Here is a 144,179-nt window from a genome sequence, read left to right as displayed (position 1 = left end):
TGTGCACGCCGAGGGTGTGTTATGTGTGCGTTGCATGCATGGCATGCTATGGTATGTGTGGTGTGGTGTGCATCTATGGCATGGTCATTATAGATGTAAGGAGCTCAGAGGAGCCCTGGGAGTATTTAGACCACCTCATGGTATAAATAGGGCGAAGAGCTCCACATGATATTTATAGGATGTGTGGACCTCTGAGATCCTGAAGGTCAGCAGTTCAAATCCACCAGCTGGCCTTTGGGAGAAAGAAGGGGCTTTCTACTCCTGTAAAGAGTTACAGCCGAAGGTGGGAGAAATAAAATGGGGTGCCAACAAATCCAGGGACAAGGGAACAATAGGTGAACTAAAATCAATAGAGTGGCATAGGATGCCTAGTGGGGTTTAATCAAGGGCAATGTAACCGCCCTTGATTAATGAAGGTCAAACATGAGAGGAAAGTAAAATGAAATAGAGGAATAAGTAGGAGGCAAAGGACATTTATAGAGGTCAAAATACAGACATGTACATATGTAAATATATTTAGATAAAACAATAGGGAAATAGATCTATGTACTTATATTTATAAGTTAAGTATTAAGGTAGCAGCTGGACATTGGGCCTCGACTCAAGTACTCCCTCAACACAAAAATACTTTGTTCTACTAACCAGGTATTCTGTGATGCTCACCTTCTGTGACATGATTGTTGAAGACAAAATGGGTGCATAAGCAAATGTGGTGAAGAAAGCTGATGGTACCCAGAGAATCTGGGGTCTTAAAGGCTTGAGATAAACAAGCGGCCATCTAGCTGAGAAACAACAAAGCCCACATATAAGAAACACACTAACCTGTGTGACCACGAGTTGTTGCTGGGATCAGGTATCAGGAAAGAAAAATCATATCATGTGGGGGTGGGGAGTGGAGACCCAAAGCCCACCTGTAGACAATTGGACGTTCAGTATAGCATTGATGAAACAAACAATTTTCCTTTAGTTATTTAATGCTTCCTCCCCCCCACTATCATGACCTCAGTTCTACCTTACAAATATGACTAGACCAGAGCATGCACACTGCTACAGATAAGAGCTTGAAACACAGGGAACCCAGGACAGATAAACCCCTCAGGATCAACAATGAGAATAGAGATACTGGGAGTGCAAGGGGAAGGTGGGGGGAGAAAAGGGGAATCGATCACAATGATCTAGATATAACACCTTCCTAGGGGATGGACAACAGAAAAGTGGGTAAAGGGAGACAGTGGTCTGTGTAAAACATGGGTCGGTTATAAATTTATAAATTATCAAGGGTCCATGAGGGAAGGAGGGTGGGGGAGGGGGGAAAATGAGGAGCTGATATCAAGGGCTCAAGTAGAAAGAAAACACCTTGAGAATGATGATGGCAACAAATGTAGAAATGTGCTTGACACAATGGATGCATGGATGGATTGTGATAAGAGCTGTATGGGCCCTCAATAAAATGATTAAGAAAAAAAAGGAAACACAGGGGAAAATCTACCCTGTCCTAATGAGTCACTATGAGTCGGCATTGGCTCGGTGGTAATGAGTTTGAGTTTTGTTTATTAAGGAGATCTGGTGGTGCTAGGTATTAAGTGTTGGGCTGATCACCGCAAAGTTGGTTGTTCAAATCCACCAGCCGTACTAGGCAGCTCCCTTGAAGCAGTCTCAGAAACTCCAAAGAACAGTAATCCTTCAGCCTGCAGGACTGTCTTCAGTTGGAACCGACTCAATAGCAATGGGTTTGGTGTTGGTGCGTCGTGTGGTTATGTGCAGTGTGTTGAGTGACATGGCGAGTGGTATTTATGTGTATGTATGGTACGGGTGATGGATGCATAGCATCGTGTAGTGTGGCGTGTTAAGGATGATGGTGGTGCATGCTGTGAACTCTGTGCGTGGCATGGTGTCGTGGATGTACTTAATGACACACTGCTGTGATCATGTGATGTGTTATGTGAGGTGGTGCGTGTGTAGGGTGTTATGAGGTATGTGTCTGTGTGTGTCTGTGTGGCGGGGATTGTGGGTGTGCCTACCTAGAGGAGGACACTTCTTGCTTCCACTTCACTAAGTGAAACAGCCTGTGTTGAGAAAGCAGCAAGCATCTCCCTATTTCCTTGGCCAGAGATGACGTCAAGTAGATATCCTAAATCAGGGGAGAGAAAATGCGAGGTGATCCAGGTTCTTGGGGCTTATTTGTAACCAAATTATGAGTATGCTAAGCGGGGTTCCCTGGCGACCCCACTGGTCTCTTGTGCAGTGAGAAGCATGGAGGATTGGGAAGACACGCCTGGGCAAACAGCTCCTTCCTGCCTTGGCCACCACCCACCTACCCCCATGCTGCTCTGAAGAAATCAGAGCCTCTGCCTGTCTGATAGCAACTTCATAAAAAGAAAACCTTTTCTTCTGAAGACGAATATGCATGCAGGAAAGGCCACAGAACATAGATTAAAAAGCTTCGTAATGTTCACCAGGAAACACACACACACCTCGATCACCAAGTCAAATGACTAATATTCCAGAACCTTCCCTCCAACCACTTTTCAAGCAGCCCCTGGTCTCCAGCCCCCAAACTATCCTAAATCCTGATACCAGGCTTTATATTATTTATGAATGGATTGAAAAATGATGCTCTTTGATGGCTGGCTTCTGTTCAATGGTACTTTGGTGATATTCACGGGGAGTCACTGGGCGCTGTTGTCGGTCTTCCATTCTCACGGCTGCACAGCATTCTGTGGGATGAACACACCACAGACCTGAGTCCAGTCTCAGGTGGGGGCACAAGGGCGGTTTCCAGCAATTTGGGGATGTTGCAGGCAGTGTTTATGTGAATATTGCAGAACATGGATTTTGATGGATTTCTGTGTATGGAATTACTAGGTCAGATGATCTCTCGTTGTGCTCTTTCCAGCCGTCAAACATTGTCCCTAAAATACTTGTATGTCTCCTAGCCACTGTCTACGAGAGCTAATGCTCACTGTTTCTGTCTTTTTCACTGCATTTATTCCAGTTGGGGGCCTTGCATTAACTTGTAGTATTTTAAAAGATAGAGTGATTCTGCTCCAAGCAGAAAAGTAAGGGGATGCTGATATATGGGCAATGTTTATGTGTGCTGAATGTGGATTCAGAAATAATAATAGTCAACTGTAGATAGTTCCCTTTGTTTTCAGGGGATATTGCTTATTTAGAGAAAAGGAAGAGCTTTTAAAAGTTATTCTCATTGCTAATGCTCAAATCAGGAGCTCTAGAGGCATAATGGTTACCAGCTGGGCTGCTAACCACAAGGTTGGCAGTTCAAAACCACTACTGAATATTAAAGCATTGTCTCTGATTACTTAGTGCAAGCCGACTTCAGCATGACATTGGAGTTTCCACTTCCATTTCTACCTACCATTGCTCTGAAACTTTCAATAGTAATTCCAGTCTTATCTCTTCCATATCCCTTCTGAGAAGCTTCTGCATCAGACTCTCCACTTCATTAACGTGTTTCTTCCGCTGAATTGATTTCGCAATTTTCCCATCCCATGAAGTTACATATTTTAACTATTTCATTTCTACAATCCAGACTCTCTAATTCCTTCTTGTTCATAACTACTTCTTTCTGCTTAGTTTACAATATTATGCTGCATCTCTCTGAAGATTTATCATGCCTGTTTAAAATGATCTCTTTAAAAATCTTGTGAATTATTGTTTCCTCTCATCTAAGCTGTCTGGATCATGATTTCTGGTGAGTCTTTGTGTTCCTCATATGACTTGTCATTTTACCATGAAAATTCATTCTGGACTATCATCAACCTTGTCTGGTAACACGTATCTGAGATTAGACTTTAAATTGTTCTTTTCCAGCTGAATTTGAGGTATGTGTGAGTTGCTGGTGGGCAGGACAAACCTCATGAAGAAAATGCTCTAAAACGGACGGTGGTGATGATTCTACAGCTCTCCTTGATGTGATTGAACCAGTGAATTGTAGGATATGTGAATTATATGCCAATAAAACTGTTGGGGGGGGGGAGAAGTAAAAAACGGCCTGTTTTGGTTAAGCTATTTTTTTTCATATGCCCATTAACAACTAACATCCCTCTCATTCTCCTCGCCCCCTCACCTTTTCTCCTTGCTTTTCTTCCTTTCCTCCTAATAAAATTGTAAACCCTCTGGTAAAGTGCACAGTCCTGGGGAACAAACAAACAAACACTCAGGACGTGAATGACTTGGTGTAAGTGATGGTCAGTCTTGGAATTCCTCCCTCCCTCCCTTCCTGCCATCCATCCTCCCTTCCTTCCCAACCACCAAGAAAAGGATGTCCAATGTCAGCGACTGAGTTAACTGCTCTAGGAGTTGGGGTGGGTAGCTATCCAGCTATGTCAGTCCCGGGCTACCTTTCCTTTTCCCTAGTCAGATGCCACGAAACGGGACATCTCGTTGTCTGCAAAGCACATGGCGACATGAAATAAGGTCAGAGGCAGTCATAGGGCAGGCTATTAGTTCCCTGCTCTGAGAAGCATTTCCTTGTGTATACGAGTGGAAGATTGAAGTTACTTGCTGCCCTTTTGAAAACGGGGGTAGATGTTCTCTTTAGTGAATGGCTGAAACATGCTCGCTCTGACCGGGTCATTCAGCGTACATCCCGTGAGTCTATGGCAAGATCCCATAGCCTCCTGCTTCATGTATGGAGCTGTGATTTTCGTAGACCTGTTTGCCTCTCAGCTCACCCTCCTCTCCAGCCCCACTGAACTTGAAGGTATATTTGTTTTTGTTAGTGATCACATTCCTATCCTCATAGTTTTGTTTTTTTTTTCTTGTCATGCATTTGACAGATTTTCAAAAAGATCATGTGTTCCCAGACCGGAACATTTGTAACCCCTCTCACATAAAGGATGTGAAGTCTTTTCTCCTTGGAAACGCACTGGCCTGGAAGCAGACAGTGCTGTGGAAGTGATGCGACAGGACTTCCAATGCCATGGCACAAAGGAAACCTGGCCTGCTCCTGATCCCACCCCTCTCTCCACGCATGCCCCTCCACATGCAACTTGTTGCACTGACATGTCAGCTGTTTGTAGCCCTGGAGTCACCATGGGGTGGGGGAGGCTTTGTGAAGAGCACAAGTAGAGATAAAGGGAGATGCCCGAGAAGTCCCTTGTGGCTTGCGGCATGGCCCTCTACACAAATGAGTGAGCTAACTCTCAGATGCCTCCACAGTCCAGCCCTTGGCTTACTTCAGCTGACCCCAGGAGCAACCAAGATAAGGGGATCTTGTAGAGCCGTAACCCAAGTGTTGATCCATGGGCAAAAGAAATGCTCTTGGGGGAAGTCACCAACTCGAAGGGTCTCTGTATCACGGCACTTGTGTGTTTATACAACATGCTAACTTGCAGACAATGAATTCTTCAATTTTAGTGTGCTGTTTTATAAAGCAAACATTTCTCAAAATGACTGGACTTTTATCCTACCTTTCTGTTTTATGTGGATAAAGACATTTTTTCTCACTTTCAATGTCTGGATTGATACAATAGTCTAAACAAACCCAAGCTTACTGGGGATCATGGGTGAGGCTTCGTTCTGTTACAGACACGACATGGTCATCGGGACTTGCCATCTACTCAAGAGCGCACCCCGCAATAACAATGTAGCCTTGGTCATTTTATTCAAATGTGGAGGGGAAAACCCTGGGAAGATCATCCATCTTAATATTTTCCTATTCCAAGGCTCCTATTTCATGAATCTCGAATAGAATTCCGATAATGTTCGTCGCCTATCTTGTAATGGGCAGAACTGTTGAGAGTCCAGGTGATGGATGACCTTGACATTGCAACTCCAAAACTAAGGTGGTTGTTAATATTGTTAATATTGTTAATATTGTTAACATGGCACTGAGTCAAGTTGTACTAAGAGAGACCCAATGTGACAGGGGAAAACTACTCCACAGGGTCTCTTTGCTGGAATCCTTATGGAAACAGATCACCAGATCTTTCTCCCAAGGGGGTTCTGGGTGGTTTCGAACACCAACATTTTAGGTTTGAACACCAACACTCTAGGATTTACTGTTGTGCCAACAGGACTCTTACTAGATTAAGGTAGAGGACAGGACATGGATGATTTTGTATATATGTCTTATCAATTTTGGAATATTTACTTTAGGACTTCATATTCCATGGGAATAAGTCAAATCAACAAATACAAGACACCTCCACAGTGTTTAAGCCATTATTATCCTAACTAATGCCGGATTTGAGCTCAGTTGTACAATTTACAGTGGACAGTAATAAATTAATTCAATGTACACATAGCACTACTGAGTGGAGATATATGTACATAGGTCTGTTTTCCAGGAAGTAGGAGAGGAATGAATAAACCAGATCGTATGAATATAAAGGTGAGTGCTATTATATGAAGTCCGTTCTTTAGATTCAAAGCGAATCATGCACAGCCTAGACAACCATTTACAAATAGTTTTATTAGTTTGCTACTTGTCCCCAATCTCCCCTGCCATACCCTCAAGAATTCGTTAATTTAGTGACTGTCTCTATAGATTTACCTATCCTGGATTTCATATACAGAAAAATATGCAAAACAAAAAGAATTCCCAACAACAATAACAAAGTAAATCAGAGAAAAAAACCTCAATAAAAAAGCAGAAATATTAAAATCCAGAATAAATTTAAAATGAGTCAGAGGAAAAGCAAATGATAAAGTGTTAAATTTTAATCTGATTGCATCTGCAATAATACACTTTCCAATGCAATCTAGAAGATCATTTAAAAGAACTGGAGACTATTCAAAGTGAAAGGAAAAACCATGACATGGTTTGTATTGTTAAAGTTCCAAGTTCTTTTGAGGAAGGAAAGGGTTGCGAGGGGTCTACAGCAAGAAAAGGCATTTCACCATCATTTTGGAGACTACTGACATAGGAAGGACACGAGAAATTGGTGACTTGGACCAAGGTGGTAGTAATGGTCAAGCAGAGAAAGACGGTGGTCGAATTCAGGATAAATGGTGGGAGGAGCACCAACATTGAATGTGGATGCAGAGGTTGAAGAGTAGGAGAAGTCAGGGACGGCACACACCTATCTGGTTTTAATCACTCAGCACATGTGTGTGTGGGGGGGGGCTGCTATTTGAGGAGATGGGGAAGATGGAAGCATATTAGAGCAATTTTTTGAGGGCAGAAGATGGGATTTAGAGATCTGGTTTAAATATGCAAAGTTTGAGACAGCTAAAGCATATAAATGTCAATACTGAGTAGGCAGGTGGCTATGCTAGTCTAGATTTCAGCAATGGACCAGAGATCGTAATTAGGAGTCATGTGTAAAATATGGAATCTAAATCCATGGGGTTGGATGAGAACACCTAAGGAAACAATTATGCTTGGAGACATTTTTCTAAGGAGGTCCATTATATCTTCTTTCTATCATGCATTCCTTTGAATATTTTTTCAAATAGTTTTAGTGGCATATACTTTACATATAACAATTTAATCATCCAATCATATTAAAAAGATTTGTTCAATCACCACCATAATCAATTTCAGAACATTTTGTTCTTGTACGCATTGTTGTTAGCTCCCATTTACCCCCATCCTCAACTACAGGTCTCTAGGCAGTCATCAATCCTGTTACTGCCTCTATAGATCTACCTATCCTGTAAAGATCATAAGATCAAAGTAGATGTCAGAAGAAACTATGAAACTTGCTCGTGATGGTAGCGTGGCTAAGGCAAATGGAAGAAATGATGGAGTCAACTAAATGAAGAGAAAGTTTCAAATGGCAGTTTGAGAAGACAAAGTCAAATACTGTAATGAAATGTGCAAAGACATCGAGTTAGAAATCCAAAAGGGATGGACATGATCAGCATATCTTAACCTGAAAGAATTCAAGGAAAATTCAATCCTCGAGTTGCAATCTTGAAAGATTCTATGGACAAAATATTGAATATTGTAGGAAGCATCAAAGAAGATGGGAAGAATAAACAGAATCATTGTACCAGAAAGAACTAGTTGACATTCAACCATTGCAGTAGTTAGAATATAAACAAGAGCCCATGGTGCTGAAGAAGGAAATTGAAGCAACACGGAAGACATTAGCCCGTAACAAGGCTCCAGGAATTGGTGGGCTACTGATTGGATTGTTTCATCAAGCAGATGAAGCACTGGGAGTACTCACTCAACTGAGGACTCACTCCTCTCATTTGGAAGGCTGCTACTTGGCCCATTGACTGGAAGAGATCCATATTGATACCCATGCCAAAGAAATGTGACCTATTAGAATGTTCAAATTATAGAACAATAAATATCACTGGTATCACATGCCAGAAAAATGGTGCAGAAGACCATCCAAGAATTGTGTGGCAGTAAACTGACAGAGAGCTGTCAGAGGTTCAGGCTGGACTCAGAAGAGCATGTGGGACAAGGGCTATCATTACTGATGTCAGGAGGATCTTCACTGAAAGCAGTTAATACCCCTCAAAAGATGTTTGATTATGTTTTACTGAAGACGCTTAGGCATTCAACTGTGTGGCTCATAGCAAACTATGGATAAACCTGAGAAGAGTGGGAATTCCAGAATATGAAGAACTTGTACATGGATCAAGAGGTAGTGTGGGAACAGAACAAGGGCCTACTACATGGTTGAAAATCAAGGAAGAGATGCATCAGGGTTGTATCCTTTACCATACTTATTCGATCTCTATGCTGAGCAAATCATCAGAGAAGCTGGAGTATATGAAGAAGAATGTGGCATCAGGATTGGAGGAAGGCTTATTAACAACCTGCAATATGGGATGACACACCCTTGCCTGCTGAGAGTGAGGAGGACTTGATGCAGGAAGGATCTTGCTAAGGAAGACCAAGGGTTGCAGCCTTCATTATGGAATACAACTCGATGTAAAGAAGACTAAAATTCTCACAACTTGACCAATAGTTAACATCACGGTAAATGGAAACAATGTCGAAGTTGTGAAAGAGTTCATCTTGCTTGGAATCACGAGCAATGTTCCTGGAAGCAGCAATCAAGAGATCAGAAGATGAGTTGCAGTAGGTAAATCTGCTGCACAAAACCTCTTTAGAGTATTGAAAAATGAGGATGTTATTTTGAGGACTAAGGTGAGCCTGACCCAAGCCATGGTATCGTCTATTGCCTCATATGCATGTGAAATTTGGAAACTGAATAAAGAAGCCCAAAGAAGGATCCATGCATTTGAATTGTGGTGCTGGAGAAGAATATTGAAACTACCATGGATTGCTAAAAGGACAAACTGATCTGTGTTTAAAGAAGTACAATCACAATGGCCTTAGAGGCAAGACTTCATCTTACTTATTTTGACATGTTGTCAGGAAAAACCAATCCTGAGGAAAGACACCATGTTTGATAAAGCAGAGGGGCATTGAAAATAAGGAAGGCCAGCAAGGAGATGGATGGACACAGTGGCTGCAACTTTGGGCTCAGACATAGGAACAATTGTGAGGCTGATGCAGCACTGTACAGTGGCTAGTGCTGTTGTGCATAGTGTCGAAATGGACTCGATGGTATCTGAGTTAGTATATTGTGCCAACCTGGATGATAAACACATGGGGGGTTAATTGAAGGGCAGAGGGATAAATGGCTCAGTGAGCCTCGCCTTTCCAGTTCTCCGGTCTCTTGCTTTGTGATGGTTGCACCAGGGTGCAGCTGCCTTAGCAGTTCATTGCTTCAGCTTGCAAGGCTGACTTCCTGCAAGACATCCCCAAGGAGAAGCCACATGGACCTACCCTGATGCAGCCCTGGATGGTGGAGCAATCGTGTGGAGACCCCTGCCAATGCCAAGATGCTTACACATTCACTGACTCGGCTTTCCTCCTGCAGTTGGCATCATTCTATCTGTTTTGTGAGATGGAGGAGGACTTTGTGGACTGATGTTGGACATATGGGTTAATGGGTTAATATTGGGCTTGTGGGCTTGGGCAGCAGTGGGTTGGGATGTTTTCTTGATGCGCACTTAACCTTTACATAAAACTCTCTCTTATACATGAGTTTCTGTGGATTTGTTTCTCTAAAGTACCCAGACTCACACAGTATCTTAGGAGAACAATATCCTGGATTTTTAAAAAAAATTTTTTAATTTAATTTTATTTTTTTATTTTAACAATTTATTGGGGCTCATACAATTCTTTTCACAGTTCATACATATACATACATCAATTGTATAAAGCACATCCATACATTCCCTGCCCCAATCATTCTCAAGGCATTTGCTCTCCACTTAAGCCCCTTGCATCAGGTCCTCTTTTTTTTTTTCCCCTCCCTCCCCATTCCCCCCTCCCTCATATGCCCTTGGTAATTTATACATCGTTGTTTTGTCATATCTTGCCCTATCCGGAGTCTCCCTTCCCCCCTTCTCTGCTGTCCCTCTCCCAGGGAAGAGGTCACATGTGGATCCTTGTAATCAGTTCCCCCTTTCCAACCCACTCACCCTCCACTCTCCCAGCATCGTCCCTCACACCCTTGGTCCTGAAGGTATCATCCACCCTGGATTCACTGTAACTCCAACCCTCATATGCACCAGTGTACAGCCTCTGTCCTATCCAGCCCTGCAAGGTAGAATTCGGATCATGGTAGTTGGGGGGAGGAAGCATCCAGGATCCGGGGGAAAGCTGTGTTCTTCATCAATACTACCTCACACCCTAATTAACCCATCTCCTCTCCTAAACCCCTCTATGAGGGGATCTCCATTGGTCGACACTTGGGCCTTGGGTCTCCACTCTGCACTACCCCCTTCATTTAATATGATATATATACATATATATACATACATATATACATATACACATATATACACATACATACACACACTTATATCTTTTTTTTTTTTGCATGATGCCTTATACCTGGTCCCTTGGGCACCTCGTGATCGCACTGGCCAGTGTGCTTCTTCCATGTGGGCTTATTTGCTTCTGAGCTAGATGGCCGCTTGTTCACCTTCAAGCCTTTAAGACCCCAGGCACTATCTCTTTTGATAGCCGGGCACCATCAGCTTTCTTCACCACATTTGCTTATGCACCCATTTGTCTTCAGCGATCCTATCATGGAGGTGTGCAGTCAATGATATGATTTTTTGTTCTTTGATGCCTGGTAACTGATCCCTTTGGGACCACTCGATCACACAGGCTGGTGTGTTCTTCCATGTGGGCTTTGTTGCTTCTGAGCTAGATGGCCGCTTGTTTATCTTCAAGCCTTTAAGACCCCAGTCACTATCTCTTTTGATAGCCGGGCACCATCAGCTTTCTTCACCACATTTACTTGTTCACCCACTTTGGCTCCAGCCGTTGTGTCGGGAGAGTGAGCATCATAGAGTTCCAATTTAATAAAAGAAGGTATTCATGCATTGAGGGAGTGTTTGAGTAGAGGCCCAAGGTTCTTCCTCCACCTTAATACTTGACCTATAAATATAGACACATAGATCTATTTCCCCATCCTCCTATATATATTTGCATGTACATGTCTTTGTCTAGACCTCCATGAATGCCCTTTGACTCCTAGCTCTTTCCTCCATCTCCCTTGACTTTCCTCCTGCCCTACTACCATGCTTCATCGCCACCTGGGCTAGAGTATACCTCTTCTCTAAGCAACCTTACCCTTGATCATTTCCCACCAGGCCTGCCACTCCCCCTTCTCTACCATTTGGGGTCCCATGTTTTTCCCTTGTCCTTGGGTTTGTTAACACCACTTCCTTACCCCCCCTACCCTCCCACCCCAAGTCCCCCCAGAACTGTCGGTCCCGTTGTTTTTCCTCCAGATAGTTCATCCAGCCTGTCCTATTCAGACAGACTTGTGGAGTCACTAACATGCACAAAAACTAGACAGAGGAAAACAAAGCAACAGTATACAACCAGACAACAAAACAACAAAAACAAACCACTGACAAAGAACAGAACAAAACAGTTCACAAGAGAAAAGCTTGTAGTTAGTTCAGGGATCGTTTGCTGGCCCTTAGGAGCGTTTTCCAGTCCAGTCTGTTGGGGCACCACGCCCTGGCCCCAAAGTCCACTTTCAGCATTCCCTGGGGACCTTGCCACTCCATTCCCTTGCTGTTCCGCTGCACTCCCCCAGTGATTTGCCTCGATGTGGTGGGATCAGGTCAGGTGCAATTCCCACACTGTGTCTCCGGTGCTGTCCCCTGTATCGCCCTTAGTCACTGAGGGGCATCATGTCTCATAGTGGGGCCAGCCATGTTGTTCTCTCTGTGGACTGGCTGCTCTACTCAGGAACATCATCATCACGGCCTGGTGGGCCAGGCTGTGCTCCACTCTCTCCTCCTGCCCCTTCATCTGCTCCCGTGTGCTCTGATGAAATATGTCCATCTCCCAGAGCTGCAGAGTCAATGTCATCCTTTGGAACAAATTCTTTTCGGGGGAGGGGCAGGAATCCACTTAATTTATGGTGCTGGGGCCAGCCTCCCAGACCTCTCCACTGGTTCCCTCCTCCACGCCGGGATATTGCATTCACACCTTGGGACACTGGGTTGAAGTCTGGTCCCACTTTCCCTGTGGAGATATAAACAATACCCTCCCCTTGGGTGGGTTAATGCCCCATGACCCCACTACCCTTTTCTTCCTTGTATTCATCCTTTTGTTTTCTTTTTAGGGGTGAAGACGGGGTAGTATGGAAGAGACCAGACCAAAACCAGGGATGTACATGGTAGACAATGGTGGAGGAGGTGGGGAAAGGAAATATCCTGGATTTTATATATAGAAAAGTATACAAATCACAAAAAGCAAGCAATCAAACAAATATCCAGGAACAATGACTAGATAGAACATAGAAAAACATCAATCAAAAAGAAAGCAGAAAATATTAAAAACTGAAAAAACTTTAAAATTGGTGACAAGGGACATCAAATGGTAAGGTTTACTTTTCGTCCTTGTGATTTTATATGGGTGTGGATTCTGTTGCAGTTGTTAGGTAACGAGTTGGTTCCAGGTCATAGCAGTCTGTATATAATAGAACCACACACATCTGGCGCTGTGTCATCATAACAATTATCGCTATGTTTGAGTCCATTGTAGCAAATGCATATACCAATCACTATTAGTATATAGGACTTCCAAAAACTGGAAGACATTCAAGATTTTACCAATGTTTTCCATCTGAAATTGGTTAAACATGAAATCAAGATGAATTGATAGTGGCTGGTGATTTGGAATCAATCATTCCAAAATATTTGGAAATGAAGAAAATTGGAAGTTGGAAATATGGACTTGGTGATAGAAATGACTCCATCAAAATACAGCATGCTAGAATTTTGCACCACGAATGTTTTATTCATTGGAAATACCTTTATTTTAGGGGGGGAACATTAATGACAACATACACGTGAATCTCACCAGATTCCTTACACAGAAATCAAATCAGTTACATCTAAGGACAGACACCACAGAGAAGCTCAAGATCACCGATAAGAACAAGGCGAGGCGGCTGAATGTAGAAACAGACCATCCATTTTTCATATCCAAGTTCATGTTGAAGTTGAAGAAACTGAAAACAAATCTATGAAGTTATAAAAATAGGGACCATCTCAAGAATAGATTTGACACATTGAACATTAATGACTGAGGAGGGCCTTCGAGGACATCGTAGATTGAAAAAGCCAACCCAAACCAAACTCACTGCTATCCAATGCATTCCAACTCACAGAAACAGAGTAGGGCAGGGTAGAGCTGCCCCTGTGAGATTTCTAGACTGTCACCTCATAGAAGCAGAAAACGTAGTCTTTCTCTCACAGAGCAGCTGGTGGTTTGAACTGCCGAGCTTGTCCCTAGAGCCAGAAATGAAAGATGCAAGTAGGTACCAGAAAAGACCCTGGCACTTGGTCTTGAGCACAGCAGAGCTAAAGTAAAGGGCAGACACGAAGGGCAACTCAGGCTATTACAATGCAATGTGCAAAGAATTAGAGACTCTCAGTTTTACATATTAGAAATTGTTTTTTATTTCCCAAGTTGCTGTTTGCCTTTAAATGTTTGTCAGTGATGTTTTTCTATCAATTTTATCTTTTTGGATTTTCTTCTCTTGGATTTATTCTTAGAATATCTTCCTTTCTCCTGAGAGACAATAACTCAAAGAATGCTTTGGAAAGCCTGAGAACACCACGCTCTGAATTCCCCTGTAGCTCAGTACTATTAACAGAAATGGAGTGGTTTACATAATCCCACTACATTCCCAGGCCCAGGAAATGAAACAATTTCAGAGAAAATGAATCATATTTCCTGTATGCTAAACTGGGGGGCAAAAAGCAGCAAACAACAAAATCTAAATAAGCCACATCAAAATAATTGGCTGTAGAAATTTTTCACAAACAGAACTTTCACAATATCAGAAGCTGAGCCAAGGAACAATCAACTCACATCTTAAAAAGCCCCAAGTGATATGTAGAATTTCCTATTTTGTATATAAACTCACTTCTTACTCCATTTGCCAGAGAAGACTTCTGGTCAGTGTCCATTAACTAATGGCCTTCCTTCCATCTTTCAGGTCTATGTCTATCCTGTGAGTCACAAGAGATGGAAAATTAGGTGACTTAGTATCTCTAGTCTTTGTCTTGACATGCAGGTGAAGGGATAAAACATTCCCTTCTCTCCACTTCATGGGTGATGAGGTCAGAAAACCATTCACTAGATAATCAGCTCTTTGACTCTCCTCATACCTGGGACCACTTTCGACCTGGACAATAGAGCCATGGTGTATACCCTATGCGTCTCTTGTCTATGATATGCTTCTCCAACGAAAGACGAATTTACCAGGCCAGAGGTTTCACCCACCTAAAATCTGTCTCCTTTCAAGACCAGGATCCGAGTACAGAACCCACTGTCCACAAAGACACTGAGATTGTTTCCCGATCCTGCATGGGTATTTATTTTGTATCTAGCTTCTTGTATTAGTGTACTTTTCTTAGGGCTAAGGGGTAGCCAATGGAGGCTGTTTTCAGGAGTGTGTACGGAGCTTAGACTCATGCGCTCCGACTCCATGCATGTGTAAGAGTCCTCTTGTGTTGTGGGGACAGAGTCAGGATGGGAAGAGAAAGGCAGAGGTAGGAGCCGGTAACCACTTGCTTTGAATTATTGGATGTTCTTCATTGCTCTTGAGCTATTTCACCTCTTATGAACTCTGTGCACAACAGAACGAAACACTGCCTGGTCCTGTGCCATCCTCACAATTGTTCTTAGGTTTAAGCTAGAGTGACAGCCATTGTGTCAGAGTCTTCCTCTACTTATCTTCTGTTATTTTAAAAACATTTTATTGTGAATTGGGGGAAGGTTTATGAAGGCAGATCACCGGTTTCACGGGCAACAATTTGCGCATATTTGCTTCATCTTGTTCATGGCCATCTTCTCAATGTACCGTCAGGTACCCTACTTCCCCCTGTTGTTTCTGGATACCATTCCTCCTTCCTTCCTGAACCTGCTGAACTTTGTCCCTGGGACAAAGCTTTGGATCTTAAACAGCTGGTTATTCTAGAGAGTACGGTTACTTCATGAGTGTTAAGCTCCTCATCGAGAACTGTCTGCTGTTTGGCTGAATATTTAGCCACACAGGTGAGTTCATTTCCAGGCTGGAAGGGTAATTCCTAATGTTGTTTGGTGCCTCCCAGTAGGTTCCGACTTCTAGTCGTCTGTGAACAACAGAATGAAATGCCGCTCGCCCTACGCCATCCTCGCGATTGTTCCTATGTTTGAGTACCTCGCTGCAGCTATATCAATACATCCGTTGAAGGTCTTCCTCTTTTGTCTCTGACTGGATACTTTATCCAAGGGACTGGTCTCTCCTGATAGCACGCCCCAAACAAGTGAGACAACGTTTCTCCATCTTTGCCTCTAAGCAGAATTCTGGCAGATTTGTTGGTTCCTTCCTCAGTCCATGGTACTTTCAACATTCCTCTCTAGCACCACGATCCAAACACATTGATTCTGCTTCAGTTTTTCTTACTCAATGCTCAATGTTCGCATGAATATAAGGCAATTGAAAATACTATGACTTGGGTCAGGACCACCTTAGTCCTCAAAGGCGATTTTCAACACTTTTAAAGAGGTCTTGTGCAGCAAATTTACTCAGAGCAATACGTCACTTGATCTCTTGACTGCTGCCTCCATGAGCATTGATTGTGGATCCAAGCCAAGTCATCCTTGACAACTTCAATCTATTTTCTGGTTACCACAATGTTACCTACTGGTCCAATTGTGAGGATTTTGTAATCCGCCCTGAAGGCTGCAACCCTTGATCTTCCTCAGCAAGTGCCTCAAGTCCTCCTCACTTTGAGCAAGCAAGGTTGTGTTATCTGCATATTAAAGGTTGTTGATAAGCCTTCCTCCAATCCTGAAATTCCATTCTTCTTCATATACTCCAGCTTCTCTGATTACTTGCTCATCACACAGATAAAATATGTAAGGTGAAAGGATGCAGCCCTGACTCACACGGTTGGTTCTTGATTTTAAACCATACAATATGACCTTGTGCAGGTCACCCAACTACCTCTTGATCCATGCATAGGTCTACATGAGCACAGTATTCTCAGGTTACCATTCTTCAAAGGTTATCCATAGTTTGTTATGCCCACATAGTCAAATGCCTTGGAATGGTCAATAAAACACAAGTAAACATCTTTCTGATAGTCTCTGCTTTCAGCCAAGATCTACCTGATATCAGCAATGATATCCCTTGTTCCACATTCTTTTCTGAATCCATAGTTAACCCCTGGCAGCTCCCTGTCAATGTACAGCAGCAACTGTTGGATGATATTTCCCCAAATTTTCTTACATGTAAAATTAATGATATTGTTCTAAAATTTGCACATTCTTATAGGTCACTTTTCTTTGGAATGGGTACAAATATGGTTTTTGATCACTCAATTGGGCAAGTAGCTTCCAAATTTCTTGGCATAGTTAAATGAGTGCTTCCAGTGCTTCCTCAGCTTGTTGAAACATTTCCAGTGGTATTCCACCAATTCCTGGAGCCTTGCTTTGGCTAATGCTTTCAGTGCAGCTTGAACTTCTTCCTTCAGCGCCATTGGTTCTTGCGCATGTGTTACCTCCTGAAATGGTGGAATGCTCACGAGTTCCGTTTTGGCACAGTGACTCTATTTATTCTTTCCATCTTCTATTGTTGTTTCCTGCATCATTCAATGTTTTGCCCATAAAATCTTTCAATATTGCAACTTAAGGCTTGAATTTGTTCTTTGCACATTTCATTAAAATATTTGACTTTTTAAGGTGTAAAATATTGAAATTTTGGGGGCTCCTACAACTTATCACAATCCATACATATATCCATTGTGTCAAACACATCTGTACATATGTTGTCATCATCTTTTCCAAGACATTTTCTTTCTACTTGAGCCCCTGGCATCAGCTCCTCATTTTCCCTCCTCCCTTCCTCCCTCTCCCTCCCATGTCCCCTTGATCATTTATAAATTATTCTTTTTTTTCTCTTCATGTCTTACACCAACCACTGTCTCATTTCACCCACTTTTCTGCAGTCTGTCCCCTGGGATGGGACCATATGTCGATCATTGTAACCCCCCCACTACCCTTATCCTCTTAGCATAACTGCTCCTCTTATTGGTCCTGAGGGGTTGGTATGTTCTGGATTCCCTGTGTTGTGAGTTCTTTTCTGTACCCATATACATGTTCTGACCTAGCCAGATTTGAAAGATAGAATTGGGGTCATGATAGTTGGTGGGGCAGGGGACAGGGTGGGGGGAGAAGGACGCATAAAATAGCTAGAGGAAGGCTGTGTGTTTCATCGGTGCTCTACTGCACCCTGACAGGCTATTCTCTTCCCTGTGGCCCTTCTCATAGGGGATGTCCAATTGACTACTGATGGGCTTTGGGTCTCCACTCTGCCCTCCCCCTCATTCCCACTGATATGATTTTTGTTTGTTTTATTTTGGGTCTTTGATACATGATCCCATCAACACCTCATGATCACACAAGCTAGTGTGATTCTTCCATGTGGGCTTTGTTGCTTCTGAGCTAGATTGACACTTGTTTATCTTCAAGCCTTTAAGACCCTAGACGCTATATCTTTTGATCACCAGGCATCATCAGCTTTCTTCACCACATTTGTTTATACACCCATTTTGTCTTAAGTGATTGGGTTAGGGAAGGTGAAAATGACAGAATGCCGTGTTAGTAGAACAAATCATTCTTGCGTTGAGGAAGTACTTGAGTGGAGGCTCAATGTCCATCTACTGCCATAAATAAATATGTGTACATAACTCTATTCCTCTGTCATTGTATGTAAATGTATTTACGTATATACATGCCTGCGTGTAGGCCTCTATAAATGTCCTTTGCCTCCCAGCTCTTTGCTCTATTTCCATTACAATATTTGACTTTATCTTCTCCAGCTGCCCCTTGAATTTACTATTCAGCTCTTTGACGTCATTACTTCTTCCATGTGTCCTGGGCACTCTACAGTTAAGAGCAATTTTCATCGTTTCTTCTGACATCCATTTTGACTGTTTTTTTCCTTTTCTGTCTTTATAACGAACTTTTTCTTCATGAATGATGATCTTGATGTCCTCCTCCAATTCAGAAAGTCTCTAGTCATTCGTGTTCAGTGTATCAAATCTGTTCTTGTGATGTTCTCGATTTTGAGTGGGATAGACTAAAGGTCATGTTTTGGCTCTGTTGGACTTGCTTCAATTTTCTTCAGCTTCAACTTGAACTTACATTATGAGCAATTGACGATCTGTTCCATAGTCAGCCCCTAGCCTTGTTTTGGATGCTGATATTGAGCTTCTTCATTCTCTCCCACCACAGATGTAGTCTATTTGATTTCTGTGTATTCCACCTGGAGAAATCCAACTGTATAGTCACCTGTTTGTTCTTTAAAAAATGGTATTTACCTCTGCAGGTCTATTTAGATAAGACAGGCTGGATAAACAATCTGGAGGAGAAAACAACAGGACCAATGGTTCCCGGGGGCACATGATGGAGGGGAACGTGGGGGAAAGGAAGTGGTGTTAACCAACCCAGGGACAAAGGAACAAGTGATCCAAAATCAGTGGCAAGGAGGGAGTAAGAGGCCTGGTAGGGATTGATCAAGGGCAATGTAACTGAGAGAAATTACTGAAACCCAAATGAAGGCTGAGCATGATAGTGGGACAAGAGGAAAGTAAAAGGAGATTCAGGAAAGAACTAGGAGGCAAAGGTCATTGATACAGGTATAAATAGAGGCATGTACATATGTAAATATGCCTATATATCATGGTGGGGAAATATATCTATGTGCATATATTTATAGATTTAGTATTAAGGTGGCAGATAGACATTGGGCCTCCTCTCAAGTACTCCCTCAATGCAAGAACATTTTGTTCTATTAAACTGGCATTCCATGATGCTCACCTTCCTAAAACGACTGCTGAAGACAAATGTGTACATAAGCAAATGTGGTGGAGAAAGCTGTTGGTGCCCAGCTATCAAGAGATCTAGTGGCCGCGGTCTTAAAGGATTGAAGGTAAAAAAGAGACAGTCTGTCTCAGAAGCAACAAATTCCACGTGGAAGAAGCACACCAGCCTGTGTGATCACGAGGGGTTGAAGGAATGAGGTATCAGACATCAAAGAACAAAAAATCATGTCATTGTGAATGAGAGTGAGAGCAGATTGGGGACCCAAAGCCCATCTGTAGGCAACTGAACATCCCCTTACAAAAGGGTCACAGACAGGAGACGAGCCACTCAGGGTGCAGTATAGCAATGATGAAGCACACAGCTTTGCTCTAGTTCTTAAATTCTTCCTCCCCACCACTATCATGATCCCAGGTCTACCTTACAATCTGGCTGGACCAGAACATGTACTGTGGTACAGATAGGAGCGGTAAACACAAGGAATCCAGGGTGGATGATCCCTTCAGGACCAGTGGTGAGAGTGGCGATACCAAGAGGGTGGAGGGAAGGTGGGATAGAAAGGGGGAACTGATCACGATCACAAGGATCTACATGTGACCTCCTCCCTGGGGGATGGACAACAGAAAAGTGAGTGAAGGGAGATGTTGGACACTGTAAGATATGACAAAATAATAATAATTTACAAAATATCAAGGGTCCATGAGGGAAAGGGGAGTGAGGAGGGAAGGGTAAAAATGAGGAGCTGACACCAAGGGCTCAAGTAGAACGCAAATATTTTGAGAATGATGATGGCAACAAATGTACAATTGTGCTTGACACAATGGATGTATATCTGGATTGTGATAAGAGTTGTAAGATCCCCAATGAAATGATTTATGAAATGATTTATAAAAAAGAAAAGAGATGTTTGCCGTGAACAAGTTGTGGTCTTGCAGAATCCTAGCATGCAATCTCCAGCTTTGTCACGGAGACCGTATTTTCCAACCACTCTTCCTTCCTCTTTGTTTCCATTTTGCATTGCAATGGCCAGTAATTATCAATGCATCTTGATTGCACATTTGATCAACTTCTAATGGAAGACTGGTAAAATTCTTCAATTTCCTCAAGATTTACTTTTGTTGATTGGTGCCTAAATTTGAAAAATAGTTGTACCGATGGGATTCCCTTGAAGGCTGACAGATGTATTCTATCACAGACAGTATTGTACTTCAAGGTTAGTTTCTTTTGATTTTGTCATTCCTGGCATAGTAAATGATATCATTTTCTGATTCAAAATGTACAATTCCAGTCAGTTTCAATTCACGATTCTCTAACGTCTCAATCTTTAAGCACTGCATTTCATTTTTGACCACTTCCAATTTTCCTAGATGCATACATTGCACCTTCCAAGCTTCCAGCATTAGATTTTGCAACCATTTCTTCTGAAAAAGAAAAATTGATGTCTGGGCCTCTATTTTTAAAATCATTTTATTAGGGGCTCCTACAAGTCTTATCACAATCCATGCATACATCGATTGTGTAAAGCACATTTGTACATTCATTGCTCTCATCATTCTCCAAACATTTGTTCTCCACTTAAGCCCTTGACATCAGCTCCTAATTTTTCCCCTCCCCCTCCCTCATGAACCTTTGATAATTTATAGATTATTATTTTGTCATACCTTGCCCTGTCCGACATCTCCCTTCACCCACTTTTCTGTTGTCCGTCCCCCAGAGAGGAGGTTACATGTAGATCCTTGTAATTGATTTCCCCTTTCCAAACCACCCTCCCTCTACCCTCCCAGTATTGCCACTCACACCACTGGTCCTGAAGGGATCATCTGTCCTGGATTCCCTGTGTTTACAGTTCCTATCTGTACCAGTGTACATCTTCTAGACTAGCCAGACTTGCAAGGGAGAATTCAGATCACGATAGTGTGGGGTGGGGTGGGGGGGGGGAGGACGCATTTAGGAACTAGAGGAAAGTTGTATTTTTCATTGTTACTACGTCGCACCCTGACTGGTTCATCTTTTCCCCGAGATCCCTCTGCCAGGGGATCTCCAGAGGCCTACAGATGGGCTTTGGGTCTCCACTCCACACTCCTCCCTCATTCACTATGGTAAGATTTTTTGTTCTGGTGATGCCTGATACCTGATCCCTTTGACACCTCGTGATCACACAGGCTGATGTGCTGGGCCTCTATTTTTGCTCTACAAATTTTGGGATGGTCTACCTATTCTCCTCTTCCATCTATTTTCTCTTTCCTCAGCTTCTCTTCCATTTACAACCAGTTTTTTATTTTTCACTGGGGTTTCCTGAATTTTGATACTACAGTTCCCCTCTGTTTTCTCTACTGACTCCTGTCCCCACATGCAGGCTTTAGAATCCTGTCTACAATAAGGACTACTTTGCATATAGAATATAAACAGAAAACCTGACATGCTACTGCTAAGTTAATTCATAATCAAATGAAAATGCTACGCAGCACTCAGGTGGTCTCTGGCATGCTCTTCATGTATATTTAGTCTGCCAAATGCCTATCCTGTTTCCATGTAGCCTTCCTTTTTTATATCATTATGGAGATAAGAGGTAGGGACAGGTATACCTTTTAAGCTAGACTTTGATTTGCTTATAACCTCTGGAATGATTTTCTTTATTTCTATTTCCAGGGCTTTTATAGGCCAATATTCTTCAAACTTTCGCATGCATCAGAATAACAGAGTTCTTATTAAAACACTCGCTGGATCTCAACCTTAGAGTTTCTGATTCAGCAGCTATAAATAATTTTGGACTCAAGAACTTAAATTTCTAGCCATTTTTCTGGTATTCCTGATACTGCTGGTCCAGAGACCACCCTCGTGAGAACCACTTTTATAGGTTATCAGAGTTTGATGACTTTTCCTTGTTTGAGTCTCTATCACTAATATAAATTCATTTTAAATTCATGGTTCATGAGCAGACCCGGACAGAGCCCAGAACATTTCCTGGAGGCATGAAAATGACTTGGGGTATAACTTACACTTTCATCCACTCCCTGCCCCCACGGGCTGGCAGGCTGTTTAGCTAGCAATGGCAGCAGCGTTCTCCCACAGAGGCAACTTGAACTTCAACTTGGCAGAATATGAAACAGCCTTGGCCATCCCCTTCCCTGCTAGCGCCTCTTTAATTGCATAAATCTGGGTGGCCTTCACACAAGTTGTTTGTATAGCAAGGGAAACGTGATAAGTTCTGTAACCTTGGAAGACCAATATCTTCCTTTCCCAGCCTCCTGAGAAGCAATCCCCAGAGGAACAAACACTGCATGTGGGAAATCAGAGAGGGACTCTGGAGGGGGGAATGGCAAGGCCAAAGAAGGGGTGGCTTTCTGTGAGAGTCACTGTCTCCTGATCAGCCTGAAACCAAATCCTGTGGTGTAAGACTCCATGATGAATTGCATCGATGACAGCAGCTGAAATCTCCTTAGTTGGTCTCCGGCCATGAGTCTTCCTACCAGGCTATCATCACACAGAAAACAATCTGCCTCCAACTGCTTGGTTCTAAGAGCCAGCCACCCCAAAAAGGGCTCCTACATTGGGCTTCTTAGGGATTTGCATCTGATAGGAAAAAGGAATTCTCTACTCTGTCAGCAACTATCCACACAGGCTTCAGGGCACTGACTAAGGCCGTCAGTCCTCAGCCAGGGTGCCCGCGATCTAGTCTCTACTTGCCCAGTGTTTCTAGTGCGAATCTATAGACCAGCTATTGATTGTGTTGTTCAACCCCACCTTCTCCAAATGGCTTTTGTTGTGGGTTGTTCTGCATCCATCCTGGATTTGTCATGCTGTGAGAGTCTCCCATGCAACGAGCTAGTTTCAATTTCGTAATAACAGTAATAGCAATAATAGGTGCTGCTTACTGAGCGTGGCCTAGATATCAAGACCCGTGCCAAGCATTCTTCATACATGATGTAATATAACCTAAACCAAATCCACTGCAGTCACAGGTATTCTGCCTCAGATGAGCACAGAAAAGAACTGCTCCACAGGGCGTTGGGTCTGTAAATCCTTGTGGAAGCAGACTGTCTCGTCTTTCTTCCCTAGGGTGTCTGGTGGGTTTCAGCCCAAACCTTTTGGTAACTAGTCCTATGCTTGACTCACAGTGTCACTTGTCTATAAGGGGGTTGCCCCCACAAAAATAAAATTTTTCCAAAGCTATGCGTTTACATTTATTTTATTTAACCAAAGAAGCCTGGTACTCTCCATTGCATTGAATACATTTGTCAACTCTGTGATTCCATTCTTCGAAACATTTTTCAAACTCATCTGTTTGGATGGCTGACAGTACCTCCCTCATTTTTTTCCTTCACCTCTTCCAGGTCCTAAAATCACTGTCCTTTTATGTCTTGAATCAGCCATCACACACAAAAAAATGAGGTTTGAGCAGAACTGCTTTCATGAAAAATTCACTATGACCAGTGAGAACCTTTCCAGGTGATACCACTAGGTGCACTAACACAGAGCCACTACCAAAGCTCTGTTTCACCCAGGTTTTTTGTTTTGTTCTTTTTGGTACCCCCTCATATTCTTCACAATAATCCTAAAAGTGAGATTTGATGTGCCTCATTTATAGAAGCGGAAATCAAGTCCCTGGTAATATGTAACTCTTAATATTATGCAGCCAACCAAGATGCAGCACCTGGATGGAAAAGACCCAATCTTGGCCAACGCCCATGCGCTTATATTTGCACTTGATAAATGTTATTAATTTAAGTCAATCAATACATATATTCCCAGCACAAAGGAGAGTTTCTGAGTCTGGTTCTAAGCTCCTAAATTATTTAAAAGCAGGAAACTCACTTAACCAAGTGTTCCATTTCCTTATCAATTAGTTAACTGAATTGTTATAGTGCAATCCATACTCAATCAATACTCCAAATTGCTTGCATTATAGGGGAAGCATTAGTGGAGGTGAAAACTATGAATAATCAATAGAGCTGGGTTTGGGAGACTACTCCGGGATCTAATGCATGGGCATTTGGAATCAGGACCTTGGTAGCCTAACCCGAGGTTGTAGCTGCTGAAGGTGAACATCCTCTATTTGTAGGAGTACGTGGGACTCACAGTATTCGGAAGCCCTTGTCTCCAGAGACGGCATGTTGCCCGAGCAACCTTGCTTCTTCCTAAAGCAAAACCCATCGGCGCGCGGACTTCACATTCAGAGTGTGTCAGTGTGCCTGCGTGGGCGTGAACACGCAGGGGACTGTGTGTGAGTGATGAGACAGGAGCGCCGGCGTGTGAGAAGTAGGAGGTGCAAGCTGTTTCTCTTCTTGCTGCAGGAAAAATTACCACGCGGGCCAGACTCCTGTTCCCAAAGAACGTGGGGAGAAGCGCTCTGCTTTCAGCGCCATGTTTCGGAGGACCAGAGTGGCCTCCTCCCTAGTCTAACCCACCACAGAGCTGCCTTCTTGAGCTGGCCTCGAACCTTCTCACATGCATAGCTTTAGTCGATAATGGTTTGAGGTACAAACGCTCTGAGTTTACTTTTATCTTTGTCCTCCTCAATTTCTGCTTTCAAAACAAAAACAGGTACGTACATTATAGATAAGTCTGTCAAATTTCATCTCGGTGCCCTGGAGGAAATGTGTCATCGCGGCGCGCGCTTTAGGTGGAAATTCTTCCTCTCTCTGTTTCAGCGTATTAAAATGCTTAATAAATGTAACCTCTGTTTGTATCCAATTGCTTGCATTATAGGAGGTTTTTAAGGCAAAAGCTCTTCTTCGCTCATTGTCCCGTGGGGCAGCCGACTCCTGCCGTCTTACAGCATCCGCCTCGCAGAGAAGAAGCCCAGGCGCCCATGGCCTTGGGCTGCGCTGCTCTCACCCCCAGCCCCGGACCTCCTCAACCCCCCAGCGAAGTGGCCGCGTGTTCCTTTTCCTAATCGCTCTTCTGAGCTGCTTCCTAGACAGGCTCGCTGTTCGGAGTCACACGTATCTATGGTGGGGTGACCGTGACTGCTCTGCGGGCACAGAGGGTAAGGAGTTGAGCTGCTAACCATTTCAAACCACCAGCCCCTTCAGGGGAGAGCGTTAAGACTCTGGCCTCCTGTAAAGAGTTACAGGCTCAGAACTGCACAGGGGCTATTCCACCCTGTCCTAGAGGGTGGCTGTGAGTCAGAAGTGAGGCGATGGGAATGACTTGGGGTCATTTTTGGGTGTTTCGAAAGGGAACCCGGGCAGTAGCGTGGTTCCGTGTGCGGCCGATCACGGGAAGGTCAGCAGTGGCAATCCTTCAGGTACGGTGAGGGGGACGTCGCGGCAGGCTGCTGCCATAACGATGACCGTCTTGCAAACTGTCTGGGGCAGTTCTGCCTGACCAATAGGATTACTAAGAATCGGAATCTAACTATGGCAGCCGGTGTGTGTGTGTGTGTGTGTGTGTGTGTGTGTGTGTGTGTGTGTGTGTGTGTGTGTGGTGGGTACTAATATTCTGTCGGGCCCTGCCAATTGAGCAGTGTTATTGCAGAGCCTGTTAATTTGCCTACAGTGATTCCTTTGGTTCTACTTCTGCCAGGAGTCCGTATTTAGGGTCCCTACGGATATCACCTCCCCCCTCACCCCAAGTGCCGCCTTCTCTTATTCTCGTACAGTCGTGGCCTCTTTCTTGCTGTATGGCTTTATTTACTCACGCGTCTCAACTCCCTTTCTACTAGATAGCTCCCTGGTTCCAAGTCCACTGGTCTTGCGAGTGAACCACATTCTCTTTCCACAAGTCTCCACAACCAGTGGTAACACCAAACAGCCAAACTCACTGCCCTGGAGTCCATTTCAAACCGCAGACCTTGAGAATTGTAGCCCAACGAGTGTAGCCACTACACCACCAAGGCTCCCTGTATTCTGTCATAGGAAAGTAGGAAGCAAAGGCACACACACACACACACACACACACACACACACACACACTTCCTCTGTTTCTATGGAGAAATCCATCTCCCCCTTCTCTTTTGGTAACCAGGGTCCTCTCCTGGGCACTGTTTGTCCAAGAATGATTCTGTTTCTTCTTCAGTAAGCATTTCCCTATTAATTATTTACAATAGTTATTTTCAAAAGGCAACGATGCTTTTTTTTCTACCTATTAAACGCTGTGCATGTGTGTGTGCAGGGGGACGTGGAGAGGGGCGTGGCATAATCAATTCCAATGTGGCTGGGCTGAGGGAAGTCTTTCAGGGGCGGCTCCCAATGTTACCAAAACAACCAAACACCAGTCTAGGTACCCGAGCGCTCTCGGCTTATGTTTCACGAAGCCAGTACCCCACCGTCTTGTTTTGGGCAGGATGAGACTTTGATCTTCTCTTCAGTGTTACTCACTGTTTACATTTCACGAGTTTCTGTGCCTGCCGCATTCTCTTCCCCTTCAGCAAGCTGCACAGCTTCCAGAAGTGCGGTGCTCCCTGAGCGGAGAGTGGTTTCAGCAGCTGGGGTACTAGGACACGGGGAAGGACATTCCAAACCAGGGAATAAGGGATAGTTGATCCAGGGAGCTTTCGGTTTCTGGGAACAGCACAACCTTTACAACTAAGAGGAAGCTTAGTTAAAAGATAGAGAGGGAGCTCACAGAAATTCACCTACAGGAAGGACAGCAGGACCCTATGGACTGTAAAATCCTTGTAGCGTTCACCTCTCCCTCTTTTCCCACCTGAGCATTTCTTCTTTATGTGCCTACTGACTGTCTTCTGTGTTCGCTCTACTTGCAGTCGGCCATCAAGGCTACTGCCAAAGACTCATTTCTTCTGTCTCACACTCAAAACCCACTGCCATTCAGTCACGTTGACTCGTAGCAACTCTACAGGACAGGCTAGAACTGCCTCCTCTGTGGGTTTCTGAGACGGTAATTCTTGCCAGGAGTAGAAAGCCTCATTTTCTCCTGAGAAGCAGGAGGTGGTTTTGAACACCCAACCTTTTAGTCAGCAGTTCAAACTGGTAACCACTATGCTACCAAACTAATTATCCTAGTTTCTGTCCTAGAAGACGAAATCGGATTGATGATGCTGCACTCACATATTCACTCTTAGTCTAACCTAATACCGTACCCTGCTCTGGGAGCTGGGAAGATGGGATTGTGAAGAAATGTTTCTGAGATGCAAGTGGCTTAAGAAGAAGTAGGGGTGGTGAGAAAATCTAAATAAAAGGAGGCTAGCCTGGAGCCCTTGGGGTATAGTGGTTACACATTGGGCTTTAAGCCTCCTGGTGGGAAGTTCAAAACCACCAACATCTTACGGGAGAAATATGGGGCCGTCCACTCCCGAAAATAGTTATAGTTTCAGAAACCCACAAGGGGTCGATATGAGTTAGCATGGACTCTGTGGCAGTGAGTGTATGACTTTAATATAAGTCAGGCTTCAATTCTAAGTCATGAGAGATGGCCAGACTTCCAGTTAGCCACCCTGACCTAGAAGTCCCCTTTTCCGGTATGTGCATGTGCTGAACAAGGAACCATAGAGAACAGGCTGAAAAGCTAAAGCCTTTGGAATGAGCTTTTCAGTCAGTAGCCAATTGCCACCATCGTATAAGAAAATACTTTATCCCCATGTGTGGCTCCTAACCCTCCACTTGGAAATATTTTGAATTATAGTTTCTTAACTAATTTTAAGGAGTCCTGGTGGCATAGTGGTTACAGTGTTGGGCTGCTAATTGCAAGGTCAGCAGTTCAAAACCATCAGCCACTCGAGAGAAAGACAGGGCTCTCTAATCCTTAGAGTTGTAGTCTCAGAAACACATTCTTGTTTGGCTGTTTTCCCCCCACCCCCACCCCCAGGGGCTAGAACTTGAAAGTGGGACTGGGAAGAAGTGCCCGCCTCAAAGGTGAGTAAGTATTTGTCTTTTCCTGAGTGTTTTTCCGGGGTCTGGTCTCTTTCAGAGCAGTGTCTTCTTGACCCCCAAAGTATTAGAATCACTGTAGACAACAAATGGATTATCAGCAAGCTGATTTCAGAGCGGGCTCCATTGACTCTCTGACTGGCGAATTGCAGAATGGCACGAAGGCTGTGTCAATAATAAAAATAATAGAAATAGTAGCATCAACAGCTGCTATAGCCACCTCAGTGGAATCTTATCAGAACTCTCTCAGATTTTATACCTATTGCTTTAGCTTTTTGTCTACAAAACTATGAGCATGACATTATCCCTATCACATACAGGAAAAAGATCATTTGATTTTTGTTCTTGTTTCCTTCATCCCGACAAGGTAATGAACTTCCATGCTGTCTGTTCAACACCTGCAATAGGTGGTCAAGTCAATGTTAGGGTCCATAAGCAAAGCAATTTGATGGTGTTGTGGTCATGTGGTGCCCAAGGTCAGCTGTTCAAAATCACAAGCTGCTCCGCAGGAAAAAAGATGAGGCTTTCTTCTCCCATTAAGCGTCACAGTCTCAAAACCCAGAGGGGCAGTTCTACCCTCCCCTATAGGGTCATCATGCGTCAGAACTGACTTGATGGCAGTGAATTTGGTTTTGTTTTGGTTCAGCAAAGCAATATGATGAGCTAGAGTTTCCGTCTAAGAAGTACTGGTGAGGCTGGCTGGTAAGTATTAGACTGACAACAAGGTCCAAAGTTCCAACCCACCAGCCATTCCTCAGGAGAAGATGACGCTATCTGTTCGCATAAAGATGTATGGCCTCAGAAACTCTATATGGGCTCTGTATAAGTTGGATCAACTAAATGGCCATGATTCGTTTAATTGGTCTTTAAATAATTCAGTGATTATTAGCATCTTCCTGTGTCTGCACAAAGTAACCTGGAGACATGCGATTCTGGGCTTGCTTTGGGCTGTCCACATGACTAGTTAATGCAAAATAGTATGTAATGTTTCCGCCATTCAACTACAGACACAGTCAGTGTCTCATTTAAGCAAGAGGGGATACAAAAACTCTGCGGCTAGTCATACATAAAAATCAATGTGTGAGTTCCCATAAGTTGCATAAAAACAATAAGCACAAGGCCATTTTCTCTCTCTCTCTCTCAATGTAAAACAGGCAGATCTTTAAGACCCACATTCCAAAGGGCTCAAGTAATTCTTTAATGGCTTGAAAGAAGAAAGGAAAAGGGATTCCTCACTACTAATACAAACATTATTTATGATTGCACACTCATAAAAGCTGCATTATTGATCATTGTGTTCTAGTAACTATTTCACATTCATTAATATTTACAGAGTGGTATTAACCATGGTCTCTATATGAGACTTGAGTTGGGAGCAACAGCACGTCATTGCGTTTCACAGTCAGGTGACTTTTAAATGTGTGGCGTTTATTGTCCACCTTAGATTTCCACACGATATCTCAGCCAAGGGGATCTACGGGACTCACACACATACAGAAAAGAGAGAGGTGAGAATTTGAGTTTAAAGTTTTTATTGGAGTCACCAGAGGTTTTCCAGTGGTGCCTTAACCTCCCTGCCTGCCAGTCTAGTCTACGACTTTGAAATAAGACCAATACCTGTTTTCTAAATCATTGATGGGATCTCTCCCTTTCCTCTTCGCACAGTTGTTGTAGTAATCTCATTGCGCAGGTGCATTTCTTCTAAGTAGCAAGGCACTGTCTTACTCCTCAAAGTTCATAGTTAGGAGCCCTGGTGGCAGAGTGCTGACCCATTGGGCTACGGTCTTGAAACACCAGCCATTCTGTGGGAGAAAATCAGGGTTGACCACTCCCATAAAGACATGCAGTTTGGGAAACCCACAGGGCAGGCCTATCCTGTCCTAGGGTCACCACGAGGCAGCGTGACTCAATGGCAGTGGGTTTTTTGTATTTTAAGTAGCTTCCAGCAGCACAGCAACACAGAAGCCCCCACAGAGTGTGCTGCTGACAGACAGACACACAGACAAGTGGTGGCCCAGGGAGATGGTAAGGATTAAATGTTACACACCAAATAATAGCAAATAAACAAAATAATAAATATAATACAATAATAATGAATAACAAGCAAAAACTTTCTGGAAATACTTTCCCTCGCCTATTATATTAAGTAAAATGTTATAATCAATAGTTGCTAATGGTTTGGAGAAAAAAAATTGCTGCTGTTCCATGGAGCTTTTTCAAGACTCCATGGAAGACTTTATAAGAAGTCGTGAAATATTTCTTAGTGCCTGCCTAATGAGTAGAGCCATTTGTTTTCTTTTCCCCTCGATTCCTTCTGCTAATTAACACGTTCACGTAACTATTCAGGAGGCAAATACTGCTTTAGTGATAACTGAGAAAGCCAGTGCAGGGAATCAGGTGGGAGTGGGGCATCCCTTGATGCTGTCTCAAGGAAGTTGGGTTTACCTTTGCTAAATAGACATAAAACAAATATGAATTAAAAATGCCTAGCAACCACTGGTAAGAATCTGGGCAAATTACCAGGATTGGGGAGGAAGGGATTGGCTCACTAGTCTAAATGCCTCATTGTGGAGAATGAATCTTGTTACCTTTGGCCAGCTATCATCAGTGCCCTTTGGCTTCCTGGTTGCTGGGAGATTTCTGAGGCTGACAAATTCTAAAAAGTGATAGGAGCCAAGATTCATGGAGGGAAACTTTCTTCTATTTATTCTGTAATAGCAGCAATGGTGAAAAAAATAGCAGCAATGGTGTGATTCAAATAATTTAACAGCTGGTTCACTACCCCAATGACCATTTTAAGTATAAAAAAAAATCCAATGAATGGTAATTCACCTATTTATATAGTTAATATTTAAATAAGAACAATAAAAGAAGTACGCAAAACTAGATTGTGTTATAAGGAAAGGTGTTAAAATATTAATGAAAATATTAAAGAATATCTGTCCAAAAACAAAGTAACTATTATTAAAGATATTTCCATATTGCTTCTTGATAGTTTTCATCCTCACTTGCAATATTCTTGGCTCTCATTGAGCAGCATCCTCAATGTAGTTCTATGTAATTTTACTTATAACATATTTTTCAATGCCATAAAATAAATTTGCATATAGTGGTAGTCAGGTGCTGTGACCCAGCATTCAACGCCACTATGAGGTAACCTCCTGAGAATGACACAGATGGAAAGATGACCTGGCTCGTGGGAAGTGAAGGCCACATCACATGGTGCACAGGAAAAACTTGTCCTTAAATGAACATATACTCATCCACTTGCCATTTCTGAGTCTTTCTTACATGACCTGTGGCTTTGACTCCTGGCGAGAACAAACTCTTGTTATTTTTGCTGTCCTGCCTAACCGAGCCATTGACTACCATGTTTTCAAGTCCACTAAGCTATAGTCGTGCTAGTGCATAACGCTCCTACGGACTTTCTACCTTCCTTTGCTGGCTTTCTGCACTTGCTTGCTTGCTTCCAGGCACTTGAACTTAAAAGGACAGGCCAGTCTTCCCTTAACTGAGAGCCATTTAAGGAATCTTTCAAATCAAGGGGTCTAGTTTGGCTGAGTCTGAGATAAAATTGTTATCTTTCTATTCTTGCCGGAACTAGTTCTACCGCTCTTTTTGGCTGTAATTTGAAAGGTCTCACTGGTGAGTCCATTGGGGTTGGTTGTTTCATTTTACTTTTCCTCTTCAGGCTTTGCATTTTCATCTTTGCATTTTCATCTTTGCATTTTCATCTGCATATACTTTAAAGCCTTCTCCGAAGATTTCAGACATTTAATTTGTATTTGAATAGCCTAGCAAATTTTCAATTACTTTCTAAGTTTGAACAAAATTTACTTGATCGTTTGTTGGTATTTCTGGCTGTTTGAATGTTTGTATATAGTATACTCTGTGCACTCTTGTTTGTGATATGAAAGTGTCTCTCTCTCATTTTTGATCACACACACACACACACACACACACTCCAACAGAACTGGTCTAAAGGCAGGCATAGATTCCATGGAAAATGCTAGGAGTTCGGAACACAGTCTTTGGTTCCCGAGTGTTGGAACAATGCATGTGAGACAACTGGACAGGGGCGGGGAACTGGGAGCAACGTAAGTCCCTGGTGCACGGGCTGGAGTGAAACAGTCAAAGAGCTAGGAGCTAAGAGGAAGTCCAGGTCCTCAGTCTAGCACTGTTCTAATTAGCTGGGGAAACTCGAACACACGTCCTCTTTGGCCGGGGATCTGTGTCCTCATCTGCATAATGAGAGTTTTCTAGCTTAGACAGCTATTGTCTGTGGGGCAACAGTGCCCAAGGCTTGCTTTCACAAACAGAGGTACATTGGAGCACAGTCTCTGTTACGGGTCTAGGTGTTGTCTATAGGCACCTTCACACTACGAAGATTGAGTGGGGTGCTGTGATGAAGACTGAAGGGCCCAAGGAGCCTAAATTATTTATTATCTGCCCTCTGACAGAAAGAGATTCTTCATTCCTGATGTAGAGAATTTCTATTATTCACTTCAGCATGCTATATTTTCTCTATATTTTGAACAAATCAGTTCCCTACCACAGCTATGGGTAGAACCTGTCTCCTGATCTCTCGTAAATTAGATGACTAGACGTTTTCAATCTCAAAGTCAAGGTACATGTGCTTCATGATGAGCGACACGTCAAGGCAAATAATCAGGACCTCAAGGAAAAGGACAACAAGATGGAAAACGACAAGCGTTATGAAACGGCCGGTGAGACAGGAGAGAAATGGTCAGCACACGCTAGATTATGTTACCAAATTTCCTCCTTCAAATTCTTCAGGGCCAGTGCCAGAGTCGCACACATAATGAAATCGGTTGTGCAATGGGGAAGTTCCCACTCAGCAATGTTAATGGAATGAGGCTGAACCAGTTTGCTGGCAAAGGGGGTTTCTCTTTTGGAGATGCTTCTGGGATTCAGATGTGTGGACGATTGCAAAGAGGTTCCAAGAGTTGGGGAGAGAGAACGGATACAGAGATGTACATTTAAAGGCACTGAGATTCAGTACGAATTTACCTTGACCTAGGCTTAGTGCTAGGTGGTATGGAGGATGCAAAGAATAGAATACATCCCCATACAGAACAGGAAGCTTATCAATGAGCCAGAGTTTACCTTACAAGAATCCAACTTTGGAAAGAAAGAAAAGCTGCGCCTTAAAGAACAGAACAAGATTGATAGAATGTTTTTCAAGGGAAAATATAGAAGGTTACTTAGACTCTCTATCCCACATTTTGTATCTCAGTTCTAGCAAGACCTGCCACCATTCATCTGTCATTCTGTTTTACTGTGGTGGCTTGTGTGTTGTAGAGATACTGCAAGCTCTGGTGCTGGTATTTCAAGTACAATCAGGGCTGCTCATGGTGAACTGGTTGTAGTGACTCTTCAGTGAATTGGTTTCTAAGAACAAACTGGGAATAATAGGCTGCCCCTTTCTGCAGCGTATTGATAGAGAGCTACCAGAAACTGAAGTCAAATTCAGAAGAGGGCATGGCATCAGGGATATTATTACTGACACGAGATGGATTTTGGCTGAAGTTAAGAAGACCAGAGACATGTTTACGTTTGTTTTATTTACTCTACAAAGGTATCAATTATGTTGATCTTGACACACCATGGATAACATTGAGAAGAATGGGAATTCCAGAACAGTCTGCTGTGCCCATGCAGAACCTGAACACAGACCTTGTTTTCTTGGAATGAGGGGATACTGTGTGGTTTAAAATCAAGAAATGTGTGCATCAGTGTTGTGTCCTTTTGCCATCTTTACTCAATCTTCATGTTGAGCAAATAATCCAGGAAGCTGGCCTAGATGAAGAGCAATAGGCTTCCATTGCCTGGAGTCACTTTTTCACGAGGGGAGAAATTGATTGTGGTAATGATTGTACAATTATTCTTGATATGATCGGACAAAGGTGAGGTTACCTGCTTCAGAAAAGATACACACACTCCGAAACTCTGTAGGCTCACCATGAGTTGGAATTGACTCCAGAGCAGCAAGGTTGGGTTTCTTACTACCATCCTGGGCAGAAAATGGGACGATTGCAAGCCGGGGACTGATAGAACAAAACCTTGTCACCTAGGTATGTGGGTTATGACCGTCCACCTGAGGCTGTGCAGCATGAAGACAAGGCTGGGCCAGGTCACTGAGCCCCATGCGTGGAAACCTAGCTAAGACCAGGAGAGGGGACCGTCGACATTTTGGAGCAAATACTAATGGTTCTGCTGGTGAGTATGGTAGCCAATTGGGGAGAAGTAACCTCACCTCAGGAAGGGATGCTAAACAATGATTGTAGGGAACCTGGGGACAATGGACTGGATTTTATGTACCTGGTAGACACTGTGAATATGTTTTTACCCAACTTTGGGTGAAGCACGCCATGGACTAAGCCCCGTGATGATCGTGGAAGCTGACTTTGCAGGCAGCATGGCATAATGCAGGGGCTATATCAGAAGGATTTAAGTTCAGTCTTCCTTGTTCATTGCCCAACGTTCACATGGATAGGAGGCCAGGAGCACCTTACAGTGCCTTTAACACTTTAAATAGGTCCCATGCAGAAGGTTTCCCCAATGTAACATGCATTTCTTTCCATGAGCACTGATTGTGGAGTCAAGTAAAACGCAATCGTAGAGAACTTCAATCTTGTTGTTTTTGCAGTCTTTTGTTATTTTCCACACTTTTTGGGCACCTAATCCACATATCATACAATTCAATAGTTGAATCATTTGTCCCCAAGAGTTGCTGGTAGGGACCACCTTATGGTCAGGAGGTTAATACTTACCGGACTACACCAGGGACCCTGCCCACTTGGTAGTCCTAACCTACTCCAATGTTTTAATTGGACCTCGTGCCCAGTACCTGCAGACCCAGGTTCCTAGGGTCTGGACTTAATTGTTGCCATATGTGCTTGCTGACTTTCATTTCTGCAGAATTCACCTCAGCATTTTTCCCAGTATAAAAGCTAAATTGACGAGCCACTCAAGTTGTCTTAGGTTCTTGCATTTCTTATGTGACACATCTCAACATGTCCTGCTATTTAAAAACTGTGACAAATGAACTGTCATTCATTTTGTGCTGAGCTGAGCTGGGGGGAAGATCACTGAAGCTGACAGCCCAAATGAGGCCTAGGGGAGCTGAAGAAGGGGTGGCAGGCACTGGAGGGAACCTGGAGGGAAGGCAGCGGCAGAGGGACAAGGTAGGAGATCAAGTTCAGAAAGAGATGCCAACTGTTGTCAAGTGGCCAGGAAACTCCAGAAGCAGAATTCTGGACACTGGAAAGGTGTCCATGAGGGGCAGAATATTTAGGAAAGCACCTAGAACTGAGGGGCTCCACCAGTCTAGTTTTGTCTTTCTCCCAGAATCTAATTCCAACAAGCGGAAGGTACAGAGCCGGGACTCACACTTCACATTTAGTAATGGGTTGTGAACTTTGCAGCCACCTCCCCTCAAAGCACTATTTCCCTGCAGCAGGATTTCCTTAGCACGGCTCGCTGCGATGGAGTGAATGCTGACTCATCGCAGCCCTGTAGGACAGGCAGAACTGGCCCCTGTGCATTCTGAGACTGCCACTCTCTGTGGAAGTAGAAAGCCTGATCTCTCTATTGCCGCAGATTGACTGGGGGGTTCGAGCTGCGGACCTTACAGTAAGCAGTCAGACATTTAACCCACTACACTACCAGGGCTCTGCCTGTCAGAAGAGAAGGATTTTATTCAGAACGAAGATAGTGCATCATCCGGGCAGGAAATCACAGGGACGGAATAGGAAATCCCATTAGAACTAGACAAAGCTCTGTATCATTGAATACAATGACGCATGTTAGTCGTTCAACCATAAATCTTAAATGCGAAGTGGCAACGGGTTGTTTCAGATACCTGCCACCACGTGGTACAACGGCTAAAGTGCCGGATTGCTAACCCCACGGTGGGCTGTTCAAACTCACTAGCAGTTTCATAGGAGAAAGACCTAGGGATCGGCTCCCAAGATTTCAGTCTCGGACACCTGGGGTGTTGCTGGGAGGTGCTGTTGCATGAGTCCCAACAAATAGCAAGCCTGTGGACGACAGAGAGATGCTGCCCGGGCCTGCGCCATCCTCCTCTTCATTCCTAGGTGTGGGTGGGCCCACTGGCAGCCGTCGTGTGCATCCATCTTGGGGAGGGGCTGACTCTTTCCCTCTGACCCTCCACGTTACCTTTCTTCAGGAACTCGTCCTTCCAGAAAGCACACACCAAATGGGGAAAACACAGTCTTGCCAGCCTGTTTTCTAAGTCTCTGGCTGTATTTCGGCATTCATCTTCAACCCCCTAATGTAAACGCCTCAATTCCTCTCGGTCTTCCTTATTCCTTGGCCTTTCCATGTAGATGAGATGATTGAAAACACCATGCCCATGCCGTATGCAAAGGGATCATGAGCAGAAGTTGGTAGACAGCTTTGATGTCTTCATCTTGGGCTCCAGTGGTTGTTGAGTACATTTGAACAATGCATGTCCTTGGGGGAATTTGCTGCACAAGTACTCTTTCAAGTGTTACAACGCAAAGGTGTCATTTTGAGCGCATCTCTTTAGAGGATGTCCCAAATCATGGTATCTTCATTCACCTCATATGCTTGTGAAAACTGGACAATGAAGAAAGAAAACGTAGAAAGAATGAATGCCTTTCTTTGCATTATGGGGTTGGCACGGAACACTGAATGCCCCATGGGCTGCCAGCAGAACAAACTAATTTGTCTTGGAGAAAACACAGCCAGGATACCTCTTAGAAGCAAGTATGGTGCCACTTTGTCTGTTTTTATTTTGAATATGTAATTAGGAGGGGCCAGTCCCTCAAACACGACACCCTGCTTGGTAAAGTAGAGGGTCAGCAAAAAAAGAAGACTTTCTAGATAAGCATTGACCCAGTGGCTACAATAATGGGCTCAAACATAATGCCTATTGTTTTTTCCTCTTTGTATTCACACCCCCCCAAAAGAAAACCTAACATTTTATTGGGAGCTATTACAGATATCCTACCATACTTCAATCATGTCAACCACTATTGTACAATTGCTACCACAGTTTCAAGATGTTTTCTTCCTTCTTGAACTCCTTGCTGTCATCTCCCCTGTACTCCTCCTGCCCACACCCCCCAGGACCCCTTATTCTACTGGCTGTTTCTTCAGGTTCATCAATCCTGGGATTCATATACAGAAACAACAGAAAAAAACTCTTGCTAAGACAGGGAGGGATCAGGCAACATTTCTTTCTGCTACACTTCAGGTCACTCTGAGGTAGAGTTGATTTGATGGTACCCAAAAAACTATAACCAAACAACTGTTTCATGATGTCTCACAGGTGCTCTGAGCCAGGAATTTGGGAAGGGCTCAGCCAGGTGGCTCTGGCCCTCAGGGTTGCAGTCCTTGGGGAGCTGGAGAAGAGGTGGAGTCTGCCGTGCATCTCTCTCTTCCTGATGCCTCTCCACGTGGACGAGATTAGGCTTCCTCATTCATGGGGGTTTCAGGACAAACTCTCATGTTGGAGGAGCAGGAAAACACAGAAGAGCCAGGAAGACACTGTAACCATCAGGACTTGGTTCCTCCTAAGTGACATCACCAGGCATGCCCAGATTGAAGGGGAGGGAGTCCAGACCCACTTCTCCGAGGGAGGAGGGTCAAGATCACATTGGAAAACAACATGTGAGATAGGAGATCATGTTGAGGACATCTCAAGAAAACCCCGTCTTCCAAACAGGTGTTCAGGTGACTTGTACGAGCTAACTTTGAACCGTTTCTTCTGTGTCATCTCAACTTTAGATGTTCTATCGCTGGGTACCTTTAAATATCCTTAGGGCTCTTAGCACACAGGCTCTTTGTTAAAATTTTAGCAGAGATCTCATGCCTTGTTCTGTCAAATCTATTGGCAAACCTAGAGCTCAGCCTGGCGTCTGAACTAACGCAGGTTACATATGTTTTCATTCCATCTATTATACATGGTCTCAGAAAAGAAGCTCAGTCAACAAGGAAGCGAATGCTGTCAGTGGTCACAAAAATCAAGAAAAAGAATGCTAGGTTTTACTCTAGCAAGGCATGACAATTTCAGCGTGTCAAAAATACTCTCAGCCAACTTGATGGAAATGAAAACAGAGCTACCTTTTCACGATTATGGAAGACAAATATTTTATAGTTTTAATACACAAAGAGCTTTTACTATTACACTAGAAATAATACACAATTCAACGGGGAAAAGGAATAAAAACAGCTAATTGCCAAGGAAGCACAATGATAAAAAAATAAATGAAAATGGTTCAGTTGTTTAAGTTCTCAAATAATTTCTTTAATAAAAATGAGATATCCTTTTGAATCTTGCCTATTGTATAGGCAAATATTAAAATGAATCATAATATCCACATTGTCAGCCCATGGGGAAATGGTCCCTGTCTCACACTGCAAGTAGAAGAGAAATCAGAATAATTTTGATGGTGGGCAATTTGGCACCAGGCAGGGAAGCCTTTGAAAAGAGCTACCTCTTGACTTTATCTAGAGGTTCATCCTGCAAAAATAGAGCCCGAGCCCAAAAAATACATTCATAGAAGTATTGTTTCCAGCACTGTTTATTTAAAGAAAAATTTGGAATTAATATAGGCTATGGGCTGCTAACCACAAGGTCAGCAGTTTGAAACAACAGGAGCAAAGTGAGGCTTTCTACTCCGGTAAAGAGTCACAGTCTTAGAAACCCACAGGGAAGGGGAGGGAGTCCAGATCCCACTTCTCTAATGGAGGAGGGTCAGAGTCACTTGAAAACAATGAGATAGGAGATCATGCTGAGGACATCTCAAGAAAAGCCAGTCTAAAATATAGAGTTGCTATGAGTTGAAATCGACTTGATGGCAGTCAGGGTTTAAAAAAAAAGTTTTATTAACAAATGACCACTGGTGGTCCTGTCAGGTAAGGGTTAGTTGCTAACCACATGGTCAGTAGTTCAAATCCATCACCTGTTCCCTGGAAGAAAGATGAGGCCACCTGTTCTCATAAAGATGCACAGCCTTGGAGAGCCTCCATAACAGTGTTTCTCCATCTTCCTCAGGCCGCGGCCCTTTCATACAGTTCCTCATGTGGTGGTGAACCCGAACCAGAAAATTATTTTCATTGCTACTTCATAACTGTCATTTTGCTACTGTTATGAATCAGATGACCCCTGTTCCACCCCCAAAGGGGTCACGACCCACAGGTTGAGAAGCATTGCTCTATGGGGGTCACTGTGAATCAGAATCTACTCGATGGCAAAAGACTTGCTGTGTTTTTATTAACAGTGGTGCCGTGGGTTAAGCATTGGGTTGTTAACTGAATGGTCAGCAGTTCACGCCCACCACCCCTCGTTGGGAGAAATAGAAGGATGGCAGTTTGCTTCTATAAAGATCGTCAGTCCCAGAAACCCCGTGGTGCAGCCCTACTCTGTCCTACAGTGTTGGTAGAAAAAAATTACAAAACACCAAGGGATTGAAAATGTATCTGAACACAAGTTAGTAACTTCCTCTCTTCTCAGTTAAATGGATTCAGATACTAGTTAGGACATGGCATAACAGGACAAGAGGCTGGGTGGTCTGGCTCAGACTGGAGTTAGAGAAAAACCAAAACCAAAACCAACCCACTGTCCTGGAGTCAATTCCAACTCATAGCAACCATGCAGGAGGGGGAAATCCTCCAGAGGACTTCTGGGTGAGTCTGGGTTGACTAGATAAACAAATTCATATACACATGTGTATAAGAAAGAGCTTTCTATACAAGAGCACTTGAATATTGAGAAAGTATCCCAGCCCAGCCCAGGTTAAATCCTTATGTCTGATATTAGCCCATATGTCCGATACCATAAAGTCCTATAAAATCTACAAAGTCCTCTTCAGACTCATGAAACACATGCAATGATGCCAAATGCAGGACGATCACGGCCAGTGGTTGGGAAGTCTTCTGGATCCAGTGGCGTTATAAGCATCTCAGCGCTGGTTGGGGTCTCCATGTGGCTTCTCCGGCTCCAGAGGTCTGGTTGCATCAGAGTATTTTCAGTATTCTCCGCCAACACCATAATTCAAATGCATCCGTTCTTTGGTCTTCCTATTCATTGTCTAATTTTCATGGCTTAGGTCAGGTAGACCTTCGTCCTGAAAGTGACGCCTTTGCCTTTCCACACTTTAAAGAGGTTTTATGTATCAGTTTCCCAACGCACCACATTACTTGATTTCTTGACTGCTGTTTCTATGGAAGACCATTGATTGTAGATTCAAGTAAAACAAAATCCTTAGCGACTTGGGTGTATCCTGATGTTATCTGTGGGCTTAGTTGTGAGGATTTTTGCTGCCCTTACATTGAATTGTAGTTCATACTGGTCATTATCTGTGAGAGCTTCAAATCATCCTTCTCACTTTCAGCAAGCAATATTTTGCCCTGAGCATATTGCTGGTGGTCAGGCTTCCTCCTAGTCCGCTGCATGTAGTCCAGATTATTTGCTTCTCAAATTATTTGCTGAGCCCACAAGACAGAATGGATTAATAAGGTGGAAATACAGACACACACCGTCACGGAGTGTAAACCACGCAGTAGCCCTTGGTCTGTTTCAAAGACAGTCTCTTGGTTTCAGTACCAAGCGCAACTGTGTGTTCTGGAATTCCCGTTCTTCTCAATGTTATAAATCACACAGCTGACTACGTTTGCATAACCAATAAAATGCAAGTGGCCTTCGCCGCTTCTAAACCCCATTCATCTGACATCATTGTGTCCTCTTCTGACCCAGGCTTGGATTCTGGCCGCTCCCTGTTATTTAAAGTGATCTCCAGTGATAGTTTACTTGCGTGTGATTTTAATGATGTTGTTTGGTAATTTCTACATATCCTTCTCTGGAATGGGCATAAATACGCATTTCATTCTGTCAATGGGCCGGTTCTTCCAAATGCCTTGGCATGCAGAGTGCGCCGGGCACTGCCGGCCTTACGGTGCCTTCCATCAGCTCCTGAGGCCCTGCGTGTCGCAAAGGCTGGCAGTGCCACTTGGACTTCTTCCTTCAACGTCACTGGTGCTTGATCCTATGCCACCTTTTAAAGTGGTTGAATGGTCTCCAAACATGTGACTTTGTTCCATTTTCTGTTGATGCTTGCTGCATGTTGGACATTTGACACACAGAATCTTTCAATGTTGCAACTCGAGGCTTACATTTTTTTCTTCTGCTCCTTTCAGCTTGGAATATGTTGAATGTGTCCTTCCCTTTTGTTTTTCTAAGCCTGGTCTTTGTAAATTGTACGTTTTACTGTGTGTATGTGTGTGTGTGTGTGTGTGTGTGTGTGTGTGTGTGACTCTATCTTCCCCGGCTGGCTGCCTTTTGAAATGTTCAGTTCAGCTCTTTTACTTCATCATTCTTGTCAGTCGCTTTCCCTTCTCTGTTGAAGAGCAAATGTCAGAGGCTCGGCTCACATCCATTTGGTCTTTCCTTTCCGTCTGTCTTTGTAACAACCTTCTGTTTGCTTCATGTATCATGTTCTTAAAGTCATCCCACTATTTGTCTGGCCTTGGGTCATTGACGTTCAATGTATCAAGTCTTCTTTTGAGATGGTCTCTGCATTCTGATTGAAGTAGCCATCATGAAATCCCCCTGCCAAAGAGAATCTTCTAGAAGTTCAGCTGGTCACATTGTATCCTTGAAACTGGGAAGCAATTTGTTGCCAGAGTGAAAGAAAGATAGACCGAGATATAGAGAAGACTCATGGAAGACACACACTCTGGTATTTAAAAGTCTGCGGAAGGGTCTGAAGTCAGGAGGCAGGCGTTGCTTACGTGGAAGGTGGAAAAGACTCTTTCCCAAAGCCAATGTCTGGTGTGGAAGATTCAAGTCAAATTTCACGTTCAATTAGACCTGGCTTGCTTTTTTAAGGCTCTGACAAGAATCCCAGGAGCTTTTTCCACCAGCAAATATGCTTTAAGAAAGCCCTTTCCCTTCTCATTTATCGCCTGCCCCCAGGTGTTAGCGATTGAAGAGCTTGAAAGGGGAAAGGAAAAGCAGCAAGCATGGGTTTTCCGTGAGTGTTTTTCCCATTGTCTGAGAACAGCATTTCACTTTCCCTAGAACAATCTGCTCCTGTGGGCAATCATCTCTTTCTGCAGGAAATGTGGCACTTCCCTGCTCCCGATTGTGAAAGGGTGATTTTCATCTCCTGGAAGATACAGCTGCAATGGCCAGAAGGAACCTCACTTTTCCCTGTCCCCTGGTGCCTTGCTGTACACAAAGGATATGCTCCATTTCTCCTGGTTTATTCTCTTTAAAATGAAACCAATACGGAACAGAAAGTACTCTGATAACATGAGTAGGAGAAAAGCCTATTTCTAGATCTTTTGTTTGTATTATATTTGTATGAGACAATGTGTCAGTATTAAAGAATGAAGACATACAGAAGGTTTTTTTTGGGGGGGGGGTGAAGGGGGAAACACTAAGTTAGTAGGTGAAATGACCTCAAACATTACATTCATTTTTCAGTGTTCTGTTGCTAAGAGAAGGGTTTCTTCCTTGTTCAGTCGTTTCTGACTCGTGGAGATCCTGTGGGTATCAGGGTAGAGCTGTGCTCCACTGACTTTTCAAGGACTCCATGTTCAGAAGTAGTCCACCCGCTCTTTCTCACGAGATGACTCTGGGGGACTGGAACCACCAGACTTTGGGTTAGCGGTCGAGTGAGTGCATTGATCATTTGCCTGACCCAGGGACTCCTATAACTACATGGACCCAAATCTTGTGATTCTCTGGCCGTCTCGGCCATTAGGAGGCACTCTATCGTGACGTGGCCAGAGAGCTCCTTAGTGGCAACGATGGCAAGACTTCGCTTACATACCCTGGACGTGTTGTTTGTTAGGAGAGCCCAGTCCCTGGAGAAGGAGCTTAAAAAAGAGCAAGGCTCTCAAGGAGATGGATCGGCCCAGTGGGCTCCGGCACAGGAACACGCATGCGGATGGCACAGACCCCGCACTGTTTCATGCTGTTGTGCACGGGTCCCCTGGGCTGGACCCGACTGGATGGCCCTTAACAACGGCAACCGTATTTGATACCATCTCTCATGTGTCAGTGTGTGACACGGAGGCTGCAAGCCTGTGTACAAACAAGGTAACCATTGGGAGGCTGATGCCGGACCTGGCCGTGTTCAGATGTGTTGTCCGTGGGTTGACCTCAAGTCCACTGCGTCTGCGAACAGCACAGCAATGAGAGCAGAGGCTTGGTTGTCCCTGCCAGCTCCGATGTTTGTCCCTTCTAGTAAGTGCCTTCACGTCTCTGAACCTGTTTTGTCGTCTATGACATGAGGATAATGATCATAACGGAGATTTCACAGCCCTCCTGCAATGATGCAGACGCGTTCTCAGTTTAGCACGGATAGACAGTAAGCATTTGATAAATGGGGGCTGCTCCAGCTGCTTCCCATACCAGTGGCCTCTCCATTCCCCTCCCACCCCAAGGGCTTTTAATGCCACTTCCCATGCACCTTTGCTCTCTGCAGCTCCACGAAGCTCCCTTGAAACATGGCTCTCTTCAAGCACACAGTAAAGCCCACAGGGACAGAGTGCTATTAGTTCACAGAAATATCAGCGCTAAGGCTGATCAATTTGACATAAGTCTCCTAGGATGAGGTTTCAAACAGAACTGTAAACTCCTGGTAAATAACTTTCCCAAGGACACAAAGCCACAGTTTGCTCCCACTGGAACAATCATCCCTCTGTCTGACAATCCCTTTTTGCTTCTCCAAGATGCTTCCCTGCTCTGTTCTCCCGGACCCCATGACTCCTTCACCCATTCAATGCACCAAATGTTTAGAGCTTCGATGTGGTTCCACTCAGCTCTGTTTGACGTATGACCAACGGGAGCTGGTCTCCCTAAGAGGGCTTGGCCCGTCTTAGGACCTTGCAAAATGGCTCTGGCTTGTCATTCGGTGCCTGCAAGCTTCTTAGGCGATGCTGACAAATGGCGTAAGAAGCTGGATGTGCCGTAGCTCTGTGTCCAAGTAACCGAGCCACGTAGACGCTGGGACACAAGCAGTTCTTGGCCAAGGCCTGGCTTGGCCTACGGAGTGGTGTCATGCTGGTGCCACGTTCTGTTTGCCAGTCTCTGAGTAAAGAAAGATTCTGGGCAACGTCTGGGACTGCCAATCAGCCCTTACATTTTCCATCCTGTGTGAGTGAGCCTTGACTCACAGCTTCTTTTAAAATTAAAATAGCCAAGTGGTTAAATATTCATGCTTTGCTTATTTCAGTATATTTAATTTATTATGTATCACTTTTCTTGGTTTTATATAAACTTGCCTGAGGACTTTTTTTTCTTTTTCTTTTTTTTAGTTTCAATTCTGGCAGAATGTCCCTTTTCCCTTGGCAGAGTGTTGATAAGTTAAAGAAAAAATAAAACGTCTGCCTGAGAAGATCATTTTATTTTGCAGATGCCCTTACACTTTAATAAATGATATGCTAGTCAGTATCCGCCTCATTAGTTTCTCTTTAATGATTGTTAATATGGTACCTAACAGGAGGTGCCATTAGGACACCTGATTCATTTTGTTCTCAAGGGTGGAAATGAACGAGTGCCTCCTGATTCCCCAACCTAGCATCGTCTGCTCTTTGAGACTGGCAGAAACGAAGCCGAGGTTGGTGTCTCTGTGCTGCCGATCTCTCATACAGGCAAACACAGGACAACATCTTTCTTCTCCCTCTTCTTTTTGTTGCCCATCTGGTATTCTAACCTTTTTTTGGCTGGAACATGACATCTGGGTCTTAGACTTGAGTTAGTAGGCCAACTATTCTCATTCGAAAGCTGTCCTCAGGCTGAGTTTGGGGACCCCAAAGCAGTGTGCAGATACTACAGTTGGGTGAGGCTGGATCAAGGCTTAGAAGTCACATTGGTACATATGGGGGCTTTATTCCCAACTTTGAACAAGGACATGAAACCCGATTGACTACAATTCAAGAAGATATCAAAGCACAGCCTCAAACTGGAGCATTTGGAGACACGTCTTTCTCTTTTCAAAAAGTCTTAAAGGTCCCCATGAAACCCAATAAAAATGTATGAAGAATAATGTCTTAATCACTGAGAGGTTATGAAAAATTACAAGTTTTATTCCTCCCTCCCCCTTCTCAAACACACACAGAGACACTGGCGCTTGCAAGCACTGCCTCTTGCCACTACCCACACAGCATCTGCTGGAACCTAAAAATGAGTTTCAGTATTAACCCGTGCGAGAAAAAACAAAAGCAAAACACAAATGAAAGTTAGAAAGTTAAATCAGCTGCCGAAGCAGAAATCACATGTCGGTCTTGTGCTCAGATATATATATGCAGCAACAGAAGAAAGGGGGGTCAGAGGAGGGAGGGAGGGAAGCAGGCAGGGAGAGGTGATATGGAGAGAGAGAAGAAAGAAGGCAGGAGGAAGGCAAACAAAGGAGGAAGGCGGAAGGAGGGATGAGCGGACAGACAGAGGCTTAGAAAGGTGCAGGACCTGTAGGGGGGACACTGAGAGGTCGTTATTGCAAGCTGCAAAGAGAATGATTCCTCAGAGAGGTGCCCAAGTAATATTTCTACAAGTCATATTTTAGAAAGACTAGTTCTTGCCAAATGAATTGGTAGGATTGATGTGTCCAATCCTAAATGAAAGGCTTTTGAGAACTTGCAAAGAAGTGATTTTAAGTCTTCTCTTATCAAGGAGGCTACTTCAGAAAGAAGAATGACTATATCTTTGAAAACAAAATTACTCAGGGAATATTGGACTGCCAGAGAGGAAATGAAAAGAGGCAATAATTAAACGTGTGTGCTATAGCTGTGAGAATTGACTGATTGGGGGTGGGGAGGGAATCTCATAAGCAAACATGTGTGTGTGTGTAGGTGTGTGTAACCGAGATGGTCTTTCAGATAAGTAAGGAAAAGATGCAGTATTTAGCTGGTGGTTTAGGAAATCTCTTTCGTGGAGGGCTCTGTTCATTGTTTGTGGCTTCTGAAGCAAATGAGCACCAATGTGGTGGCTTCAAACGAGAGACATTCTTCTCTAAGAGTTCTGGCGGTGAGAAGTCTGAAATCAGCTTTACAGAGACAAACTCTGAGTGTGGGAAGGCCCTTGCTCCCTCCAGAGGCCCAAGTGGAGAATCTGTCCGTTGCCTCTTCCAGTGTCTAGTGGCTGCTGGCATTCCTGACGTGTCCTGTGGACCACGCTAATCTCGGTCTCCACGGTCCTCTCCTGCCAACTTCTCCCCCCTTACTCACAGAAGCACGGATGGCATGGACTGGAGGGCCACCAGCTAATCCAGGATAACCTCCTCAAGTCAAGATCCGTGACTGAATCGCATGACAAAGATCCCTTTTCCTTATAAAGTCACATTTATTGATTGTAGGGATCAGGGCCTGATGTTTTGGGGTGGTCTTTATTCAGCTCCCACACTGAAGGGGTCTGTTAGATCCTTAATTTACCTCATAAAACAGATACATTTCTGATGTGTTGAGTATTTAAATTAAAGACTCTGAAGACAAATAGTGATCAAATCCCAGAGTGGAAAAAGCTTCTTTCAAGCATATCAGTGAAGAAAAGACGGATGATTTTGCTTACATCACAAACAAAACAACAACCAAACATTGCCACCAAGTTGATTCTGACGCCTAAGGACCGTCCAGGGCAGAAGAGAACAGCCTCAGTGGGTTTCCAAGACTGTAACCCTCTCCGGGAGGAGAAAGCCTCACCTTTCTCTCTCAGGGTGGAGACTGGTTTCAAGCTGCTGACCTTGTGGTTCGCAGTCCAATGTGTAATCCACTGAGCCACCAGGACTCCTCAGTTTTGTTTATGCTGTTTTAGTTAGGTATTATCGAGAAACGAAAATTTGGGTTAGGGCTAAAATGATCACACATCCACACAAAAGACAAATTGGAATGAGTATTTCTTGCTACAAATAAGAAACTGTTGGCATCTGATAATTTCATAAATCAGAAAGAGGCAAGTATTCTAATAGGAAAAGAATTCAAAGATAGAAGTCAATAAGCAGAAAACCAGTTTCCTTATAGTTATCAAAAGCAAGTTGAAGATTCATTTTGACAAAAATTGGTAAATCTAAAAAATGCAACACTCAATATGATAAGGGAATGAGGAAGTTGACACTTTTCTACCCTGTTATGTGCGATGTGGCATATGAATGGCATATTGCAATTGTGCAATAGAGATGCAAGTTCTTCGACGTGTTTTCTGATTGTATCAAAACTTGTCATTTGAATTATGGCGATAAATAAGCAACTGCACAGAAATGCACATGCATGTTCATCATGGCTTTATCAAAACATGGATGATGGCAACATATGTACAAATGTGCTTGATACAATTGTTGTATGGATTTTTATAAGAGCTGTAAGAGCCCCTAATAAAATGATTTGTAGTATGAAAACGTGGTAAAATTGCAAATGATCTGATATCCCAAAATAGAAAATAGGTTAAATCAATTTTGATAAAGCTATAAGATAAAAATGCTATTAAAGCTTTATAAATTCTATGCAATAAGATCGAAAATGTTTGCAATTTGGGGTTACATGAAAGGAGCGAGTGACAAAACCATCTGTACATCTGGTCCCTCGTGAGTGTTAACGTGTGTGTGTCTGAAATGATGAGTGCAAACGTTAACAGTGTGAGATAGTTAAAGTTTATCGCGCCAACCTGGCCAATAAACACATGTGGGATTAATTGAAGGGTGGAGAGATAAATGGCTCAGTGAGCCTCGCCTTTCAAGTTCTCGTGTCTCTTGCTTGATGGTCGGACCAGGGTGCAGCTGCCTTAGCCAGATCCCTGCTTCAGCTGGCAAGGGTCGCTTCCTGCAAGACATCCCTGAGGAGAAGTCACATGGACCTACCCCAATGCAGCCCTGGGTGCTAGAGCAGCTGTGTGGAGACCCCTGCCAGCGCTGAGATGCTTACATGTTCACTGATTCAGCTTTTCTCCTGCAGTCAGCGTCATAGTGTATGTTTTGTGAGATGGAGGAGGACTTTGTGGATTGGTGTCAGACATCTGGGCTAATGTTGGACATGTGGGCTTGGACAGCCTGGGTGGGATGTTTTCTTGATGTGCACGTAACCTTTATATAAAACTCTCTCTTAGACACGAGTTTCTGTGGATTTGTTTCTCTAATGTACCCAGACCCACAGTGGTTATCATTGGAGGTAAGATTATGAGTGATTTCCTTCTCCATTGAGAATTAATATATACATAATGAGTATGCAAAATTTTTATATCATTTGGAAAGAAGAAAAGCTAAATGCATGTGTATTTAAATTAGCTACAGAAATCAGCCAAATCTTCTAAACGTGGCAAATGCAGAACTGCATGGTCTGTTTCCATCTTCTGTTTCTGTTTCCACCATTACCTGTCCAACGTTGCTACAGAATTATCTTCTTTCCTGGCCTTCTCTGAGTTGGGTCTCGTATTTTCCTAAGTTTGTGTCTTTTAACAAGTTGTTCTTTGTGCCCAAATCATCCTTTGATAGTCTCTATCGCTCATTCCAAACTGATCCCTGTAATGTAGGAGTTAGTGCAGCATGAAGTAAGTCTTCATGACACCTCCAGAAGACTCCCTCATTTGCTCTGATGACTCAGTGTACTTTCAGATGCTGTGAATGTATTTATGTTCATAGATCTATTTCTATTTTTCGACGATGAGCTCATAGGAGGGAGGGATACGCCTGAATCACCTGATACCCACAGTGCTAAGCATCAGACTTGAGTGGGCGGGATTCACTGTAGATCATTGAACCCCAAGAGAAAATAGCCAGCCAACCCAGGCGACACAGCTAAGAAGGAAGTTAGGGACCAAGGAAAGGGAAAAGCTCAAAGATAAAGAGGCTAGACGTTATTTGAGTAGTTGAACTTGAATGTTTAACTTGGATATATTTATTTGAACCCAGTGATTTTTTGTCAGAGGAAGTCAAGCCAATCATTTAGTATTTGGCTTGAATTGTCTGCTTATTTGGGATTTTCCTGTGTGAAGGACGCTGTTTGGTTTTTGAAGTTCTTTGGCATTTTATTGGTGTGTTAAATGGCACGTGCGTGCTTAAGATATACTGGTTTTAGTCTCAAATAGGCTCCTTTTTCTTATAGAATCTGAATCTTGGGCAGTGGCAGATTCAGACTTTAGCAGGTTCTTCTTAGTTCAAGCAAAACCAACATTGACTCACACGTATCAACGGGAATGTCCTGGGACAATAACAGAGTGGGGGAACTAGGCGTTGCCATTAATGCAGGACAACACAAGCTCCCCTTTTCAAAAACCGTGTGCTTGGTGCATAGCAACGAGGTCTCTCACCCAGCAGAATTGACAATAATGGGCCCCCACTCAAAGATGGTGGCGACCCACACCATTCTGAATAATGTCATTCTCTACTGTCCCAGAAATAAGCCAGCCTCCTATATTAGGCTCCAGAAAGGGCATACTACACTTGTTCTAAGTCCCCCACACCAGGCCTTTGACCCATGACTTTTCCCATTTGATATCTTCTGCTTCACTTACAATTTTAAGAAGTCTGTTCTTATTTTGCTGCATTGGCTATCACTGAATCAGCTCAGAGCACCAAGTGAGTATTTAAAAATAACTAGCAATGTTACGAAGCATCTATCATCTGTTTTAGTCCCAGTTGGCTAGAGAAACAAATTTCATGACACTAATATATGTATAAGAAAGAGCTTTATATAAAAAAGTAAGTGTATATTAAGAAAACATCCCAGCCCAGTCCAGATCAATCCATAAGTCTGATATTAGCCCATAAGTCCCTATCCTTCTATTGACTCACACAGTCACATGTAATGACACAGAAAGTAGGAAGATCACAGATTGGTGGATGAAAGTCTTGTAGGTTCAATAGCGGTGGAAGCATCTCAGTGCTGGCATGGGTCTTCATGTGGCTCCTCCAGCTCTCTAAGGATGTCTCTTCAACCAGAAGGTGAAGCAGAGAAACAGAGGCTCTTGTAGGTCTCCGTGTAGCTTGTCCACAGGAAGGTGAAGGCAGAGAGAGAGAAGTTCCCAGAATCCTCATGAGAAGGCCACACCCATAAGGAGGCATCATCAGGGTGTGACCTGATTGACAGGCCAGACTCCACCCCTTCACTCTTAATACTCTTAAATTGACGTGAGATTAGGGAACTACCACATCATCTCAGGGCATATCTTTCTATATGCAGAGAACAAGTTAGAAATAGGAATTGTTCAGGAGATGAATGGCCTTGGGTTGGCTGATCCCTTCTCCAAACTATAGCCCTCTATCTTTGCATAAGAAGAGAAAAGCAAATAGTTGCCATGCAATTCGGCTGATACAAATGGTTGGATCTGACATTTCATAAGGGAAAGAATAGGTGGCTCAAAGGAGCTGTTGGAGATGGTGGCAAGGCCGAGAACTCAACCAGGGAGCGAAGTCAGGCCGACAGTTCATTCACTTCCAGTTTATTGCTGGGCCGAGTTGACATAGGGGAATTGTCTGGAGAAAATTAGAGCTGAGTTTAGAATTAGTAATACAGATACAGCCATTCATTGAAATGATTTATTGTTATAGGTGTATAAATAAGGTCTATATATGTTTTTTTCCACCAGGGCAGTGATAGTTCAATGATAGAATCTTCCATGTGGGAGATCCAGATTCATTTCCCAGATAGCAGTTACCACCACCCATCTGTCAGTAGACGCTTCACGGTGCCATGATGCTGCATAGATTTTAATAGAGCCTCCACGTTCAGATAGACTAGGAAGAAATACCTGGTCAGCAACTGCGAACTCTGTGGGCACTGTGCTAATCTGTTGCACATGAAGTTCCTGTGAGTCAGAATCAGGATTTATTCCATGTAACTTCCAGGTTTCTTTCTGCTGAGTTTCTCTTTCTCTTTCTGAATCAATAACCATCCTTGGGATCACTCCGTGTGTCCCCTGTGTTTCTGTGTAATTGCAGGAAGCTGAGAATTGGGTCTCTGCGATGGTGGAGGGGACCCACCCCCAAGTCCGTATTGTTTACTGTCTTCTCAAGATGAACATTTCTATTTCTTTTCTCCTTAAATTTACACCCCCTCTGTACTTAAGCCCATTGTTTGCTAAACGACTCTGGCTCACCTGACACCATGAGGTTCTTTCAGGAAGACTTGCTCTTTCCAAGTGGGTAGCCCAGTAGATGTTGTGTGGGCTCAAGCGGGACTCGAGGGGTGGTGGCTGTCTGAGGTGAGATCTGTGATTATAATCCAGGCGAGGCCACAGTATAGCATCTCCCTCTGCTGTGTTCATGTTTACCTGCTGCCCATGTGATTGGGGCTGGTTCTCAGGCACAAACAATACAGCTTTAAGTGCTTTTTGGCTCCACTTGAAAGAGCAACATGATCTCTCCCCGATTCCGGAATGACTCTGTGTTTCCCTGATCAGTGTGCCCGTAATTATCTTGTCTTTGATACGTGTGGATCCGTTTCCTTATGCATTACTTACCTCGCTGGTGCCACAGTTCCTGCCCCCCCCTGCCCCCTCCTGCCCACACACCTCAGGAGAGAACAGCCTTGTGTACGGCTCTCAACAAGGCCATGGTTCCAGAGCGTGGCCTCTATTCACGACTTGCCAACAACCGGTCCCTTCGACAACTGCAAACTAACCACCAACCTGTACTTCCTTTTCACTCCATTAGCAGGCCTCTTTGTAAAGTTGAGTGATGGAGGGAATCCTAGTGTGAGTGTGTGTGTGTGTGTGTGTGTGTATGAATGTCTGTGTGTATGTGTGTGTGAATGTGTGTGAATGTGTGTGTGGATGTGTGTGTGTGTGTGTGTGTGTGTAAGAGAAAGAGAGAGACACAGAGAACAGATCCTCCTGGTATTACTGGGCGGAGCCTGTATTTGTCTAAGTCGTCAGTTCCCCGAGGAGTCATCAGGGCTGGGGAACCAGTTCTGCCTCATTGTGGAGCTGGGTCCCTTTGAGAACTGCACTCACCAGCACATTTTCCCTTCTCCTATCCTTGTGCCCTTGTCCAAAACTCAGACATTGCATTCACTAAGACAAACATGGAGGGAGCAGTCTTAGAGTCTCTTGTTAGGTGCCACTGTTTCAGTTCTGGCTCATTGCGACACGAAATAAAACTGATGACCTGTGCGCGTCTGGCACTTCCTGGAGAGGCAGAGAGAGTTTCCTGGTTGAGTGGTTCCTGGTGTGGACTGTGGGGTCATGTATGATATGAATTCTGGAGCTGCTGCTTCCTCGCTGTTTGCCTTTAGGCAAGTCACTTCACATCACTGCGCTTCAGTCCTTTCCTAGTAAAACAGGGATAAGGGTACAAACACTGATTTCATGGAGTTCCACGAGCTGAGTTAGTTAGCATGTGTCCTGTTCATAGCAAGTGCCTTGTTTTTCTACAGTTACGATGGGAATGGTCTGATGCAGTTGTCTAAGGCAATGGTCATGTTAGTACGAGTTATGTTGTTTGGGGGCAATGGAACTTCCCTTGCCTCATTTTTCTCATCTACAAAATGAGGATGACATTCGATTCCCTCACTATGGTTATACCTTATAATGAGACACAAAAAAATTCGTTGAAATGGAAATTTGTGATTGATCTTGTCTTTGCCCTTGGAGATTCTGCCAGGCTTCTCTGAATTTTGAAGCTGTGGGCAAACCCCTCAAACAAACAAACAAACAAACAAACAATAAACCAACAAATACTTAACATTCAAGAAGGAACTGCAAAGGTAAAGCAAAGCAATCGCTCCTTCTTTGATGCTATACGTCATGTATTTTAAAGATCTGGAAGAGCTGGTTTCCTCTAGATTCTTGCACATTTGGAATTTCCACACCAACCAATGGCCCTGGCATCCATTCTGACTTACAGCAACCCTGTAAGACAGACCAGAACTGCTCCCGACTCTCTCCAAGGCCGACGATCAGTACGGGGGGAGCTGGCCTCCTCTTTCTCCTGTGGGGGGCTGGTGGAGTCTAACTGCTGACTTTGCAGTCCAATGAGCAACCCACTGCCTGCCAACTGCTCCAAAGGGACCCCCGCTGGACCACATCAGGTGAGGCAGAGGGCTGACTGATTGTGAAAGTAAGATAACCAAGTATTCCATCTGTGACTCCTGATGGAGTCGGGCAGACTGATTTCCTACTGCCTCCTGGTTCTGCTGCGACTTAGCTGTGGTGTGACATGTGGCATGCTACCTTTCTGGATCTGAGTTTATTACCAAAAGGAAGTTTAAGCAAGAAAACATAAAAGTGTATGTGGCACAGAGTACATAGTTCCCCCCTTTGGGGGAAGATATATCTGGGTGTATTAGGTAGACCTTTGGTTCAAGGTTGATGCTTTGGACATGGTTTATGTGATGTACTATGTCAGTGGTTCTCAACCTTCCTAATGCCGGGACCCTTCAAAATAGTTCCTCATGTGGTGGTGACCACCCAACTATAACATTATTTTTGTTGCTACTTCATAGCTGTCATTTTGCTACTGTTATGAATCAAATATCTGATATGCAGGATGTATTTTCATTGTCACAAATTGAACATAATTAAAGCATAGTGTAATTATATATTGTGAAATATTTATTTTTAATTACAAATAAATGAAATTTTGTCTTAAAGCATGGTGTAGCATGGGTAACAGTCTTAATATAACAACAGTGAACTACATTGCTAGAGTATGTGTAAAAAACCAACGTCAGTGCCAAGGTGGAGAGAGCTTCTTTCTCACCAGATCAGCATGTCTGCCTGTGGATGGCCCCTCATGGAGATGGATAGAGGAGCGGTGACTCGGTTCCTAAGACCATCGGAAATATGTGTTTTCCGATGGTCGTAGGCCACCCCTTGTTCAGCCCCTAAAGGGGTTACGACCCACAGGTTGATAACCATTGTACTTACTATGCTAATAAAGTGTGATTTATTTAAAAAATAGATGTAGTAAAATAAAATGTGACTTTAAAATTTCAAGGCACACATAAGGTACTTATTGATAATAATAATTTAAAAAATCTAGCTGAGTTGATCATGGATTTGGGGGATCTGGATTTCCACAGTTATGCAGTTGTCAATCCAACCTAAGAATAGTCCAAGATTCAATGGAGTAAGGAAAATAACCGCTAATAATAATCTCTTTACATTTAGATGAGATGGCCATAACGATGATTTTTAAATAGCCTGAGGATTGATGCTTGTCTGCATGTAGCTTGAACAAATCAGATGGAGACAAACCCCAAAGGACAATAACCAACCGTTTGATGTTGGTGAAGGTGAAGGATGTTCGATGGTGGTCTCTCCTTTGCTGTCTCCAAGAAGTTCCTGTGCGTCTATAGATGGCGTCACCAAGCACCTCATGCTTTTGGTAACCTTTCACTGTCCAAATCCTGTCCAATTGTTCTTGGGGATGGGGGGTGGGGGTGGAGGCATTTTAAAATGTCAATAATACCCCTAGAAAATTATCTACTTGCTATTTCTCCTTCAGTACTTACCTTCCCATTTCCATTGAGCCAATTCCAACTCAGGGTGACGCGACAGAACAAAATGGAACTGTCGCAAAGGGTTTCCCAGGTTGTCAATATTTACAGAAGCAGCCGGTCTCATTCTGGTCTCCCAGAGTGGCTGGGGGCTTGGAACCCCGGGCCGTGCAGTTAGTCACCAGAACTTCCCCAGGAGCCACCAGGACTTCTTTGGGTATCCACACAGGAATGTCACGTCTAAAAAAGGCTCAGAATCAAGCTTCTCCTCTTCCCTGCTCTCCCTCGGGTCCCCCCGAGTCTTCCGTGGGAAAAGGCACTTCTACCACTCCTCTTGCTCAAGGCAAAGATCTTGGAGTCCATTTGCATCCTCTTCATTATTCACGAAGGAGCCAGGGTAGCAAGGTTAAAACACTAGACTGCTAAAGGTAGGTTCGGCTATGTAAAACCACAAGCCACTCCCTGGGAAAAGGAGAGAACCTGCTTGCGTGCGAAGCCCGTGCAATAGTTCTACTCGGTTCCACGGGGTGGCTGCGCGTCAGAACGGACTCAATGAGGATGGGCTTATGGAATGTCTGTCCTCCACCTCCTACATCCACCCATCAGCAAATCAAACAACTGCCTCTTGAGCTGGGGCATCAGTAGTCCCGGAATCTAGGAGGTTTCCGGCACAGGGACCTGGGTCCAAAGAATATTCTGTGCTCTCAGCTCTTCTTTCGTGGGGCTCCTGAGTCCTCTTTCTGTTGCTTCCTTCTTCTCCTAAGCCACACTCTGGGGAGACTCCCCTTACATTGGATCAGGGCTATAACAGGATTACAGGTGCTACATCCCACCCATAATCCTTTTACAACTGATTGTCTTATCACATCATGGCGGGGGTGGGGGGTGTCAAATTACATCATTGCAAAATCTGGCCTGTTTTAAGGAGACACATATCACTCTAACCTACCTTCAACTTTAAATAAAAAGGAGGAAGGGAAGAAGAAAGAAAGGCACTAAATAGAATTAAGTGACAAGCAATAGACAAGGTGTCCCTGAACTTCATTCACTGTGCTTTGGCAGACCCTCGTCAAGGACCAAGCCCTGGTGCAGGTAGAGCAGTGGCCATGGTGTAGTCCTTGCTGAAACTTATAGGAACTGGCTTCTGCAGGGGGCTTCAGCCTTAGGCAATACACTCACCCGGAGAGTTAAAAACATGTCGATACAGAGAGACACATATTAATAGACTTATAAAGAGCTCTCTAGAATGCTTTCTCTTGTGCACTGCACTGAGCCCATATTTATGGGTAAGGATGGTGCTCTCAGCTTGCCGGCTTGCTCGTGGAGATTGAGCAGTGGCGTCAAGTTGAGTCTGTATGTTTCAGAAGTGGGGAGATGAATCCCTTGAAGCTGTGATCGACTAGATTGATGACTGTCTCTAATGGGCTTCAAAGAAGCGCACTGTATGCCCCCTTCTCGCTCCTTCTGATCTGACAGTGACTGGAGTTCTTGCTAGATTTAGAAAAACCTTCCCTTCCTGGTGGCCATTCAGAACTTTTCTCAGTCAAGAATGGCTCACAGGTCGCTGTGCAGAGACCAGACTTTGGGTCTTCAGCCTTGAGTGCCTCATGGATCGTTCCTGATCACTCTTGCAATCGGGCGTCTGGAAGCAGACGTGCAGCTTTGTGCTGGGAAAGCTGTTGCACTTGAAGATGGAAGCGTGGGTCCCCCTGGCATTGCAGGCCAGCAGGAGCTCCTGCACCCTGAGAGGACTAAGGGACCCAGGTTTACTGGTTCAGCTGGCCTGAGCCACAGGCTTCCGCCTCCCCGCGGTGGCCTTTGTAACCTGAATAAGGAAGAGGGAGGGGTTCGCTTCAAGGCCACCTTTTAATCCACCGCCTGAATGAAGGACCAGGACACACCTGATCTATTTAGTCTCTGGCAGCTTCTTTCAAATAACAAACAAGCTCAGCATTTTCACTGTGTTTCCATCCCTCTTTGTTGATTTCCATCACAATAGCTGCCCTGCTTTTCGAAAAACGAGGAACAATTTGATCGTGCGGATAAAACGGGAACCCTTTGAAAGAAGACACCCACTGAAATAACATCTCTGCCAAAGGGGCACGTTTGCCTGGCACATGATCCCTTCAGATGAGTGTCACATCGCAGGGAAATATGATAGCGACTCCAAATGGTCATTTCTGCGCATTCGGATAATGAATTTAAAGAGGAGGCTCCCGAGCTGTTGGAAAACCAGAACTTGCCCACCAGCTGGGCAACGAGCCGGACACTGAGCCGTGAGTAGGGAAGAGGAGAGGGTACAGGCGTGCCAGGGAACCGGGGAAGCGACAGGAAAGACAAATACTCATCCCAGTGAAGGCCCACGCGGGCTGCCCACAGCCTGAATGTGTTGGGCGCCACATTCGTAGGTTTGAGGAAGTCTATGTCAGCAAAGCAGAGGCGCACCCTCAATGAGATGATCCACACAATAGCAACTGTGGACTCAAACAGAAGGATCGCGAGGCACCGAGCCGGGCAGCGGATGGGTCTGTTGACACTAGTGGGGCTACGAGTTGGAAGGGGCTTGATGGCATCTGACAGCCAGAACGAGCTCATTTGTAAAAGTGGGAAGAAAGGTAATTCCAACTTGTATTCTCTGCCACAACTTTGGTTCTATATTAAAAAGACTGGGAGCGCTTGTGGAAATAGAAATCCCTTAGTCCCACCTGGACTCCTGAGAGGGGATGAGAGAGAAACAGTCCCACTAGTTAGTGGGACATGTAAGTCTGATAGACACAATTGGGAACCTCGATAACAGTTTATCCATAGAGGTTTATCCATAGTATGAATGAGCAGTTTTTGCTGCTCTGTGATTTGTACTTCCTCTGGAGTGACCTGTAAGAGAGTCACCAGACCAAAAAGAATTGATCGACTTTCCATCATTTCAGAAGGGAGCAGATGATCAAGAACTGCTGCTGCTGAAGCCTGAAGTCTTAGCTGCACTGACAGCATTGTCAGAAACAAGGCTGCATAAATTGACAATAGAAATGTTTCAACAAGAGAATGAAGCCCTGGAAGCCCTCATTCTGCTAAGCCAAGACATTGAAAGACAGCTATTTCACCAACTGACTGGAACAGATCCATATTTGTACCCATTCCAAAGAAAGATGACTCAACATAGTTCAGAAATTATCCAACAGTATATTAATGTCACATACAAATTAAACTGTGCTAATGGTCGTTAAAATTAGTTTCAGCAATACATCAATGGGGGAACTGTCCGAAATGTATCTTGGATTCAGACGAGGATGTAGCACAAGGGATATCTGATGTCAGATAGAGGTTGGCTAAAAGCAGAGAATACTAGGCCTATGTTTCCTTGTGTTTTACTGCACTTGCCTGTGTGGATCATAATAAAGCAGGGATAGCCTGGAAAAAATGGGATTCCAAAACATTCATTGTGCTTATGTGGAACCTACACGTGGACCAAAGATAACTGTGTGAACAGAACAAGGGAACACTGCATGGTTTAAAAACAGGAAAGGTGTCTGGCAGGGTTGTGGCTTTTCAATATACTTATGCAATGTGCACGCTGAGCAAATGATAAAAAAAAACGCTGACCTAAATTAAAAAGAATATGACATCAGGATTGGAGAAAGGTTTATTAACAACCTGTAATATGCAGGTGACACAACCTTGCTTGCTGAAAACCAGGAGAACTGGAAGAACTTGCTGACGAAAACCAAAGTCTGCAGGCTTCAGTATGGATCACTGCTCAATGGAAAGAAAACCCAAATCCTCACAACTGGACCAGTAGACCATATGCTGGTCACCAAAAAGACAATGGAAGTTGTCAAGATTTCCATGTGCTTAAATCTTGAGCATTCAGAGCTCATGGAAACAGCAGGCATTGCTTTGGGGAAATCTGATGTGCAAGATCTCTTGTGTTGAAGACCAGTGCTGTCACTTTGAGGACTAAGGTGCGCCATAGTATTTTCAGCTTCCTGATATGTATGTGAAAGTTGAACTCTGAATAAGGAGGACTGAGGAAGAATGAATGGATGTGAATTATGGTGTCAACAAAGAATATCGAAAGTGCCATGGCTTGTCAGAAGAACAAGAACATCCTTCTTGGAAGAAACCCAGCCAAACTTCTATACGGGAAGATGGCAGGGCTTTGTCTCAGGTACTCTGGACATGTGACCATGATACCAATCCCTAGAAAAGGAGTAATACTTGGTAAAGTAAAAGGTCAGGGGGGAAAAAAGAGTAATAATAAGATCCTCAAAGATATGCAATGATACAACGGCAAGGACACTGGGCATCAGTTTAGCAACCATGATGAGGATGGTGACAAATACAGAGACAAACTACCAAAGTGGATCTCCAGTCCCAACTGGAAGATTCTCCCCTCTTTCTTAGGAGATTCTACTATCTTTGCATCTTCTGCATCTACTGGAGCATGGGGCAGGGCCATGGAGGTGAAGCTGAGACAGACAGTGACAGGCGTGGACAGGACAGCAGCAGACTCGGGAAGGCAGAGGAGTACACGTTTTGGGTAAGGTGAACATAGAAAGTAGGAAGGGAGGCAGGGTCAGTGAAAAAAACAATATAGGAGATAATTTCACCAAGAAGGAAAACAATATTTGGAGGTGTAGCTCTTTCATGAAGGTTCTCTTTGGAGGGCTGAAAGGCAAAGCTTGCATTCCAAAGAGGACGAAGATGCACGTGGCCATCTTGTTCTTGCTTCCCATGCTTCACTCTGGGTCTCAGATATTTGGAATACTGTCGCCAGAGTTCAGGGCCTGAGAATTGATTCCAGATGGTCTATGTGGAGCGTGGGAGAAAACCCCAGGACAACAAGATCTCACACTCCAGCCAGCTTCTGAGCTGAAAATCTATTCCTACTGGAATCCTGGGGTTTTGATGGTTAAGCGTGAAGCTACTAACCCAAAGGCTGCCAGTTGAAACTCACCCAGTGGACGAAAGACCCTGTGAGCTTATCCCATGAAGAGTATAGCCAAGAAAAGAAAGACACAACCCTGGTGGGGGCAGGTCTATTCTGTGACTTGGGGTCACCATGAGTCAGAATTGACCAGTCAGCCTCAAACAGCAATATGGTACTTAGAACACCACATTTACATTTTGATTCAGAACATTTAATTTCCTTTACTGTATTCATTATCATAATATATTTACTCTCTTAAAGTTAGCATGTCTCAGGGACTTGTGATTAGTTAGTTAACCTCTCTGTTTACTTGTTTTCCTCTTCTTAACCATATATGCTTGGGTGATGTGACAGTTATATAACCTTCTGTCAACCTACGAAGGGGTGGAGTCTACCCTGTCAATCAGGTCAAAGCCAATAAGGCCTCTGTGTGGACATGGCCTTCTCCTGGGAATTCTGCTTCGTCTTCCTGCTGACAAGCCACATGGAGCTACACCAATGTAGCCAGAACCCTGGAACTGGAGGCGCCACGTGGAGACCCACGCCAGATGAGATGCTTACACTGCCACTGGATCCAGAAGACTTTCTATCCACTAGCCTGTGTGTGATCTTCCTGCATTCAGCATCATTGCATGGCTGCGTGAGTCTGAAGAGGAATTTATGGACTAGTATTGACTACTATTGGACTTAGAGACTTTATCTGGCCTGGGCTGGGATGTCTTAATGTACAATTGTTCTTTGATATAGAGTTCTCTCTTGCACAAATAGATAGTTATGCATTTGTTTCTCTAGTCAATCATGACTAACACAGGCTAGTCCCTATACTACTCATAAACTTCTTGAAGGCAGTAACTGTCTAATCCATTCTTGTATCCCTAGCACCCAGTGCTTGGCACTTAAGAAGAAGTCAGTGAGGTGTGCTGAATGGAACTGAAAATAATTTCATCTGCTACAGACCCTTATACTATAACACAGAAATCACCTCATCAACCAAGAGCTGAAAGGTTTAAGTCCCGATTCTGTTCTAAATATACATAAAATTTTGCTTTCACAATACAGACATTGAGCAAACATTTGAAGACACTGTCATAAATAATGTCAACTGCATCCTTAGGCTTCCCAGCTGCTCCAGCCTCCAAGGGTTTCCGGAAGAGCCCAGGACACAATGAGTGAGTTGTAAAACTCGGGGCCTAGACCATGCCACCGGGGGGGGGGGGGGAACCGGGCTGGAGTCTCCTTGGGCTGCAGGATGGCTTTTCAGCTGATTTTTAACCAAGCATTCTTCCAGATTCAAAGCCCAGGCCTGGCCTGGTACAGGTCTTCCCACAGTCTGTGAACCCTTGGGATGCTTTATCCTTTCACGACTCTGAACATTTGAATCCATTTGATGGCACAGAATTACCTTCCTGCATGTACAGATTCAGCTTCTGAAGAGATTCTGGTTGAGGCCATTCGTAGGGGTACAGATCTGCTTGTCCTTCCTTGCCTCTGAGGCCCATCTCTTTATCCAAGACGGCAGCCTCCCTGTTGGGCGCCACCTCTGCTTCCCCTGCACACTGCTAGGGTTTGAGGGAGGCTACACCTCCCACCTCCCTCTGTAGCTGAGGTCTTCAGAGTGCCAGCAAATGGCAACACCCAAAGGGGAAAACACCAATGGCGATTCTAGCTGCATCGCTAAGAAATTGCTGTTTGAGAAGCCCAGCTTGACTCATTTACATACACAACAAGAATCTGCTTGAGAAATATTTGGCTGATGGGAAATCTTGATCTTTTGTGTGTATTTCAATCAGCAAACTAGGACATGCCCCTTGTGACACATGTTTGGAGGCTCACCATTGATAAAGCAGTGTCTCTATTTCCCCAAGTGGATGACACTGCCCCTGATCCAGGGGTACGGAAAATGCAAATTTCCCCTCCCACCCCAAACCGACTTATTGGGCGGTGACACAGATAACATATGTTTCCATAGTCCAATCACATCAAGCAGTATTGTAGAATGGCTGCCACAGTTTAAAAACATTATCTTCCCACTCCTTGACATCAGCTCCCCTCTACCCCCCTCTAAACACTCTGTACCCCCTCCCCCACCCCAGGAATCCTTATTCTACTTGCTGTCTCTATAGGTACATCAATCCTGGGTTTTGCATACAGAAAAACAGAAAATCATGCAACAAAAATTGAAGAGGGTTACCCCAATGACAAAATACATCTGAGATAAACCCCAATATGAAAACAACAGAAAATATATAAAGCCAGATTAGGCCCAATGTATATCAGAGAGGAGATGAACTGATAAGATTTTAACTGTTCAAGTCAGCTTAATCATTTTGATCTCCTATAGTCATCTCTCCAAACTCTGTTTGGTAATCACTTCCTAAAAGCAGATTTTCATACTTTATCTTGGATCATGGGCTATTGTAAAAAAGTTTTTAATCACCAGGAGTGTACTGAGTAATTTTTTTTCCTGAAAAGGTAGGTCAAATAAGTTGGGAGCCTATGATTTAAATAATTGCTCTTTTCTATTTATAGTCTATCATATCAATTTAATTCTGAAAGTAGACTAAAAATGTCCCATCACAGAAGAGAGTTTCACACAATATAAATGTTCTCATCATATGATGATTAAATGAACTCTAGAAGATATTTATTTATAGTACATCAGGAGCAGTCTGGTCTGGTAATCTAAAATTGAATGATGACAGCTTTCCATCCTTTCACTCTATCTCTGCTACCACCAACAGGAGAAAATGAAGCCCCTTCAAGAGCGTGGAGCGTGGGAGACACCGGTCACTGCTCTCCTCCCGTCCCCCCTGGCGGCCACACAGCCCTCTAGAATGCTGCTGTCAGACCCTGATGGCAGTCGTTGCATGCACAAGGCCTATTGTGTTATGACTGTGTCTAGGGCAGAGGTCTATCCCAACAGAGAAGTGAGAGCTTTGAACCTGAAGATAGCTCTCCTCACTTACCTCTCTCTCTGTTTCTCTGGATTTGCAAACACCTATTCTATCCCAACAGCCAGACCCTGTTTTCCCTCAAACTGCTGGAACCAATTTGCCAGCAGAGCAGGAAGTCCCCCTAGGGCCAGTCTTGAACCAAGGACAGACTGGTGCTGCATATAAATACCCCAACGCTCCTGCCCCCTGATTAGATTAATTCTGAGACTAACATTGTCTCCAGAGCTCCTCGTGGGACTTTTCTTGACATTGCACTTTTACTTGACCCCCTTCCCTTCCTGTTCCATGTCTCTGCTCTCTTACCAGTTTTCCTAGGAGGCTTTCCTAACAAATCATTCTCACATCAGCCCTTGGGGCACAGCTAACTTCTGGAGGTTCCAGCCTTCAACAGGACTGTCTCTCCTTACTTACTCTGTAAGCTTGAGCAAGTCAATGAATGCTCTTCTTGGAACCTATTTCCTTCTCTGCTAGATTAAAATGGAAATATCTAACTTATAAGGCTACTATAGTCATTGAAGGCATAGTCAGTTGCAAGAGATGTTAGTTATTACCAGATACCCGCCACTCAATGTCAGCAGTCCCTCCACACAGCCAGTGGCAGTATTCGCCGTGGTTGAAGCCTGGTGGGAAGAGGAAGCTTTAGGAGCTTGGATGGAGTGGACAGGGCCCTTTCAAATGGAATGAACCTGGGGGATTCAGCTGTGAGCTTTTCCAAAACTGCGGCATGGAATGAGGATCTAAAAGCATGATTTGGGGTGCAGATGTCAGGAAGAATTTGATTTTGAGCACAGCATCCTGACTGTCAAGGAGCCCTAGTGGCACAGGGGTAAAGCACTTAGTTGCTAACTCAAAGGTTTGCCGTTGGAACCCATTAGTCAATCCGTGGGAGAAAGACCTGGCGCTCTACTGCTTTAATCCTAACCTAGGAAACCCTACAGTTTGACCCTGACTTTTCGATCTCTCAGAGTCAGGATTGATTTGAAGGCAATGTTTTTTTTTTGTTTGGTTTTGCAGAGGTTACGTTTCCTGACTGAATATCTTGTGTGCTTCTTTATAGGGTTCACCCTGAGATGAGAAGTTCTGACCCATTGTGCCCCATCAGGCCCTTGCTCTGGGGCCTGTTTAGGGCCTGCAAGTCGGTGACAGGATATTAGTACCAGGATTGTCATGGGGAAAGGTTGGCCAGAATGAAAATCAAATGGCCCTCCACTCAGGAAACCATCAGAATGTCTCATCGTATGTGCAGTAGCTAACTGGTAGGCAAATCCAAGTGATTCATTTCCTCTTTCTCAACCAAACAGCTACGGGGATCTAGTAACACAGGGCCCACTCTCATGCTTCTGTCCCTCTCCATTTTCATTTTCTCCGACTCCTTCATCTCACTCACCTCATTCTTCTCAGATGGAGAATATCATTCTCTTAAGATCAACTGCCCTAACGATCTATTCTCTAGGGGTCTTAAACATCTGCTTTGGGTTGCTACCCAACTCTTGCAGAATTCCTCTCGGCTGCTAATTGTAAATGCAGATGGTGTAAATACTCATTTCAAATGAGACCTGTGTTATAAATGGAATTGTGGCCTGTGTTATAAATGGAATTGTACCCCTAAAAAAGATATGTTCAAAGCCTCGCCTCCATGTCTATGAACGTGATCTTGTTTGGAGCTTTTCTCTAGGTATCAGTTAAGGGGATGGGGTCTATAGGAGACAGATGAGTCCTAGTCCTAATCCCCCCAAATGGTGTCTTAATAAAAGAGAAGAACAGACAAGGAGACAGAGACACATAGCGGGGAGACAGACACCATGTGATGACAGAGGCAGCTGTATCTCTACAAGTGGTCAAGGAATGCCAAGGACTGTTGGCAGCCTTGAGAGAGGAGGAGAGGGACATGGGAAAGTTTCTTTGTTCCATTGCCACGGCCAATATCATGCTTTGGACTTCTAACCCCCAGAACCGTAAGACACTATCCTGTGTTCTTTAAAGTCTTTCACTTTGTGGTATTTTGTATGGCAGCTTAGGGGGCTAAGACCATCTGATAAAGCTGTTGTGGAGACCAGATGGTGCTTAGGAGAGCTGAGGTCGAAGATAAGAAGCAGACTCAGTGGTGGCAGAGGGTGAGTGGGCTATAAGCCGGGAAGTTAGCAGAGTAACACGCCTGAATATAGAGTCATCCCAAGAACAGTATTGGCTTGATCCCCAAAGCGCCAAGGGCTGGGAACACCAACCCATGGTGGCTGTGGAGTGGGAACTGGGGAACATGTTGTCTGAATCTACTAAGATTGTGATCATCAACAAGTGCTGAAACAGCAGCAAACACTCTCTGTCCCTGAACAAAGCTGCAAGCTTTTCACAACAGAAGTCTCCCGAAGGAAATCTCCACATCAGTAGGAACTGGGGCACTTGGTTCAGACTCCTTTCATCTAGAATTCTCCTTTGAGACAATGCTGTCTGAAGGGTTGGAAACCCAGACCCTCTACTATCCAGTGGTTCCAACTCACAGAGAGTAAGCCTGAAGGGCAGAGTGCAAATGTCCCACAGGCTTGAAGACTGGATTGTGACCGACTGCCCCTCTTTCTCCCGCAGAGTGACTGAGGGATCCGAACAGCTGAACTGTGTGGTTTTTTCTGGTTAGCAGGTGAGCACATTACAATTGCTCCACAAGGGTTCCTCTATAGCAGCAGTTCTCAACCTGTGGGTCTCGACCCTTTTGGGGGCTGAACGACCCTTTCACAGGGGTCGCTGGAGACCATCGGAAAACTCAGCCTAGACACCGCTCCTCTATCCTTCTCCAGACGGGTCCACCCACATGCAGATACGCCCACATATGAGTACCCGGCATGAAGACTGTTACCCATGCTACACCATGCTTCAAGACAAAATTCCATTTATTAGTCATTAGAAAAAAATATTTCACAGTATATAGTGACACATTGTTTTGTGATTAACCATTGCTTTTATTATGTTCAATTTGTAACAATGAAAATTCATCCTGCATATCAGATATTTACATGATGATTCATAACAGTAGCAAAATGACAGTTATGGATTAGCAGCGAAAATACTGTTGTGGTTGGGGGCACCACAACGTGAGGAACTGTATGAAAGGGTTGCTGCGTGAGGAAGGCTGAGAACTGCTGCTCTACAGGATAGAATTCCTGCAATGTTCTCCCCTGAGCCTCCGAGGCAGAAGGGCACTCAAAAAGCAGTGGTCGCAATAAGGGATCCCGAGTGTGGAGAGTTTCTTATATGAGGTCATCACGCGTCAAATTGCACTAGAAGGTAGCCAGCAACAGGGCGCTGGCCGCCCTGGCGCATCATGGGCTCTACAGTGGACTTGCTCACCGCAAGGTCAGCACTTCAAACGCGCCAGCTGCTCGGTGGGAGACAGATGAAGCTGTCCGCTCCAGCCAAGGTTGACAGCTTCGGAAACGCACAGAGGCAGGTCTGCTCTGTCCACCAGGGTCACGGTGAGCAGGAATCCACTCAGTGGCGGTCCTTTTAAAGGAAGGCTGAAGGAGCCCTGGTGGAGAATGGGATCAATCTGTTCATCACAAGGCCGGAGGTTAAATCCACCAACAGCTCCTTGAGGAAAGGATGAGCTTTCTTCTCCCTTAAAGATTTGCAGTCTCAGAAATGCTAAGGGGCAGCTCTGCTCTGTGTGATAGCGTTGAAATGAGTTGAAATTCACTGAATGGCGGTGAGTTTAAGGAAGGGTGTGCCAGGCCCTCCCTCTTGGAGAGGTGAAACTGAAGAGCAGAGACTAAGTAGCAGGAGCCTTTTGTTGCGAGCAGGGCTGGGTGCCTCCTTCCCCCAGACCTGGAATCATCGGGAGCTCATGCAACGGAGAGTGATCCCAAACCAGTAGCGAGGCTAACCTTTCCCCTGTCTCCATCAGGATTAAGTGTTTCCTTGCAGGTCATAGCTCCCAAAGTGCACTGGAGACACCCAGCACCTTCCAGGACCAGACGCAGGCCACCCAGGGGTCAAGAAGAGCAAAGTGAAAACCAGGAGAGGTGTTCTGTTTCCTCCAAGGACATCAATAAAGGGCGCACTGTTGCCAGAGGATATAATAACGAATGTCAATTAGCCTGGAAGCAACTCTCAGGTTACTAAACCCGCTGCAGGGTGGAAGCGACTGGGCACCCCGCGCGCCACTGCCCACACCCCGCACACCTCACACCTGTCAAATCACTCTGTTTGCCCAAAACATTAACTGGCCCTGCCTTTGTTCCCACTAAGCAGGCCTAATCCTATGTATTGCTTATGTATTGTTGGGCCTCTCCCTATTTTATTTCCCAGGGCACTTATTTGTTGTTATTAAATCATGTTTTTCATGGAAACATGGCACGTGGGTAGGCAGGGATTACTTCCTGCTTCCTGGACTTTCATGTTCCCACCCAGACTGGGCTGTTTCTGCTCAGAACCTTCTCTTTCTTGGTCATCTGAAGATGCCTGGTGGGTTGGTAGTGTGTCAGAGAAAAATTACTCTTCTCTCTTACCTGAATATGAGCAGAATGCCCTTGTTGTCCTCAAGCAGAGGAAGATGGCTGCTGGACCAGATACCAAACCAAACCCACGGCCACAGAGTTGATTCCAACCCATGGTGAGCCTCTGTGTCAGAATAGACCCCGCCTCAAAGGGTTTTCAGTGGCTGATTTTGAAAACAGGTTGCCAGACCTTTCTACTGAGGTACCTCTGGGTGAACCCAATCCTCTAAGCTTTTGGTTCATGTGAGTCTGCTAACTTTTTGCCCCAACTTGGTCCCCTTTTACAAGGCCTTCTGTAAAGTAGGCAACATGAACTTATTTTATGCCCTGATCCAGAATGAGCCGGAAGCTGGCATAGTAAGATTTCTGCCTAGCTGGTGTCTCCCCCAGCTGCCATGAATGTAACTCCACAAAAGGGAGCAATGGACGTCACAGAGCTTCTGAGGTTTGATCTGACCGATGCTTGGAGTCCTTCCTTTCTCCGTGCTGACTTGAAATGTTAACAGGCGAATGGCACACACCTGCTTCATTGAAAATGATAAAAACCGAATGCTTGCCCTTGGGAAAGATTACTCCATGAGAGATCCAGAACATTTCTGACAATGACCAAGTCAAGCTTCCTTTATGAGGTCAATTAGTAGGGCTGAGCATGGGACCGTGGGAAGCTGGAGACGTGCAGGTGTTAAATGATATGTGTCATCTAAGAGCTCCAGTAATTCATTGCTGCATAACAAAACGTATCCAAAAGTTAGGGTGTAAAGCAACACAACGAGCCATGCTATGATGCAGGTGCTGCAGGTAAGGGACTTGGACAGGACACAGTAGGGGGAGGACGCAAATAGCCAGGAGGGACTAGCACAGGTAGGGCCAGCCTCATTTGGAGATGTCTTCGCTCAGTCAGTCACCTACATGGGCCTCTTCCTTGCTTTGCTGCTAAGTCTATGTGTTTCTGAGAGCCAAATGGAAGTCACCTGGCTTCTTATGACCTAAACTAACATTAGAACCCAAGCAAACCCACTGCCATCAAATTCATTCCTGCTCATGTTGACCTTAGTTAGGGTTTCTGAGACTGCAGTCTTGAAAGGACCAGTCAGCCTCACCTTTCTCCCAGGGAGTGGCCAGTGAGTTTGAATCACCAACCTTGTGATCAGCAGCCTAATGCTCATCCTGTTGGCTCACACGGGAAGTCATATCAGCTTTATCACACACTGTTGGTCAAAGCAGGCACTGACTCATGGGGAGAAATGTCAGAGAAGGTGTGGCCTTGTTTTACATGGTCTTTAGCATGTTTGAGAAGCTGGGGTGGGCGATTCTCAACTCAGTTCCCACATTGCCTGGTGGCACCCAACTGGGGTCCCCAAACCGTGTTCTTCCATATTCCACTGTAGGCCTTTACTCCCATGCTGGTGAGCTTGCTCACCAGGGATGCTCCATGGGCCCCTGGGGGTCTGCTATCTCTGAGAGGGGCTCAATGAAGAGGGCATGCCACCTGGCTAGGCTCCATTTCCCACTCTCTGCAGCTACAGCCTCACCCATGTGTTAGTTTCCCCAGGTGACTGCACACATCACCAAAACCTGGGAGGCTTCCGACAGACATTTGTCTTCCCACAGGTGTGAAGGTGCGGGTCTGACATGGTGCTGTTGGCGGGGCCTCGCTTAGTTTCTGGTAGCTTCCTTGCTGAGTGACCACAAGGCCTCCATCTTCACGTGGCTTTCTCCTGTTATAAGGACACTTGACCTTGGAGTGGGGCCACATCTAGGTAACCCACAACGACCTCATCTTAACATCTTTAACTTCATGACACAGCATAAGGTCACATTCACAGTTGCACGGTTTGGGGGTGAGCAAATCTTTTGGGGGCCACCATTCAACCCACCGCGGAACCTTGGTGGTGTGGTCACAAATTGGATGGCTGCTCACTGCAAGGTCATCAGTTCAAAATCACCAGCCACTCCTTGAAGAAAGATGCGACTTTTGACTCCCATGAGTGTCACGTGGGCTCCCGGTTCATAACAATAGCAAAATTACAGTGATGAAATAGCGACAAAATTAATTTTAGGGTTGGGAGGGGGTCACGACAACATGAGGACCTGTATGAAAGGGTCGTGGCATTAGGAAGATTGAGAACCAGCGAGTGAGTCTGGGAACCTCACAGGGGCAGGTCTATCCTGTCCTGTGGGCTGGCATTGGCTCAATGGCAGTGAGCTTGGTTTTTGATTCAACCCGCTACAACTCACATTCTGCACACTTATGCGATGTTGTGAAGCACTGAGGGAACCACAGGGAATAGTGTGGGGAAAGCATGTGGAGAAAGCGATTTAAACCTACATTCTGCCCAGACCTCACCAAGCTCATGCGTGAAAAGTCTCCAAGGACTCTTACACTGTCCCCCAGGCCGACCCTAATCACAAAATACAAGAGAGTGTCTTGTATTTTCATCTGCATGGTCACCTTAATGCACACTTTGGGAAATCCTAACCCTAGCCCTGAAGTGGTTTTGGGTCCCAAGATCATCTCTCTACTAATACACTTGCTCAAGTGTGAGTTATTCATCCAATATTGATATTCAGAGATTCCGGCGGGATTGTCAGATTCCTTAGGTCGGCACACCTGGATATTTTGATGGTCTAAGTCTCACAGAAAGAACCAGCCACATGGGCCCGTCTCCCCAACAGTGTGAGGCAGAGATATGGCTTCTTATTCTTAAGATTGTTTATTTGGTAATAGCACACACACATAAACATTAAAATACAGTTTTCAGGAATGCATGTTAATTTCCAAGCAGAGTCGATTGAGTTTATAAGCTTAAGGAAAAAGAGGACATGTTTTCCTTTGGGATAAAGAATTTGCAAGGCCTTCTCTAGGAATGGGAATGCAAATTGCATTTCACATCCCTGTCCCACTGTCACTTCCAAACAGCGTTCTTCAAGCCATCAGGGAACCTGTCATGGAGCTATTGCTGAGCTGTGCGCCATTATATGCACACAACCTCGCTGCAACTTGGAAATCACACCTTTAAAGTCTCAGACTCTCCTGGAAGGGCAGTGTTCTCCGTTTCTGTCAAAGTGGGACTGGGGCGAGAGTTAGTTATTGGCAGAGTCGAAGAACTGGTCGTTCGGTTCTATAGCATAAACCCATGTGAGGACAATAGTTTCTGCCCAGATAATTGGCCTGGCTGAACGAAAAGCCAGGCTTAGAAGAAGTGCACCTTGAGACAAGGACGGCAAGGTTCTTCCTACATACTTTGGACATATTGTCAGGACAGCCCAGTCCCTGGAGAAGGACAACATTCTTGGAAAAGTGGCGGGGCTGGGACTAAGAGGAGGGCTCTCGATGAGATGGATGGACACAGTGGCTGCAACAATGGCTCAGGCGTAGGGACACTGGGAGGATGGCGTAGGACCGGAAGTGTTTCGTTCTGTTGTGCATACGGTCTCTATGGGTTGGAACTGACTTGCTGGCATTAACAGCAGTGGAAAGCCGGTTCTGCTTTAGACTAGAAAGCCATTTCTGAGCAGATTCCAAAGCCACGGTTGTCCAGAAATATTGACATTACATATCACTAAAGTACCAACACAGCCCTATAGAGACTACTGTTTAGAAGATGATGCTTACGCCGAACCCTACGTGTTGTTTGGTTCTCACGAGCACAGTGGAATCCAGTCTGCCAGATGACAACCCCTTTCAGATATTTAACCGTCTTCCCTATCTCTGCTCACTCTCAACTTCAGAACCCGTTGACAAGCACCGGCCCAAAAAGCCTGCTGGCAGCCTTCCGCGGTGACGCTTGCTTTCCTTCATCTCCTTTCAACCCGTATGGGCTTGGCTTCATTCTGATTCGCCACTTTAAAAAACACAAAAAAGATTGTGGATTTCCTCTGGCTTTTTTGCGGTCTTCATTCCCACCCCTGTCGCCTCTGTTCTCCCTCCTCTCTGTCGCCTGCCCCTGCTTCCATGTCCTAAACTCCACTCCTGGGTTTCTGCTGCCTCGACACCATTATGCCGATAAGTAACACAATATTGCATTCCTTTCCAACTTTCTATGCTTTTAACCGCCCATCGATGTTTTCAGGGTCCCTTGTTCTTCCTCCCCTTCTAGTTTGTTCCTGTAAGAGAAATAGTTGGTAACCTTTCATTCATTCCATTAGTCGATTTTGAAACAAACAAACCTGTCTTGGTAGAAGGATGACCTGTGTGCTCCTGAGGGCCAGGATGGTGAGACTGCATCTTGCAAACTCTGGACACGCTATCAGGAGGGGCCAGTCCCTGCAGAAGGACATCGGGTGTGGTAAAGTGGAGGGCCAGCGAACAAGAGGAAGGCCCCCGATGAGATGGATGGACCCTGTGGCTGACACGGTGCCGGCCTGGGGCCGTGCTTTATTCTGTCCTGCATGGGGTTCGATGGATTGGCACGGACTCAATGGCACCTAACAGCAAAGTGAGAAGTTTGAAACTACCAGCTGCTCCATGAGACAAAGGCGGGGCTTTCTACTCCTGTACAGATACCGTCTTGGAAATCCACAGTAACGGTTCTACCCTGCCCCATAGGGTCGCAATGCGTCAGAATCCACTCAATGGCAGTGTTTTGTTTGTTTTTGCTGCATACAATCATGATGGCAACACATCTTATTTCTTTTTAAATGTATTGAACTTTTGGGTGGTAAGTATTACTTTGAAACTCCGTCTTGGCTTTAGTGTCCTGCACAGTAACAGCGCACAGTGTGGGATTTCCTCATTAGCTTTTGAAAACCTCGCTGTCCACTAATATAGATGAACAGTACCATCTATTTCTGGGAAAGAGCAGAGGTCCTGGGTGATACTCCAATCCCTCAGTCCCCAGGATTGACTTAACTGTTACGCTTCCCAGCCTCCCTGCTATTTCTGCGAATGGATTGTTGTGGTGAGCAGTGTCTCCCTCATGCCCTTCACTGTGGATCCAACCTCCATTCCCAAGCTCCTCCCCCTTGCCCACTCACACACTAGAGAACGGAAATGCTAAATAAACGTGCTTTTTCAGCCTCCCTCAAAACTAGATTTTGGCACATTCAATTGTGGCTCCTGACATACAAACAGAGCTCTGTGAAGTTGCTAGGATTCCAGATAAAGTGGACAGAGGCAGCTAATGTCATTCCATGTCTTCTTTTTCATGCCTTTCATGTGGATGTGCTGTTGGGAGACACAACAATCATCTTGCAGCTGTGGAGCAATAAACTAATGCTTTCAGGATGGTGGAGTTGAATGGAACAAAGAAACAGTGTTGAGTTCTTGTTATCATACTGATAAGCTTTGGATACTGACCTACCTCAGGATATCTTGTCATATGAGGAAAAGGAATTCCCTCTTCTTTGAACTTGACCTCGTTGGACTCTCTATAACTTGCAACCCAAAGCATTCCTAATGGATAGATCAGGTAGGTTACCCTTTGCTCGCTTCTAAATATATATAAGGTTTGTCTAAATCTAACACTATTCAAAATATGAATGCAATATTAATCTACATCTGTATACTTTAAAAAGAGCCCCAAACTTGAGCAGCAGCAACAGCTGGTTTTGCCCGCATGCTTTGTTTCCCTAGCAAGATCACAAACAACAATCATGACAAGACTAACCCAATAAGCACAATACTGTCAAGTTGATTCCAGATCATAATGACCCTATAGTATAGTGTAGAATGGCTACCTTCCATTTTCTGAGATTTTACAAGAGAACCTCATCTTTTTCTCTCTAAGTGGGAGGTGAATTTGAACTGCCGACCTTTCAGTTAGTAGGCGACCCACTGTGCCACCAGGGCTGCTTTGACATAACCAGGTACCTTCAAGTAGAAGGGTAGCTTGGTCCATCTATTTCACTCTCCAGGACAAATAATCCTCATGCTACATTTCTCAGACTTTGTCACATCGAAAGAGCTCTGGTGGCACTGCCAGGTAAGCATTAGACTACTAAGCACAAGGTCAGCAGTTCAAACCCACTAGCTGTTCCACAGGAGAAAGGGGGCGCTTTCTGCTTCCATTGCCTCAGAAAGCCCATATGGAGTCACATGAATCAGAATGGACTCCATGGCAGTGGGTTCGGATTGGGGTAATGCATAAAAAGCCCTCAGAAATGGAGCTCTGTGTTTTACACAAAGTAGGAGGAGAGCCCTCTCCCTCACCCCCACCCACCCACCCATTTCAAGTTGATCTGAAACCTAGCCACAACCCCCAATTTAACGTCAAAGCTGTTTTGGAAATAACTAATGAATAACATACTTTGTCAGTAAACAATGTTCCACACGCAGGCTCCTATGCTGTGATTTTATATCTATAACAAATGAGATGGGTAGAACAATAAGCATTTTGGGATGTCATCCAACCTTAAATAAAATTGTTTAGGCTATGGTCATTAAATGCTAAATGAAAATACAGAAATACTTCCAATTTCACTTGACGCAAAGCTCCAAAATGCCTAGCCCTTTTCATCTCTAAGAATTAGTGGCGCCCAGAGCTCTGCAGCAAACCACAAAGTGAGCACTTCCACCTCGGCTCCCCTGCCTTCTCCTCGCCTCTCCCCTGAAAGCTCATGGTAATAGGTTGCACATGCTCTTACTGAGCCGTCCTTCCCCCACGCAGCCAGCACTGCCAAGATGCCCTGACTTTCAGCGTGTCTCACCAGTTCCTGGCTTGGGTTTCATGCGATCCCAAGCATTCTCACATGAAACCAGGAAGAACGGCAGCGCAGCACTGTGGAAAATGTGAAACATCAGGAGACGATGCGTTTTTCAAATCTGGACTCTGTCACCGAAACTTGGCTTGTTTGCTGTCTGGCTGATAAGGATGACTGAGAGATGCAGACCGTGCCTTGCTCTCCCGGCAGCAGAACCTGAGCACAGGTAGCAAACGGGATGTTTCAGGTGAATGGCTTGCTGCCACTGGACAATCATTTGGGTCCTACCAACTGGGAATCCCTGGAGAAGTTGTGATTCCCGGCTGTCCGGGTGACAATGATGGGATGGCAGGCTACAAACAGTCAAGGCCTTGGGGAGAGGACTGACCTCATTCTTTGGGGCTGAGAGATCAATCTGTCCATGGTGGCTCTCTCCCGAAAGAGGAAAGGGTTGTCGCAGCTGGAAAACAGCCCCATCCATCGTGAGCCGGCCTACTGATTCCAGGCAGTCACAGCTGCCTTTTTTTTTTGCCAGAGAAATTCTTGCTCCTGACCTTTCAGGACGTGTAGGGCTGTAGAGAGTATTTTCATTAGTTTGCGGTGTGTCTGCTTTGCCTCTACAGAGGCAAGATGTCATATCTGTCATGTCTGTTCAGGGCATTACAGTCTCTTCTTGATGACTTTTTACAGTCCCGCAAGGGCACTCGGTAAAAAGCTGCAACCGGCAAGCGATGCGGCTGTTAGCTCACCGGAGCGCGTTGGGTTTTCTTTTCGTCTGACCGGCTCTCGCTTGTGTGCTTTTGTTGTTGTTGTTTTGCCTGGTGGCTGTTTTTCCCAAGTACAGGCATTTGGATGGCCTCTATTACAGTATTATCAGGATGATGAAAATCACTAATTTTGACAATGACGCTCAGGAAAATGATATTTTATATAATATTTACATTATGTAAAGATTATTTTACATAATCATCCTAATGAGCTCATCTACCCACACAAGCAGATGTTTATAATTCTCTTTCTATCATCTCTATCTAAAAGTATCACAAAAATAGGTTTAAGTCGCATGCCAGCATAGATTGATTCTGTATTATTTTTTTAATGCTAGTCATGATTACTAAATGCATTTCATGATTCACTAAAGATCTGACAACTTGCAATTTGAAGGACATTGAGATATGGTGACTAATTTCAAAGGACAAGTGGCACCTTAAAAGTACAAGGTGGTTCCCTCCTCCCGATTGTAAAGGTGTACATTCACTCGTGTTCAAAATGACCCAGGCCATCAATGCAGGCCTCTAAAATGGGCCCCAAACACCTTGCCTCCTTTCGTTCCTGCCCCTTGTCCACTTTCCTTCTCACGAGAAGAGCCTGGTGACTTTTTTCTAATGGAAAAGATATACTGAAAGTGTTGGGCATCAACTGGCATCCCAGTAGTTCCCAATTCATGGCATGGTTGAGTCTTGATGAACTGAATTTATCAGCCTCTCTTTTATTTGTGTATGCTTCATTATTAATACTATGTACTTCCTACAATGCTTTTTTATTGTTGCTAGTAGTGCCATCAATTCGGTTCCAACTCATAGCTACCCCACGGACAACAGAATGAAATATTAATCAGTCCCGGTCCTGTCCCAACCTCACGATCATTCTCACGTTTGAGCCCATTGTTGAAGCCACTGTCTCAATCCATCTTGTTGAGGGCCTTCCTATATTTTACTGACCCTCTACTTCAGCAAGGATGCTGCCCTCTGGAGACCAGTGTCTCCTAACAACAAGTCTGAAGGATGTAAGACCAAGTCTTGCCATCCTTGTTCCTAAATAGCATTCTGCCTGTGCTTCTTCTAAGACAGAGCTGTTTGTACTTTGGGCAGTTCATGCAACTCTCAATAGTCTTCATCGGCACCATAAATCAAATGCACCCATTCTTCCTGCGTTTCCCTTATTCAGTGTCCAACTCTCACATGCACATGAGGTAACTGAAAATTCCATGGCTTGGGTCAGTCCCATCTGAGTCCTCCAAGTAACATCCTTACTTTTCAATACTCTGACAGGTCTTGAGCAGCAGATTCACCCAAAGCAATGCACTGGGCTCTTGACTGTGGCCTCCATGAACATTGATTGTGGATCCAAGTAAGACAAATCCTCAACAACTTCAAAGGCTGCAATTTATTTTTAATTTAAAGATAAGTTCATTGGGGGCTCTTACAACTCTTATAATAAGCTTTACATCGGTTGTATCAAACATATTTGTACATATGTTGCCAAAATAATTTTCTAGATATTTACTCTCTATTGAGCCTTTGGTATCAGCTCCTCTTTTTGCCCTCCCTCCCCACCCCACCCTTGTGACCTCTTGATAAATTATAAATTATTATTTTTTTCATATCTTATACTGACCACTGTCTTCCTTCCCCTGCCTTTTCTGTTGTTCATCCCCCTGGAGGAGGTGGTTGGGGTGGTGATGTGTCGATCATTGCCATTGGTTCTCTGGTTCTACCTTCCTCCTCTCCTTCCCCCGACCCTTCTGGTATTGCTACTCTCATTCCTGTTCCCAGATTCCGTGGGTCATGAGCTCTTTTCTCTTAGCTGTACCTATGCACATGCTCCGGTCAAGCCCGCAGTGAAAGGCAGGATAGGGGTCATGATAGTGGGGGATTAGGAAGCCTCAAGGAACCAGAGGAATAGTGTGTGTTTCATCAGTGCTTTACTGCACCCTGATTGACTCATCCATTCCCTGTGACTCCTCTGTTAGGGGATGTCCCACGGTCCACAGATGGACTTTGGGTCTCTGTCCCACCCTCTGCCCACCACCCCGTCGCCTCTTTCTCAACAATATGTTTTTTGTTGGTTTATTTGTTTGTTCTGGGTTTTATGATGCCTGTTACCTGGTCCCAGCAATACCTTATGATCGCACAGGCTCGTGTGCTTCTTCCACGTGGGTTCCTGCTTCTCTGCTAGATGGCTGCTTGTTTAACTTCAAGCCTTTAAAACCCCAGATGTTATATCTTTTGATAGCCGGGCACCACCAGCTTTCTTCACCACGTTTGCTTGTGCAAGGGCTGCAATTCTTGATCTTCATCAGCAAGTGCTTTAAGTCTTCCTTGCCTTTGGCCAGCAAGATTATGCCATTTGCACAAAGCAGGTGGTAAATAAGCCTTCCTCCAATTGTGATGCTGCATTCTTCTCCACATAAGCCAGTTTCTCTGGTGGTTTGCTCAGCATAGAGACCGAACAAGTGTGGTGGGAGGAGACAACCCTGACACACAACTTTCCTGATATGAAACCATGCATTCAAAGGCTACAGCATGTGACTTGCTAATGGTATCATTCCCAGGCCAACTCCCAAAGACAAATAAAGATCAGCTTTATAAAGACATTGATAATCAAAGACAATAACAGTGAAAAATCAAAGTAGGAGGGAATTGTTAGTTGGGGACTATCTGTATATGGTAAGAACTGTGACTATAACGTGGCTTACACATTCTCCGTTGCTAGCCCTCGCTTTCTGAACTGCCTCTCACGAATCCAGAACTTTGGATCTTGCTCTAATCAAGCTGGAAAGGTCCATGAGAGAAGAAACTGAGGGCAGCCTCCAGCCAACTGCCAGTGAGAAACTGAGGTTCCCAGTCTAACAGCTCGTGGGGAGCCAAATTCTGCCCCAAATCATGTGAGTGCATATGGAGTTCTCCTTAATTGAGCCTTCAGATGAGACTGCAGCCCAACTAATACCTTGATTACTGCCTTATGAGAGACTCTGAGATAGAGAATCCAGCTAAGCCATTCCTGGCTTTCCTGCCCACAGGAACAATGAAATGATAAAGGGGAGTTGCTAGCCACTAAGTTTGGGGATGATTTGCTATGCAGCAAAATATAACGTCCCATTGTCTTTTAGTGCAACATAATAATTGAGTTTTCATTTTTAGCTTCGGGACAGCGTCCCTTTGCCACATGTGTTCAGTGAGTACTTGTCTCTGGATGAGTAACACTAATTTAGTCATTGAAAAAGAAACATTTGGAATTTGCTTCTGGAAATTAATGATGAAGGATTCCTTTATTATAAAGAAGATGCAAGATTTTAGGGTTAGCTCTAATTTTAACATTGAGAACACCATTTTATTACAGGGGAAGGATGAAATGCTGTTGTCTGAACCAAGCAGGATGAGCACAGGAATGAACAAGACAATCCTCCAGACTTGCACCCCTTAAATGCCCCACATGCACACACGTGGCTGGGTTCAGTCTGCAAATGTCTTCTCCTTCCCAACTGCATTTGCTACCTGCATGATCTCAGCCAGTCTCATGGCTCTGAATGTCATCCCCCAAACGCTGATATAACCTAAAAATAGGTCCCAAACTTGCAATTCTCCTTGAATTTCAGATTTATCTCTCCAACTGCCTACTCCACATCTCATGTGGATGCCTAATAAGCCTCTCGAATGTAACACGTCAACTTTCAAATCTTCTACCTCCTCCCACTCTCTTTCCTATCTCAGAAAATGACAACTCAATCCTTTGGGGCTCAAGGCAAAACAATCTCAGAGTTATTCTCGACTGCTTCTTTCTTCTACAATCTACAGCTAATCAATTAGCAAGGCATACCAACTTTTGGTTAAATCCTCTCCAGGGTCTGTCCCTTCTTGGATGCTGGTCCCAGTTCTCCACACTGATCCCCCTGCTTCCCCCCTGTGCCCTCATACAGTCCCTTCCTACTAGAACAACATAATTAGATCCTCACTCTGAACTTTTCAGTAACAGCACTGCCCTGGCTCCATCTCACTCTGAGTGAACAATGGTCCTTAGAAATGGCCCAGAGGCCTTGCTGAAGCAACCCCCTCCCTCCTCTCTGACGTTAATTCCTCTCCCATTGCTCCAGGAATGACCCCTTTCTTACGCATTTCTGCTTGTTGTGAACTGCTGCCAAGTTGCCCAAAATCAACGAAGAGAAATGCTGCCTGGCCCTGCACCATCCCTAGAGGTGGGGGCAGAGCCGATCCTTCTGATCAGTCAGGTTGCCATCGGCTAATGTCCAGAAGTAGATGTCCAAGCTTATCTTCATAGTCTCTGTTAGTGGGGAAGCTCTGCTGACACTCTTTCGGGACCTTAACAACAGGCCAGGCTTCACTAGCAGGAGGTTGAGCAGGAGGCACCTTGTCCAGGAGTCACACCTGGGCCTTCCCACAGGTGAGCTGACCACGCCTGCCTGCAAATTACTGCCGTGGGCTCTGCCTTTGTGCTTTCCCAGGATGGATGAGAATCCTCACCCCACCCCCACCCCCGATCTCCACACAGATCACCCATCAAATCATTTTAGGTCTTGATGTATTCTTAAATACTAGAAGGACTTCCATGATCACCTTTCAAAAATTTGCTATCATCTGTCTTTCATCCCCAGTGTTTCCTACACCTCTGCCCAGTTTTATTTTCCAAATGTCATGTTGAGCAGATACAGCATACATTTTATACTTAAATACGACACACACCATATATATGTACATATACATATATATAGTGTGTGTGTTTCTAATACTCAAAAATATAAGCTTTGTGAGGGTAGGCATTTGAACCTGTATCCTTAGCGCCTGGGTTGGAAGTTGGCTCAGACTAGGTATTGATAGGTATTTGTGGAATGGTTGGTCAAAGCTCTCACAGGATCTACACGGGCAGTCAGTCTTCTGACCACCGACAGCTCCAAAGAATCCAGCACTGAGACTGGTCAGAGAATAACCCCACTTCTTAGCTCTGGTCGCCAAGCACTACTTATTGTGTGAAGTCTGCTTCCTTTAGGTATGATCTTGTTTCTTTCCACTTCTGCCATACTATTCTGGTGTTTCATCGATGCAGTGAACACAGCTGGGATTGACTGGGATGATCACGTCGCAGCGGTCTGAAAGAATTAGAAGAATACAGACTCCAGGTGGGATCCAGCCCGGGTTTAACACAAAACAGTATTTCTGCAGGAGGTATGTTAGAAGTGAGCTGGTCAAGATATGGTTTCATCAACCCTGAAGAATAAAGCTTCGGAATATTTTTGATCAGAAATGACTCATCTAGGGACTTGGAAAGACTCCACAAAGACGCTATCATTAGGGTGGAGGGGTGCGCTGAGCCTATCTATGTACCTTTCTCTACAGACAGCACTGCTTATAGATAGTACCAAAACAGATTAGTATCGAGAGACATGCCCAAATAATGGGAAGGGGTGCTACAGGGGGGATCCAGAAGCCTGCTGCAGAATACCCACAGCCATGGACACTTCAGGCCACATTCTTTTCTGAAGATGTCAGGCTTTAGGGGAGGAACAAAGGCCCACAAGCTGAATTAGGGATGGGGTGTCAATCAGGACACTAAATTTCTTGGAATCTGCTGGTTTGAGGCTTAACCTTCTGAATACTTGAATGTAATTGCATGTGGTTTCTTAAAAGAGACTCAAACAAAGCAAATCATTTCAGGAATGCCCTAAAAGACATATCATTTAGCCCCTCCGGACCTGAATATGCCTTTAAAGAGAGCTCCCTGTGAATTACTGGAATTTTCAATCACACAAAAGAGAACAATCCTGTGAACTCAAATTTCTTCTGACTCATGGTATCCAAACGACCCAAAGTGCCTCTTAAATGCGGAATTTACATCAGCTCTGAAAACATGCAACCAGACCTCATTTACCATGGGCCAGAATGCGTGGGGGTTGGGTGGAACAATGGATTTTGGTGTGAGTGCACACCTTCAGAAAGAGGTTTTATTGAGAGAGGATACACGGTGGTACAGAACTGGGTTGAAATAACTATATGGAAAGAAGCTAGTTGAGGTCTTTAGAAACGTACGCATTTTCTTGTTTGACCTTACCTCATTCTGTATCATACTGACATCTAATATTTATGGAATACCGTCCACTTACTCCGACACTTCTTATGGCAGCACTGAAACGTGGGTATCCTTCTCAGTTTCTGCCATGCAGTTGAGTTGGACTTATGATGCCCCTGCAGGACAGGTAGAACGAATTGCCCCTGTGGATTTCTGAGGCTGTAGCTCTTGGCGGAGAAGAAAGCCTCATGTTCACCACCACCACCACCACCACCACCACCACCCGTGCCCCCTGCCCCTCCGTAAACTGCAACGACAAGGAACCCCCAGCAGCTCCAAGGGAGAAAGATGAGGATTTCTCTCCCCTGGACAGGTCATCTCGGGAACGCACAGAAGCAGTTGTGCCCGGCTCTGTAGAGTCACTCTGAGTGGGAACCCGCTCGATAGCAGTCAGAGAGGTGATCAGTTCCTGGTGGCTCTAGGGGTGTTTAAGGCAGGGCTGTCTCAAGAAACAGATCCAGTGGCACTGATCTGTTTACAAGAAACACTTTTGTATCGAGAAGCAAGCTTATGCCTTACAACCTTGAGTTCCACTGAAGGCCATCGGGCTAATGCTAGCCAGGGCCTCTTCAGACCCACGGAGCTGACGTCAAAAGGTGAAGCAGAAAGCAGAGCTCTCACAAGCCCGCGAGTGCAGAGTCACGTGGATCCAAGGTCAGTGAGCAGATGGCAGGTTGACAGCTGTCAGGGTCGCGGTCCACATGGGGTCACCCCTAGAGGAGAGGCACACACAGAGTCCCAGCAAGCAGCAAAGCAAAGTGGAAGCTCCAGAGGTAGTTCCCAGAATCCCTCACTCTCACACAGAAGGCCACACCCTCAGCTTGCATCAAGCTACCACTTGATTGATGGTTCGTTTCCACCCTGAGCCATGAGTGTCTAGTTGACATGAAACCATCCACTATCATAAACGGTTAAGTGCTCACTACTAACCACAAGGCTGGCAGTTCGAGCCCACCCAGAGGCAAGGTGGAGAAGGGCTTAGCTATCTTCTGAACGATCACAGCCTTAAAAACCCTCGTTCTACTCTGCAACACGTGGGTCCTCTTGAGTCGACGGGCCAGCCACTGGGTTCTTGCCATTCCTATTTCACAGGAGGAAACCGAGGGGCAGTCTGCAGAAGGAAGAAGGTACACTGATGAAAGCACTCGAAGACAAACGGAAAGATCCATAGGTTCAAACCCATGAGGCCCCCTGTGGGAAAAAGATGAGGCAGTCCACTTCCACAAAGAGGTTCAGCTTTGGAAACCCGGGGAGCTTGTTTTACACGCTTGCTAGTCAACTCAAGCCAGTGAGTTGGTGTCAGATGTTTCAGCAACTTGCTCAAGTTTGTCCAGTCTGTAAATAGTAAAGCCAGACACACTCTGGCCTGGAATTCCTGCTCTTCAGAATTCATTTGTGGAGTCTCAGCAAGCCCTACTCAGCCCACCACCCTCCCCAGACATCCAAGATAATTGCAGGGAGCAGTAATGGCAATTTTGCTTGTAGCCCATCTCCCAGTGCACTTGGTCGCTTCTGTCCTTTAGCCTAATGACACTGGAATGCACAGAATGGAGTTGTCCTTTCTGAAATGGCCACTGATTGGCTTTAATAAATGGAGGTGGAACCAACGTTTGTCAGCTGCCCAAATGGCTTTAGAAAAGTGCTTCCAAGAATGAGATTAGATCCTTGAGGATTTAGTCTAATACTTTTCATTCCCAAAGCACAGCCTTGTGGTTTCGTATTCCTGTTCACTTCCCCAGAGGTCCTTCTTGTTTCTATGGTGGCCCATAGAGGGATTGGAGGATGTTGAGGCTGAGAACAGTAGTGTGTGCGGGGTGGGGGTGGGGGAAAAGGTGGGCAGTGCTCTTGGGAAGAATGCCCCAAGGCATTGGCTATGGCTCTATTTATATCCCACAAAGGAGAGATCAGTGTTTGCGAGTCTACATACACGTGTGTGTGGCTCAGGGGTAGCATCTTGCCCTCCATGCAGGAGACATGGGTTTGATCCTCCGCCAATGCACCTCACACACAGCATGCTGCTGTGCCGCAGAACAGGCTGCAGCGGCATCTCCAGACTACACTGGACCAGAAAGGCCTGAATCTACTTCCAGAAACCGGCCAGTGAAGATCCTGTGGGTGGCAACAATCTAATCTGCACCCCATCATGGGGATGGCACTGGACTGGGTAGTACTTTGTTCTGTTGGGTGCGGGTTCAACACGAGCTGGGGTCCACTCAATGGTCATTGTCAACAACAATCTATTGCCTTTCTGTAGGTGTGTGGGTCTGCGTATGGGGAGGGAGTGCCTATGTGCACCATAGTTGCCAGATGGCCATACTTGACGCACCAAAGATTTGCAAGTGTAGTCATACCTGAGAATGGAATTGTAGCTACTTGGTAAGTTGGTGGAACACTGAGTCCTTGCTAGGTGGCGACCCCTGTATAAGGTGGTGGCGATCCAGTCACAAGCAGAAACCAGACTCAGCTCCTGGTCTACTGGAGGAGTTGACCCCTAAGGGACATTATGACCTGTGAAGTGCTGCGAAGCAGAGAGCCTGGTGCTGTGGGTGCAGATGGGGAGTGGAACCTATTCAGGGCTTGAGCTGAGCTCTGACAAAGGGAAGAGGCAGGCTTTCCAGGCCAAGTGCCAATGCAGATGAGGGCCACACGGCGGGCGGTGGTGGCATGTTGTCTCTGTGGGTCCTAGGAAGTGGGGGGTCGAGGGTGAGCGTGACTTTCGGATTCCATGGAACTTCCAGGACTCACAGCGTCTCTAGAGCTGGGCTCATGCTGAGTGGTACTTAACAGCAGCCAACAGGAACCCAACAATTGAGAAGAGGCAATTCTGTCTCTTTGAGAAAGGAAGCCACCGGCAGTTTCAAACCCTGCACACACGCTTGTAGAGTTGGTATTTCTTCCTAAGTGTCACTTTCAGCTGACTGTAAGAATCGCCTTAGCTTCCAAAGTGTGATCCCCGATGGAGACGCACCTGCGCAGAAGCCTAGTCTTTCCGGCACATGCTCATTGGGGTCCTCATCCCGCCACAGACTGTGCAGTGGGCACGGACACCTGCAGCCAGAGGGCTCTGGTGGCAGGGGGAGTGAGGGGGTCTCTAGGGAGACAGGAGTCCCTCCAGTGACAAAGCCTCTGGCGATGGTTACTCACTGTTTTGAGACAAACCCTTGGCCGTTGACTGCCTGGGCATGGCAGGGGGCAAAAGCATTTCTCTCATTAAGAAAAAGTCAATCCAGCAAAGGTAGAAGGAACCACCCGCAGAAGCAGTATTTGAGTCAATGAGAAGATGCAGCTTCTCCTGGGCTCCAGGCTTGCGTGACTACGACTCTCTCAGGAGTGTGGAGGCTTGTGTTTGACTGCTCCCTGCCAGGTCAGCACCCACCACTCTGTGGAGAAAGGTGACTCCAGCTGTTTCTATGCAGATTTAGTCTCAGGGACCTAAAGAGGCAGTTCTACTCCGTCCTATAGAGTCACTGTGAAGACAAATGGCCTAGACGGCCAGTGGGTTTGTGTTTTGGGCTCCAACAGCGAATGTTTCCAAAAAGTAGCTGGAAGACACAGGAATTGAAGAACTGGCTGACCAAGGCTCCTCATCTTTGTGCACTGTGGCAATTACATAATCTGGTGTCAACTTGTGAAGGGGTGGTGTCTAGCCTGTCAATCAGGTCGCAGCTTGATGACCTCATTTGGAAGTGTCACAGAGATAAATAGCTCACTAGAGGCCAGATACACTCACTCTCTGCTTCATCTTCCTGATGATAAGACACGTTGAGCTATGCTAGAGCCCTGGAGCTGGAGAAGCCACATGGAGACCCACACCAGTACTGAGATGCTTCCACTGCCACTGGATCCACAAGGCTTTACACCTACTGGACTGTGATCTTCCTGCATTCGGTGTCATTGCATGTGTTCTGTGAGTCTGAAGAGGAATTTATAGATTGGTATCTGACACATGGGCTAATATTGGACTTATGGGCTTTATCTGAACTGGGCTGGAATGTTTTCTCAGTATTCAATTGCTCTTGTATATAAAGCTCTTTCTTTTTTAAAAAATAAATCATTTTTATTGGGGGCTTATACAACGCATCAAAATCCATACATACATACATCGCATCAACCACATTTGTACATATATTGCCATCATCATTTTAAAAACCTTCTTTTTCTACTTGAGCCCTTGGTATCAGCTCCTTATTTTTTGTTTTTAAATCATTTTATTAGGGGCTCCTACAACTCTTATCACAATCCATAGATATATCAATTGGGTAAAGCACATTTGTACATTCATTGCCCTCATCATTTTCAAAATATTTGCTCTCCAGTTAACCCCCTGGCATCAGCTCCTCATTTTCTCTCTCCCTCCCTGCTAGCGTCTCCCTCATGAACCCTTGATAATTTATAAATTCATATCTTACACTGTCCGACATCTCCCTTCACCCACTTTTCTGTTGTCCATCCCCCAGGGAGGAGGTTATATGTAGATCCTTGTAATCAGTTCCCCCTTTCCACCCCCTGAAGGGATCATCTGCCCTGGATTCCCTGTGTTGTCAGCTCTTAGCTGTACCAGTGTACATCCTCTGGTCTAGCTAGATTTGTAAGGTAGAATTGGGATCATGATAGTGGTGGGGAGGAAGCATTTAGGAACTACAGGAAAGTTGTATGTTTCATTGTTGCTACACTGCACCCTGACTGCCTCATGTCCTCCCTGCAACCCTTCTGTAAGGGGATGTCCAGTGGCCTACAAATGGGCTTTGGGTCTCCACACTTCCCCTCATTCACAATGATATGATTTTTTGTTCTGACGATGCCTGATACCTGATCCCTTCGACACCTCATGATCACACGGGCTGGTGTGCTCCTTCCATGAGGGCTTTGTTGCTTCTGGGCTAGATGGCTGCTTGTTTACCTTCAAGCCTTTAAGACCCCAGACACTATATCTTTTGATAGCTGGGCACCATAAGCTTTCTTCAACATATTTGCTTATGCACCCACATAAAGCTCTTTCTTACACACATATGAGTGTCTCTGAATTTGTTTCTCTAGTTAATCTGTACTAGCACAAGCACACAATGGTCAATCTGGTTGTATTTACCATTAACATTTGTCCATTAACTAGTTGCTATTGAGTCAGCTCAAACTCACGATGCCCCATTTGTGTCTGAGTAAACAGAGCTGTGCACCACAGGATGTTCAGTGGGTGGGTTTAGGGAAGTAGAGCTCACCAGACATTTCTCCTGAGGTGTCCTTGGTTAGCAGCTGAACACACAAAGTACTTGCTCTACCGAGCACATCCTTTATGTCACAATGATGGGGCTTAATGCAGTTTAGACATAAAGGCAGCAACCCACAGAATGAAGTTTAACTGTTGACGTGTAAGTGTAGATCCCACATCAGAAGGAGGGGAGGCAACACGCAGAGCCATAGACCTAAGGAAGGACCTGGCTCCATACTGATCCTCTTTGGCCTCCTTCTCTCTTCTGTCGCAAGAATGAACACCAGGTTAGCAAAGCCATCCTGCAGGCATCGAAATGTGTAGAGCAATGGCCAGCTGGGTGTAACACTTCCCTGATGGGACATGGGGAATGATAAAGACACCCCATGCCCCTCAGCTCCCCAAAGAGAAACAAAACAAAGCAACATACACCTGATGCCACCCTAGAATCGTACACGATCTTAGCAAAGCGGGGGTAAAACAGTACCCTTAGCAGTAGGTTTTATTTGTATTGTCTGGATGTTTGAAAAAAGTAAAACCCAAATGTACCTTAGAAGCAAGGATGGTGAGACTTCATGTCTCATACTTTGGACATGTCGGGAGGAGCCAGTCCCTGGAGAAGGTGACAAAGAGGAGGACCCTCACTGCGATGGATTGACATAGATTGATACCATGGTTGCAACAACGGGCTCACACGAAACCGGGATAGGACGGTGCAAGACCAGGCCATGCTTCCTTGTGGTGTCCACGGAGCTGGTATGAGTAGGGATGGATTCACTGGCGCCGAACGACAACATTTGTTCTTAGGAGTCCCTGGGTAGTGCAAATAACTACGGAGTGTGCCTACTCCTAGAAGGTTTGGCAGTTCTAGTCCACCCAGAGGTGCCTTGAAAGAAAACCCCGATGCTCCATTTCTGCAAAGTAGCCATTGAAAAGCCTAGGGAGCCCAGTTCTGCTCTGCCATACGCGGGTCTCCCTGAGTTAGCCAATGACCACTGTCTACTTAATCACAAGACGGGAAAGAACATCGCTGCTGCCACCCTCTTGAGATTTGTGACCACGCCTCTCATTTTAGTGGACACTGTAGTGCTAGCACAGGATGGAAAATCCAGAAGCACTGCCAGGGTGGGCAGCCCTTCATGCCTCAGGTTCCCCAGCACCCATGCCTACCTTCCTCTGCTGTGGCAGAAGGCTCTTAGGCCTCTCTTTTCTTGTTTAAGTCCTGCATTTCTCTGTCATTCATCCCCCTGCACTGGAAGCCACTCTCAGCAGATCATGAGTCCAGCTATATCATGTTTTAAAGTAGAGGACACTCTTCTGGCAACCGCAGGCCCCACAGAGTAGCCATCTATTCGTCTGGGCCCCTTCATTGCTGGGGTGTCTTCATCAGGAGGGGGGGGCTGGGCTGGAGTTACACTCAGGGAACGGAGAAGCAATCTTTCTGGGATCTAGTGTACAGTCTCCTTCACTGCCAGAGGTATCTAATGCCTGAGGCAGGACTCCACTTCATTGGTTTCTAACCCACACTGCACAGTAGATTCGTGTGTGTGTGTGTGTGTGTAGGGAGTGGGGGTGGGTGGGTTTGAGAAGCTCCATGGCCCGAGCCCATCCCAGACCTTTTTAATGAGCATGTCTGGCACTATTCTGGGGAAGATGTTTTAAAATGCTCTCTGCAAGTGCTTCTAGTGTGTAGTCAGTGTGGGAACCAATGGTCAACTCTTTCCAAGTTCACACCCTCTGCTCTAAGTCTAAGACATAGCGATTGATCGCATCCACTCTCTGCCTTCAGTGGATAAAGCAACAACAGGCAAGGCACCAATGTGAACTCAGCCAGGAGAGACATGTAGGTGAGCGAGGAGAATGGTCTGTGTCCCCATGCAGGCTGCACATCTCCTCGGCAGAATCTACTTAACTGAGAAACACTGTCTCTGTAGACATTTTCCTTTGGAATTGTTCAACTTTGACAGGTTGCCCTCCCGTTGCACACATTCAATTCTCTCTACTAACACTTGGAAAACCAACACCTAAACAAACCAAACAGCGCCTCTCCTGGACCAGCTTCTGACCCACTGCCCTTCTAGAGTGGCAGAATCCAGAGACTGGGCCTGAGCTGTCGTGTGTGAGATGATATCTGGCCTCTTTAACCTCGGGGACACCTAACCCTTTCCTCACCAACTGCCAGGGCCGGACAGGCTTTCCCCAGAGACATTCAGGCCTGCCAAAGGGGGACCGAGCAACAGTCCCCAGAGTTAGTCCTTGTCCTGACCTCAGTAGTGACTCTCTGGTAGCTTCTCAGGTGTAGTTAGCACCGGGTAGCAATGGATCTTTGTTTATAAGAGTGTAAGAGGAACGAATGAAGAAACTGATTCCATTTAGATAATGCAAAGAATCAGATTGGTTGAAACGCAGATCAAAGCTCATTAAACATGCATTGACTCTTAGGCAACCACAGATAACATCAGAGGAGGGCTCCTTTTGTCTTGCTCTTTTCTTCCTCCTGATGACTCTTTGCTGAAGCAGTTATTTACATGGAATAAGATCAGATTGCAGAGGAAGAAATTAAACTTGTTGGGTTTAAAAGCACACCCCCCCCACCAATTTCATGAATAGACCCCATTTATTTGGCCACACTCCTTTCAAAGTGAGCTTGCATGAAACACCAGCAAATGTCTCCCTCTCTATTTCTAATGTGATCATTGCGTACAGCATCGGATGCGGGAAGAGCTGTGCTTATCTACGCTACGGCAGTCAGGGCAAAGGTCAGTGTCCAAGTATGTCACCATTGGCTAATGTGTGCAGGGTCTATAGTAATGGTAAGAGACCAGTCTGTCTCACCTGGTGGGGACCCATATGTTGGCAGTATGTGCAGCCACAGAGAAGAAAGTGCTATACAATGGGATTTGACAGGCCAGTTTCTCTATACAAGTAAAACCAGTGAAATATATATATATATATATGCATTTAAATATATACATATATAATATTTTGGTGTGAGAGAGAGATGTATAGCAAGAAATTGACTTGCATGGGTGTAGAAGCAGCCAGAGTCCAAGTCTATGGGTCAGATGTTTGGCTGGAGGCTCTTCCTCTCTTGAACAGCTGTGAAGGGTGATGGCTGGCAGGAAGACAACAGGCTGGTGGCTGCAGAGATGACAAATTAAAAGTCAGCAGGACAGATGATAAGCTGCGGATGACTCCCAGGATCAACAGGCAATATGGCAGGATGTTGACTCAAGTCCAATGAACTAGAGGTTAATGAGCCAGATGCAGGATTCAGACTAACAAGGAGCAAAGAAACTTTCGAAGCATCCAGTTATGTGGGAAGCAGGCCATACCCTTGAGGAAGCTGCCTTTCAATTGATTACATCAGGATTGTGACCTGAGTGAGGGTGTGGCATCCCGCCCTAATCTTACAACTGATTATCTGTTATGATATCGAGTCAGGCCAAGTCGTGAAAAATTACAAGGTATTAATCACCAAACCACTGAAATTCCTGGCTAAGTCAAGTTGACACAAAACCTAGCTATCACACATGGTAAATGTTTGAAGAAACTATAGTCCTCCCTAATACAGGGGCCAAAATACCTACTTTGAAACTTTTTCAGAAAGCACCAGATCTAAGAAAAATTTTTTCCGAGTGTCCGAAGTTACTAAGCGTATAACCTAACATTTGTATGAGCTAACATTTTTTGAGCATATGTATTCAGAGCATAACATTCCTGCTCTGCTTTACATTAATTAATTAATTCATTTACTCTTCAGAATCATGGGAAGTCGCTCCAATGATTATTTTATACTTGAGGAAACTGAGTCATGGCTAGATTTAGCTCGTAAGAGAAGAGCAAGGACTCAAAAGCAGAAAGCTAGGCTGGAGGAAGGGGGTGGTCTTCTGGGAGGGTGAGGGTGACAAAGAAAACAGACAAGGCTGGACAGCAGGCTCTAGGAGTATTACCTGGAAATGTGGCACCAAGGGCCACACCACAAGCCCTCTGGCTACTGAGAAACACTGCACTCCCTCCAGACTCAGACGGTAATTGGTTATGTCTTAGACGGAGGACCGTTTCTCTGGGTAACCTTTTAACCTGGGTGGTTATATTATTAAAATAAATAATTAAGTGTACCCCTCCCCCTTGTTCTTAACTATTTACTATAGTGGTATCCCCCTAATGCTAGGTCAAGGTCTTGGACATCAGGTTCAGCTCTATTATTTGTTACCTAGTATGTTAGGCGGGGTCCTCTAGAGCAACAAAACCAGGACACTTATGATGATAGATAGATAGATAGTAGATAGATAGATAGATAGATAGATAGATAGATAGATAGATAGATAGATAGATAGTAGATAGATAGGTAGGTAGATTTATATAGCATGAAGGAATATAACAGCTTATTAGTCCACTCAGTAATACAGAGGGCTCAGTTCAACTAATTTCTGTGGAACTTCGAGTTAAAATACTGGAAGTTCTTCAACTCACGAGAGCTGCCAGGTCCAAGGTCAAGGAAGTAGACAACTGAGTCTCCCTTCAGGCAATGCAGGCAGAACCTGCCCACAAGCAGCACACAGCAGGACGGGTCACCAACAGTCAGCAGCTCAGGAGCTTAGCAAAGAAGGCTGGATGCGATATCGAACTCAAGCAATGCAAGACAACAGGACCCACCAGTCTCAAGGCCAAGCGATGTATACTCCAGCAGCATGGTGAAGCAGGTCTCAAAAGCTCTAGTGACATGATCCACAGGTTGGCTGTCTCACAGGTAGTATAACTCACAAGTTGAGACAGAGAACTCGCTAAAGCAGCCACATGCTGGTCCTGGTCCGATCACCAGAGAGCAAGCGAGAGAGGGGGGTGGGCCTTGCCAAGCCATTTATCTCTTTGCTTTCCAATCAATCTGCCACCTGATTAATCCCACATGTTCCTATTGGCCAGGTTGGCACAATAAACCTACCTATCACACCTAGTGAGATGTCTAGGGAGCACTGAACCTCTTCAGGCTTCCAATTTCCCTTTTGCAGTTACGCTGTGCTAAATTACAAAATGAGGAGCTTGCGGTCTATAACCTAAGGCCCTTCTCTACGCTAAGATCCTCTGAAATATGGCATGAAGACTGGTAAATTCGGACACCGTGGCAACCTGCCAGGATAAGGCCAAGCATTTCCAGAAATTTCTGCTGTGTTCCATCCCAGAGAAACATAGAGAGTCCCACTAACTCTCCAGAGTATTGTGACCACAAAACCAAAAACCAGTTGCTAATCGCCTCCATCCTGATTCCTGGCCACCCTGTATGTTACAGAGGAGATCTGAGCTTCAGGGGGTTCCCTTGGCTGTGGTCTTCATGAAAGCAGACCACCAGGACTTTCGTCTGCAGTGCTGTTGCATGGGTTTAAATCTCCAGCCTTTAGCTTAGTTGTTGTTCATAGCTCTCTAATCAATGCCAACTCAAGACAACCAACTCCAGGAGCTCAGGGTACAGAACACTGAGCTCCCTGGGATTTTCTTGGTTGTAATCGTTCCTAGGCCATAACTCACTGGGTAGGTAAGAACTGACATCCTTTAGGTTAGGAGATGAGCCACCCTGGGACTCCCCATTTTGACACCAGTTCAATGAATTTTATCAAGGAAAGACGAGGAATGTTTGATTTCTTTGTGGGCTTAGTGGTGTCACCGTCCTAAGGTTGTCTGTGCTAATCCAGAAACTTACCGGAACTGCTGTTTTTATTTCAAGCACAATAGCCTGAGGAGTAGTATATCTGAACCTCTGGAAGAATATGCTTTCCTATCATGGGGTCCTACTGAATCTTCCCTCCATGTTTGTTTTTTTTTTAATTTTTTTAAACAATGTTGGCAGTGACTTTTAAGCTCCCCAGATCCTCTGAGGAATTTTCAAAGGCGGGCACGAAGCTGATGGAACTGGCTCCCCTGACCAGCATGAGCATATGTGGGGCAGCTTTGAAGTGACGGATGGGGTAGAGTTTGCTGATAGGGTTTGCTGATACTCCAGAGAGGTGATATCACTCTTGGCAGGGCCCAGAAAGGGAAGCAAGAGGCCAGCCACTCTCCTTGGCTGAGAAGGATGCGTTGGGGTCCCTTGACTTTGCTGTTGCCAAGTAGAAGAGATGGGAAAGTTCTGTGCCCAATTGAGCCATCCTACCTCCTGGGGATACGAGCTTCAGTCCAGAAACTTTGTGGCACTAAGTCATTTACATCAATCCCTTAGCAAGGTTTCCACTGCCTTTGAAAAGACTCCCTGGATGGAGATTTATTACTGAGCACTGAGATAATTAATTCCTGGAGAGATTGTCCTTTGTACTAGAATTGCCTCACCCCATAGGCCAGAGACGAAGCTCCTTGCATCTCTTCTGAGGTTGAACAGCCAAGGAAAGGGCAGCAGGAGCATGTGGGAAGGCAAGAGGAAGCTTTGTGGTACCTGTGATTGTACAATTAGAACACAAACTCCGCGCTCCTTAATCTAATGCACTTCCTGCAGCCCCTCCAAGCCCAAATCTGCTTGGACCAAGGATCCAGGAAGGGTCCAAGGAATTCTCCTTTATCAGGCTTCCTACCCGCCCATCCTGAACACACTCGGATCTTGGTGGCATGTCCCTTAGCAGCTGGGTCTGCACTGATGGCTCATTAATGCACACGCTTACCCTGATACTGGAGCAACACAGGTCTATCTGTGCTCACTAGAGAAGTCCCAAGAAAAAGAGCATTGAGGAAATCGAGAGTTATTCTGCAAGGAGCTCTGGGAAAGCCGAGCTACTTGACCAAGATGTTTCAAGGTCCTAGACTTTCTGGGGGATAAGAGCCCCTACATGGACTCCCCTCAAAGTGCATTTATTGCCAAACTGCCAGAGGAATACGGGGTTGCAGCCTTCAGTATAGATAAGGCATCAGTAAACAGAAAACCACGATTATCACAACTGGACCAATAGCACCATCCTGATAAACAGAGGACTTGCTAAAGAGTTCACTTTGCTTGGATCATCATGGAAACAGCAGTAAAGGAATCAAGTGACATATTGTTTGGGGGCAAATCTTCTGCACAAGACCTCTTTATAGTGTTGAAGAGCCAGGAGGTTAGTTTGAGGACGCCTGACCCAAGACATGGTATTTTCAATCACCTCGTATACATGTGGAAGTTGGACAAGGAATAAGGAAGAGTGAACAATGAATGTATTTGAAGTAGGGAACTCGAGAAGGCTCTGGAAAGAACCATGGACCACCACAAGAACAAACTAATCTTTCTCCCGGGAAGTGCAGCCAGATTGTACTTGAGAAGCGAGGATGGTAAGATGTAGTCTCATATACTCTGGACATATTGTCAGGAGAGATCAATCCGTAGGGGGGGAATCATGCTTAATAAAGTAGAGGGTCAGCCAAAAGGAGGCCTCTCAGGGCGATGATGGACACGTGGCCACAATGCTCCTGAAGCCCCGGCAATGTTTCGCTCTGTCGTACGTAGGATCACTAGGAATCCAAACCACCTCGATCACTTTTAACAACCACACAGGGGTTTGTGTAATGGCAAAGTGAAAAGGATTTTCTATGACTACTTTGTGATATTCCTAGTGATTATTTTGTAGAATTTTTGCCAATAAATGCAGGTCCTTGATTTATGGAATAGATACTGTCTGGCAGACATAGAAATAAAGCAAATGTTGGTAAAGAGATAATACTTTCCAGTTAACTCTTATGATAATCAGAGCTGAGTTGCCATGGAAAAATTCTATCAGTATGCTGAGTTGAAAACACTCAGGGAAAGGGGGCTGATGGTTAATTCCAGTGCCATGGCGAGCAACTGTCATCTCTTCTACAAATACTTCCAGCAGGATTGTCGTGTGCCGCACAGTGTTCTAGGAGTGTGGGAGGCAGCCGAGAATGCAGCAGACCCCAAACTCAGCTTGAACAGAGCATGCACTCTGAGCATGCATTAAATAAAAGTAGATAAAGTATGGGCGATGCCAGATTGGGGTAAATGCTATGGGGAACGTTAAAGCAGGGGCAGAGGATGGGAGAGTCGAGGGAGAGGGAGCACTGCTGGGAAAGGCTTTTCTAGGAAAGTGACTTGGAGAGAGAGACTCGAGTGGGCATTATTAAGAGATGAATAATCTGGGCAGTAGCATGGGCAAAGGCACTGAGACCAGCGACTTGGTTGAGAAACAATAAAAAGGCCAGTGTGGCAGGCAAGATTGGGAAGGAATTCAGAGGTAGCTCAAATCCGGCTTGTACTGGTCTAATGGCACCGTCTGCACGGGCTCCCTTTTTCTCGTCTCTGAAACCTTCTCCCTGCTCCTGCGTTTCTCCCTTGCCATGTGCATCTATAAGCTGCCACCATCTAAGGCTCAGCTCCTCTTCTTCTTTTTTTTAATCTTTTTATTGGGGCTCATAAGGCTCTTATCACAATCTGTACATACATCAATTGAGCAAAGCACCCTTATACATTCGTTTCACTCGTCACTCTCATAATTCACCTTCCACTTGGGTTCCTGGAATCAGCTCGGTTTCCCTTTTTTCCCCCCCATCCCCCTCCCTCCCCGATCCCACCCCTGGTCCCTTGATAGTTTATAAATAATTATTATATCTTATCTTACACTCCCCAGTGTCTCCCCTCACCTGCCTCCCCCTTGCCAATCTCCCAGAGAGGAGGTTACACATAGATCTCTGAGATCGGTTCTCCCTTTCTACATGCTCTTCCCTCCTGGTATCACCACTCCCACTGCTGGTGTTGAGGGGTTCGTCTGTCCTAGATTCCCTGTGCCTCCAGATCCCCACTGCACCGCTGTACATCCTCTGGTATAACCAGGTCCGCAAGGCAAGGTAGGATTGGGGTCATGATGATTGGGAGGGGAGGAAGCGTTCAGGAACTAGAGGAAGGTTTTGAGTTTCATTGTTGCTACACTGAACCTTGAGTGGCCCATCTCCTCCTCACTACCCCTCTGGAAGGGGTGTCCAGCTGTCTACAGGTGGGCATTGGGTCCCCATCATGTACTCCCCCTCTTTCATGGTGATGTGATTCTCACCACCACCCCACCTTTGATGTTGGAGACCTGGTCTCCTCTGTCCTTCATGGTCACCTATGTTGGTGTGCTGCTTCTGTGTGGGCTCGGTTGCTTCTGGGCTAGATGGCCGCTTGTTTGCTTTCAAGCCTTTAAGTCCCCAGACGCTATATCTCTCAGTAGCTGGGCACCATCCACCTTCTTCACCACACTTGCTTATGCACACTTTCGTCTTCAGCCATTATGTGAGGAAGGTGATCACACAATGATTGTTTTTGTTCCTTTGTATCTGCTACATGGTCCATTCAACACCTTGTATTCGCTTAGGCCGTGTGCTTCTTCTCTGTGGGCTTTGTTGCTTCTGAGCTAGATGGCTGCTTATTTGCCTTCAAGCCTTTAAGACCCCAGACGCTATATCTTTTTTTGATAGCCGGGCACCATCAGCTTTCTTCACCACATTTGCTTACACACACGGCAGCTCCTCTTCTAAGAAGTTGCTGACTTCTTTGGTCACAGCCATTAATGAAGCCTCTCCTTGACATCGAGAATCTTTGTTATCGCCTAGATGTTCTGCTACCCGCCATGTTGAATTATACCACATCCCGCACTTCGCTTTGCTTCCCATGAAAATTCTCAGCCTGAATAAGGCCATGTGTAGCCTTTTTCTTTCTTTCCTGTAACAGTCGGCACAATAATGCTGGGTGCTAAGAAAATGCTCAGAAATTTTGTGTTAATAAAAAAGACTCCCCCTGACTATATTTAGAGGGTCAAAGTCTTTATTTAAAGCTCATTTTCTTTTTTGTCTGAGTCTGAGAGAGAATTTTTTTAGAGATAATTTAATTGTATCTACTTTTTAAATATTATTTTAAATTCCAAATCCCAGTACTGATGACTTTCAAAGTTTGCTACACGTGACCTACTTTATTTCATTTATGATTAGAACTTTCTTTCACGTATCATTGGAATATAGTACAAGGGTTTCTTTTTTAATTTTCAAATAATTCTCTGTGTTTGCTACTTGAAACCAAAAGTATTTACAGTGCAAGTAAAACTTTCATCGGATATAATATTCTAAAATGATTCGATGCTGACATTTACTTTCTGCACAGGGCTGCCAACCAGAGGCCAGCAGTTGTAAACCACCAGCCCCTCCGCTAGAGAATGGTGATGCTTTCTACTCCAGTGAAGAGCTACAGACTTGGAGACACATTCTGGTCTATACGGTTGCTATGAGTCAGCAACAACTTAATGGCAGGGAGTTTTTCTTCTTTCTTATGCACACTTCAGTGTGAGAGTGGGCCCCTTTTCTGAGAGTGGTGTCATGTTGTCTACTTTGATGTCTTGCTGAGTTTCTGAAGGGGGCAGTATCATGTCTTATTTCCCTTATTTCCCCACTGTATAGTGGAAGGGCCCTCGTAGATGCCATTGTATGCCTTACTATTAGTATCCCATGTTACAGAGAAGATCAGTAGCAGATTCAAGGGGGGATTCCATTTAGTAGTTTCAATCTCTTGGATTATCAGTTAGTTATCAGTTAGTTATTATCAGTTAGTTATCAGTCTCTTGGAAATCCCAGTTGGAGATCAAATGCTGTTCTTCAGCAGCATGGGCTCTGTCAGTTTGTCACAGCACTCTGAGAGATGCCAAGAGCTCTTTGAGTTTCTGTCTACTGGAGGCAGAGACATATTGGTATCCCAAGAGGGCTCAACAATGGCAGCCACAGAAGGTGCCTGAGAAGAGGAGAATGGCAAGGGTACTTACTCTTTATTGCTGTGACCAATAAAGTTGCTATTTATTTCATTCCTAAGTCCTCTACACCTGCTTCTCCAATGTTTCACTTTTACGACAATGGTTCAGAAATCTACAATCCAGCTTTTTGCACATTCACAACGTACATTTAGAAGCAATGCACGCTGAGGCATGAGGGCAAGCAGCACTGACTGTGATGGCTTAGGTTAAATGTCAATTCAGCTGGGCCACGACTCACAGTGGTTTGGCAGCCATGTCCTGAGAGAGTCATCTTGCATTTTGTGATCCGGTGTCATTATCTTCCATTTTCACACAATGTTGATTGTCACATGCCAGCGTGCTGTTTGCTGCCATCGAGTTGCCTCCAACCCAACTCAGCAACCTTGTGCACAACGTAGGCATTGGAATGTGGTCATGTCAATAAATGGTTTACAAATATGTGGATTCATTCTGTTAGATGAGAGGATAAACTCTGGGTGCAAAGGAGGCATTTGGGTTGATGCAGAAATGATTTCTGGATACTTGACACTAAGAGAGCCCGGATAGTATGCACCCAGGAACCAAAAAGAGAGAGCGCTAAGCAGGACGAAATGTCCATGGAACTCTTGCTCCTGGAGCAGTTTGGAAGCTGTGGGAGATCTTTAACTGAGGGAGGAAAAATGAATGAGAAAGGGGAGTTGGTACTTCCTCCTTTCCAGGAAATGTCTAATAGGAAGGGTAAAGAGGTCCAAAGTCAAGGTGGTGGATCCAGCCTGCCACAACCAGCTTAGTCCTTCGAAAAACAATGCCTCCCCTTTGCTGTGTGTGTGTATGCGTGTGCATGCGTGTTTGGGTTCCCTGAGGGCCCCCCTTTTTTCAGAGCCATTGGCATGCATCCTTCCCCTCTTTCTTTTCATTTTGGAAAGGGAGATTGTTGAGCACATGATTGCAAAAATCAGGTGAGCATTCTGTAGCTGGGTGACTTTGTCTCCTACATTCACATATATTTGCTTCTTGAAGTCAAAGAGGTTTGACTGAATTCAGTAAGAAAGGATGGGAAATTTTGGAAAGGCTGGGGTAAGAGGCCGAGGGGTGAGTCTTTGGGAAACACCAGTCTCTGTCTATAGTAGCAGGTATCGGATCAGGTAATTTCTCTGGCCTCTCTTCCTTTGGACCTAGTATAATTGGGAGAGGGAGCCATGGGAAAGAAAGCCCCTTCCCTTGATTGGCACTAAATAACCCCTCGTCCCAGATTACCTGGCCTGGATTTGCACAGCCACGCCAAGTCTCTCAGTCTTGCACCCGTTTGAGGAATGAATGATCCTAAGACTCCGGAAGTTGAAATGCTTTTGCCTGTGTCTACAAATACCGAAACCAGTTGATCCTGTAAGACTCCGGAAGTTGAGATGCTTTTGCCTGTGTCTACAAATACCGAAACCAGTTGATCCTGGCTCATGGTAACCCCCACGCACATCAGGATAAACGTGTACTCCAGGGGGTTTCCAATGGCTGCTTTTTCCTGAGGAAGACTACCAGGCCTTTCTTCTGTGCCACCTGGGGGTGGACTTGAACCACCAACCTTTCTATCCACAGCCACCATGCCTGCAAGTTGACTCAGAAACCGCAAGGCAAACCATCGCCATCTCAACTGACCTAATGGCACACGTATTAAGAGAAAAGCTACTAGCACCTTGTCCAAACTGCCGCCCTGCAAACTCTTCCACTGATAAATAGGGACTACTTTCATGTAATAAAAATGAATTGGCTCCGGGTCAGATCATTTGTGTCTGCTTTCGGAAAGATGAATTGCACACCAGATCCAGCCAAACATTGCAGCCTAAATGTTGGCCTGTTAGAGCTGTTGAGCTGATTTTCAGAACACAATTCATGTCTTTCCTCCCCCTCCCGCTTCTTTCACTGCTTCGAATGCGCCTTCCCTTCACCGCCAGAAACCGCGCCCCGCCACAGCACCCCTCTGTTTTCTAAGCTCAGACGAGAGGCCCCGGAGTGACCTCTGATGAATGGAAATCATGAAAGATTATTGTGCTTTATCTGGACTGGGGTCCTCACTGTGAAAACCCCCCTCGCAAAAGACCACAAGCATCCACATTTGTCTGCTGCAGCGGGGCCTCCTGGCGTTTGAAAAGAACCATTCCCATGCGCAGGAAGCCACCGGTCATACCTTGAACTTGGTGGGCTTGTTTTGCTAGGAGACTTTTATCGTTTAGGGAGTTTTCCTGGGTTCTCTGCGGAGGCTCACTGTAAACATTTGCTCAGCCCTGTGTAGGGTAAACAGTGACAAGCTTTGTGGTGGCATGGAACCCTGGGGAACGGAGCAGAAAGTGTCCACGGGACCAGGCGGCGGGATTCTGTTAGCGACTCCAGTGTCTGCCATCGCTGTGACTTTGAAGGCTCAGCTGGAGTGTGTCTGGGTTCTCTAAGTATTTATTCAGGAAGCATCAGAGAATCCCAGAATGACCACACCTGCTGTTGTTAGCTGCCAGCAAGTTAGCCCTATGGCATGGCTCCCCTTTGCACAATGGAAAGAGCCCCACCCTCAGGATGGGTTGTTATTGGTTGGTTGTCAGGAGATTATCAGACCTTTACTCCTAGTCTTAACCTGGAAGCTTCACTGGAACTCAGCAACACACAAGCTTCCACTGACAGCTGCCCAGGTGGTGCATTGGCTGGAAACCAAACTTGGGTCTCCTGAATATAACGTATGAATTCTACCAGTGAACCCAAAGACCTTACGTAGCATGGATGGGCACAGGATATTTCATAGGATGACTTGTTTGATCCTCTTTGGGGACATCTGTCTGTAGGAGAGCACTGGGGGAAGGGCAGTTTTTTGCCCAGCATGCCTCTCCTGTCTGGCCATTTCCCTGCGGAGTCTGAAGAGTGGAGGGGGGTCAGAAAGCAAGCCCGTAACGGGTATTGATGATGAGCCCCCACTGTGAGTCTGGCCAGACATGCGTTTGTATCCAGCAGTCACCGTGGCCCAAGGAGCCCTCCCTGGGCTGCGTGGCTCTAGAGTCTAGATTGAAGTTCGGCAAAAGAAGTTGATGGTGGTGCTTTTTTGTCTGAACTAAAGTAACGGTACTTTGCCCACGTGCCGGCTGGGTGAGTGGGACATTGGGTCCAGAACCTTCTCCACGTGACAAAGTCACGTGGAGATGGTGTTCAGGAGAGAGGGCCTTTAGGACAGGGAGATTAAACTACAACGTGGGGCTCTTCACAGGGTATCTCTTGTGAAAGGTCCGTCTCTTTTCCTTCTTCGTCGGCACGTTTTCTGGACCACCATTCTCTTCACTCCCCCAGAACTCCAGTACCTGCCTGCGTTTCACAGCAGCTTTAGACGGACACGCCGCGTGAAGGAAGAGGAGCCGTGTGCGGGCTTGACAGGAGTGGCACCGGGAGACGATGACCGCCACAGGAGCTGAGCGTGACAGCAGAGAAGCAGTCACTGCAGGACTGAAGGGGGCACCAGCAGCCCGGTATGAGTTCCTCAGCGGACATAGCAAAGGCCCCCACACTGGATGGCTTCCAACAGCAAATAGGTATTATCTCAGGTCGGGAGCAAGGGGCGCACAGGGCCCTGCTCTCTCTGACATCTCTAAGGGAAGATCCTTGTTTGCCTCTCCCTCATGGTCCGTTTTCTTAGCAGTGCATGGTGTTCCTTGGCTGGTGGACCATTCCCACTAGCACATGGCTGTTTCCCCTCTGTGGGCCTGTCTCACTGCTTTTCAAGGACACCATGGGGACCGAATTAGGAGCCAAGCTCTGGCAGGAGGACCTCATCTTCATGTCACTGAGAATATCTCCTAGGACCCTGTTGTCCAACAAGTGGACACTCCCGGTGGCCAGGGGTGGGTCCTCTACATACCTGTTTAAAGGACACAATTCCATCCAAAACATAACTCCACAACAACCCCGGCAGGGTCTTCGAAGTGGCTGTGGCTGTCTCTGGGATGCCATCGGAGGCTAGACGGGGTGAGAGTGTGTCATTTGGTTTGTGTAGTCAGGGTGGGCCCTTGGAGACGGTCTAGAAGGCAGGGGCCCGTTTAGAAGGCAGACACTAGGTTACATTGTTAGCTCAGGTGCTGGAGATTAGTTGTCCTTGGGGTTTCCCCCTCAGAGGCTGGGCAAAGGGTTATGCAACAGCCTCATGTCTCCTTTGTGTCTTCTCAAGGGAGGTCTAGGGCCCTGCAATACATGTAGCTTTGCACGGATTCCCCAGCACCTGTTAGGAAGTGGTCTGTGACCTCTTTCCAGTCACTCCCTCCTCATTTCCCATCAATCACTCAGCCACTGTCACCTTGTCCTCGAGCCACTGTGGTCACATCTGGTTCCAGAGGACTTTACATGGAATCAACCTATCACAGTGTCCATGGCACATGGCGTCTCCCAGAGAAGCCCCAGTCCCGTGTTCCAGTCCAGCTCCCAAGGTTGTCCCCGTGGCAGCTTGAGGGTTCAACTAACCACGACTTTTTCTAAGAGAAAGTGTGAAATGGGTCCCAGAGAAGGTGTTTGGGATGAAAATAGCAAGCTTCCCTCGGGAGCTCTTGCCTCCCCATGCCTGCCTGTCGTTTCTTCTCCACTCACTTGGGGACGGAAGAAAAGTTGGACACCCCAGGAGCTTTGCATGCTTCTCGGATTCCAATCAAAGTTCTTTGGGGGTAAGGATCACGTAAGGGTAACCTTACATGTCCTTCCTCAATAATCCTCGGCACAAGGCTCCGCAGGGGTGGTAAAGAGACTCGCTGGGCTTCTGTTTACACACCCTCTTGGACGAGATCTGCTCTAGACGAGGTAGGAACCACCTCAAGAGAATGGACGTGTGTGATCGTCCTGAGGGAGAATCAAGGTCAGCGGGACCAAAATGGAAGGACATTATTCAGGCAATGGTGATCTCGTTTGTTGGGAAAAAAAATATATATAGGGCCCTGGAATCATTTTTAAATTGTGAGGGACAGGGTTGGCTCTTCCATCTCAAACTTTGCCGGCCCTGGTTCTAGTTGGAGTGATTATTATAGGGGCCACACCTCTATGGAGCTCCAGGTTGCACGGAGTTCGAATGGACAAGTCTGTGAACCTCCGACTCCTTCCAAGTGTAGACAAGTGCGAGCAAAGGTACTCTTTTAAAGCGAAGGCAAGCAACCACCTGTGCTTCCTTTTATCTTTGTTTGTTCGACACATCAGAAAACAATTGTCTGTCATTCCCTAGGGAAATGGCAGCATCTCCTCCACAGAACTTAGCTGGCCTGCTCGACTCCCACAGATGGCGTGTTGCGAGTTGACCTCAACATTTGCTTTTCCTTTCTTGGCTTCCTTTATTGGGAAAAGACAGTTCAAGGTAATGTCTGACCCTTGAAGAGCCAACCATTTTTGGAGAAGAACCAACCACTTCCAATTCTAGTAGTGACTTGATGAAACTTACAAGGGAGGTGTCTCCTAGAAAGTTCCAAAGAAGCCGGATGTGAGATCAGCCGCAGCAGTCCTGCTCCATCACACTGCAGGCACCAGTTGGACTGACATGCATTTGAAGCCGGCATGACACCAAATGAATCCTTGCCAGGGGTGTGACAATCTTTTCTGTTGTTGTTCTAGAAGATACATTTTCTTTTCTTTTCTTTTTTTAACCATTTTATTAGGAACTCATACAACTCTTATCACAATCCATACATATACATACATCAATTGTATAAAGCACATCTGTACATTCCCCGCCCTAATCATTTTCAAGGCATTTGCTCTCCACCTAAGCCCTCTGCACTAGAAGATACATTTTCAAAAACAAGTTTGTAGCTGTGACCCAAGTTCCCCCAAAATGTGAAATGATCTTAACTCTGCTCACCCTCGAAATCCTGTCTCTCCGCTGACTCTGCTGTCTTCAAAACAGTTCAAGTCACTGGCATCGTTAGGTGGGCCTTTCCCAGAAGCCTTCCTGCCTGGCCTCTTATCCCAGCTCCGTGGATTCGCCAAGAGGAGCCAGAATAAACTTTGGAAATGGAAGTCAGACCATGTTAGTCGTGTTTGCCTTGCGTCCTGCTATAGCCAGTTGCATCAAATCAGTCCCGACTTGAGGCGAGCCCATGTGCATGTCAGAGTAGAACTGTGCTCTGTAGCATTTTCAACAACTGATTTATTTGGAAGTGGATTGCCAGCCCTTTCTTCTAAGGCACCTCTCTACACTTGGACCTGCAAATATTTGCTCAACAGCCAACTATGTTAGCCATCTGCACCACCCAGGGACACCTATCTCAACTACTCGCCCATCTTGGAAGAAGTACGTGCAGTGCTCCTTAGAGGCAAGGACCGTGAGACTTCATCTTCCAGACTGTGGACACGTCAGGACATGAGGTCGGGATGGAAGAGAACATCATGCTTGGTAGAGAGAAGGGCAGTGAATAAGAAGGCCCTTAATGAATTGGATGAACACCCTGACTGCAACAATGGACTCAAGTATAGAAACAATTGTGAGGATGGCGCCGGACTGTGCAGTGTTTCATTCTGCTCTGCATGGGCCGCTATGGGTCGGAACCAACTCAATGACGCCTAATGAAACCAATAACAACAGCAGAAGCCCATCCTTCGGTGTTTGGGCCGCACTGGCTTCCTTGATAATCCTTGAACAAAATCAAGTCTGTGACTCAGGACCTTTGCATTTGCTCTGCCCTCTCAATGGAATGTTCTCTGCTCAGATACTTACAGGCTTACTCTCTTATTTTCATATAGTATCTGATGCAAGGGCACCCTGACATTGAAGGCTTTGACACCTCCAATTGCCCCTTATCCATCAATCCTTCTTTACTTTTCTTCACATTATTCCTTCCCACCTGATGCATTGCATATGAATTTCCTCCTTTGTTTACTGCCCGTCTTTCCATGGGAGCAGGGATTTCTCTCCCATTCACTACTGTATTCTCAGTGCCTTCAAACAACTCCTGGCACATAACTGGTGTTCAATAAATATTTATTGAGTGGATGAATGACTGCCTGAGCCCTAATATCCTGTCTCATCAGCTGGCACCAAGGCCCAGTGAGGCTGGAGGTGAAGAAAGAAATGCTAGTAAGAAGAAATGATCAGGATGGTCAAGAATCAGCATCTACAAGAGAATAAGCACATGTAGGAGAAATGTTATTGGAAAATATTAAGCCAGAAGAACATAAATGGAAAGTGAGCCCAGTTCACACTCACTCGTTTGGGAGCCAAAGTAGAGCCAGATTTGTTTTCTTCGGTTGCTGAAATCTGGTTCTTGTCACAAACCAACCTTGACATCTATTTTGATACACATATTATATGTCTCTTGGCATGGAGAGTGCTCGTTTCATTTACCAGATTTAGAAAAATGATGGAAAAGGGTGTGAAATGCCTTCTGCCATGTGGGAAAAAAGGTGGAAATGCTGACATTTGGCGTTGGGCCAATTGCACGAGAATGTCTGATTTCAGCCGTTTCCTGCCCTTGGGTGTGGTGACTCTCTCTTATCAAACAGTTCTGCTGTGAGTGGCCAGGAAGACACGTCTGTGAACCCAGTGGGATTCCCATATTCAAAGAACAATATTCTGACGTGTGCAAAGCAATGGACGTTTTGGTCCAAGTATTATAAAAAGAATTGAAAAGACCTCGCTAATTGGCTGCCTTTTCAGTATTTCATTATTCTGAGTCTGAACGAATGAGAAATGGCCGCGGGGAAAATTATTTCATTCAATATACAAATCTTTGAATCTCCCACCAGGGAGGCCGGCCCAGGGTGCACAGTAATAGCATGGCCTCTGTCTCGACCAAGAAGTCTTGCTGGCCCAGTGGTGAAGTGCTCAGCTAATGAAAAGGCTTACAATTCAAACCCACCAGTGGCTCTGCAGAGGGAAAGACGAGGGAGTGCGCCCATAAAAATTAAACCTGAAAACCTGTTACCTTGAATCCATTCCAACCCATAGCAAATAAATTTATTTTCTCACAGTTTAGGAAGATTAAAGTCTGCATTTAGGGTCCTGACTCTGGGGAAAGATTTTTTGTTTAGTTTTAGCTCTGGAGGAAGGGCTTTATCCCTTTGGAGCGTCTACTACTTGTTGTTCTTTGCATGGCTTGGACTCTCTCTTCACCTATCTCAGCTTCTTTGTTTAATCTCTTTTATATCTCAAACCAGATTGGCTCAAGGAGAGCCTACATTAATCCTACCTCATAAACTTAACAAAGACAATCACTCCCAAATAGATCATGGCTATAGACACAGAAGTTAAGACTTACAACACATATCTGGGGGGGGGACACAATTCAATCTATAATACCCTATAGGACAGAGCAGAACTGCACCCATGGGATTTCCAAGTGTGTTAGGCTAGCTTTGATAGAGAAATAAAATCAGTGACACTCATATAAGAAAGAAATTTTATATCAAGAAAGAAATGTATATGAAAAGAATGGTCCACACATAGAGTGGTTAAGTTCCAGGCCTCCTCAAGTCCATAGGTCAGTAGCTAAGCTGGACACCCTTCCCAAATCACATAGCGGATGGCCCAATGAACAGGAGGCAAGAAGACAAGGCAGGAGGCAGGAAGACCTCAGGCTGGTGGAGGCAGAGTTAAGTGGATCCAAGGCACTCCAAAGGTCCTGCAACATGGCAGGCCACTGACAACTCTCAGAGCCAAACCAAGTCCTAAGGAACAGATGCAGCAGCCGGCCCAGCAGGAGAAAAAGAGACAGACAATTGTCTATAGTGTCTCTTTTCTAGATATCAAATAGGCCACATCCTCAAGAAGATAGTATCAAGTTGTGACCTGAGCGCTCCACCTAGAATATCTTACAGGCATGGCCAAGTTGACACACACCCTAACTATCCCATCAAGGTTGTGATTTCTCTCTCTCTTTCTTAGAGGCAACAGCAAATGCCTTTATTTAGAAAACAAAATTCTCTTGTGCTTTGGGTGAAAAGTTTACAGAACAAATTGGGTCCCACTCAATCATTTATGTACTTTTTATTTGGTGGCACTGACTGCATTCTCTACAATGCACCAACATTCTTGCTTTTCCTGCCTGTGTCCATGGCTTGCATTTCCCCCCTTTCCCTCTCCTTCCTGAACTCTGAGCTTCATTCCTAGGCAAATACTGGCCTTTTGATCTCCTCTGGTTGATTTAACTCCTTGGTGCTATTGTTCATCTTGTAGGCCTGCCTATCATTTGGCTGAAAGTTGAGCCATAGGGTTAGGTTTAATTCCAGGCTTGAAGGGTGTCTATTGGCCATAAACTTGTTAGTTCCACCAGTCTCTAATGGACCAGCAAGCCTGGTCTTTGCTATGATTCTGGAATTTTGTTCCACATTGTTACCCACTCTATCCAAGACCTCCTATTGGGGTACCTTTCAGAGCAGTCAGCAGAGGTACCTAGATACCCTCTGGTTCTTCTGACCACTGAGGCTGGGGTTCAGGTGGTCTCTTAGTCCCAAGCTTATTCTGTATGAAAGCAGATGGCCATATCTTCCGGGGAGAGGCTGGTCGCTTCGGAGCATCACAACTCTTGGTTAGCAAGCAAGCATTTAACAACTTTGCCACCGCGGCAAGATTACAGCCCAGAACCCTGTGCGGCAATTCTATTACGGCATATGGAGTTCCTATGAATTGAAATCAACTCGATGGCACATAAGAACTACCTCTACTAGCCATTTGTTGACTGACCGTAGATAAGTCATGCAATCTTTTTACCCTTCATCACCTCAGCTGCTATCCCTGCCTTGCTCCCTGCTCTGGCCAGCCTTATCTATCACCTGAATTGTTGCAGGAGCCTCCTAAGTCTCTGGGCTTCCTCAGCTTTCCATGGGAACCTAATAGTACCTGCCACGTGGGGTTGTACAGAGCAGGTGAGATGACTCATTTGCATGTCTGAGCTCTGTGAGCAAAAAATATCCTCAGTAAAATTTTATCAGAGATTATTATTCCTTTTATTTTTGTTCATGGTTCAGTGGGGCTCTTTTATGAGAGTTGACAGATCTTTTTTCTATAGGCGTAGTCCTTTCTAGATTCCCTTGTTGATTTAAGAGAGTCATGTTGGCTTGGGGAGCTAGTCACACCAAACAGCATACGCATGTTCTGTAGATGGTATGTGTACCTAATGCCAATCTGTCAGAGATGTTGTGGATATGCATCACATGGTTAAGCAGCTGCCTTGTGATGCCCAAATTCAACTTTTGTCATTATTCAACCTCACATATATGGACTTCCAAATTGTCTTACAAATGCCATCACTCAGATCAACAGATAGAAACAACTCTCTTCTATCCCATGTCTCACTTTCAGTCCTCGGAGATAAATAAATACATGATCCCAGCCCTCAAGGAATTTACATGCAAATGGAGATGGCAGTCAATAAACGTGTGTGTGTGTGTGTGTGTGTGTGTGTGTGTGTGTAAGAGAGAGAAGCCAAATAAAAACAAAAAAAAATCTCTCTCAAAGAATGGATTCTGACTTCTAGTAACTCTACAGGGGAGAGCAGAATTATTCTGAAAATTTCTGAGACTGAGAGATATTGATGCTTGGATATTGTCTTTTGAGAAGAGTCAGTACATTTCAACATACTAACCAACTCAATGTTACTTAATGATGACAACCAGGGATTAGAGAACACTGTGGCAAAATGTTAAGCATTCAACTACTAACGGAAAGGCTGGTGGGTTAAACCCACCCAGGAAGTCACCTCCATGGGAGGAAGAATTGGAGATGTGTCCTTGTGATCATTGTTGTGTTAGGTATCAGTGAGTCGGTCCTGACCCATAATGATCCAATACACAAAAGAACAGAACACTGCCAGGTCCTGTGCTAGTCTCAGAAGCTCTGCTCTGTTTGAAGTCAATCTGTCAGTCCGTCTCATTGACGGTCTTTCTCTTTGTCACTGACTTTCTGCTTTACTAAGCATCATGTCCTTCTTTAGGAGCATGTCCAAAAGGAGTGAGAAAAACATCTCATCACCTTTGCTTCTCAGGAGCCTCTGGCTGTACTTGAGTCTGCTCTTTCTCCTGCAAATCCGCGCCGTATTCGGCATTCCTCTCCAACACCGTCACTCAAAGCCATCTCTCTTCTTCAGTCTTCCTCACTCATGTCCGCTCCACATGCCTGTGAGGTGACTGAAAGAAACCCAAGGCTTGGCCAGGAGCAACCTTAGTCCTCACAGTGACACCTGTGCTTCTGATCACTTTAAAAACCATGGCAACATACCGTGTGATCCAAGTCAAATAAAATCCTTAAAAGCAACAACATTTTCTTCACTTTTTTTCCTTTTTGGTTTTAAAAAGATTCCAACGAAGAAAACCCAATGGGCAGCTCAACTCTGTCACACGAAAGTCACTGTACGTGGGTGTTAACGCAAAGGTGACTGGAAAAGCGATAGCCTGGGACTAGCTGTCATCTAAACCTCGCCTCACGCATCTTTATTAGCCCGTTAATGCCACTTAAAAATACCCACCCTGATCCCTTAAACGTCACAGAGGAAGGAGACTCACAGAACGGGAACAGTGGGAGTCCCTGCCTTGAAGTCCCACTCTTCCAAATGATTGGCAGGGAAACACATCATTACTGTCCCCCACCCCACTCCCCAAAGGAGAGTTTACGAAGCCACTCCAATGGAGAAAGAGGGGGCTAACTGCCCCCATAGGATCACTAGAAGTCAGAATCAATTCCATGGCAGGGAACTTGGTTTTTTGGATGATGTGTAAGTTACACAAGGTTTTGGTCCCACCTTGGGAACATCTGCACTAACACAGCTGGGCTCCCAAGGGTCACTGAGGGCCAGAGCACTGCTGACAGGTCTTCCAAATGGCAATTACACAAGTGGCTTACATCCCCGAGCTTATCTGTCTGCATGTGGTGCTTTGCCTTTGTTTTGCTCTCTGGTAGACACTTCCAACACTCCCCAGTGTGCGGAGGCAATGGCGTACAGAAAGAAAGTACTCAAATCAGTCAGTAACAAGAGTCTGTCATTTGCCCCAAATTGTATTCTGCTGGTCTTCGGATGAATGCCCTAGGTAATAAAGGCCATAAACATGCAGAAGCTTTCATGACTGACCATGAACAGTCATGCAGGTTTGCTTCATTTCGGATATGTTGATGGATTATTTAAGGGTTACAGGCCCCCAATACTATGGTAACTGAATAACATTATTTCAAAGTTGTATGCCATTATTCCTTGCCAGTTTACATCTAGTGACTGAACATATTTCAACCTCTTCTTGATGGCCCAGAATCATCACCATGAGCGTGAATAATTTTACTGTGCTCCGGATAAGCAATGACGTCAGGGCCTGTTGAGTTATGAGCTGCACTGGGACATCTCCTAGGTAAGTGGTCTCAGGCTTGTAGATTTATTAAGCCCTTATGATTTTTTCCCTAACTCTTCTCTACATGTCAGGCTTTTGCATGTTCCTGTCTTCCACTTGTGCCATGAAATCTCCTCCACGGTCCATCCTCTCATTTCAGGCTTATTTTTTTGAGCACTCATGACCTGCCTGGCTGGCTTCGATAGGCAGAGGACACAGTTCTATATAGACACCAGCCATGAACGTTCTGGCCTGCATGGGTCATGGCTGATAGTAAGAGAAGCAAACAATGAGACCAGGACATAAATAAACAAGATCATTCTAACGTGCTTTGTGTTAAGAGAGTAAACAGCCACACATTGGAAAGCTATGCAGGACTGACGCACTGACAAAATGCAAGGCCACTGCGCCCTCGGCACCCAGTGGTGTTCATTCCTCAGTAACCGCTGTGCAAGGACAGTGCGGGTGTCATGGCCCGCTTCACAGAGGTGCTCGGTATCCCCACGCAAACCCAGCGAATATAGAAAATGGCGCAGTGTTACCAGAACAAGGTTTCAGCCTAAAACTTAAAATTATACACCACATGACACCTGGGGGTCTAGTAACCCCACGTTCACATGCCCAGTCCTGGCATACTCTTTATCTCCAGACTTGAGTATCTAACTGTTAAGTTTACCTCTTCACGCGGATGTCTCATGGAGTCTGAATATAAATTTAGTTCCATCTCTCACCATTCCCCGCACCCAATACTCCATTTCTCTAGTCTCCTCCATTTTCACAAAAAGTGCTACAATCTTCCAAATATGAAACGATTATAAGAAAAGTATTTCAAGAGGAAGACTCATGCATTTGAGTTGTGGTGTTGGAGAAGAGTATTGAAAGTACCATGCATGCCCAAAGGACAAAGCGATCTGTCTTGAAAGAGGCATGGCCAGACTGCTCCTTGGCGTCAAGGATGGTGGAGAATTGCTCTTACACACTTTGGACATGTTGTCGGGGGAAGGACATCATGTTTGGTAAAGTAGAGGGGCAGCAAAAAAGAGGAAGGCCCTGGAGGGGCTGGATCCGCCCCGTGGCTGTAACAAGGAGCTCAAGCAGAGGAGCAATTGTGAGGCTGCTGTGGGTTTCCTTGTGTGCGCAAGGTCACTGTGGGCCAGGTCCAACTCAGCGGCACCTAGCAGCAACATACGCAAATGCTCTTTCTTTCTCCCCTACTCCAGAGCCAATTCATCAACTAACTGGGGACTTGCCCCCTGAACAACATATCCTGAATCCAGGTTAGCTCGTTGTTTTCCCCTATTTTCAATCTATCAGTGACCTCACTTTGAGAGAGAGAAAAAAAAAAAAAATCAGACTCCAAGTACTAGATAGCTTCAAGGCTAATACAATCCGTTTCTTTATTATGTTTCCAAGTTTTTCTCTTAAAATGCTGCCCATCTCCTGCCAGGCTTCCACCACAGTAAATTTCCATCTGCCCCTCCTTCCTAACTCTTGGCTGGGTCTTGCCTGATAGTCTCTCTGGCAAGAATGCGCTGCCCATGAACCACCAAATAGCTGCTCCTTCTTGTTACCCTTGAAGTCTTAGCATTAATGTTGTCTCCTTAGAGAGGCCCTCTCCACCAATGCGTCTCATACGTTAATGTGCACAAGAATCACTGAAGGTCTTGTAAAAATGCAGATTCTGATTCAGTGGATGTGGGCTGAGGCCTGAGAGCCAGTAATTCTAACAAGCTCCAACATGATGCCGATAGCAATGGATCTGTATATAAGCATGAAGTTTAAAGTTGTGAACAATGTCCTTATTAAAATACACACCCTGATTGTGTGGACCTGGGTCACACGGGTTGCCAGGTCATGATATTTGCAGGAGGGAGTCATACTTTGAGTGGCAAGTACCTAGGGGGTCACTGCCACTGAGGCGATGCCCACCCATAGCGATCCTAAGACAGGGCAGAACTGCCCCTGTGGGTTCCTGAGTCTGCAACTCTCAAGTAAAAGGCCTGGTCTTTCTCCCTCAGAGCTGGCTGGTGGTTTTGAACTGCTGAGCTTTCTGATCTAAGCCCAACTCATTAACCACTACACCACCAAGGAGGTAGGACCTTCCAATTCAGCGTGATTTCAAAGTCCCAGGCCCTTCATCAGGGGTGCATTCAAGAATGCATTCTGAGCTTAGAATGTTTTTTTTTTTACCACCTCTCCCGGTAATCTGTATGTTTTCCTTAAATTAAGAAGCACTGGCTCAGGACACACAGTCTTTACACCAGCAATTAGAGTCCCATGCTAGCACCAGAACTCAACCCTTTGCAGGTTGACTCAATCCCCATCGACCTGATTGGAATTTTCCAAAATAAGGAAACAAAAAGTTGGCCAGTGATTCCCAACTAGAAACCCATATAACCCAGTATGTTGCTAGATACAGACTGGATCACATCTGGGGACATTAATAAAACCAAACCAAATCCACAATCATCAAGTCCATTTCAATGCATATTGATTCTAGATAGGGTTTCCAAAGCTGTGGATTTTTATGGAGCAGATAGCCCATCCCCGCCCCCTGCAGAGCAGCTGGTGCGTTCAAACTGCTGACCTTGTAGTACCTGACAATTCCAATAGTGCCCAGAAAAGAGTTGTGATGCTAGACAGATAGATGGCTATTATTGTAATCCTTGGGAAGAGCAGTGACTTTGTAACGGGCTTAGCAGATGTGGACATTCTAGTGCCAGCAAGTCTTCCTGCCTAAAAGGGAATTGTAATTATCCAATATATTTCCCCATCCTCTGGCCTGACACTTGTCACGGGCTCACAGACACTGCTCCAGGCGCCCCAGATGGTACTGGCTGACACACTCCGAGCATGTCATTATGAACACATGCACACCACATGAGAGGTACTAGCTTCTGGAGCCTCAATGCATGGTCCTGACCCCCACCTCCAGGGAGGAAGAGAGGTAGTGGGGTCTCAGGTGCAAGAATGTCTTGGGGAAATGAGGACCCAGGGGAAACCCTTAGGGAGAGAGAGCCAGGCAGACAGTGGGAAGTTCTTTACACAATGGGTTCAACCCCAATTCTATTCGACTTCGGGTACTTTCCCTTTCAGTGTTGCTTGCCTGTTTAGTTCACAAAGAATCTTTTTGGATAGAACCATTATCTTTTCATTCTAGTGGGGATTTTTTTTTCTTTTCTATAATGATCTCCCCCCACACCAGTCAATGTTAAAATGACTTTGTGTAGCTCATAAAAATAAAACAAAGGCCAAGTTGAAATTGACATACCCATTGGATAGCTAATTTTCACTTGATTTAATTGACTTCACAAGTCAGAGGTTCCCATTAATCAGGACATGCCACAGACTCTGATTGGGGGGAACTGAGCTCACAGAAGCTGCCTCTGTGCCTTGGATTGAAGGGAAGCCCTTTCTGGCATCCCCGGACTGGAAACAAAATGTCCACAAATAGGATTTCAGTGGAGACAGGAGGCTCTGTTGTCCCGAGGCCCTGTCAGAGTTTCAGCTCAAAGCTCTGAATCCCATTAAGATGACAGCTCCCACTGGTCAGTTCTGAGCCATGATAGCCCATGTGTGTCGGAGTAGAACTATGCTCTATGGACTTTTCAATGGCTGATTTTTCACAAGAAGATTGCCAGATATTTCTTCTGAGGTGCCTCTGGCTAGCCTCAGACCTCCAATATTTCAGTTTGCACTACCCAGGGACTCTCATATTGAACGGATGGCATCAAAAGAGAGATTCTCCTTCGGACAGATCATGATCTCTCTTCCCTGTGTCGCGTCCTCCCTCAGCCACGGAGAGAATGGGAGGAGCAGAGGAGACAGGAGCATATTTTAAAGAGCTGGCCCTCGTCTACACATGTGAGCCCATCGTTTCCAAGGTCGTTTCCTCTTCTTGTGGAAGACAGGTCTGCTCTTTCCGGGAAGCTCAGATCCCAGCCAGCACAGGAGAAGGAAAAGGAGCTGCTGCCTGCAAACAAACACTATCATGGGGGCGAGTGTGTCCTTGGGAAGTCTTTTTTTCTTTAGGAAACATCCCAGTGAGGTGGTTCAACTGCTGGGGGGCAACCCAGGAATTTGAGTGACTCTGTATGTGAAACCAGAGAGACTCAAGACAGATGACACCCTATGGCCCAACCACAGCGTGCTAGCCCAGCCAACCCACTGAAAATCTTGTTATTGTTTGTTTGGAACTCGGCTTTTATATTCTTCTAACTAGCTTTTTACCCCCTCAGAACTTTACTGTGTGAAAATAAGTGTCTGTTTTCATTGTCTATTGAATTATTTCAGGTTCCAGAAACGGCAGGAGGGAGCCTCGTCAATCATAGATGAGAATGATGTCTTTGAGCGTGTCAGCCATTGACTCCCCAGAGTTTGGAAGGTACGGATTTATTAGGCTCCAAATCCCCTCTATCAGAGCATGGATTATCCATGAACCTGGGGGTGAGGACTGGACAGTGTGAGAAGCATGTTGAACAGAGGGGTGGCCCCACCTGGAAGAATGGCGCATTTCCAGCCCGATCTCTCCTGGGCTTGTTAATGAGATTTGTTCTTGCAGTTAAGACAATCAGCATATATGCTAGTTCGCGGTTTCAGGCACTGCAAAATTGGAATTCTGCTCAAGGAATAGGTTGCCTACGAACGAAACGCACTTTCTCAAGAGGCTCAGTCCTACGAGAGCGAAAGAGTATTTACATGTCAAGCAGAGCCAGAAGGAAAAATGAAATTTCTATATATCTAAAATGTCTCTAATTCAGGATAGGAGCTTCAGCCACGAGATTTTTAAGGGTTTCCACATTCCCAAAAGGCATTGGATTTAGCAGCTCTGTGGAGAGTACACTCATGCAGAGCTGTGTGGACACACATCCAACAGCCCATGTCACATGTGACTGCTGTAGTCAGATAATAATTCTCAGAGATAAATCTCAATGCTGTTGCGCTCATTAGAAGACGGCGCTACTGGGATTGTCATCAGCGAGTGCAGGTGTGCCTAGAAAGGCCCCCATAATGAAGAGCTCTTTCCACGTTGGATGTGCAAAGATTGCTCTTCAGTTGGCAGCTGCAGCTGTTATTGTACAGCCAGTGCAGCTGGTGGAACTGGAGTGTGTCTGTGGCTGCCTGCCACTTGCGAGGAGGCACTTTCCCCTGGTGGTTCCTGGGTAGAATGTAGAAGGAAGGAGGCATGAAGTGGAAAGCGCAGCTCTCCTGCTCTAGACTAGAACTGGGCTTCAGTTGTTTAGTGGTGACAGAATGGAAACACAATTGGAGGTAGCATTCATGAGCAGAGCATGGTCGGTTACACGTTGGGCTGCAAGGTCAGCAGTTTGAAACCACCAGCAGGTCCAAGGGAGAAAGATGAGGCTTTCCACTCCTGTAAATAACTATAGTCTCAGAAACTCACAGGGGGAAGTTCTACCCTGTCATAGAGGGTCATGAAGAGTTGGAATTGGATTCAGTGGGAGTGAATTTGTTTTTGTTTTTGTTTGGGTAACAGGAGGTGTCTCCTTCTTCCGGCTCCAGGGGAAGAGCCTCACCTCTTTTCCTGGGTTCCATGGCTAGCTCCATGTGTTATCGATCTTTCCCCATGTGTGAGCCATTCCTTCTGCAGCTGCTTGGCTACTTTAATAACTCAAAAATGGTTGGGCAAAGTCATACCCGATACTGATGCATCTCATTAGCATAAGAAATAAAACCCAATTCCTAAATGGTATGATACCCACAACTATCAGGATTTACAATTTACAACATATATTTGCAGGCAGGAGGTTCAAAATTCAAAAAGCGTATGAGCAGCCATCCAGAGCGTAATCATTGGGATACCCATGTCTGGGAGAGAGATGAGTGGTGAAATGGAACGGCATCTGTGTTAGTTGGTTGGACTAGAGAAACAAGTTCATAGAAACTCATATGTATATAAGAAAGGGCTTTATATAAAAGAGCAATTGTATATTAAGAAACCATTTCAGCCCAGTCCAGATCAAGTCCTTAAGACCAATATTAGCCCCTATGTCCAATACCAATCTATAAATTCCTCTTCAGACTCACACAACACAAGCAATGATGCCAAATTCAGGAAGTTCACAGTCCAGTGGGTGGAAAGTCTTGTGGATCCAGTGGCAGTGGGAGCTTCTTAGCTCTTGCGTGGGTCTCCACGTGGCTCCTCCAGCTCCAGGGGTCTGGCTACATGAGTGGCTGCATCGGCGTAGCTCCATGTGGCTTGTCATCAGGAATATCTCACAGGGAGTGAGTGTGTGTCCCACCTCTAGTGAGCTGTTTATCTCCTTAGCATCTTCACATGAGGTCATCAAGCTGAGAGCTGATTGACAGGATAAACTCCACCCCATTCACTCTTACTAGTCTCAAATTGGCAACAGATTATGTAACCACCACATGGTCTCACTGAGAAGAAAAATCCCTTAAAGCTTACTAAAAAGTAGAAAAGCTTAGCAAATCTTTTACACACACACACACACACACACACATATCATGAGCTATATCCAATATGGTAGCTACTAGCCACATATGATTATTGAGCATTTGAAATGTGACATATTAAATGTAAAATACAGGATTACAAAGGTTTGGTGTAAGAGAATTAAAAATATCTTATCAGTAATTGTTTAATATTGATTACATACTGAATAACAATATTTTGGGTATGTTGAGTTAAACAGAATATATTATTAAATTTAATTTCACCTGTCTATCGTTGTTGTTGTTGTTTTTTTAATGTGGTTGTAGCTGCCAGTCAAGGTGTTCAACTGGTTTTCCCCAGTTTGGTAGATATCAAATAGTTTGTTGACTTCGATGAACTGGTTGTTAAAACAGTATCTGTCTCATCAGGATTCTCTCTAAGGTGGGATGCTGGCCAGCCGCCCAATATGGAAATCAAAGATTCACACTCCTGACTCTTGTTTGATGTGAATCTGCTCAATTGTATGTTCTAAGTACCCATAGCAATGTTCCTTCTGTCTACAGGTATAAAAAATTAGATGGAACTATGCTTGTGATATTTATTTATGCATGTCATAAAATTCCTTATACATTTGATGAGACACTGCATCTTTATTCCTTACGTTGGTTACTTTAGTGGCAAAGAGAAAAAGCCCCAAACAACATGCTGCCATTCCTTTCATCTCCTGTGTTTCGCCCCAAACTCCCACACAATAGACGAGTGAACTGCGAGTGAAGCGTTCTAAGAGCTACAAATATGGCCAGAGCACTTCCTGCAAAACCAGCAGAGGCAGAAAGGTTTCTCACAGATGAACATTGTATGTTCAGAGAAGAAAGTCACCTCTTTCTAATAGATCAAAGACAATGACGGCTGTCTAATTGACTTATTTCTAAGGCAATGGGCTCCACTCCTGCAGCGCAACGACGGTTAAGGAGAAATCGCACAGCCAATGCTGCTTGGATAAAAGGGAAACATATTACAAGCGAGGATGCCAGTCAAGAAGCAATGTGGAAATATCTTGGAGAACAATGTTTATTGTTTTTCGTCAGGTGTTATTTGATATTTTTCATTACCATTTTAAAACTTCTTATCATGTAATCTAGTTTTGTGTACCTCTTCTTTCGTTCTTATTTAAGCATTAACTCTATGAAATAATAAATTACCTGTTGTTACATCATTTTTAATACTTAAGACCGTCCAGTAGGGCAGCAAACCAGTTGGTAAATTATTTGAATTCCACTACTGGCTACCAGGCAATTTAGAAGTCCCTGCGTAGCTTAATGGTTTGGGGTTGGCCCGCTAACTGCAAGACCAGTTGTTAAAAACCATCACACCTGGCTCAGGGGGAGAGAGATGAGGCTTTCTGTTCCTAAAGAGTCCCTGAAACTCACCTGGGAGTTCCACCCTTTCCTAAAGGGTTGCCGTGAGTCAGAATCAACTCGGTGGCTGTGAGAGTTTGGCATGGCTCAAAGGGTTAAGCCCTGAAATACAAACAGGAAGGCTGCTGGTCTGAGCTTAGCCACAGGGGCATGGAAGGCAGCCCTGATCACTGCCTCTGTGAAGTCCCATCTTTGGAGGCCCCGTGGAGTTGTCCTATGCTGCAGACGTGGGGCCACTGCGAGTTGGGATGGACAACTATGAACACTAAGAACATTCTTGCATGTGCAGCTAGGCCCTGATGGGAACACAATTCTTCTCAACTCAGGCTCTGAGACCAGTCCTGGCCCCTAGAGAGAGAAGTGAGTCATAAGAGCAACCACATGTGTTACCTTAAACTGCCAAGTTTGCCAGCCCCTGGCGAAATGAGACGTACCTCATCCTAGAGGTGGGGAATGGGAAGCAGGGGGCTTGGAGTGTCTGCCATTTCATGACCAGCCCACTTTCAACATTAAAACTTTACCCGGAAAACACAGGAACCCTATGGGTGAAACTGAAATTGTTCGTCACACGTGAACACGTGAAACTGAAATTGTTTGTCAAAGGTTGGGATTGGAATCCACCCAGAGATGCCTGGAAAGATTTGTCTGATGATCTACTTCTGAAAAATCAGCTGTCGAAAGTCCCGATCACACATAGATGGGGCAACTGCAGCTAGCTTAAAGAAGCCAAATGAGTGAGAACCATAGCGCACGGACCTTCGACCAAAGGCTGCCAGGTGTAAGGGACAGAGATGAGCACTGCAGAGACCCAAATAAGGAGCATTGCGACAGCAGAGGACTAAACTGGATGCTGAGCCCCAGAGCCGCTAAAGGACAAGAGGCGAGATGACAAGGTCTATAGTTTCCAGTGTCCGAAAAAAGGGAAAGTACGAGGTCTTTACTTGTTTTCTCCTGGCAATAAAATCTTGGTGGTTTATACTGAATTGATTTTTATATAAACGGCAATGCAGACTGAAAAGTGGTTTGCGGTACATGAAGAAAGCCGTTTTCATTGGCCATCTCTTACACTGACCTGCAATAAACACAGAGGGCAAGCTATTTATGAAATCATGCCTCTGTGAAGAGATTTCTGTGGGGAATGTAGTTAACGTGGTCCCATCCGATCATCTTCTGGTGATTTAGCCTGGCAAAGAGCTAGGGCTCAGAGGTCCCAACCCGATGGATGGTGAGCAGGACTCAGAGATGCTCGCCCCGGAAGCGCATCATTTCTGCTGCCGCTCCGGAAGAAGCTGGAGACCAGGTGGTGTGTCTGAGAGTAAAAGATCCCAAGGTTCTAAGGGCCAGGGTCAAGGTTGAAATTTTCCCAGAAGGGGAAAACTTTTCATTTATCTTGAAGGTCAGAGTGTTCCTTAGAAGCAAGGATGGCAAGACTTCGTCTTTCATACATCGGCCACAGGAGAGACTAGACCCTAAAGAAAGACATCATGTTTGGAAAAGTGGAGGGGCAGCGAAAACGAGGCAGGCCCTCGATGAGATGGATGGACACCGTGGCTGCAACAACGGGCTCAGGCACAGGAACAATTGTGAGGCTGGAGCAGGACCGGGCAGTGTTTCCTTCTGTTGTGCATGAGGTCGCCGTGGGTCAGAACCAACTTGATGGCACCTAACAACAACAACCACAACAACAACGAGTACCATGCCTCTAGTCAAGAAATCCTACCTACTAACTTAGTCAGAGCCAGAACTTAACCTTGAAAGGTAACTGTGGATCAGCTTAAGGACTTAAATCGTGACCCCACTGAAGCTCCCCCATCCTGATCTACGTAAACCCGGGGCAACACTGGCCTGAAAGATGAAAAATGTCATCTTTTCAAAGGGCAGGCATCACCTCCAGGCTATTGCAGCCATAACGGCACTTGTCTGTGGCACACTCACCCAAGCTGTTTGCAGCTGTACTTCTGATGGGCTGCAAAATGCACCCCCACTTCTCTATACCTTCTGGATGGAGACCTCTTCAGTAACGAAAAGAATAAACAGCATGTGGGTGCTTCCTGGAGAAAATCATACTGCGGGATCAGGCACAGAGCCTTGATGGCAAGCAAAACACCAAAGGGGATGTCGTTCCTTCCCCATCATGGCCTAGCAAGATGGCCTTGGAAGCAAAGAGGAATGCTCCAGCAGGTATTTCAGCTCATAAATATGCTAATCCCCAGGCAGCCCTGGTTGGTATTAGCCTGATAAAGGTGCCGGGCTGCAGCTGTGCTGTCTCTGCTTCCTGGACATGGATGTGTTGGGTGAGCAGGCTCCACCCCAGGAGCTGTTGGTTAATGATCACAATCATCACCAAGGCCCAGGAGAGGGAGCCTTGTCCCTCTAGGGCTCGAGGGTGGAACTTTGAATCTGGTTAATTTCCTACCAGATCCAGGCTGGGTGCCAAATAAGTCACCCGTGCCTAGCATAGGGAAGTGAATATTTGCAGAGCAAATGGATGAGTGCCAACAATGAGCTTAAGGTCAGCAGAGACCCTGGGCTGGAGCCATCTATTCCAGCTTGAGAATCACGGTGAGAGGAAGTGAGGGCTGATTCATGACGGTAGCAGACAAGGAAAGGCAGAATGAGGCTAGACTCTGCCTTCTCAGTACCACTGTGGGAATCCTGAGGGAGGAGGAGAAGGAGGAGAAGGAGGAGGAGGAGGAGGAGGAGGAGGAGGAGGAGGAGGAGGAGGAGGAGGAGGAGGAGGAGGAGGAGGAGGAGAAGGAGACCAAAGGACAAAACAAATTGGTAGCACCTGTGAGGAGGGCAGATTAGGTTTAGGCCCTATTGGTTATAGAACGGGGAGAAGCCAGTTGAATTGCTCCCATTCTTCCTTCATTTTTCTCAATAAGACTTCCAAGACTGTTCCCTTTGTCATATTTTGAGCATCTCTCCCTTTGACCCTCTTCCATAGTTCAAAGGATCAAAGAGAGACCAATGGATAATACTTCCAAGCCAGTGGTTCTCAGAACTTAAAACTTAATAAGACAATGATAACTATGTACCCCTAAAGAATAATTTAATCGTATGGGATAGACTGGAGGCATTGACTCTATCTAGGTATCTATCTATCATCTATCTAATCTCTCATCATTATTGATTTTTTTTACAAGTTTGTGGGTGATATTCAAATATAGGCAGGTTGAAAGTCACCACCTTGTCAAATATTAACCCCCCATTCTCTCCTCCAGTGCACATTTGCTTCTTCACGTGCATAGCTTAGGTGCAGACTAACTGCCGCCTTTCCCTCCTTGGAGACTGCTGAAAGATCAGTTCCTTACTTGCCTGTTCACTTTTAGGTATTATAGAAAATTACTTACCCAGAATGACTGGGATCTGAATTAATTGCTATTTTGGATAGTTCTCATGTTCAGATATCATAACTTCAAAAGAACCCTGGTTTTTCAGGCATACTTTCCGGTAAAATTATTGCACGATTGTACTTTAAAATTGTTATTAGCCACTGTGAGAGTTAAGGAACTGTGTCACCTTTGGCTGGACCAAGACTGGCTAGAGGACCCACATGAAATGATTCCCTGCCCTTGCACTCTGGTCTTCCTCTAAACTGAAATCTCTGCCATCTACAAATAATCATATTAAATCATGTTCTCATGTCCTGCAATTATAAAAGGGGTGGGGCTTGGGGTGGTGTTCGACATTTTCTGTTGTTTGAATGAACTCATCCAAAATTTCAGAGTAAAGGATTCTGTTTCATATGTGGGTACACATTCTTTCATTGGGTACTTAAAAAATTGGCTATATTGTTTAGAAATGTAAATTCAGAAAACCTAGCAATACTCTTCCTCTTTCTAGTCTGATTAGGCAAGTGCTTTAGGGATGATGTCATCCCATCTTAGAGGTACTTGATGGAGTAAAGACTAAAGACTCTACACTTTGGGAAAATTAAGGCAGAATGAGCATGCAGATTAATACTAAACTGGACACAAAGTAAAACTGGAAATATTTCACTCAATTTCAATTCTTCTGAAAAAAATTAAAAAAGGAAAAATCAATTCTCCTGCTCACTAGAACTTTACAACAGGTCCTGATGAACCACTCTACCTTGCACATCTCGCACCGGCTTTGCTGTAGTGCGATGCCATGGAGTTGCCTCAGACTCACAGCGACTCTAAAACTCATCAGAACAAAACACTGCTCATGCCCGCGTAATTTCCTAATTGTTCTTCTCCACGAGCCCATTGTTGCAGCCACTGTGTCCATCCAGCTGTCTAAAGTCTTCCTCTTTCACTGTTCCTCTACTTTATTACCAAGCATGCTGTCCTTCTCCAAGGACCCGTCTCTCCTGACAACATGTCCAAAGTATGTAAAATGAAGTCTCACCATCCTTGCCTCTAAAGGGCACTCTGGTTTTGCTTCTTTCAAGACACATTTGTTTTTCCGCTGGGCTGTCCATGGGACTTTCCACAGTCTTTACCGCCACCATTGGACCACAGCAGTTCTTCGGTGTTCTGAAAGCGAGGAGCACTTGAAGCACTGCTAGAATTGTAGTCTTCAGTGTGGATTACAACTCAATGTTAAGAGGACCCAAATCCTAACCACTGGACCCATAGGTAACATCATGGTAAATGGAGAAAAGATTGAAGTCGACAAGGATTTTGTCTTGCTGGGATCCACAGTCAAGGCTCAAGAAGTCATCACAAGACATGCTGCATTGGGTTTTGATACGCAAAACCTTTTTCGAGTATTGAAAAGCAAGGATGTTACTTTGAGGACTAGCGTGAGCCTGGTCCAACCCATGGCATTTTTCATTGCTTCATATGCATGTGAAAATTGAACAATGAATAAGGAAAATTGAAGAAGCATCAAGGTATTTGTATTATGTTACTGGTGAAGAATATTGAAAGTACCAAAGAATAGCAAACCATTACATCCAGAATATTCCTTAGAAGCAAAGATGGCAGGACTTCATCTCACATATATTGGACATGTCATCAGGGGAGACTCGTCCATGGAGCAAGACACTGGTAATGCGGGAGAGCTGCAGAGAAGAGAAAGAGCCCCCACAGGATGCACGGACAGGGGCTCTGCGCAATGGGCCTCAGCCGAGGGACAATTGTGAGGACGGCGCAAGAGTGGGCAGTGTTTTGTTCTGTCGTACAGAGGGTTGCTGTAAGTCTGTACCAACTCATTGACAACTAACAACAACCTAACAACCTCAGTCTGCTGTGCCAGACACTCTGTGTGTTGGCTCAGCAACTTGTGCTTCAACAAGCCTCTAGGGAAGGGGTTCTCCACCTTCCTCATCGTCCTCAGGCTGTGGTGACCCCCAACCATAACAGTGTTTTTGCTGCTACTTCACAACTGTCATTTTGCTACTGTTATGAAGCGTCATGTAAATATCTGATATGCAGGATGGATTTTCACTGTTACAAATTGAACATCATTAAAGCATAGTGATTCATCACAGAAACAATATGTCATTATATATTGTGAAATATTTATTTCTAACGACAAATAAATGAAATTTTATTTTTAAGTATGGTGTAGCCTGGGTAACAGTATTCACGCCAGGTACTCATATGTGGGTATATCTGCATGTGGATAGACCCCCCCGTGGACATGGATAGAGGAGCGGTGTCTTGGTTCCTCAGATCATCAGAAATATGTGTTTTCTGATGGTCTTCAGTGATCCCCTGTGAAAGGGTCATTTGACCTCCAAAGGGGTCGTGACCCACAGGTTGAGAACAGCTGCTCCAAGGACTCCTGGTGCATGCTTATCATTCCAGAACCATGTCTCTAGACTCTACAGCCTGAATCATGGTCTGCGAGCTGACTTACCAGTTCCAGCATGAGGCAGTGGTTCCTTTACATTGACACTTTGGGGATTATACCAGGCAAGGCTTACACAGTGAGGATCTTCAGCATTTTCTTTGAAAGGAAACTCACAGCCCCTCAGACCAAGGTTAAGTAATTTGGTTAAGTATAGGATCATAAATTGAAGTATTTCCCTAACATGAAATCAACTCCCCAAATTCCTTTCCTGGTATATTTGGGGTCACAGTTAGGTCATTGCTAGAAAGCCAAACAGCAAGATTTCTGTTGTCAAGAATACATGGAGCCTTAATCCCAGTGTGAAGCTGATGAAGTTACCTTCAGGCTCTGTAGGGTTGGACATCAATTTAAGAATGCTGTTTAAGATTGTAGAGCTGGCTCCCCAAGCACTAGCTTTCTTTTATTTGTTTGTGAAGCAGTGGTTCTTGGAGTCCAGCCATGGATATCTTTAAAAATCAAAAACTCATGGCCATTGAGTCAATTCCAATTCATAGATACCGCCTCATAGGACAAATTTCTAAGACTATACGTTTTTGCAGGAGCCTCGAGCCTCCCCTTTCTCCCACAGAACAACTCTTGAGTTTGAACAACCAACCTCATGCTTAGCAACCAGACACCTAACCCAGGACCCCACAAGGACCCAATCTCTTTAAAGAGTTAGTATAGTCAAATCAGCCAGGGGGACAGCCATGAAAAATCCTCTCCTTGCTCAGGAAGGTGGCACTTTGGTAAAGAGGAAACCCTGAGTAAAACGGGTCTTTGCGCTCACGGCCTTAATTACTGAAGCACGCCGTCGAGGGCTTGGAAAAGCAGAAGCCACCTGGAGAAAACGATATCCAAAAGCCAGCTAATTTTTAGAAAGCAAGCTGGAAAGAAACGGAAACGGAATAGACCTTTCAGCATGTGACAAGCTGACAGCAGCAGAAGGAAGAAGCCCGTTGCACACACTCATCCGCATGACTGGCAGCAATCGTCGAGAGTTTCCAATGTGGCTTGGCATCTTTGTTTCTAAAATGCAATAGGGCACATAGCAGAATGTTAGGAACAGTTATTCCAGGGTCGCTTCCTCTGCTCCAGTTTGGCCCACAGACCTCAGGATGGCACAGTCTAATTGGTGCACCCTTCCTGCTTCAGTGGCAGCAGGATCGAAGTCTTGGACACGGGGTGGTGTTTGTCTGGGATGTAACCTCCCTGGGAAGACGCTGGCTGTACCGGGAACCCTAATTGCAATCCACAGAAGGATCTGGCCCAGGAGGATGTCCAGAGAGGGGTGTGGCCCCATGAGCTCCCACATGGTGACACTAATCCTAATGACGCCACTGGCATGGATTCCCCAACCCTAAGTGGATGACAAAAACTGAGAATAAATAGGGTTCGATCTGAGGGCTGGTTTTTGTTGAGGTTTTTTGTTGCACATGTTGGTGTGTCAATGCAGACTCGTGGGAAAGGAAGTCGAATAAACAACAGAAAGATGAGGCAAAGTCAGGTGCTGTTCAGTGTCTCTAGACTGGCTGAGCAAATCTCCACCAGCCTCCCTGCATTTCTCCTCAGGCAGGCGCATGGGCGTTCGTTTGCACTTTCACGGTTGGCATCCAGCCCAGATGCATTTAGTTCCAAAAACTTTTCAGATTTCTTAAAGCACAAGGTTGAGATGACTGTCGTCAGCAGCAGCATTGCCAATCTGTGGGAAGTGTCTGTGCGCTCTCTCGTTCGGTTGATCCCTTGGAAAGTGTGACCACAATCCTTTCTTCTCCATTGTACATATATCCATTTTCAGCATTCCCCTGTCTTCTGCAGGCAGCAATTGCAGCCCTGAAAGCGTACCATGACCTCAACCCCAAGACCATCTCAGCGCCTCTCTCTGAAATGTCTCATAACTTATCACCATCATGCAAAGTCCACTTTTAAGCACCCTGTTTACATGAAGCTCCGCCATACACAATAGAAGACAAGTTAGCAGACAGTTATATTTCTCAAAACTTAAAACTTGAGATAGCACTTAAGGAAGAACACATGACCAAACTGAACTGTGTTTGGACAGAGCCATAAGCACACCAAGCCTCGGGAGACAATCCTAACATTATGCACAAGGTAAAGATTTGGGATGCGTTGTGGTATAAGGAGTAGGAGTGGGCATTGCAAGCTTGAAAGGAACAAACTTTTCTAAGACACATACACACATAAAAACACCTCTGTAGATCCTTCATAGTTTTAGTATGGCATGCAGACCCCCCTTGTGGGCAGGAAGGGCTTCACGCTCTTGCCCACCAAGGTGGTCTTTTGGGTGCATGGCTCCATTTTTCCTTCAACGTTCAACCAGAAAAACCTATTTCCATGTGCTCTTTCTATGGGCAGAGTCTGAACATGGCACCAGGAGAGAGGAGACTGATTTGTGGCATGGGGAATAGGACCCTTCTTGAAACGGAGCACGTTAGTGTCCCAGAATGGCGGTCAACACGCTGCAGAACATAGGAGAACAGCAGAGTCTTCTCTAGAACCAGGTCAGATCGCTTAGTCTTTAAAACTTGCATTTGGGACAGATAATTAACCAAAAGAAAAAATTAATGCTGAGGGCACTGAAGCAAGAAGCGGCTATCTCAGCACTAAGAGACTGCTGGGAGAAGGGCAGCATGGGCATCTGGGAGGCTCCAGACTAGAGCAATGCCCAGTTGGTGCACATGCCTGCACACAGGGAAAAGATGATTTCTGGGTCTTACTGAGAAGGGACCCAAACTGGTATTTGAATTCAAGGTGTTTTCCCTCATGAAGAGCTCCCTGAAGAGCTGGACGGTAGAGCAAAATGTGGTGAAGAAAATATGGTGCCTGGTATTTAAAAAAAGCACCTACGATCTCAAAAGCTTGTCTTCAAACAAGCAGCCATCTGAGTGAGGCCTCAACTAACCCCTCACCGTCCTGTGTGATCCAAGGACTGTGATTGAGTCAAATCCAAACCCCAAAGAGGGAATGATTTTAGAGTTTTAATTATAAACATCTGGCTTTCGGAAGGCTCTGGATGGCAGTGGGAGCCCGGCATCCATTCACAAGGTCCACACCTGGACTCAGCCTCCGGGACTGGCCTCGGAACACAGACCAAGCATGTGAGTAGCTTGGTTGCCTTGCTTTGTTTTCGGTGTTTTGTTTTCGGTTTATATGAAATGCAGCATGGGAGCTATCGAGACCATGACTGCACAGATGGTTCCTTGGAAGGTGTGATGGGGGAGGGGGGGAGCTGATGACAACGAGCACAAGGAAGAAGTAAATGTTCTACAATTGATGATGGATACTCTTTAATATGATTGAACTATTGAATTGTGTAATAGGTGAACTATATGCCAATACAACTCTTACAAAATTTTAAAAAAGAGCTCAAGGTGTAGCTGTTAGTGATTGTATGTGATCAGCGTATTGGTCTGACCATTCTTATTAAGTCCTTTTGTCATCTTCAAAAAGTTCAAAAGTTAAACAAACAAACAGGGCGAAGGACTGTCAGCTTTACGGTCTGATTGTTATAATTCAGGTAGACCTCCATAAATCAAACAACTGAAATCAAAAGCCTTAATAGTCAACAAGAAAAACGTGTGGGACTCTGTAAGCATACATCTAAAGAGGTCCAGGACCTATCCACCTACCGCAATGAACTTGTGCTTGAAAAAATGGAGAAGCCCAGTTGGCTAACTGTTCCTGACTCCTATGATGGGGCCATGGATTTCTTGGCCACCAAAGTTGGTTTTCTGGCTTCTTCATTTGTGTTCCACACAGAGGCTGCCATTTGTTTTCTTCCTTGGTGGGAAGTTCCTCTCCACCCCCTTGTGTCCACATGGCAAGACCAAGAAAGCCTTCTCTCCCAGTTATTTATGTAGCAGTAGGAACCCTGGTGGTGTAGTGGTTACACGTTGGGCTGCTACCCACAACGTCAGCAGTTTGAAACCTCCAGCTGCCTTTAGGGAGAAAGATGGAGCTTTCTGCTCCCTTAAAGAGTTGGTCTTGGCAGGGGAAGTCCCACGCTGCCCTATCGGGTGGCTATGGGTTATAACTGACGCAGTGGCAGTGAGCTTGAGTTTAAGTGTTACGTAGCTATTGCTCTGGTCACCTCTGCTCCACTCTCCACCACCTTCATCTTCCCCATAATCACAAACCTACCTCTGCCTTCTCAGGAGAACAATCGTAGATGTTCCTGCGTTCAACACAAAACGAACGCGGCATCCGTTCAGCAAGCATTGCCCTCCGGTTCTATCAAAACCAAGCTTAACTGGCTTGCTCCTGAGGTTGGTGCTGTAGAGAGGACTGTCATAGGGAACTGACAGAGCAAAGCTGTTTCAGACTCTCCACACCACCCCAGAGAATGTTCCAACATGCAGAGAGAAAGAAGTAAAACCCTCTGCAGAGGCTCGTACGAGGAATGTCAGCACTATGACTGTGGTAGTAATTAGGGAGAACCTTCAGCTAAATGCTCTGTCTCCAGTGCTTCTCACACGTACGGATAGAGATCAACTCTGGTCGTCTGCTTCTGTCATGGCCGCCAATGACCCATGCCTCCTGGAATTCATTGACTTCATGCGATCCTCTCCATTGAATGAGAGCTGCCTGAGACTCACTGGGCCAGTGCCACGCCTATCTTTAAGAAGACCTAGGATTTTTAAGTTATGTTCTCTTGGATGTTGTTAGCTGACATGTAAGTAATCGGGCTGGTATGCTGGAGAGGCCACGTAGAGAGGGAACATGAAGTGAGAGAAGGAGGGCCCTTTGCCCCAGCTAAGCTCGCCCCTGGCTGACCTTATAACTATATGCGGGTGACCACACAGGTAAATCTCAGCTGCAGAACCATGAACAAATAAAGTGGCTATTGCCACATGTGGGGTGGTCTCAGCACTAATCATCAAAGCGTCACCACCCCCCATCATAGGTAAGGCTTGAGAAGGGCTGTTATATAGCCATGCCGCTTGTCCTACTGATAACTGACCTCTGCAGCCACAATCCAGGGTCAGGGTCCTTTGGACACCTCCACTCTTCCATCAGGGCCTTTCCCAATCAGAGGCCTAGAAACATTATCATCTAGACTCTAGATTCCAGAGTCTTCATCCTGACTCAATTGTTCCCCCCAGTCAAATCTCTGTCCTCCTTCTCCAATCTCGAAGGCACTCCCCACCCAAAAGCCAGTTTAACATGTGTGCATGTGGGGCTGAGGGAAGAGAGTTCTAACTGCAGGTGGGTCAGGTCTTGTCCAAGAACCAGAGCTGCACAATTGGATTCCTAGCTGTGGTAATTTTATAATTGTTCATTTGAAAGGATTATGAGTGAAGGGGTGGGGTCTAGTCTGTCAATTGGGTCAAAGCCAATGAGGCTTCTGTGTGGGCATGGCCTTCTTCTGAGAATTCTGGGAAATCTGGTATTTCTTCCTTGGAGGTGGGAGACTCTCTGCTCACACCCTGGGAGACATTGCAGAAGAAAAGCCACATGGATGCAACCAGACCTCTGAAGCCGGAGAAGCCACATGGAGACCCCTGCCAGCGCTGAGATGCTTACAGTGCCATTGGACCCAAAGACTTTCTACCCACTGACCTGTGATCTTCTACATTTTGCATTATTGCATGTGTTTCGTGAGTCTGAAGAGGATTTTATAGATTGATATCGATTAGCTAATATCAGATTTATGGCCTTGGAATGCACTGGGTTGGGCTGTTTTCTCAATGCTCAATTCCTCTTGTATATAAAACTCTTATGCATATATGTATGCCCAGGATTTGTTTTTCTAGTCTACCCAGACTAACACATTAACATTTTCAACTGGGATCTGGATTTCCCATGCAAATAGTAGTATGTACTAATTTAAGTCCTATAATAATATTAGTTATTATAATTCTAGCTACAACTGAGCCAGTAGCTTAATAGTCTTTGGAGGGCTGGCCTGGGCACAGACACTCCCTTTTCTAACAGTGTCCGAATGAAAACCAAGATCCAGAAAACCGGCCAGCAGGAGATTTGGGAAGCACCCAATTGTAAATGAGACACTTCCATTCTATATTGAACAGCAATTTGCAGTACATGTAGTGAGGCACATAAAATAAAGAAACAAGTTTGTGACCTTTTCTCTGTTATAAACATTGAGCTATTCACTACAGAGTTGGTGGTTCAAACACTCCAGATGCTCCAAGGGAGAAAGATCGGCTGTCTGCTCCTCTAAAGAGTTGCAGTCTCAAAAACCCTATACAAGGTTGCTGTTATCACTTGTTTGGGAAATAAGAACACACAGGTGAAAACCGGCCGGCAAAGCAGTTTATAAGCAAGCCCTCCCTTGTGTGCCACTGACAATTGAGTGCTTCAGAGTCCCAAGGCTGGCGAACATAAGCCCAGGAGTCCTTCTCCAGTGCTTATTTCCACTGGCTTCAGAGACACCTGTTCGGAGAGGTTTCCTGGACACAGGGCTGCTCACGATTGCCTAGTCCTGCTGTGTAACTGCTGTTATTAGGAAATGGGTGGGTAAGTAGAGGAGGCATCTGGCTCTTTTAGGTAAGAGAATAGGTAGGTTGTAGGGTTAATCTACTGTAAAAGATCTCTTGAAATGCTACGTTGAGGCAGAAGATTGGTCTGATTCAAGCCATGACCTTTTTAATTGCATCATATGATGCATATGAAAGTTAAGCAATTGAATTGCATCTGGTTGCATATGAAAGTTAAGCAATGAATGAAAACAAACAAACAAATAAAAGAAATGGTGCTTTTGATAAGAACAATGGTTGTACAACATAAGGAGTGCAATCCATGGCGCTGAATTACACACATAGAAGTTGTTGAATTAGTGAATGTTATGTATATGGTTGCTAAAATTGAAAAAAAATTGCACGAATCACAATGAGTAGGGAAAAAGAGAAAGTGTTCTAAAATCGATTGCGGTAATGATTGTACAACTCATCTTGTTACGGTTGAACTATTGAATTGTATAGTATGCGGACTGACTGCCAATAAAACTTTTAAAAAAAATGATCCTTTTGCATTATGGTGTTGAGGGAGAATATTTAATGTACCACAGACTTTGAGAAGTGCAAAGAAATCTGTTTTGGGAGAAGGACAGGCACAATGTGCCTACTAAGCGAGGATGGCGACACTTCCTTTCAGGTACTTTAGATCGATTAGGAGGGACCATACCCTGGAGAAAGACATTGTGATTGGCAGAGTCAGCAAAACAGAGGAGGAGTCTTACAGAGATGACTGACACAGGAATGGGAATAAAGGGCCAAACATAGCAAGAATCATGACAGGTGCAGGACTGGCCAGTGTTTTGCTCCCCATTCAGACCAACTCACTCCCTCCTAACAACAGCAACAACAACAACAGGGCACAATGGTCAAACACTCACTTGTTACCTGAAAGACCAGCTTAGAAAGCCCTAGGGCAGTACTTCCCTGCTCTGTAGCATTGCTGTGAGTCAGAGTATGCGCCACAGCCCTCAGCCAAGGCTTGAGGATTCACTGTAGGAAGGGAATAACCAGGTGCCTGGATAGAGACCAAGGTGCCTTTACCGGTGGCCCCAAGAAGGGCTTCCAAGGCAGCCCACTATTGTGCTTCCTAAGGTGTGACCTGGGAACACCTGCATTATAATTTCATGGTGTGCTTATTGAAAATGCTAATTCTTGGAAGCCACCCCAGACCCAATGAACCAAAGTCTCTTGGGAGTGAGGCTTGGATGTCTGCATTATTGACCAGCTCTCTGCCGATGCCAGGAGGAGAAGCGCTGCTTCAAAGAAAGCCACCCCAGAGAGAGTCGCTTTCCGCTCAGACAGTTGGGAGCACGTTCCCCTGGAAAGCTGTTGTGGACGCCGACTGCTAGTCTTAGCCCTGTCCATGCTCCGCATCCAGCCAAGACTCAAGGAGAAAACAAACATGTTCAAAGAGCCTGCTGGGGAGGGGTGGAAGGGATTTCATATACTCTCCCACTGCTTTTTGGCTCGGTTTCCACCCCAGCCCTGAGCACCGCACATACATTGAAAGCATGTCTAAGACAGCTGGCCTGGAACCCAGCATCTGCTGTAAGAAAAATGAGGTTTTCAAACAGGGCCTCTTTGGAGTGGGCTGCTGCCAAGTGGGATGGGGCCTCCCAGGTAGTCTCCTCCACATGCAAACTTACGAGGCAAGTTTTCCCAGGACAGGAAGATGTGCTCTGAACAAGCTCCTAGAACTAACAGGAAAGTGTATTCCACTTCTTGCCTAGGCTCTTTGCTTCGAACTCCCTGTCCCGAATCTGTTGTATTGTTCTCAGGGGGCATTGGACCCGTCGCCACCCCCATGTCTCCGCTCAGACGCCAATCGCAGAGCATGCTGGACTTGACCCTGTCTTTGTCCTTCAAGTTGTAGTGATGGTTAGGATAAAGTGCACATACTCATGTCATACGAGAGCACTCTGAGGGAACAACCGTTGATCACCACTCCCCCACAACCGGCACAAGGTTTGTCTCTTGTCCCAGGGAAAGGGATGCTACTGCCCAAGTGCGGATGACAAAGCAGCCAAATCCTGTGTTCCCTGGAGAAGAAAGAGTCCAGCTGCTGACCCCCAGAACCTGTGGATGTGACCTGAGTTGGAAACAGATATAATTCGTCATAGGAAATGGGCCCTGGTCCCAAATAGCTGGCGCCCTTATTAAAAAAGAGACGAGAGGCACAGAGGCCAGATGGTCCTGTGGTGGTGTTGGCAGAGATTGGCAGAGGTGGGTGTTGGGCTGCCACCAGTAGAGGAGCGCTTGGCCTTGCTTGAACCGAGAAATGGTAAGAAACCATGCTCCCCACGGCCTCAGAGGTGGGAGAGCTCAGCCAACACCTTCCCTCCAGACCCCTGGCCTTGGGAGCTGTGAGATGCCCCAAGGCTGTTGTTTTAAGCTGTTGAGGAGTGGGGCTCTCTCCTGGCAGCCCTCAGAAACGAAGACAGAAGCTGAGGACCCAGGGCGTAAACAAAAGGATTTGGAGAAATATGTATTTAGTTAGAGCTGTTTTCCCATCCCTTCCAGTACCATTCCTCACCCCTGGACAGGGGAGAGTTGGCCAGAGTGAGGGGCAGGACTGCCAGCAGTGAAGGAAGATGGCCAGTCCTGGGGGTTGGGGTGGGGGGGGGGGAGGACCCTCCGCAACCCCTGGCCACTTCCCAGGTGGACTTGAGGGATCTGCGTGCAAGACGCCAGAAAGTCATCCAGGCCAAAGTGCTGAAGTTAGAAAACCCATTCAATGCTACTTTCCCCGAGGCCCCTTCAATGCAGAGCCCTAGCCTGCCCATTTGGCTCTTCGCGGAGCCTGGAGAAAGAGAAGGTCCAGCTCAGACTCATGGTCGTTTAAACGCTGGCAGCGTTGCTTTGCTTGCTGTAGCGCTTCCCGGGAGAAGACCAACTGCTCTGTTCCTCTCCATCTGAAAGGCCCCGAGCAGCTTGCTGGGGTGGGTATGCAAAGCCCTGGCCTCCACAAAGGGTACTCTGGCGAGACTGCAGGAGACATGATGTCAAAGGCTAGCAAGAACAGAAAACGGAATCAAGGTGCTGTCTTATTGGACCCTCGGCATGCTTCAGATTCCAACGCTGTTTACACCGCAGCCTGAAAGTCCCTATTGACATGCAAGGTTCTGATCATGACGTTTATTTTCACGTTAAGAGCTAGATGTAGACATTTTAGAAACAGGCTCTGGCCAGGCAGGATTCACCATGTGCTTATCAAACATGTGACGGGCTTTATATTTAGCGTTCATCACGATGGGGTTGTACATGTGTCTGAATTCCTCTTTTGTTCCCTCTCCGGGCTCTGGTTTCTGTGGCTCGTGCTCACTGTTTCAGAAGTTCCCCCTTCCCATTTTCTTCTCCCTTCACTTGCTTCTCTGGTGTCATGTCTCCCCCCACCCCCACAGTCCTTTTCTCGCCTGCTCCCTCTCCTTTTGTTCTCAGCCTCCTCAGAGTTTCTACTGTTTTCTTCCCTTCCTTGGTTTATTTATCCTCAGCTTTACTGCTTCATAATAGGAGTTGCAGTTGATTAAGTGCATTTGTATGCTCTATTCTTTGATAAGCATTTCACTTTTATCATATCAAACAACAATAAACCCCTAACTCACTGCCGTGGATGCTGATTCATAGCGACACCCTCTAGGACAGGGTAGACTGCCCGGTGTGTTTCCAAGGCTGCAGCACTATAGGGGAGAGGCAGCCCCATCTTTCTCCCACAGGGACTAGTGGTTTCCAGCTGTGGGCCTCCAGGCGCTCCGACCAGCATGTGATCACTATCCCACCAGCGTCCGCTTGTGTCATAGCACTGCCTTTTAGAGGAGAAAACGAGAGCTTCAGAGTCTCTGCTGACATCTAGCTCAGGTCTTGGATCAATTGTCATCTTCCCAGTGATGCCACCCTATGAAGCTTGGGGTTCCTTGCCTCCTTCTGCTTTGTTTATTTTTTCTCATTGGCCTCATCATTCTGTAACCATCTATTCATTATAATAATATAGTTAATTTAAAGTCTTTATTCCTCGATTAGAATTTAAGCTGATCTGTTGAAGGGATTATGTCTATCTGGGCTATTCTGAATCCTTAATGCTTAAGGCAGTGTCTGACAGATGGCAAGAGCCCAAGTAATGTCTGCTGACTGAATAAATAACTGAATGAATCCATGATATTTTAGGTTCAAATAATTTTCTCCAAAGTATCTACTCACAGTAAACAAACATCCACTACGGGTGAAGATTCTGCAAAACATTGGCATCCTGTGGAGTACGTGAGTGGACATGAATGTTAAAGGCAAGGTAGCAGGTTAAAGAACACAGGAATAGGAAAATTGTATTAACATCATTAAAATAAAATTTGGAGAATAAGCTGTTAAATTCATTATACATATACACTTGATTATTAAATCAGTAGAATAAAAAGCCTATGTCCATAGGTTTGCCGCCTTAGTCCAACCCATGGCGACCCCATGAGCACAGGGTGGGACTGATCCAGAGGATTTCCCTGGCTGGGACCTGTCAGAAAGGATTAGCAGGCCTGTCTTCTGAAGCATTGCTGGGTGAGTTTAAACGACCACTCTCTCAACTAGTAGTAGAGTACTTCACCATTCGCACCACGTAGGTTCACTAGAGGGGCGACAATCCTTCTGGAAGCCAGATGGTTCTGTTGCTGTCAGGTGTCATCCAGTCTGTTCTGACTCAGAGCGACCTTACCTACCACAGAGACGTAACCACTGCCCGGCCTGCACCAGCCTCACACTATTCTCATGTTTAAGACCACTGGTGCAGCCCCCGGGTCCATTCACCTGGCCAAGGGCCTTCCTCTCTTTTGCTGCCCCTCTGCTATACCAGACACGGTGTCCTTCTCCAGGGACTGGGCTCTCCTGATGACATACTCAAAGTATGTGCGATGACATCTGGCCATCTTGCTTCTAAGGGGCATTTTGACTCTACTTTCTTCCCAGACAGATTTGTTTTTTCTTTTGTCAGTCCATGGCACTTTTTTTAAATTAAATTTTTCCCTGGTGCTTTTTAATGAATTAAGTTGTTTATCTATTTTTTCCTCATTATTTTTTTGGAGCATAAAAAGATGTTTGTGGCATCCTGGTCCGGAAGAATTCCTGAGCATCGGCATTTAGCACAGGCGATTTTCCAAGGAGGTGTTTTCCTAGTAGCTGTGAAGTGATGAAGGAAAGTACTTCAGAATGGAAAGGAGTTGTGAGAGGCTCTTTTCAAAGGAGCAAGTTCCTAATGCTATTTCTAGCGAAGACCCTCTCGTGTAGGGATCGACCCTGAGTGGGTACAATAATGGGCTCCAAAGTGGCTTGATGTGTATCTAGTGCATGTGCTGTTCCTTGTACGGGAAGTGATCGTACACCACAAGCACTGAATATTTTATGGTTAACAAGGTAAATTAGGATTGTCAAGGTCAAGTCCAGCTTCTCTGAGATCGGTGTTTGGGTGGCTCTGAAAAGAGCCTTGTGGTTTGTAAGTTTTGAAAGGAGGCCAATTTCCGACCTGTCCTGAGGGGTCATCTTCTTGGCTTCTGCTGCCTTGGGCTTCGAGGTCACCTTCTTGCTGAGCTTGAAGGAGCTAGAGGCATCGGTGTCCTTGCTCTGTGGGAGGATGCCCTTGCTCACCAGGCTCTTGGGACCCAGCATGATGGGGCTGTTGTTCTTCTCCACATCATAGCTGCCAGTGCCTTCTTGCGCACGGCCAAAGAAAGGCCCTGGCACTCTTGACAAGCGGCCACTGCCTTAGTAATCAGCTCGGAGACAGGAGGTCTGGTTGCCTTGCACTTCGCAGTGTCACCAGCCATGTGCTTCCTGACGGGAGGCTTCTCACTGGTGCCTGGGCGGCAGCCTCAGCAGAAGCTGTTTGGAACATGGTGATTAGGAGGGACCACGGGAGATATGGGAAGCCTCAGGAACATAGGTGTCCCAATCCATGGCACTTTTCATACTTCTCTGCAGCACCAGACTTAAATGCATCGCTTCTTCTTCATTCAATAACCAACTTTCACATGCATATGAGGTAGCTGGACATACCATGGCTCAAGTCAGGTGCATCTTAATCCCAAGGACAAACAAGTGGTGGCAGTTGCTTCTAGAAGGGTGCAGATATTGTTTGAGTCTAGGTAGCCCTGAGCCCGTTGACGTCAGCACATCAGCAGATGGTGCACCAGAGATGAGCGGGGGTACTTCTGCTGCTGAAAGCATTCATGAATTGTGGTTTATGTTTTTGCTGAAACCCTTTTTATACAGTGTTGATTTTTATTTAAATTTATAAAAGATAACACATGAACAATGTAATAGATAAGTAGAAGTAGCCAGCTTTATTTTTAAAATGCCAGAAAGCAAAATGTCATATTAGTTAGGCTTAAAAATATTTTCTTTAGGAGTAGTCTCTCAATGACAGCTCTTTGTTACCATGACATTTCAACTTGGACTTAGTTGAAAGCCCAAAACACAACCATGACTGTTCTAGAGACGGACTGTAGAGCTTGACTCTTTGCACGGTTCTTACCAGGTGCATCACCTTGGGCAAGTCACTCTCAGCTGGTTTCCTCATCTGGTTGTGGACTGATTCATATTAAGCACATGGAATAGTGCACGGCCCGTGGCAGCATCGCTAACTGTCGTTATGATCGGCAGCTATTGCTCAGGTCAATACTAAGAAATGGCTTGTGTGTACGTTTGCACTCACTGCTTTGAAGACTAGACTATGGGCAGCCTCCATTTGTCATAAAGGAAGCTTGTAGTTGAACTTAGTCGTGAAAGTGTCAACTCTCTCAAAAGAGGGTGTTTACGTAAACAGTTATTGCTAAATGAATTGCCGGGCGAGGAAACAACGGACTCTCGCTCCTGTTAGGATAGATTCTGTTCCCATTTATTTTCAAAGGGAAATTCTCCGTGTTTTACATTTCTTCTCAGTTTCTTTTATACCTTTCGTGGTTTCTGGAAGTGGAAGACGATCCTTCTAGCTAAGTGATAAAAGTCACTTCATCTCTAGACATCCTAGAGAAAATAAGAAAACACGATGTCAGTGGAAGTAAATCAGTCTCAAAATGGCAAGTAATAAAAAACCTCACTTAAATGAAATATCTAGTATTGGCAAATACATAGACACCAAAGAGTATTTGTGGTTACCACGAGTAGAGGAAAGAGGGACTCATAGCTTAGGGGACAGGCAATAGGCTTCTATTAAAGATCATGGAAAATTTGGGACTGGATAAGGGTGACAGTTGAAGAACATGATGAACATATTTGAACAAGAATGAGTTGTCTACGAATTCATTTCCTTGGATCCACAATTGATGCTCATGGAGCCAAGAAATGAAACGATGCTGTTCACTGGGTACATCTGCTGTGAAAGACCTCTTTAAGTTGTCTAAGAATAAAGGTGTCACTTCAAGGGCTAACGTGCATCTGACACAAACCATGATATTTTCAATCTCCTCACACGCATGTGAGATTTGGACACTGACTGAAGAAACTAAAGAATGGATGCATTTGCATTGTGGTGCGGATGTAAGCACTACGGACTTCCAGAAGAGCAAACAAACCTGTCTTGGAAGAAGTACAGCCAGAATGCCCTTCAGAAGTGAGGGTAGTGAGACCTTGGACCAGCTATCAGGCGCAATCAGTCCATGGAAGAGACACCGTGCTTGGGAGAGTAGCAGGGCAGTGAAAGAGAGGAAGGCCCGTCAGCAGCTAGACTGATGGAGTGGCTGCAACATAGCAAGTGTGGGATCACTGCGGGACAGGGCAGGGCTTCGTGCTGTGATTCATCCGGTCACTACGGGTTGGAACTGATGTGACAGCACCTAACAGCACCAAAATGTGAAATACATATATTTGTTCTGATGGCTAATGCCACCTGCTTAATCATAATTCCTGCTAAAGCGGCATTAAGAAAGCATCAAAAAAGCTCCAGGTACCAACTGGCCCACGTCTATAAACATGTCTGGAAGATGTAATTTATCGTCTACTCCATCAGGCCACCTAATTAAGAATTATAACAATGTGTAGTGGTTACATGTTGGACTGCGATCTGCATGTTGGGCGGTTTGACGCCACCAGCACCACCTGGGGAGAAAGACTGGGCTTTCTACTCCAGTTAACAGCGACATTCTCGGAAAACCACAGGGCTTCACTGGGAGTCGCCATTGCCTTCATGGGAGTGAGGTCGGTTTGGTTATGTACCGAGTCTTGGCTCTGCCTCAGGCGTGGTGTTTAGTATTTGATGCCTTTACTGGCTAACCTCACGGACTTGCCATCAGTGTGGTTGCTCAAGACCCATCTATGGAAGAGCCTCCATTTGAGGTTTAAAGATCTGTCATCGTCATCTTGAAATCTTTAATAATTTTATCTCTGGATTTGTGTTCTCAATGTACGTTGAATGAGACAAGGGAGCATGGGCCAGGGTCATGGAGTTGCAGTTCACATCTGTTCTCCTTCCGCTTGGCCCTGCTGCGGGTCCTTAGCCACTCATTTTCCTGTCCTCTAGCACATGGGTCAGCTTGCAGGAAGGGTACACTAGCAACCAGTGGGCCAATACAAGTGCCAGATTGCATGGTGGGGTCCTGGGGTATTGTGAGAGCCTGCAATGGCCCAGTGAATAGGCCTGGGCTCAGAACCACAGAAGGAAGGAAGTTTTGCGACATGTTGTTAATTACACCTTTTCCCAGTTTTATGAAAAGGAGGCTTGCATTTTAATTTTGGATGGAGCCCTGCAAATTATGCACCTCATCCCAATCTTTTAAAAATAATGTATTTTTTGTCATGTTGAGATATTCATCACAGGACATATACCAATTTGATCATTTCTCCTCTACACTGATTTCAAGGACATTGATGCATCCTTCGAGTTGTACGACCCATCTCATTCTCCTTTCCAGAAAATTCCTTCCCGCTTATCATGGTTTCCCTGTCCTCTAAGGTCCCCATCTGATCGTTTGAGTTGCTGTGGTCAATTTGATACCATACAAATCGTTCTTAAAAGAGCAGTTGCTTAAGACACATGGTGTTCTTGTTTCTGTGAGTGTGTTTTGTGGTGAAAGCAAGAGGTCACTGAGCTAGCAAGTCATAAGAAAACATTTTCCAAATCAGCTTATTTTATATGTCTAATTCAGTAAAAAACTTATTTCTAAAAACGTTGATATACTGGTCTCAAATCACCGCCCATTGGGTTGTACATTAGACCGCTCAGGTGTCTTAGCCCTGTCTGTTTACACAGCCTGAAGTGTCTTCCTATTATGTACGCACACACCTCAAAATGCATCCATGCTTCACTTTTTAACGGAGCCCAATGTCGGGAGCATTTGGGGAGGTGAAAAACTCATCAGGATTGTGTTTTAGCCATAGGAATGAGGGGAGAATGTGAGCAATTTATGGGAAAATATCATGTGTTTTCATTCGATTTCCCTACAGACTTTTGAAGCCCCCTCACAGATGTCAGCCTAATCAGAAAGGAAGCACAGTGCATGGAACGCACGAGGGAAGGCGGCCTGGAAGTTGTGGGTCTTTCAAATTGCACCCAAGTGCATTGCCAGCTGTCAGCAGCACGGTTAGAGCAGATGGGCAGAGGCAAGATCATGATGGTGAGGGACATAGTGACAGGACTATGCCAACCATCTTGTCCTCACAAGGTGTCCTATTCAGCTGTTTAATAGCTAAGCACTTTCCATTAGGCATTTTAGAGTTTCTGAGCTAGTTAAAGCATCTAGATTTTCTCACACATCTGTGAGCAGATGGGCCAAATGGGTCAAGCGTATTTGTGGTTGGGTCCATGTGAGTGATGACGCAAAGGAGACTCAGCGGCTGAGAGCAAGGGGGAGAGGGTACTCACAGGAAAGGGAGGACCACCACTTGCTTCCTTTGTGCTCTCTCTCTCTGTTGTCTTTTACAATTAAGTGAAATCCACAAGCAACACCCAAACATTTGAATGCAAACTGAAGAATTCATAAAGCTTTTCAAATCCTCATTCCCAAGATCTGTGAGTGGATGGATCTTTTACTTCTGTGTGTTTGGCTTTTTATAGCTACTGCTAGAACAGCATCCGTATAAGGAACAATATGAGACAAGAAGAAAGAATTATCTGTGCTGTCTTATTGTAAGAATGAGAAGTTGCTTCATGGGTGATTTGGGATGATGGAGCAAAATTAAGTTGAAGGGTAACATTGGATTCTCTCAGGAAGGATCAATTCAGTATTATTTGGGTTTCTATTTTTAGTAAATTTAACAAACATTTATAGAGACTTTGTTCTGGTAGGTATAAAGCACAAGAGTAGCTCTAGTAATAATAAATGGGTCAATTAATCAGAAACATTCAAAATCAGATTTATGTGTCTAATAACAGAACTTTAAATATGTTTCAACATTAACAAATGTAAAAGAGAAATTAAGGATGTCACAACCATGGTGGGTGATGTTTAATATTACTCTCTCAGGAAATGACAGAGAACTAGATATACCCTTTCCAAAGAAGAAATATCCAAGTAATATAATCCACTCTATCAACGACTGCCCCTTGAGCCATGTACTGGCTCCACATGAGCCCACTGAAGCTTTCTGGAATCTTAACTCTTCTTCAAGCTTTCTCTAGTTTGTTATTATCCACGCAATCAAACGCCTTCGCATAATCAATAAGACACATCTAGAAGAGCTATTCAAAGAATAAACTATTAAGGAATAAATCTAAAACAGGAATTAAAGACTTGTACAAAGAAAATTATAAGAAATAAAAAAACTAAATAAGTGGAAGAATAAACCTACATAAATGATAGGAATAATTAACATTGTGGAAATGTGAGGATGACCCAAAGTGAGCAAATGATAAAACGTGATCCCAATTTAGATTTGAGCATTATTCTTAAAAGAGGTAGAAAAATGAATCATTAATTTTATATAGAAAGTAAAATGGCCCCCAATAAACAAACACTACTAAAGAATTAGAAGAAAATAGGAGACCTCTGATCTCCCAATCTTCAGCCTACCCCGCAGTTAAGGTCATCAAAGTACTCTGTTACCAGTGCAACTATTCAGATGTAGATCAACGGAACAGAGCGGAGAACCCAGAGTAAATTCACAAAGCACTGAAACTCCTTCAATGGGAAAGACGACGTGTTCTCCTTAACAAATGGAGCTAGCAGAAATGGATATCCATTTGCAGAAGAATCAAACATGACTTAGTATATCTCATATCATATACAATAACAAACTCCAGTTGGATCAAATACCTAAATATAAAACCTTGAACTATTAAGACCATCAATGAAAAACTAGGGACAAACCTAAGGATCCTAATATATGGTATAAATTCATGAGCAAACATAGTGTAAAACATACAGATAGGACTGGACCTTCTTAAAAATTACACTCTTCTGTGCATTAAAAATGTCACCAAAATAGTAAAAAAAAAAAAAAATCTACAGACTTGGGGGAATCTCACAATGAGATATAGAACAAGGGACACATCTCAAAAATTATTAGAAAACTTGACATAACAACAAGAAAATGACAATTCAATCATAAAATGGGCAGAGGACATGAGTAGACACTTCACTGAAGAAGACATTTAGGTGGTCAATAATCATTAGCCATTTGAGAGATGCAATTCAAAACAGCAATGAGCTATTATCTCATATAAGTATTAATATAAGAATTCACAACAACAGAAAGAAGAATACTGGCAAGGTTGTGGAATCTAGAATCCTCCCATATTGCTGGCAGGAGCATAAAATGGTACTGTTCCTAAGGACAGTGGTATGACATGGCCCTGACAAGTTTGGAATAGAGATGCTGTGTAACGTAGTAATCCCTCTACGTGGTGTATACAGTAGACAAGTCATATACTTATTTCACATTCATCATAGCATTATGCACCATAGAAAGAAGATAGAAACCTACAATTCAATGGATTAGTTGAAGAATGAATAAATAAGTGTTGGTTAAAGAATAATGATGTCTTTGAATCACCTCCTCATGTGGGTGAGCCTTGAGGATATGTTTTATATAGGATAAGTCTTATAGGAGATCACTAGTATAAAAAGTCAGGAGGAGACTCATCCTGTGATGGTTACCAGCAATGGACAGGGAAAGAGGGAAAGTCGAGGACTAGAGAACAGGCAAGGATTAATTGAGGTGAAGGAGCAGGCAGTGCACAATACACAAGAAACAAATCATGTGTTTGTTTAGACCTAAAAAGGTATTTGGCCTAAGGAGTTGGTGGGGCTGAGAACTCGGGACCATATTCTCTGGAACCACCCCAGTCAAATTGGTACACTCGAGTTCACCAAGACAATGTTGTCCCTTCTCTCCCCATCTGGAGGAACGAAGAGAGATGAACAGCAAATGACACGTGAACACATTCAGTCTGATGGAGTACTGACCCATGAAAATGCCAGTCTCCAGAGAACTAGAGAACTAAATAAGTCCCAGCTACTATTACCAACCGCTCTGAAGAGGATGTATTAGATTAAGGTCTTAGCTAAAGTTGCGGGGGTGGGTGGTGAGTGGAACAGAACTCAAAATCCCCTCAAGGGTCACAAGGAAGGGATGAGCCAGCCAGGGAGTGGTATAGCACTGATGAAACATAAAAGATTCCTCTAGTTCCTTAACGCTCCCTCCCCATCCCACCCTCCCCTCCCACCCCCACTATCACGACCCCAGTTCTACCTTACAGATTGGGCTAGATCAAAGCATGTACACAGGTAAAATAAGAGCTCTGCCCCACAGAACCCAGGACACCTAACACCCCTAGGAACAGTAATGGGAATAGTGATACCATGAGGGTAGGGGCAAGGTGGGGGGGACAAGGGTGAACCAATCACAATGATCAACGTATAGCTCCCCCCCCCTTTAGGGTGATGAACCACAGAGACATAGGTGAAGAGAGACAGCACAAGGTGTAAGATATGAAAACAATCATTATCAAGGGTTCATGAGGGAGGCTGGGAGAGGGAGGAAAAAGAAAGCAAGAGCTGACACCAAGGGCTCAAGTAGAAAGAAAATGTTTTGAAAAGGATGATGGCAACATGTGTACAAATGTGCGGGGCACAATGGATGCGTGGATTATGATAAGAGCCAAGAGCTGTAAGAGTTCTTTTTTTAAAGTGTCCGAATCATTGAATATAAAATTGATGGGCTGCCCTGTAAAACTTTCCATAATTCACAGTAAAAAGTATTGGTTTTTGTTTTTAAAAAAATATGTGGCGTGATTCCACTTGCGCGAAGCTCGAGAAGAGTGAAAATTCCTCTATGGCTTTGGTGGGAGGTGGAGGGGGAAGCGCCTGGGAAGAGGCTTGAGGAAACGTTGGGGTAAAGGCAACCTTCTCTCTTTAGGTGTGAGTAGGGTGGTGTGTTACATGGGAGCATGTATGTGTGGGCACAGACCAGATTGCATCCTTAAAGACTCTGCATATGTCACCACATGCAAACTGTAAGTCATGTTTTAAAAATAGAAAGGCAAATTGCTCATCTTCAAGACCCTCACAGCCTGGTGACCAGAGAGCCCACCCTGCTGAGTCTGTTTGTTAAGGACAGTGGCTCTTCACAGCCCTCCCAGAGGGTGCGTGGCCTATTTTGTGGGATGTGACTCACCTCTCTCAACCTGGCCACACTCCCCAGCCCCCCCGCAGCCCCCAAACTCCTCCAGCTTCAGTCTCCAAGGGACACTGAAGAGACAGTGAGAAGTGACAATGGAGCTGAGAGTTTTCATCTGGTTCAGATCAAGGAAAGCTGGTATGGCGTGATTAAGGGCTTGCACTTTATTGTTTGTGGTGGGGTTGGCGGGGGGTGGGGTGGGGGGGTCACTAGATGTTTTGACAAGTCACATCACCTACAGGCAATCAAAGCAAGTTCTTTTTCTGATCTATTTATTAGACCTTCTCCTGGTCTGCAAACCTCCCTTGCCTACAGCAACGATGATTGCGTCCATCAAAATGCACAGAGACCGCAGACTGGTTGCAAGTACGTTGGTTGGCCAGACTTGGTTTATCTGATCACTCATAATGATTGAATTTACTTGTTCTCTTTAAAGCAGAAAACTCTTTTCAGACCCCACATAGATTTTAATTTGGGATCCAATTCATCACTTTAACCTCCCTGGCAGTCTAATTAAGTCAGTAATTTTATATCCAAAGCGGTACATTGTTTTGCATAAAATTTGTTGTTTTATAGTGTAGGCCTGTAATTCTTAAGAAATTACTCATTTTAATCTCTCTAGTAGATATTCCAGGTATGATCAATTTTAATACACAGTTGACATTTACCTGGAACCACACTTGGGATTACCGCCAGGGTTAATCAGTGCTCAAATTAAACGGAAGGTTATTTATTCAAAAATCACCATCTTCCCCTTGGTCCATAGAAAGAGTCTCCAAATTAGTGCCCATTGGATGTCAGACAGACTACAGTCAGCTTCACTGACTGGGGGTCTGGAGAGAAGCAGGAGAGTGCAGTAGAAGGCCATTGGCTGAGGTTATGGGGGGGGAGGGGGGACTGTGAGGCACAACAACAAGACAAAGGAGGCCTTAGCATTCACCTGGGGCTTTGAGGCAGAAGATCAGACCCCGGAAAGGGAGAAAAACATTCAGAATCCCTTCATTAGCAATCCACCTGCAACGCTGCCATGTCACGTCGTCGGTGAACCTTTGGAAAGTTCATATGAACATTGTGTCTTTCTGAAAATGTGTTTATTATTTGAAAATATCAGGACTCCTGCCTTCTGCTAGGAAATATGAAGCATACAATCAGCTCACAGATGTGAATGCCCAAGACATTCCAAGAAAATAGCTGACAGAAAAACTGAGACGGCTGATCAATATTAATCCATTATGTAACTGTATTTAAACCATGGACTTATTTCCTGATAATACACCTGAGCTCAAGTTTCATCTGAGGCTAAGAAGATTTTTGTTAATGTATAAAGTTTAGCGTTCTATGTAATATATGGTGACTTAGCAAAACTATAGTTTAACCTGTGTCCGGAAAATGCTGTCTATTTGTATCAACCAAATAATAATAGCATGCGCTGGGGTCTGCAAAGAGGACTCTGGTATAGAATTGCAAGAGAAAATACTATCACCAACAAGAAAAGCAGTACATATTTTTGTTTAAAGCAGTGGCATGGAAAACACACCGGTCTCCTATGTTGAAATGGCTCAGCCATTTGTAGAAAGAACAAACAACACTTCTAAACACTGGTTGTTTAGGAAGGAGCCCTAGTGGCACAATGTTTAAGCGCTCAGTCTGCTAACCAAAAATTCTGTGGGAGCAAAAACCCAGTGACCTGCTGCCTTAAAGGTTTCCAGTTGAGCAAACC

The sequence above is a fragment of the Tenrec ecaudatus genome, chromosome 2 (assembly GCF_050624435.1).
Source record: "Tenrec ecaudatus isolate mTenEca1 chromosome 2, mTenEca1.hap1, whole genome shotgun sequence".
NCBI classification, from domain to species: domain Eukaryota; kingdom Metazoa; phylum Chordata; class Mammalia; order Afrosoricida; family Tenrecidae; genus Tenrec; species Tenrec ecaudatus.
The sequence above is the reverse complement of the archived record's forward strand: the minus strand, read 5'-3'. Positions refer to the sequence as shown.